General features: G+C 40.4%; 1 protein-coding gene across 3 annotated transcripts; it reads left to right on the plus strand.

The window, feature by feature from the left end:
* Nucleotides 1-19,026: 19,026 nt before the first annotated feature.
* On the plus strand, nt 19,027-95,537 carry meis1b (Meis homeobox 1 b). 3 transcript variants are annotated; one of them, XM_085369668.1, is made up of 13 exons: nt 19,027-19,713; nt 21,439-21,659; nt 22,742-22,883; nt 23,198-23,248; nt 23,814-23,864; nt 24,990-25,133; nt 33,963-34,074; nt 54,432-54,577; nt 72,486-72,562; nt 86,685-86,747; nt 88,528-88,613; nt 89,254-89,351; nt 94,213-94,278. In XM_085369668.1, exons 1-12 carry the CDS (start codon nt 19,702-19,704, stop codon nt 89,310-89,312), a joined length of 1,164 nt encoding a protein of 387 aa, XP_085225794.1. In that variant the 5' UTR covers nt 19,027-19,701; the 3' UTR covers nt 89,313-89,351; nt 94,213-94,278. The 3 variants fall into 3 exon arrangements, with proteins under 3 accessions (XP_085225794.1, XP_085225795.1, XP_085225793.1); XM_085369669.1 differs by lacking the exon at nt 89,254-89,351 and having other exon boundaries at nt 94,213-95,537; XM_085369667.1 differs by lacking the exons at nt 88,528-88,613; nt 89,254-89,351; nt 94,213-94,278 and having other exon boundaries at nt 86,685-87,566.
* The last annotated feature ends 48,642 nt before the right edge of the window (nt 95,538-144,179 follow it).

Consider the following 144,179-nt stretch of genomic DNA (forward strand, 5'->3'; position numbering starts at 1 on the left):
AACAAACCTAACAAAACACGACCTTTACTTGAGTTCTGAGGTTACAAAGGAAGTCAAAATAGATGACTGGATTAAGTGAGAGCTGACATCCCCGGAGACTCATTAGAATAGGAGAGGAATAAGGACAGAGAGAGAAATCGGGACCGATCCCAGCTGGGCTGACTTCCCTTTATGTCTGACCTCATCACCAGGAAAATCTTAAAAGACATCCATCTGGTCAGGTACACACGCAAGACACCAGAAGAAGCTGTGCTGTGTGCAGCCAACTCCTATGTGTAAAAGAAACTCTACTGCATGTTTACATTTTAAGTGATTTAATTGGCTTGACTTGGCAGTTGTACCTTTTAAATACAAAAAAATGACAATTCAAATATTGAGTCCAAGATATTATTGGTTAATGGAAATTCTTAGTTTGCTTAGAAAGTATAAGAACAATTCCAACTCCACAATTAGACAGTGGTGTCTTTCTATCCATCTGATGATCCCCGAGTACTGTATTTTATCTGCAATATTATTATACAGAGCAAAGCGGAAGCTAGAAATGAACACGTTCATTTGTATTTTATTTTATTAAAAATTCAAAGTATTTGATTCATTCTTATAGAGTTAAACTCACAAACTTTTTCCAGAATTTCCTGTTTTGAGAATTATCACTGACTTTGGAAGCCTTGTTCACAGACATTGTTGCCTTAGCTTCACATTTATTGTTGCAAATATGTATAATATTGTTTAATAATCTATGATATTGTGTATACTATATATGAGTAGTTTTACACATTGTATAAGATGAATTACGATTTGTACTTAAAAAAATCTCCTCTTACAGAACGTGACAGTATATGGTTTAAATATTGTGAGCTGAGATGAAAGTATGCGAGCAAACTGCTGCACTGTTTGTTTTGATTAAAAGTCTGTATGATCTTGGACATCTTTAATAGTCTTTGCTTCCTAAATATTTAAATTTCAACAGACTGTTTTTAGCAACCTGAGAGTACATACTGCAAAAGTCCATAAAGTCTCACTTTTTTTCAGTCCAGCCTGGTGCACTGGTCCAGCGTGAGATGGCAGCAATGTGTGGCCCAGATTGTGATGATGTGATGGATGATGTGAGTAATTCTCATTAACTGGGAAATGGCACATTAACATTTATTACTTCTGAAAGAGGTATGATTACCTGCACTTGCATTGGTTGAGCACAGCCCTGCGTGCAGGCGCTTTTAATTCCCAGATTACGCTATCCTCATATATATATGGCTTGTGAAACAGAACACACGACTTCTTTATTTTCCTGCTTGCTGACATTTCCAGTAACTGCAGTAAATTTTTAGTCCAACTTTTCTTTTCACTGCAACTTGGAAGTGCGTTTTTTTTTCTCTTTTTTTCCCCCTGTGTCGGCAACAGGATCAGACTTAAACCACCTTCTACTTTGCCGCTGTCTGCCTCTAAACACCATCCTCTCCTGTAGTAAGTATGGCTCTGCTCTCTGGGGTCTACAAGTGTCCCAATCCCTTCCTCTGGCCTCGGTTTCTAACCTAGATCAAATGTTAGGCTTTAAAAAGCTAAAGTTTGATGTGGATGAGCAACTGCCTATGAAACACTTTAATCCGCAATGCTGTAATGTATTTAATTTCACACCCTCTGATGGTGTTGCCCCTTCTTAGGATTACCCAAGGGAGGAAGGGGTGGGGGTGGGGGCACGGGGGCATAGCGAGAGAGGAGGGGGCAGTCACTGAAGCTCTTCGTAAGAGAAAGCAAGACTTAGGAAAGACAGAAGGAGAGAGAGAAAAGGCACTCAAGAGCTGTTCAAGTAAGGGAAGAGAGGGATGGCAAAGAACAGAAAAAGATATGAGAAAAAGAGAAAAATGCTACATATACACAGAGGAAAGAGTAAGAGTTATAAAGACAGGAGTGAAAAGTGAGGTAAAAAAGCGTTTCCAAAACCAGAGAGAAAATCTTGGCTTCACAGAGAAAAAAGGAGAATGTCACTTTACAATTTGGAATGCTTGTATTCAAATAAGAGGTCGGAGCTTTGGAGCCCAAAGAATGCAGCTATATCTGCATTGTCACATCCCCCTTGCTTGGATAAGGGGAAAAGACACCCTGGCAAATCCCATTGTAGAGCTTGGGAGCTTCATAAAAGTTAAGGAGCGATGGATATAGTCTTGGCCCCCTTATGAGATGAGGATCTATCTGGCCTGGCTTCGGAAGCCGTAGACGCATACGCAGGGATATTGCAGGCAATAATTCCCCGGGACGGGAGCACACACAGGCTCCTTTATATCGCCCCCTAATATCCAATTTACGGGCTCAGGCCCTCCGCCAGAGCAGCCCCCGAGAACTTAGAATGCACAAACGCCAGCGTGAGATGGAATTAGGGCCAAGTTCTCTTTTCTTCTGTTTGCCAAAAGTTTGAGGCTTACAGAAATATGAAACGGTTTTTTTCTCTCCCTCAGTCTCTGTCCCTTACTCCCTTCCCTTTCCTTTCCTCTCCCCTCAACCCCCCGCCCTATCCGTTAACCAAATTCATCCATTAAATAGACAAGGAACTGAAAGCAACAAATAATTTGGGCTGGGGATGGAAAATGACTTGATTTTGTGTGGTTTTGGATAATACGGAGCGAGACTTCCAACACAGTGTGCAGGAAATGGTGTAAACAAGTATCACTGATTGGAAATGATATATACTGTAGTCATTAAATATATTTGGCTTTCTTTGAAATGTGTTTCTTCAAGGGTATTGTTGCAATGCCAAATTCCCAAGAAAAAAAATGTTTTTAATAATTTAGAAGAAAAATACATGGGGGAAGGAAGTCTATCATGCTTAGATGAGTGGGGATTTATTTAGGTTCTGGGTGGAAAAAGTAAAAGTTAGAAAGTGTATACATGCTTAAGAGGCGTGATATCCCTCCTCTGCTGATCTCCTTATCCTCTCCTTAGGCTCCCTAAGCAGCATGTGGTGCATGCACACAGACAGGCACACAGACAGTGACTTTCCCTCTGCTATTGCTGGATGAATCTCCTGTGAACCTTGCCAGCCACCCTTGCCTGTGGATGTATTTACTCATAACAAGGGCTTAGGCCAATAAGAATATATGGTGATTTATACTGTGACCAGCAGGGGATTGTGTTGCCCTGATGCTTTAAGTATTTTACACTTTGCTAAACTCTCTGACACCTCCAGGGATAAAATCCCCCATTTGGGCGATCGTGGCTCAAGAGTTGGGAGTTCGCCTTGTAATCGGAAGGTTGCCGGTTTGAGCCCCGGCTTGGACAGTCTCGGTCGTTGTGTCCTTGGGCAAGACACTTCACCCGTTGCCTACTGGTGGTGGTCAGAGGGCCTGGTGGCGCCAGTGTCCGGCAGCCTCGCCTCTGTCAGTGTGCCCCAGGGTGGCTGTGGCTACAATGTAGCTTGCCATCACCAGTGTGTGAATGTATGCGTGAATGGGTGGATGACTGGATATGTAAAGCGCTTTGGGGTCCTTAGGGACTAGTAAAGCGCTATATAAATACAGGCCATTTACCATTTACCATTTGTACCAGCCCCATCTCCGCCTCTAAGAAACTCTGCACTAAGCGACAACAAAACAAAGTGGGATCAAACCTCGTCATAGCAACGCAAGTCAGAGGAGATAATAATGTATTTGCTCCATTATATCTTAACATAGAAAAAAAACAACACTGTTCTACAACTAATGAGCATAACGTGATGGAAGAGTCTACAGCCTTTGGCCCAAGATGATCATTGTTTACGTTCAAGTGACAAAGCCCTCTAGTGGCCACATTAATTATGACTCTGATTCACTAGCAGCAACGAAAGAATTTAGTTGATCTTAATATTGAGACAAGTCTTCAGATGGAGGAGGTCTGGTAGGAGCATCAATAAAGCATCAGAAAACCAAGAGGACTGCTGTTTGTTTGGTTGAGGGCAATGATGAAGTAGTTACTGTACCCAAGTCCAAGCTAAACCTTAATCACAGCAGTGTCCAGGGCTTAAGTGTCCTCAATGGTACCGTAAACATGCATTGCTTTCTTCTTTTTTCTGTGTTTTTTATGCCAATTAGTTCAATTCACAGCATAGACTAGATGAATGGGTTAGATGGCACAAAGTATTGACAGTTCAAAGACTTCTTGATAAACATGCCAAAAAAGTTTAATGGAACTGAACAATTAAGGCTTCAGTCACACAGGCCTAGAGACCTGACCACAACCACCTGATAAACACTAGCTGATAGGGGAAAAAGTTAGTGATGTTAGTGCTAGTGTTAGTGCTGAAGGTTGCTGGCAGTCACTAGTGTGAAAGTGATTGTAAAGAGGTATACGGTGGTGCACAGAAATCATATTTGTGATTGCTTTGATTGCTAGCAGTTGCCAGTAGATTGGAAGTCATGGATGACACTGACTTGCCTGTGCAGGCACAGGTAGTGAAACTAAAAAGTGCGACACAAACTAAGAATAGTAAGAAAAGTTTTGCCTTTGGAAATTTGTTGGTTGCAGCAAAGAAACGTATATTTTTCTTTGAACTTGAATGTTCTCCGTTTCCAGTTTGCGTTACATTTTTTAAGTTTCACTAACATTTGGAAAGTAAGACAGTCAAGATCTCCCATACAAACTATGGGCTGTCGTGGTAATCTGCTAGCAGTAAAGTCTGTTTATTGGGTGCTATGACATCTTGTTTCCTACAGGGGTTCACTCCGATGAACAGGTTAATAAATCAATATTCCAGAGACTTTTACTCTACATAATCAGGAATGTAGTAGTAAGAAGGTTAATTATTTAATTGAGTGTAATATAAAAGATATAATAGATTTTATTTATTAGATAATGCTATATGAGTGTTTTACACCTATTCGTAGAGCATAAAATAGCAACAGGCTAATCAGACATGGTTTGATTACTGTGCAGTTTGCATGGTCACCTCACCACAGCAAGATGCATCTCTTCTGCAACCCCAGACAACGCTCATCTTTCTATTGTATACTGAAACTTGGCGTGACGGTTGGGAATGGAAAATAGGAATCGCTTGAAGGCAAAGGAACAATGTTGTACATTAAACAGATTCAGGTTAGGAACGCCCAATAAAATAAGCTGTTAGCACTGTGGTTATGTTTATTGTAATGCTAGGTTGTTTTCCTTGCCAGGGCGGAATGTCAGCATGATGTTTCTCAGGTGTGAACACACGTGCGCACCGTAAGTGAAGTGTGCAGGCACGAAGCGGTGGTTTGCAGATGATTGGCTTCTTGTTCAATGTTAGAAAGCAAATTGTAAAACTCTCAAGGTAGTTTGGAACAAATTGTGATTACTGGGCCTACATTTGTTGAGATGCACGTACTAGTTACTTAAAATAGTTTACATCATTTTAATGGCCTCTCATTCTATCGCAGCTCAGCCACTTTCAATAAAATTTATAACATGTGATTAGATACCTTTTTTTAACATTTGATCGTATTAGAGAACTAACATATGTATATAAAAGATGAGTCATTTAGAGTCCTCCTCTCACCTTGGTTATTTGATTCCAGCTGTGTGCCATGTCTCTTTTCTGACTTGAAGGAAAAAGCACTTCTGCAAAAAATATACTCGTGCATCCTCGATTATACTTCATCCCCACCTCTTTTTGACCTCCAGATGCATTTTAGGAGCCGAGACATCCTTCAGCATGGCATATTGAGATTGATTTCCAGGTCACAGCCAAGAGGACGGAAGAGACGAGGAAGCACAAATAAGCAATATGAGAAAAGCCTTTTGTGCTTTCAAAAATGATGAATAAGAACAAGCTGATGCCATCTAAAATACAGTGGCAGAATTTGAATTAAGTCCTTATTGTGAATCCTTATTTTGAATTTAAATGAATTTATTCGTATTTGCTACTAAGATGCTAGATGTCTTGAGTTCTGAACCTGATTGGACTAAAGAATCTTTAAATATTACATTAAATCCATCATCTTACACCGCACTTAACTTTGACAACCAAAGACAAGCGGTTGCAACTTTTACAAACTTTTCACACAGAGTTGAAACCAAAAAGTAACCTTAGAAAACCCCTCGTACGAGCTATTCGACTCCATCAAAATCCGTCTTTGTCATAAATTATCAAGTCATTGTGGCCAAATTCTCTAAATGCTATCGCATTTGAGAACCCAACGCTAATATTATCCATCTACCTTCCCCGAAAGGTCAAGTAAAGTGTGCCCAAGTCATAAAAATTCCCCATCTCATTATTTGAGCATTTTTCTGGCTAGTGGCAGGGGTGCAGTGCAGTGGAAATGGAATGATATATTGGCGTTGGTCAATAGTCGATCTATAATGACTGTGTTGTTGGGCTTTCACTTTAGAATAATTTATATCCTTCCTGATCAATAACTAATCTTGGGCATAGTCAGCACTGAAATAAAGAGGAGAATGATGATGGCAGGGGGAGAGGCTCTGCTGGAATGTGTGGGAATGTGATGCCCCACCACCCCCCACCCCTCACACCCACCCGCAGTACACACACACACACACACATACAGGTCTCTTCTCCACCAAGTAGTTCATCACAAACCATGTAAAGTATGGGTGGAAGTGTACTTTTTAGAGGTAAATGATTGATTTTGTGTTATGCGTGTGTGTGTGTGTGTGTGTGTGTGTGTGTGTGTGTGTGTGTGTGTGTGTGTGTGTGTGTGTGTGTGTGTGTGTGTGTGTGTGTGAGAGAGAGAGAGAGAGAGAGAGGCAGAGAGAGGTGGGGAGAGTGATTTTACTTAAACAACTATCTTTGTGAGAACTACTTTAAGTTTTAGAGCACTGTCGCGCAGTTCCCATCTCTTTCTCACAGTCCATCAGAGGGCTGTTTGATGAAGAATACTTGGCCTTAGCATTAGTGTTGGGGTCAGCCACTTAAAGTTACAGTATTCTGTTACAGTATTATGTCCTCACAAATATATCTACACAAGCGTGCATGTGTACGTGCCCAAACATCTACATTTCTGTTAGTGTTTTGAACACGAGTGTGTACTTGTCCAAGCATGTCTGTGTTTGTGTTCCTTTAACATTTATGTGTGTACTTGTGCGCGTGTGTGTTGGCCTGTGGAGCTGAGGGGGCTGAACCCTCTGCCCTCAGATTAGCCCCTGGTTGATAGGATTAGGCTCTAATGACTGGGACTTGGAAGACAAAGGGAGTTTCTGCAAAGAGGCTTAGATATGGAAGAATTAACAGCAACCTTGCATTGCTCTTTCTTTCTCTTTAGCTTTTCTCCTGCCTTGTTCCCTCCTTCTCTCTTCTTCTGTCTTTATGACCTTTCTCATTGTCTCTTGCATAGTCTTTGTCTCTGGATGTCTTATAACACACTGATGCTTTCCATAACTGCTTTCAGACAAGTGCATCCACTCATGCACCTTTGTGCGTTTAGAATACACAAATGCTCACCATTGTTTCAAATTGCATAAACTTTCCCTTTAGACTGGGGACACTTTGTCTTTATATTTTAGCTTAAATGATTGTTTAGATGTCAGCAGATATCTGACCCTTTTGGGTTTATTGGTATTGTATCTATATAAACTTCAACGTATACATTAAAGGTTCGCATAAGTTTTACATTTTCAGACTTCACCATTCAAGCTCATGATGTGATATATCAGGCTATCATTATAACTTTCATTGTGATGCTAAATTCTTCAATTTCTATGTGTGACTTTTCTAAAAAACAATCTTCTGTATCTTCTAGTTTGAGATCTGAACATTTTATTTTCACAAATAATAATAATACAAACAGAAAATGACTCTGTTTTAAGTCCTCGGAGACAGAATTCTTCACATTTACTCCAGAAAAACGACCAAGAAATTGAGCTCTCACTGGGAAAATCAAACATCTTGAAACTCTTTGATACGATTCAGTGCCGTCAAATCACCGTCAATACCAAACAGTGCTACAGTGTCAATGGGTCTGGGTTTTTCTATAGTCAGCCTTATTAGTGCTAAATGGTCTGATGCGCCAAGACCCTGCTCAGGTTCTAATTGCCCCAGTCTCAGATGCTCTTTTAGAGGGAGCGCCAGCCGAAACGCAACACAACAACAGCAAAAGAGAGGGATTTAGGAGATTTTCTGCCAGCTTACGTAAGAAGAGAGGAGAGCAGCTTCTTTTGGTCGGAGCAGAGTTTATGTGAGCAAAGATAAACCCATTGGTGGATGAAACCATTAGAAGAGTATTGCTCAATAAGCCTTGGTATTTTAATTTGGAGCAGAGCGTGTGTTGTGTTTGAAAAAGTATTGTGTGGGATGCAGTGCAAGGCCATGCTAGCAGTGTCTGCGAAAAGGAAAAACAATGAGGGGAGAATGATGAAGAACCTCAGAATAAAGCAGGGCGGGGTGGATGTCAAGGTCTGTTTGGGAAGTCATGTATGGCGGTATGAGTGCGAAGGCTGAGTGTTGGTTTACTGAGCCCCAGCTGGGCTCTAATCCGACTGACTTTCATAAACCTGACTGGGCAGAGCAGCCACAAGCATTGGCATTAGCACGAAAGAATCACTGTGAGGCTGTGTACAAGCCAATCTTCTGTCATTACTAATCCTGTTACTCAGCTGTTTATTTAGTATCCTTAGTTTCTTGCCAAAGTCATCATCTCAACTTCATCAGTGAGAAAATAAAGAAAGCTCCATCTGAACACGTGGTAAAGTTTTATCAGGATATAAGTGACCTACTAGCATTTAAAAATAATGTGAAGATGATTAATTTTGCCATTTTAATTACTCTGCAGTAGCTTTTTCTTATCTCATTTAAAGTAAAACTGTCCCAAATATTCCTGGAAAGTAATAAAATGGACACAGTTAGTGAGTAATTAGCAGAGAGACTTGGCCTGATATGTTAATACGTCACAATGATTCTCAGTTCAAAGTCTGGATGTGGAGGTAGGATCAGCGAGGCAGCCTCGGCGCACATGTCAGAACTCCACCTCAAAGCCAAATCAACTGCATTTACAGTATAATAACAGTGACATCATGCAGTTTTCCTAACTATCCCCTGAGTTATGGTGAGTCCAATTTGCCCTAAAATGCTTGCATACGTATGTACACACAGTCACATATATGAAGTTGTGCGAGCGCATGCACACACACACACACACACACACACACTTACTTCTCTACTGCGCTGTACACCCACAGTCTGTTAGCTTTTATCTTGTGCTGGGCAGTAGATGAGGACCATATGCAGCCTCAGTGCAATTATAGTGTGGTGAATTGGTAGGACAACAAGAGGGCGTTTTAACGGAGCAGTAAATGCAGGTAAGGGCCTGTATTAAGCCAGATCAGGTTCCACTGATGTTGTCAGCTGGAGACAGGCTCTCAGACAGCCTGTGAGTGTGTTTGTAGGTGTGTCCAAGCGTATGTGTTTGCATGCAGGCATGTTTTATGTGCATGTTTTGATTGAAATGTAGGTAATATTATATCAGAGGAAACAGTTACCTGTGTTTCTTTGAGGAGCAGTTTTGGTTACCGGCAATGTGACTTTCTTCATAAGTATGTGACACACGCATATGTAATTTACCTGTCTAAATGGCTGAAGGAAATTGCATGTGATCCATAATGGTTATGGGGATATGACCCCACCAGGCTTTTTTTATTTTCTAGTGTCTGATAGGTGAAAGGTCAATCTCTAAATTGTTTGTCTGCAGCCCTATAATGCTGACTCCCAAGGGAGGCTCGGCTTAACCCACACCGATCCTAAATCACCATTGTATTTAGTTTTTTTCTAAAGTTGAGAAAAATAAAAGTATTACAGTAAAAAGTAAATAAAATCAATAATTAATATTAATGTTTGCTAATTAGGTTTGTGTAACAAATGTCCAGTGGTAGAGGTATTTCATGGAAAGCAGAGATACCACAGTGCAAGTAAAAGTTCTGTATTCAAAAATTGTTATCATTAAACATTAGGAATAAAAATCTAAATATACTGACGAATATTAATTGAAAATATTAATTGTGATGAATGCATAATTTCATAAAAATGTAATCTAGTAAAATTTGCTTGTGTATTGAAGGATTATTGCTATTAAAAACTAACCTTAAATAGTAATTTGAAGTGCACTACTTTGATCAAATGTATTACCTACGACATAAACCCTTTGAAAGAATCCAAAGCTGCTTGATTAATGTAAAGAAAAATGTATAAAGTACAACAAAGGAGTAATTATGTCCAAATCTGCTTACTTTTTCATCACTGTAGACTACTTTTTTTGCCACGTCTTCCTGATACTTGAGCATGCTCATCTGATATTTAAAATGAGCTGCAATCAACTGCCAAGAGCATTTTGTCAATATTGTACGGAAGCAACAGATGTATGCACCATTACCTGCAAATGCTGTATCAGTCTATTGATTCTGGACTATTTAGGAGTTTAATCCACATTTATGTTCATACGTTGGTTATTTTTCAGAATTTGGTGAAAATAAAAGGAACACAATAGCCAGCTGCAGGGGAAGTTCTGGTGGTTTGGTGGTGAGGAGGGAATCCAGGCACAGTGTAATCATTGCTCACATGTCAATCCAGACTGATCAGTTCTGTCACTGCTTTTGGATGGAAACAGTTTTTTCTTCCCTGTGCGGAAAGCAGAAGCGGTCAGCCACAGCTGCCCTTTTCCTGTCTTTGTTGTTAAATGACAGAAATATTTAGAATCTGTTTTCCATTTTAGTTATGTTTATTTGAAAATGGGTCATCCGAAATGAAATTTCTTCTGCTGAATGAAAACTCGATCACAGCTTTTTTTTTGTTTTGTTTTTTTAGGCTCAAACTGATTTCAAAACATTTTAAAATGTAGGAGTTGTGGTATTTTAAAATTATGCATGTCAGAGAAAACAGACATAAATGTTCAGTGACTAAAACATGTATTCCCAGCCGTAACTTCAGAAGATTTTTTTATTTGAGTTTGCTGAGGAGAAACCACATTTGTTTTTTCATTTGTTTAACCAATGTATCCACATGGTACTCATGTACATTTCCATAGAAGTTATAAAACCAAGATGCTTTTGCAAACTCGAGTTCAGAGATTGACACTTAAACTACACTAAAATATGTCTGTACACAGCTATAGATATTTATCTTGTCTAATGTGTCTTCTTTTGTACCCATATGTGATCACTAATAGTAAATAAAAGTACAGGAAAAATGAGCTGCAGTGAGTGCAAATGAGTCTTTATATTAGCATATAAGTGTCAATGGACACTTGCAGATAAGTGTTTCAGTAGAAATCACTGTAACCCATTACATTCCTGGGAACAGTTTAACTGTCATAAAAAATAGTTTTAAAGAAAACCAAACATTGCACAGTAAAGATTAATGATTAATTCTCACCCGAGAGGTGATGCTATATGAGGCTTTTTAGAACGGAGGCTTCGTAATTCACAGGTTCTGTCTGCATTTAGAAACTCAAGGACAAAGCAAGAAAAGTGCGAGGGAAGACTAATTATTGGAGGCGGGTGTGGTATAATGTGTCATAAACAAATGAGGAAAAAGAGAGTGACGGAACAAAGGGTACAAAGATAGAAATGTCAAACATTAGCGTGTGCCAAGTCATCTGTTGTTGTCTTTTGATGGTTATGACACATGTGATAATTAACAAAAGCTTAGTGGAAGGCAGTTACAACAAATCACGCTACCTTGATTCTTTGACAGTTTTCATGTGGGTTTAGAAAAACTTTTCCCAGAAAACAAGTTTGTCTCATTCTTTGAAAAACCTTGGTGGATTTTCTCTTTTTAAATTGCCTCCATTTACTATGAAGCCACAGTTAGTGCACAGTAGAGCAAGCTTTCACCATATCGCTGACATTTGTTGTTATGAGATGAATTTATGCTTTGAAAGCTTCTTTATTAGGATCCTTAGGGTCATACAGTATACAAAGGATCTTAGATGAGAGCTGACCGCTGACCTCCTCTTGAACTTCAGTAGAGATAACTTTGTTTAGAAGAGATGGCAGTAGGTTCACTAGAAACCGCTGCAGTCAATCAGTATGTTTAGTAATCTGATTCGCTGCTGCAGGGATGAACGAGTGCCCTGCTGCTGAACTGGAGTGCACACGTCTGACCTGTTATGCCAAATATTTGCTCTACATTTCATCTCAACATTTTCCTAACAAATGTGAAATTATTTTGAAGTCCAAGTCATAACGATCATTGGCATATTGACAATATGTCTTGTAAGCTAGTAAAGTAAAGTAAAGTAAAGTAAAGTAAACTGTGGGGTGGGCCCTCTTTTGGGGGCAAAGGGCCACTGCAGGGTGCTATTGATGACCTGGGGGAGTTATGGAGTAAAACACAGTTGAATGAATAGAACTTTTGTAAGGAAATTACAATGTATCTATATTTAACTAAAGTTAACAATTATGTTGCGTGGGGCATAAACTTTTTTCACTGTTGGAAAGGTGTTACGCCAGAACCTGAAGGCATCACAGTCTGATGAAATCCACACTTTTTTAAAAAACAAACTTGATATTTATATACAGCCTACTGTAAATTGATGTTGTATCTAGTTGTTGCATATGTCTCTCCATGTTTTATCTTAATTAAACTGTGATAAGGAAAACATCAAATGCTTTAAAATGTAAAGGATGACAAAATAAAATTCAAGATTTATTCATATTTATGTGATGTTGGTTTAAGTATTGTTCTGATTTCACATTTTTACATTATATATGAAAAGTTTTATATTGCCGTATTTTTTATTTTGCAATTGCAATAAAACAAAGTAAAGGGATCTCTCAGAATTAATTCTGAAACACTTTGCAAAACACTTTGTTAAGAAATGAATTGGTTTGCTATTAACTGGGTGGCCATGTCAAAGAGGTAAGTGGAAAGCTGCAGCTTTTATCACCTTCATTGACATACGATATGAGTACTTCACAGTGGTTTTGTGGTGAATGTTACAGCTGCATTTTGTAGTGACCATGTGTTTACTGCTGCCTGGGAGATAAAGAACAGCCACAAGCCAACACTGGCCGTGGTTAGGGTTTTTCTATTCTAGCAGCCACTGTGGCAAGAAACTGGCTATCATCTGGAGGAACGGCTGTACAAGAAAAGATTTTTAAAAAGTACAATTTGGCTGCAAAGCCTGAGAAAAACATCTGTATATTTGCTGTAATGCTGTTCAATACTGAACCCTATTTAGATTAAATTGATTACCCAACTGTTTCCTTTACCGTACACTGCATTTTATGCTATGGACACAATACTGTTTTATACAATTTAAAACAAAATATGTCAAGGGGACTGGAATTTCCCTTGATATGTGTATTATATGAATTAAATATCTCATAAAATGTACAAAAACAAACATGACTTCTAAAATTTCTGAAACGGTCCCTTTTAACCGATTTCCATATAAGAGTAAACTAGCTAGCAATCAACTTTAAAGATATCAAGCTCAGACTGAAGACTATATTTTGATTTTAAAAACACTTTATAGCTTCCTTATAGCTGATGTTGTCTGTTTCTCTACTGGGGTTTCCTGGTTTATTACCACTAGGCTATGCTGTGCTCCCAGGCCTCTCTCTGCTCCGGCCTAAACTCACACCCATCCAGAAAAAGATGAGTCTTCACACCTCTTCTGCAGCCTTGCCTCACTCCTCCCTTCCTATCACTCTGTTTTCCCCCCTCCTGGTTTTATAGCTTAGCTCCAACACCCAGCTTTTTCCACTCGCCCTCTTCTCATCGTCATCCTTCATTTCTCTGCTTTGCCGCTCTCCTTTCTTCTCACTTTCCCTCCCTCCCTCTCTTTCTCCCTCTCTTAGGTGCTGATCAATTCACAGTCTCCCTGGGAGGTGTGAGAAAAGCCCCCGCTCATCCTCACCCATCCACCCGCAGCCACCCTTACCCCTCCAACCCTGAATGGATCACCTTTCAGATCATTCATCCCTGGATTTTTTTTTTTTTTTTTTTTTTGGGTTACAGGGAGTGGGGAGTTCAAGTGATGATGATGATGCCGATGATACTCTTTTCCTCCTGTTCTTCAGTTTCTCCTGTCCTCCTTTTTCACTTCATCATGTCTCTTCCTCTCTCTGCAAAAGTGTCTGCGACACCATTAGCACACCTGAAATAATAGTGCCGGTGACAAATGCTGCTGGAAGGGCTGGTTGAGAGAGACGCTGAGAGGGAAAGACAGAAAGAGGGAGAGAGTTAAGGAGGTGTGTCTGTGTGTGATAGAGCGGTGAGCTCTCTATCTGCCTGTGGTGTTAATTCAGATTCTGCAGCCCTTCAGAGTAAAAGTGGAGCTGCTGACCTGGTGACCAATGGCACAATGTGAAAATTGACGGGCAGCATTACAGGAACCTGTTCTCTCTGTGTTTGCGCACTTGAACGCACATGTTTAGAGGTTTATATGCCATATGTAACAGTGCATCTATTTTCACACACTTCTCACTGTATAGGAAAACAGCTGTTTATCACATTATGTATCCATAAGTGTTATGCAGTTTGAGTGTGAGATCCAAGGTGCTGTTGTGTCAGTTCTTGATCAGTCATTTGCAGTTGTTTATCATTAATCCACATGCTAATATTAATTATGCATTGCCATCAACGCAATTCATAGAGAAAGCAGTAGCAGTTCCCTTAGTGTTGAAATTTGATGAAGCTTTGAATATCTTTCTACATTTTGAAAATTAGAATCTTACACCTAGTAACATCTTGATGTAGACGGTTTATTAAAAAACACAGCTGAGTGATTTCTGCACAACATTTTATCTAAGGTTTGAATACTGAAAGTGTTGATTTGTTATGTTTAAGACTTTATTTGAAAAGTGTTTCTCTTAAAATGTTACCTGTGACACTTTGACAATAAATGAGCAGATCTGGTTCATGTAATATCAACATTTCTAATCCACCTTAAAATAAAACAACCACTCTATAATCAGTGACAACGCACCAAAATCCTTCTCACACCGTTATATATTTTATTAACATATTAAGTTATTCACATAAATAATGACAAGAAATATGACAAGTCACTTCTTTATAGAGTCAAACAATTTTATTCTGCCTTTAGTCCAACGTTTGGACCATAAAATGCTCACAGTGCAACAGAAGAACGCGTGAAATTTAATAGAGCCTTTACGCTGCGCGACTTTAGTATGTTATTTGAATGATCTGGTCAGGAATCTTCCCGTCCTTCTGCATCACATGTAATTTCCAACAACTCCGGTAGAAGGCGCAAATGATTAAGCATTAATGTGTGTGAGAGGCGAGAGCAGCTGAGATTAACATTTGGGCCAAAGCGCAGGATCCAGCAGGAGTGAATACTCCCTGAGCTGATTTCATGAAATTAATATTGCGAATCGTTTAAATACTGTGATCATACCAAAGTCAAGCTTATATCATTACCTAAGCCAAAGTATTTACCAAGATGTTTGGGCACCTTAATTATACTGCAAACATATTAGTGTCACTCTAGAAAGAAAAGCACCAAGCTTTCACATAAATCACAGCCCAAACACGCTTACAATGATTAAAACGAACTGTAGACCATATAAAAACAAATGCTGCACTTTCATATATGATCAGTATTTTATAAACGATGCTGGATAATGTGTGTATAATAAATTAGCCTTTTTATAATGAGTCATACCTGCATGTTACATCATATTATTTCTTGTTGCACTAACGTTTTAATCAGATATAAGCAAAATAAATGATTTACTTGTATAAAAAAATGAGTGCCCTTTTCTGACTGAATAGTTTCTAACTGGAGCTCACAGAACCTAATTGCGCCCTAATGTATCCTGTTGGGTTTTCTGACAGGCGTTAATAAACTAGTAGTTGCATAAAATTAGATAAACTGTGAAAACTTTGCAGCAGGTCTGTCTGTGTTCTGAAGCAGTGACACAAAGCAGAGAGGCTCAATGGCCTTTTTGCAGATCCCAACATGTTTAGGCGCAAAGCTGCGGAGCTGCAAAAAGTTTGACCTCAGTTTGACTCCGCAGGCTGCCAGTTGCTCCTTGTTTTTTCAAACAGCTACAGACAACCAGTGATACAAGGGATCACCAAGAGCCAAGCCATGATTCATATCTCTGACCTGGAGGGGTTTCGTTTGTTATTTATTAGGCTAAGATTCAAATTAGTCATTTTTCTCTCTTTACATATTTACATAAAAAGCGAAAAATAATCGCGATTAACTTGACATAGTTTGGAATAAACACTTTGGATACTCCTTCTCTGCATTTTGAGTTTTAACCGAATTAAGTATAGCGTGTGTTTGTAGTGCATAAGGTGTGCAGTTTCTCTTTGTGTTCACTCTGCACGAGTCAAGACGCAGAGGCCGTCTAACAACGCTTTCATTTGTTTCCGCAGTCAAACATGCTGTCAATTTGCATTCAGTGGTTTGAAAGTAATACCTGCTGATTTTATTGAAACGACTCAAAGCATTATCGTCATCGCAAAGCGGATTAAACAGAAGTGACGGTATTTGCCCCCCTGCTCTCTTTCAGGATACCAAAATGCGCTGACCCTAACGAAGGAACAGCTCCGAGAGAGAAAGTGGAGCTCCAGTTTGCTTTTATGGATGCTAATTGACGTAGCTTAATTGCTTTATAATGCTATAGTTTTTTTTAAGTGAACAAGTGCTAATGTGACCCCCTTTCATGTTGATTTAACCTTACTTCTTCCCAATGACTCGCGAAAATTCCGTGTAGGTGAGCTGCATTATAATCTTTTGTATTCCAATAAATATAAATTTAGCTGAAAGCTGATTTTAACCGCAACATCCTCTTTAATTAGTAATAACTGAACGTGAATATTCATGTGGCATTCTTACAACTAATTATTTGCTTTGCCGTAAAATGAAGAAGAAAATGCGAAAATGAGAACTTCTACTCACCATTAAATAAATAAATCAGCAAAGTGGACGAAAACAAGTCAGCACAGTTTATTATTTGATCCCGTGTTCTGTGCGTAAAAGTCCGTGCCTTCTGGCTTCCCTGTGTCCGTGCCTCGAAGCCTCAGCGGCCAGACTGCGGGAGCCTTTGATAGTCATTTCATGCCTGTAAAACTGTCCCATCGGATCCTAACGCTCGGGTTTTACCACAGGAATCACCGCTGAATGTGTGAAGCCGCATTATCGTATTATGACACCGTTTCTGGCATCGGGGCAGATGATCGATGACTGGACGCACTGCACGGGGAAAAAAGAAGAGGGGTGAAAAAACTTAAAGCAGGCTGTCACAGACCAGCAACACCTTAACGCCTCATGAGCATAATCAGGAGATAAAATGGATCTTTTAGACACTCTCCATTCACGTGTGATGGGCTGAAAAATAAATGAAAAAGTTGTGTCGGTCATCGTCATGTGACAAAGAGTGACAAAATCTGCAAATATCCTTTTGTAACTTCAGGGGGAAAAAACTAATAGCTTATCTCTTAAAACTAATCATGTCCACCTTAATCCGTTTTTATTATATTTCTTCATATGCCACGGAATATCTCATTAATATTTATGTAGAAATAGGTAATCAAAGTTCATTTTTAATTAAAAAATATCAGCTAAATTAAATAAGATTTGTAGTTCTTCTCCTCCCGGTGAGGAATCATATATAATAAGATAAAATAGAAAATTCAAACAATTTGGTTAATTTATACCCAGACATTATTCAGTGGTATCATTACTTTTCTGAAATTCCTCAAGAATCCAAGTTCCCTTTCATATATTAAAGCTCATAAATATTTGACCAAACTTTTATAATCTCTGTACGGCAAATCGTGAAACTCAAGTGAACGCTTCATTATAAAAAAGACAAAAGTTAAATTAATAAGGATTCCGAGAGGAGAGACATTATCATATCTTAGGAGTAGTTCTGTTTGGTTAGGGAAAGTTAAGTGAAAGTGTAAGTGCGTTTAGAGGGACGTAATTAAGTTGGAGATGTGAAAATTTGTGTGTGTTTGGTAGGGGGGTAAATGGAAAGGTAGAGAGGAAAGGGGGTGTCTTGGTCAGATATTTTGAGTTTTGGCTAAATTGCGCACTGTATAAGCTGACAGAAGCGTAAAGTGTGTGTTATGTATCCGCGGCCGACGTTTTGTTTTGCACCTCCTCGCCAATGTGGCCTAAAACCGATCAATCAGCTCGGGATCGATCATGTGGGGAGCCAATAGGGGGCTCCCATCTCTTTGCCTCCCTGCCATTGGACAGCCCGGGCTGACTGGAGCGACCCATTCGGCACTACTGTGGGGGAGAAAAGTGGATAACGTTTACTGTTATTTAGACATAAAAGATGCTTTGACGACGACTTTAATGTTTTATATACTTATTTCAGTATCCCCTTTTCTCATGACGACTCTCATCAACATCCGGAGTAATTAAGCTGCTTTCGTTTGAAAAGCAACCAACTTTTAAAATAAGTATAAATGTTCCAAATGACCTGTTTAAAGTTGCTTTGTTGTTCTTTCTATTTAGACTGGACAATTTCTCCAAGGTTTTTATATGTTGTTTGCTTCTAGTCTTTCAGTTATAAAATCAAACACGGGAAGCAAATCGACTGCACAGAAGTCGAGCTGCAAGGCCGAAAACCTGCAAAACTGGATGTTTGGCTGCAGTGGATTTCATGCATAAAGAATGATGACAGCCTCTCAGAGGCTTCGGTTGACTGCAACATTACTGGGATGAGCTCGACTTATTTTATTCTACAGCTCATTTTCTTTCATTATAAAAATATTATTAACTTACAGGCTTTTAATAACGTACCTGAGAACAGCTCACTTCAGAGTAGAAAGTTGGTTCAGTAACTCGTTTACAAACTATAAGAAGAGAAGTGGGTGCTGGACGTGTCAGTCCCGAATTCACGTGTTTTCCAGACTGCAGAATAAAGTCAGTTTGTGAGGATGAGACATGAAGTCGAAGTCATAGATGAATATTCTGTGTTTAGTGTTGTTCCAGCTCGCAGTGCGGCTGGCTGGCTGGGCTCACAGGGTCCTCCCACCCCCCCTCCTCTCCGCACGACTTGCTGCAGCCCGGTGCGTTGTGTAAGAGACGCGACCTGTTATGGCCACCACTACTTCCGGGTTTCGGCAGTCTGGTCCAGATCCTCCGCTCCTCCTCAGCTCAACACACACATCCATTGTACACAAACGGGCAGGCGGCTCACGCATACACACGCACTCACACACATGCAGACGCATACACGCGCACAGCATCGATCGTGGCTCCTTTAAGAAAGCCTAAGCCAGAATTATCACCCCACCTCCTCTTGATCTCCTCTAGACGCTTTTGCATAAGAAAATCAAGCCGGGAGCCGAGAGTGATCAAAGAAAACGAGGGGAGAGCTGCTTCATTTTTTAACTGTGATTGTGACCATTAACATTTAGGTGGTGCCGATCCCGTGGAGACGCACGTCGGACCATCATTCATCCGGTACTTTTGACAAGCCCTCGCGTTTTGACTGACAGGCGGAGTGGCAAAAAGCCATGAGAGTCGCCAGTTTTGTTTGAGGGGCTTTTTTATTTTCATCCTGGTTTTGGAAAAGGAGCCCGGTGCTGCTGCCCCGAGGATAGCCGAGGACCTATTTGCCGCGCCTGGGCTAAACTTGCACAGAAAGCGGGAGCTGGCTTCATCGTTCCGTGGAAAAAAAAGAAAAGGCAAACGGGATTTTGGCTGAAACATCTTCTCATTTATTTGGATTTTCTTTCTTTATTTCGTCTCCACCCTGGCCGCAGAGGGGATTTACCTAAAGTGAAAGGACGATCAGGGAGTGAGGAGGGTTATGGCGCAACGGGTACGTAGGGCAATCCCCCCTAAAAAGTTTCTCCAAGTCTGCTGCGCTTGAATGCTATGCTGCGCTGTAACGTGGCTTAATGACACACATACCCACACGGACACACATTCGCGGCGAAAGTTTCTGTCGTCTTTCTGACACACGGAGGGACGGTTTCATGTTTGGCGTGTTTTTGGCCCGGTATTACGCACGGTCGCTCTCGTTTGTCCCACAAACCGGCCCAGTGAGAGACACTGGGAGCGTGATCATATCTCACATTGGCTGTGTTTTTTAGATTAGTTATGACAGGCCAGTTACTGGAAGCAAAATGGGGGAGGGCATGGAGGCAAAACAAATCTCTACTTTTCTCTGTTGACTGCTCCATCAAGCTTACTTATCGAGTATTTACGATCAAAATAAAAATTCCGTCGGTTGTTCGTCAATCGACGGCACGTCGTAGAATGTGTTTAAATATGCAAAAAATAAGCCTCGAGCAAGTAAGGCACTTTTTCCCTAATAACGAGGTGATGACAAACGCTCTGATTCGCACAATCCAGGGACTTCTTTTCTTTAGAGCAGCAGCTGAATCTTCACACGGATAATAAACAGCGTAAAAGCGGGGATGTTAGGGACACTGGACACATTTAGCTGCAGAATTTGGCACTGGGGCTACACCACGCTGGGGTTTGCACCTCTTTGCCTTTAGGCTCGACATGCTCAGCCTTAAGTGATAATGCATTTTACTCTTCCACCGGCACTTGTTTGTCACGTCTAAAAGAACGTCATTAATATTTCAAGCATATTTTCTTGTATATGAAAAAGCAAACCTCAAATAAGTTGCTTAATTTGACCTTTCTCAGACCAGAAGCAACATTTCTGAGTAGTTACAAACCAAAACGTAAAGGCTGGGTGGTAAATTCACTCAAAAGCGACGCATGAAAAAAGTTTGAATATTCACCTTCGGTTAACAACATGAAAAACAGCACGTGACTTGTGTTGTTTAGTTTTGTTTGCACTAATCATAGCGTGCTTGATAAGTAAGAACATGCTGCACAGTTACGAGCCTTTAAAATGAGAAACGCCGCAATTAACAACTTTAAGACTTTTGTTGTTGTACACTGTGACAACACAGGACTCCGGGTTTATGGTGTTAAAGCCCAACAACCGCCTGGTTAATGGCGATAATAATAACCGAGCCGTGTTGCTACAGTTTTTGTACTCCCAGTAATTTCGAACATATTGAATAATTCATATGTGTTTTTCCTCCGGGCTTCAAGGGTCACTGGGAATGAGACGAGAACAAAAACTAGCTTGCACTTCAGAATTATCAGTGCAGTTTTCTTACTGGAGACAACTCAGTTTTAGACTCAAGTCTTTAAAACTTTCTCTGATTATAAAATCAAAAACACAGACGTGAATTTGTCTCTCTTTTGCTTTACATTTGTTTGTTTTTCTCTCCTCCTCAATTTTTAAGAACATTTATTTTTAAAAGGGCAGCTAAGCGTATGTGTACCTGAAAATTTTGGATTTTTTTTAAAAACACGTTCTTAATTTTGTAAAATTAATTAAATTATTTCTTCAGTTTGACCGAACTTTTTCTTAGAAGAAAAAACAACAACACTACAAGTGTTACTTCGCCTGCTACTCACTTTTACACTTCGCTGTTTTTACACTAAAGTTTTAATCAGTCTAATATAGTCTTGTACGTCTATATTCACTGTTGACCCGGGTGTTTGTTGTGTGCAGTATGAAGACTTGCCCCACTACGGGATGGACGGTGTGGGCATCCCGACCACCATGTACGGAGACCCGCACGGCGCCCGGTCCATGCAGGCGGTTCACCTCAACCACGGTCCCCAGATGCACACTCACCAGTACCCGCACACCGCCCACACCAACACCATGCCTCCTAGTATGGGCTCCTCCGTTAACGACGCTCTCAAGAGAGATAAAGACGCTATATACGGGTAGGTGCACGCCTTCGTTCCGTGGGGAAACTCACTCTGTCGGGCAGGCGTGTATCCAGGCCTGGAGGGGCCAGCTGGGGTGGGCAAGTGGGTGCAAAATCAGCCTCGTACAAAAGAAAACACAGGCTCGATGCCAGGGACAGCAATCTGTCCCGGTGAAGAGTTTAAGACACACTGGAACCCAAACTGATGCAGAGGCGCTGGGGAGGAGAGAGGCTAAGCGGGCTTCTCCTGCTCTTTTATTTTTTGGCATAATTTGGAGTGTTGTACTTTTCAGTCCAGTCATGTCTGTTGCGTGTTTCTATTGGGTGAAAGATATAGCAATATCTTTTGTACTTGGAAGACTCGCCAATCTCCCGTTGTTCCAATTATTTTTTGACTTGAATATTTCTGAAACAAGCTCACCTATACGCAGAGCCTTTTCCACCCCCAAGTTTTCCCGCTTATATTCCATTTAAAGCTCTGCCGTTTATTATAAGTAAAAAAAGTGCAAATAAAAATAGATTCTGCTTTTTAACATTTTGAATTAATTGTATTAATTTGCAAAGCTTCAGCAAATAAAAAAAAACTGTTCAAAGAAAATCATTTATTAATTTACGTGAGTTTATTAAAATCTAAGAAGAGCGTTTTCAGGCCAGTTGCAGTTTTACCACCTTTTGCCACAGTGGCACAACTTCAGGTAGCGCGTTCACCTCCGCATTACCAGGCTGCACATATTTATTCTAAGGACTTGAGCAATAAATAATAAATGTGTGCACATTTAACCGTCGAGTTTTTTTTTCTTTCTTTTTCTTTGCCAAACAAACACACGCCTGTGATGCAAACGGAGACCTGTGCAAGAAATTGTTTGACAGACTCTAAAGCTTTTATGCTATTAGGCGCGCCTAGATTTAATCACAAAAGTCTGTCCGCTGTTTGAAGCCTTTCTCCGAGCCTCTGCATAATATAATAGCATGGGCTGCAGCAGCAGTCCCCATGGGTGAGTTGTTGAAGAGTACCATGGCTGGCTAAATCTAGCCTGGAGTAGTCTTGACCCCGGCGCTGTTCTCTCTGGTGACATTTGCTATTGTGTGTGTTCCCAGGCACCCCCTGTTCCCCTTGCTTGCACTGATTTTTGAGAAATGTGAATTAGCGACTTGCACCCCCAGAGAGCCCGGGGTGGCGGGAGGAGACGTTTGTTCATCGGAATCTTTCAATGAAGACATAGCAGTGTTTGCAAAACAGGTCAGGAAACTTTGACTCTTCTTAATCTGCATGCTCGAGCAGCGTGAGCTCTCACCTGACAGTCCGAAATGTGCAATTCTGGCTTTTGTGCTTACACTTAATTCTGCACTGAAATGAATTAAAGAGACATCTACCATTCAAATTAACGCGATTTTTACAATGTTCTAATTTCATATTGTGCACTGTCTTTGCGAAGAAGTAACTAGTGTTCCGTTTAATGCGTGTATGTGAATTTAATATTACATTATATGTTAAAAATATCAGTGTGACGTTTTCTATTCATATATTTTATAAAGAAATGTTTTGGGTTTTAGATTCGGGCAGAAAAACCTTTATTTTCATCGAATCCAGAATTGGATAATCTGGTAAGCTCTATATTTTATTATTGCACAAATGACATTTTCTGCATTTTCGTACTGCATTTTTGAATATGCCAGCTGTTGTTTGGATGTGGCGGGCTTTTCATCTGTGTCAGGCAGCCACGTGGTGCTGAAAAGTTAAAGCAGGATTGCAGCTGATATCCCTTTTTTTGGGCTGTTTGATATCATGATGGCCCCCGGTTGTATCTGCAGATGAAGGGCTGCTGTCAGACAGCTGTCACACACCTTTGAACCCTGCCTGGAAACTTATTCTATTCAGTCTTTCCACTTTGTTCAGTTTGATACTTTAAATGTAATGTTAGAGTAACGCTTCCCCTCGACTAGTTGGTGACTAATAGATCTCTGACTCTGAGGCTTATTGCAGCTTCAGTCTGTACTGTACGCCTGCTCTCCATATTGCAATAACATCCAAGTTTAATATCAGTTCCACATAAAATCCATTCACATGAATATTTTCCTCATCTACAGTTACTTGTATTGAGAAAAACGCGTCTGTTTAATATCAAGAGATGTGAACAGCTCATTTTTTATTGTTATTTTAATTTTTCAGATGATTCAAGCCATTCAAGTTTTACGATTTCATCTTCTGGAGCTGGAGAAGGTAATATTCTCTCGCCATTTCTGTCCACTGTGCCACTTCAGACCTATGGGCTGTATTTGCATAAATGTATTTTTGCTAGTCGGTTATAATTAGCGTCAAAATCAATCATGGGGCCATTTCTCTTCCGCGTTTAATCACGACGCAAGCTGTTACAACTGGAACAGATATCTCTGTGCCCAGTCTCTCCCATGTTTTAATGAAGTTTAATGCTGGCAGAAATTGCGTGCAAGGTGAAACATATAGGCGAATTTTGCGGGTTTAAAAAAAATGATTCTTTGTGGAGGGCAAAAGGCCCCAGGCAACCATCTGTGGATAGAGGCAGTAGTGGGTGTAAAACTCTGATTTGTCTTCGTTTCAGATGGACTGCGATAGCCTCTAAAGCCAACTTTAGCCTAAACGTTGACATTCTCAAACATAATCAAAACTGTTAAAAAGTTTTCGTTTTTAAACTTATCTCCGTGCATGCACTTCTTTCCCTACAGATCTTGCTTCTCTACGGAAAGCTATATATTCTGTACATATAAACTCAGTAGCCTAAATAAAGTTTGAAGTAGCATTTTTTGCGCATGCGTTTATCCTTTTTCTGTTTGTTTCTCAAGCAGTCGGATGCGTCACATTGGCAGTGATAATATAATAAGTTGATGAAATTAAACAGTTTACCTTAAATGTCAGTCAAGCGGGTCACCCTCCTCTAATGGCCACAACCCAGGGCACTGATGATGAATTTAACACGGGTGTTGAGTGCGTTGTAGCCTCAGAGCCCTCTTGTCACTGTCAATTTTCGACGATATCTCTATTTTGAGAGGAGAAAAAAAATGAAGTTGACTATTCCATGCAGGACAGTCCACTGCCACAAAAGGCGCGGGAACCTTACCCTGAATCCAAAGTGATCTTTCAGTTTTTACAGACGAAAGAAAATTAACAATAAGTTAATATAAACCCGTAAACATAAGTTTAAAAGAAAGTTTATATATATACGTCTATAACGTTTAAATACAGATTCACAAATGTAATTTTTAGCTGTGTCAAAATGCACAAAAAGTCTTCGGGGCACTTTTGCGCTTCGAATCGGTGTCGTGTAGTTTGGGTGAGTGTGTAACACCTCTGCCTTCTTTCTCCCTTTAGGTGCACGAGCTGTGTGATAATTTCTGTCACCGGTACATCAGCTGCTTGAAAGGCAAGATGCCCATCGACTTGGTCATAGACGACAGGGAGGGCGGTTCCAAATCAGACAGCGAGGAAATCACGAGATCGGTGGCCCTTGATCAGGTACATCTCTCCATCTGCGCGTGTGTGTGTGCGTGTGTGTGCGCACGCGCGCGTTCTCCCTGCTGGCCATTTAGCTATTCTGGGTCACTACTGTGCTGCGCTGCTATTTGCATATGATTAAAGACGGTTTCCATTCCATCCTTCGGAATGAAAAAAGAAAAGAAAAATCGGAATAATGTTGCTATTATTGGCCCATTAAGACTTGAACCCGGAACCGACCTGGGAAGATTAGCTTGAAAAAGCATCGCCATAAACTTGACCTGTTCCATGTCGATTTTAATTTAGTTCCTCTCTCCATTTCTCCCGCTCTTCTCTCTTTCTCTTTTTGAACCTAAAGCCTTATCAGCTCCTCTCTGTTTTGCAGCCCAGAAGAGAGCAGCAGCAGCATGGGCTGCACACTGTGGTTTAGATGCCTTGGTTTCTCCACTGTAGCTAGAGTTCACGGTTCATTTCGCGTCTTGTCAGTATTTTTCCTTAGACATGAGTGCACACTGCTTATCGAGACCCCTCCTCTCCCCCTCTTTTGTTTCGCTCAGAGCGCACAGATTCAGCGCCAATAAGACGGTTTATTTTCGAAAGCTATAGAAGCAGGGGGCATTAAAGGTAGATTAAGAAGTGTTTCCTTTTGTGCAGATATCAGAGATAACCACAGCCTTCATTATGTGCTTCACTGACTGTTTGCACTCCGGGGACATTGTAGTGTGCGCACAGGCATGACCCTAATGGTCCTTACACTGCCGTTAAATAATGATAACAGCAACCGATCATTATAACTATGCAAATCTGGACTTGCGGCCATTAATAGCTCACGCCCTGTATGCAGGAAAGCGGGCTGCATGCACGTTTCGCTAAGTTATACCAGAGTTTTAAGAAATTACTTCGGAGTGTGGCGGCAATAACCTATAGACAGCGCGGGGGAGGGGGAATCAAGTGTCCAAATTAAAGGGATTAGTTGGATAGTCCGACATAAAAAGTAATGAAGCGATTAGGCTAAATAATTTAAATCCGCGGACTTCCATATGGTTGAGTGGCTGGTCTCAGAAGAGAGAGACAGCCAGCGGCTTTTATGTTCTGTGCTGAATGGGAGGACTGGGAGCCGATTGGGGCCCAACTGGGAAGAGCCTCACTCTGCTGCGCATGCACTACTCCATCCCTGGCCCTTATGTCTGATTATGGAAATGAGAAAGATCACCCAGAAGATAATACTTCATTTAATCCAGGAACAGAATTAAATAACACAGACACCACTTGTGCTTTTAAGTGTCTCTTTAAACAGCCTGTTGTATTCTCTCAGGGATTCAGTTGTCAAATTTTTTATAGATAGGTCAGAACATGGAATGAAGCCTTATGGTATATAGATATTGAAATAGTGTGTTAAAACCCTTGGGATTCTAGGTATATGAAGAAAATGATGTTGTGCTTGCGGCACTGATGCAGATCTTTAATTGACTGTAAGATGAAGACGTGGCCTATTTTAATATAATGACGGTTGCCTACATATAGCCAATTCAGGCCAAAACCATACAAGCTTATGTTTACACTGAAAGAATCGTAAAAAATGACCTACAGGCACAGTTTGTATTAAAACACAGAGCAAACTTTTTTGACAGATTTGTAATACTGAGGGATGGGCTGATGTTCTGGTAGGATGGCCTAATGTGGAGACTGTCCACAAGAGCAGTCTGTGTGTAAATGAGCATATCCAAACAGGCAGAGGGTGCATGCCTCTCACCGCTGAATACTTACATTGTCAATCCAATGGCACTGCACTTCATGACTTACTTGTGGCAGAATATATATTTTTTTAAATTTTTTATGGGCTATTTTTGTGTGGTGGTGACATCCTTAACGGATTTGCATTGTGTGTGCATTATCTCTTTCCATATGTATTTTTAATATATGCCCTCGGGCATAAAGTTGAAGTGGACTGGAAAAAAATGCTGAGAATTTGCACAAAAGAACAATGTTAACAAGATGGAGAAAGCAGGCTCATTTATTCATAAACCAATTTATTCCAGTGAGGCGACTGTAGCAGAGGAAAAAAATGTCAGAGGAAAAAACTACTTTGAATTTATTAAACTCAACAATTCAACAACGCTGACTTTCTTGCTGCATTATGTACCCTTGCGTCATAACAGTGATTTTTCTGAATATTCTTTACATGTCTTTACATTTTTTTTTCCTTTTTTTGTTTTCCTGCCTATGTGAGGAAATATGAAAGGACACCGAGCGCCTCTTTCAAAAGAAAGCAGAGCATAGCTGAGAGGTGAAAAAGTCAGAGGCTCTGCACTGGCTTGTGAATGCAGCCCAGCCAGTTTGGGCATACCCTCCTATGTTTGTGTGTGTCTTTCGGTGTGGGTGTGTGTGCGCAGGCACACGCTCTGTGCGTGTATATATATATGTGTGTATTTGTGCGTGTGCTGCTGTGTGCGCACGCGTGTGTGTGTGTGTGTGTTCAGACTGGCTTGATAAATGCAGCACCCCCCTCAGGTGCTATGTGAGTGGAGTGACTGGTTAGCACCAGTTGGACTTTCTTAACTCTTTCCTTGCTGGTCTCTGGAGAGCTTTCCACCACATTCACGTTGATTTCCTCCCTTTGAGCTGAATGTTTTTGCCCCATTAGATCTACTTTGAGCTAATCAGTATGCAGACATAAAAAACACAAGAAGTTAATTTCGTGCAGGCCTTTAATGTGATCGCGAATATTGCCGCGTCTGTCTCAATCTTCTTCTTGCTGTGAAAATATGGCAAGAGTTACTCTGCTGATTGTGTCCCTATTTGCCTGGCACACACATTCACCTCAGTCTAAAGAAGTGGGGAGGTATTTCTGCGCTGCTGTACGTCATTTACACATTTGCCTTTAATTGCACAGAGCGTATGGGGAGGGGTGTAGCAATTTGCTAATGAACTCTGAGGGCCCAGGCTTTCTGCTGTAGAGGACAACAGTACTAATAGTGATGAGGACTCACTACAAATCTCAAGAGCTCCTCTACTTGATTGAGCTATGCAGGCTGAAGTGGGACTGGAAATAATTGAAATTTCCTTTTAAAAATATTTACTGCCTGACTTTTTCTTTGATTATGAATGCTGAGTCTTTTCCTGAGAAGTTGAAATAATGTGAAAATAAGGTGAAATTGGCTGCAATCTGAAATAACATCTACAGTATACATTAGGGACCCGTTGCTGTTGTGCTTCTAACCTGCACAATCTTTTCTAAACAAACCCGGCTTGTTTGAGCTTTGTGTTGTGGTCACTGTGTAAGAATTTGCTCCTGATAGCGCTATCGCGGTATCTTTTTCCCAACAATTGGCACTGTTATGCCATACAAGTACGGGTTTCCAGGTCAGTGAGACCCAGCAGTGTTGGTTTAGGTAACTCTGGCGGTCAAAGAGTGACCCCTGCTCCCTCCCCACTCCTAGCTCAATGGAAACCATGACTGCCAGGGTCAGCCACTATTTTCCTAATCAGTACACCGCTATCGCTAATCTATCCGCTTCTCGTTGAAGTATGGATCGAGTTTCACCCGACTTAACAGGCGCACACACTCGCTCTGTTTTTTTCATCCCCCTCTCTCTCCTACAGTGGCACACTGCTGTTCTTAATACAAACTTTTGAATCATTGTAGTGATTGTTGGTAATAGCAGCTTTTGTAGTTGAATAGAAGAGAGGTTTGACCCCCACTCACCCCTTCTCTCCTCTACTCCCCCTTTGCCTAAACTCCCCCTTTTCTTCCATTCGGTAGTGAATGCAGGGCGGCTGTTGGGGATTCAACAAGTGATACAAAGAGGTGACCACGTGACTTGTGTGTTTCTTAGCCTCTTTATAATTGTGGTGGAATAGCAAGTAGGGGTGATTATGATTGAGCAACTCAAGACTGAAGTAACTTCAAAGAACTAGAATGTCAGGAGCCTCTCTCATGCCTTCATAATTTTTTTCACACATCTAAAGTGCATATGTTTTTTTTTTTTTTGGTGTTATGGCCTTTTTTTTGTTAAAGTTGATTTATGAGTTGTTTTTAAAACTAGTGCTTAGTGCGGCCTCACTGTGTCACAGACACACTATGATAGTCAGAATTTCCCAGTTACAAATAAAGTTTTTGGTTTGTGTCTGCTGTTACTTATGATGGGCGGCCATGTCTGTCCCTGAGGCCTGCTGTGGTTTCTTTGGCTAAGTAAACAATAACCTGGCTTAACACATGTGTACTTAGCTAATGGAAAGTTCCTCTCCCCCTTAACCCCCTGCAAGCCTCTGACAATGGCCACCATCACAAACAACCCGTCTCCAAGGAATCCACCGAGAACATCCCAGCGCAGTGGCTCCAAGTCAGGCTAGGCTAACGAAGAAACCACAGCAAAACGTGTCGTTAACTAATAATGCCCACCTTTCCATTGCTTTGTTTGGGGTTCGATGGCGTGGAGAGGGGAAAGCACTTGAGCTAATGTTTTTGTTTGGATTTCAGCTCATAGAGGGTAACCAAGGAGTCTATAGTAAGAGCTGCAGTAGAAGAGGCCACAGAGGAAGGGAAATCAGTTTGTCAGTTTCCACGAGTGTCATCTAAATGGACTTTGAAAGCTCTGGTAATTATCTTAAACATGTAATTATCTTTGGTTGTCTCTATGAGGTTAACCCACCGGTTTTAAAAAGCCGTTTGAAGAGTACCTGACGGCTATTGAGTGTAGCATACTTTACTTACTCAAGAGACCAAATCCAGTTTTCTCCCTCACCCCCTTTAGCAATTATAAGGTTATTTCTTCTTTCTTTGTCTATTGTGAAGAGTTAGGGAGGAAGGGGGAGTGTTGAACAGAATGGGAGGGAGTGAGGGGTCTTTTCTCTTTACACCCCCCCCTTTTTTTTTTCCACACGCATACCATTATCAGCCCCTCTTTTCATTTTGGAAGCAGTAATATTGCAACAAGGGGAGGAGAGGGGTGGAGAGAGCACAGAAAACCGAAGTAGTCGGGCAAGCACTTGCCTGGCAGGTTATCAGAGAGGCAGGTCCTGCTTTATCTAGTTACAGTGAAAAGCAAAGTAAACAAGAGTTTACAATAGCTGGCCTTTCAGCCCCTTTCACTTACAGCTTTCCCACCAGCATTCAGCTGAGTGGCAGAATGTGTCTGGAGTTATTGCATGCCATCTTGCTGCTGCAACACATGGCATTCTCGCCGGTTTCAACTTGAGAAAGCAGTGCTGTTGCAAAGGTCAAAAATGGTGTTAAAGAAAACTACCACAGAGAGTAGATGCACCAAAGAATTCTGGGGGATGGAGTAGCTCAACTGTCATCTTTGATTCAGATGTACCACCAGTGAAGAGTGTATGTGTGGGGGGTTATTTGGATATTTATGTCTGTGCCTGTAAGTATGCACATATGATTATTTCCGCACGCTCACTGGCACAGAGTGAAAAGTAAATATCCATATCATCACAAAAGATATTTCAGAGTGAAGAAAGGGAGAAGCGTAGGTGGGGGGGCAAAGCACAACAACCTTAACCGTTTTCTTTATTATTGCAAATGAATTGGCAAGGCAACATTTCTTGCATGAGTGCTTGTATGATATGGGGCCTGGCACAGCCAGAAAGGGAAGCCCCTCTTGCATCTAAGACGCGGCACAATGAGAATGCATTGGATTGGAATGCCTCACCGATCATAGTGGAATCAGAATTTCCAGCAAGGAAAATCTTTTCATGGCGAATTAGGGTGGTGTAGGGAAGAAAAATGGTAATGAAAAAAAAAGGTATGCATGGCTCAAAAACAGGGTTCCCACAGCTTGGCGGCACCGATTTAAGAACTTTACCTAAAGATAGGCAGAATAGAATGTGGAAAATTGAATTTACTAAACAATTAAGCATTGAATTAATGTGCATCCTGCACAGGAGACGGTGGGTAAAGGGAAGAGTTAAAGAGAGGGGAACGGAGAGGTAGTGAGAGACTATGGCGGCTCATTAAGGGACAGAATAAATCAAGCGTGCTGCTATGTGTGCAGAAGGACAAGTTTCTCCTTCTTTCCACTACCTCAAGCTTTCTATTTATGCATCTATTCATCTTGAAAATTTACATACCCCATATTTTGAAGGTGAAGATCTTTATTGTGTGCCGTAGTCTTGCTGGCACAGGGTGTGTATTGTTTTGTTTCCCTGTATCTTGCGGTCAAGGTGTGTGCTTTTGTTAAATAGAGGCTGTGGGTATGGCAGCGATGTGATGTGTTTGTATAAGGTAAATGAAAAGCGTGTTTGTGAGTGTGTGTGTGTGTGTGTGTGCACACAAACCAAGTGATCAAAAAAAATTTACTTGTGACTGGGTGTGTGTGCAAATGCACTGCATGACCTGTGCGCACTGCTACGAGTGTTTGTTGGTTGTGTGTTTTCAGCCGTGTGTGCAATAATTGTGTGTTAGATCAGTGCTAAGCCCTTTCCATCCAAGCGCGGCCTGCGATTATAAATAAACTCCTCATCCCCGCGGAGATGCCACCAGGTCCTGTCTCAGCCCCGCCCCGTTTCCCGTGGGGCCTCAGTGGCCACCTCCCAGCAGGCAAAGCGCTCTTTTGTTCAATTACAGCTAATGCAGTAGTTTGCCATTTCCGCCTCCACTTTCTAATTATATTTTCAAATGGAATTTGTTATAGAATTAACAAAAAAAGAACATGGGGGGGGGGGAAATATCCTTTTTGCAAGCTGAGGCTCTTGGGTTTTTAATACTTGCTGTTCGACATCCCTGGGGTACTGTACTATTCTTTTTCATTGCGCTCTGAATAAACAAGTTCTGCTCATATTTTAAATGCTTCACTTTTGAAAAAAAATGGCAAAAGCCGGAGTTAAGTTTTTTCTCGCTGAGCATGTGGTCTGGATTACCTCACTTCTGATGTTCTCTGGAGTTAACTTGGTCATGCACGGGTGTTTCATTTTTCAATGTTCTACGGTCGGCAAAAAAGAATTTGTAAGAGGTGGAGAAGGGATCTTTTTGGTATCTTATCCCTGTTAAAATCAGCGTTTATCTAACCAGTCGCCATCCTAGTCATGCCTTTGTGCAGTGACTCCCCTCTTTATTGCAAAGCCTCAAAGCCTAATTTGGAAAACAACAATTATATTGTCCATGTAAGCACTGGAATATAATTTCATAGCCCAGGAACATCAAAAGAGCTCTAACAGACCCCAAATGTGTTGAATTTGCTGACTTTTCTTTTCTTTTCTGTTATTCTATTCCTTCTATATTTTGTTTAAAACAAACCTGAGTCATGAATTAGTGTCTGCCTTTTTATAATGCTAAACTCAACTTGAAACCCTCTTGCTGCGGCAGAGCCAATTGTAGTGTCCCAATTGAAACCAGTTGTTCCCCAGTGTGCTCCTCTCGTCTCCTTCCTTGATTCCTCCGTGTGGGTTTCTATCAGTCATTTCGTCGCAAAGCCCTAAAAGCGTGATGCAAACACCACATTGCCCCTTGATATCTCCTTCATTTGATTTCACCGAGCAAAGATAGGCTCATGCAGGCGGTAGAGGAGGCTCGATAAGTGTTTGTCTGCGTGTGTTTTGTTTGTTGCGTTGTTTTTTTGTGATAGCAAACTGTGTGTGATAACACATTAGATTCCATTTCCTTCTATTCTGAAGTCTCTTTCTCTCCTGTCCTCAGCGCTAATGTTGCTTTTCAGAGGCACTCAGAGATAAGAAGTAACATCTGGTTTAGTTTCAATAGTATGCAGCAGCTTTGTATGGGGCAGGGTGAGATTTCTGTGTTTTCTTTGCAGGCTGTATGCAGAGTGTATGTCTGTTTGTAAGCATCGGACCTGTATATATGGGAGAAAACTTGACTCCTCTATTTTTTGTCTGCCTGCATCTGTGGACAATATTGTGTGTGTGTGTGTGTGTGTGTGTGTGTGTGACTTCGGTTTTTACTTCTTTCTGGGCCATTAGCTCTCTACCATCCAGTGTGCAGCTGACACTCATCTGGCCTAAGACACACGCACAAATAACTATATATAAATAAAACCCTGTCTCCTGAGTCTCTCTGTCTAGTCAGCTGCTTGTGTTTTGATGACACAAACTAGTAAGAGTAAAATGAATCTTAGTCTGCTGTCAGTCAAGTTTATCTATTTAAAAAAAAAAACTTATAGAAAAAGGAATGCGTTTTTATACTTTTGCGTTGCTTAGACTTTTTCATTTCTTTAAAATCAGCCTTAGTTTGGTTTGTCATGCAATACTTTTGTTTCTATTTTTTTTTTTTTGCTCAACTGTGGGAAACTTTAGCTTATTTGATTATGTCCCAGTCTTGGCTCTGCTGCCTCAGATGAAGTTTAATTCAACATTAGTGGGACTGGTCATCCATTTTCCCCCCCTTTCCCTTTTGGACAAAAGGGAGGAATTATACTTATGTAGCAATACTTTGAGTTATTTACCTCGCGCTCTCTCTCTCCCTCTTTCTCCACTCTGCTCGGATGACATCACTCCCTGGCGCTTGCTGAAGCCTATCTTAAGTTGTAGCTGTTTTGTATTTTCATCTGCTAGTGGTTTGAGCCAAATGGAGGCAGCCGCAGATTGCATGCCTCAGAAAGCTGGGAACTAATACAACATGTTCACTTTCTATTTGTCTAAGCTTTTCTCTTTATCAAGCCCCAATAATCCTTATTCCATAAGACTGTTGCAGGGCCTCACACACACTGGATGACTGGGCTGAGAGTTGGCAGAGATTGATTTCATTTGAGTTTGACTGACTCTCTTGAATGTAATGGACATTACATCTAGACCAGAGCTTTCAAAAGATGATAATGAAATTTTAAATCAGTGAAAGTTGAGTATTCGATTAGCTGATTAACCTTTCGATTTTATCTCTCCTTTTCTCAGACGTCCTGGAACAGAGATCACGATGACACGGCGTCCACGCGCTCTGGAGGCACGCCGGGACCATCCAGCGGGGGACACACATCGCACAGTGGTGACAACAGCAGCGAACAAGGTAAGAGATCATGTGACAGAGGACAGGGGCACCGTTTATGTGTTGACCAAGATGCAGAGTATATTATACGACATCCGTCAGAGAAAACTTTATTATGTGTGAGGACGAAGTGAGAGAGGCTGATTCAGAGTATTTGGAAAGGGGATTGGTTTTTGCAACAGAACTCACAGAGGGGTCAGAGGTCACGGTCAAGTATGTGAAAGCTCCTCTGGGATCTAGTAGGGACATTTCATTTTGCATAGGAACACATAAACAGTGTAGACATATTTTGGTAGATAGTCTTTACCTGAGTGCAGAAACTTTTTTGTTTTTGCTTTACGCTCCTCTCTTTGGGAATTCATGCACTTGAAAGTGTTTAGAGAGTGTAAAATCCCCCACATTAATAACTTGTTAAAATAACTTATGCTGTGAAGCTTGAGACCTTTATTAGAGGTTACTTATATTTACAACAGTCTTTGGATTCATGCCGCTTCTATTCTGAACTAATCTGGAAGAATATTGCATGTAAAACATCATAATTTAATCCTATTTTTTTTTATTGTTATTGTGCATACACTTCCAATACATACTCTCCCTTCCACTGGACAAATCTGCCAGAGTTGGATATCTACATGCAATCAGAAAATATGTGTGTGCCTCTGAGTGTGTTAAAGAGGCTGTGAGAGAGAGGCAGCAGTGGGAAAATGGTGGCGGTGGGAAGGCGCTGCAAACAAACTGTAGTCAAAAAAGCAACTTCATATATTATTGAAGGCGATGTCAAGGCGAGCAGTTTGCAGGGTTGCCAGTGCCAGGAGGCAGAGCCTGGGTGGGAGCAGAGAGCGCCGCCATGCCTTCCACTCCAACGAGCAGCCATTTATATAGTCAACACACACACACACACACACACACACACACACACACACACACACACACATACTCTGTCTCTCTTTGTCTCAGTCTGTCTCACACTTGGTCTTGTTGTCTCTCCTTTTTTTATTTTTTTTTAATTCGGGCACATTTTCTGTCTTGTATATGTATGCGCTTGACTCTCCCTCTTCAGTAATGCTCAGGACTGAGAGGTCAGACACGAGTTGAGACAAAATTGAAATAATATGGAGGAGGAGACCAAATTGATACAATAAGAGTGAAATTACAGTAAAACGGGGGAAGACAAAGAGATATTGTGGAAATGTGTGTGCACTCCTCTGCCTGTGATGAGTAATGGTCTGGGGCAACCAGGCAAGATCTGATTGGTCGCTCTAATGAGTGTGCTCTGTGCAGAGTTTGGGCTCCTGCTTCTGTGACCTTTGCCCTCTATTGACCAAACTGACACTTCATTTTTCACATCTTTCCAATTATAGACCCGCTCCTTATGTCTGCCCACCTTCTCCGACTCTCTCGCATCACCCTCTATCTCTTCATATCTGTTTCCCCAACTCCTTTTCCAGGCTGTTGCAGATTTTTGTTTGTTATTAAAGTAATTACAGAGTATAATGCAGGGTGTGTTGTGTGTGTGAGAATGTGTATGTGCTTCAGCAAAATGAATGATGTGCTTTGATTCGTCCAAGTGTTGCACAATGGCAGCTAAACATCATGCATGTATATGTGTATGAGGCCGTCAAACATGATTGCTAGCATTTTATTTATTCTATTTAACCAGGAGGTGCAATAAGACACATCAAACTGTATAAAACTCCATCAAGGTTTGGTGGAGAGGCTCTTGGAAAAAGTGGAGGCTGTTACAGCATGTGATTCTAGTTTTAGCCCATTGGCATTTCAAGAATGGAAACTTCTTTCCTCAGAAAAAACCTCCAGAGGTTGATGGTGCAAAGTGCTATTATGATATATAGTTTTTAAAGCAGAGTGATGTCACACATCCATGTGAATAAATACATATAAAATTGCACAATAGCTAAGTATGACTGTGCCAGCCTTTTTAATGTGTTTAGTTGTTGTTGTTTTTTTCCTTGTTACAACTTGTCAGTCTTGTTTTTGCTTGTTTGAAGTGAAAGCACTCCTATATGTCCTTTCAGGAATACTTATAATCAATTGTTTGAGATTCGAGGCACAATCAAGTTCTACTGTTTAGTTGGAGAACTCGTAGGGATGATAACATGTCTGCATTCATTTGGACATGTTGTGCATTTTTACTTAATTTGTATTTTTTATCCAGGTAACGTTTAACCAGCTCTAATAATGTCTTTTCAAAGCTGACAACTCTCCTGCTATGTGCCCGTATATGTAAGTCCACATGTATGTAGCACACACACAGTGGTGAGCATTAGAATGCAGTGACAACAGTAAATACTGGAGGACATCTTGGACCAGTTTCAGGTTTATATGGGTTAAGAGCTATCAGTGCCACGTCATATTGGCTCTGGCAAATTCTGTGTCAGTCACTTGGTAATCCCAGTAAGCTGGTTATTTATCTGTTTGGCACTTTACTCACTCTCTCTCCCCAACAGCTTCACCCCCCCTCTCTCTTTCATCTCAACATCCTCCCTCTCTTCTCCAGTTTTCCCTTGTCTCCCACCTACTCTCCTGTCTCTCTTTCATTTTACTGTCAGTCGGTTTCTCTCTCCCTCCTTGTGTATCCTTATGTTTTTCTCTCTCTCCTCCCTCTTTTTTTCTTCCTTGCCTCCCACTCGCTCTAAAACACCACCTTTGTTTATCCTTCTTCTTTCCCGTTCTCTCACCTCTCTTTGTTCCTTTGGCGCTCTAATTCTTCCCCATCATTCCCTCTTACATTTTTCACAGCTCTGTTTTCCCTCTGTGTTGTACATTTTGCAATGCTTTTTGCTTATCTTTTCTTCTGTTGCTATTTCGTTCTCCGTGAATAATACAATTTTTCAGATTTTTACACTCATTTATTCAATCTGCCCCATTTCTCAATTTTCACTTTATTTCCACTTCCTTTTGCACCTTTCTTTAACCTTTTTTCTTCCTTTTCTCTTTGATCACTTCTTTGTTTCTCTGTTATTTCTGATCCCTTTCCTTTACCTTTTCCTCCTTTCTACCTTTTACAGATTGCTTTCTCACTGACCTTTCTCTCTCATGTCTCTTTCTTCCCCACTGCCTGTAGAGCTGCACAGCTAATGGCCATCTTTCTCTTCTTTGCTCATTCCCTCCATTTTCATTTCATCTATCCTTCAACTCACCTCCTTTACTCCATTTCTTTCAAGTACATCAGTCCATGTCCTCACACTTTCTATACCTCCTTTAGCACTCAATCTTTGTATAATTCCTTGTATCTGGTCTTCTTATCGTCTACCCCACGTTCATCTCTTCTTAATCCTCCTCCTATAGTGGAGCAAAAGAGCGATGCTGTCTGTTTGAGAGCCTTTAACTAGTGAACTCTCCTCTCTCTCTTTTTTTCTGAGGCTATTCCTGTGACAAACACATGCTTCACTCTTTCCTCTTTTCTTAAGGGTTCACTGGCCACTGGTATAAAAATTTCTCTCTATCCGGAAGTGTACTCGTTCCCAGATTCAACAGTGTAAGACTCATGAGAAGGGATTTGCATTATATAAAGTTGGTGTTCACCATGTGAATCTTGTTGAATTCATTTGTGGGAAAAATATTTTTCACAAAGCAAATTAAATGATAATTATATAATGTACTTTTAATAATAAGCTAGTTAATAATAACTCTTAAACCAGCAGATGTTTTGCAGTGCTCTCAGTGCCACAGTGACAATGTGAAAAAAACAACCCTTTTTTATTTTTGCGTGTGGTGACAATGCTCACATGCTGCGTTCTTAGTTATGGTGTTTGTGCTTTGACCACAATGCCGATGGTATTTTTTAGCACTAAATTCCATTGGCAGTTTAAAAAAAAAATGGAGGGAGGATCACATTTGCTTCACATATGTCATTAAAATCAGTCCTGGGTATCTCCTTTCTCCCTAAAGAGCAGACAAAGAAGAAAGCCTCTTATTTTTCTCCTCCCTTTCTCTGGGATGTCTTTGTAAACATCCAGCAAGCATCGACAAGTAGAGTCGGAGAGCGACCCTGTAGTTAATTAGTCCCGCTCTATTAGCCCAGCTGTTTGCTCGCTAGTTCCTACCAACAGGCTCCTTTGTTTAATACCCAGAAGCCCTCTGGAGAAGCTTTTCTGCAGCCTTGGATCTTGCTTTTCTGTGAAAAGTATAATGCTCGAAGGGCAGAGGAAAACCTAGCAGATCATATATGCCTGCGATGGAGGGGTGTCCCTCATGGACATGAGCGGGCCTTCTCATTTTCTCCCAGTATAAAATACTCCTCTTTGCCTGTGTGAATTTGTGAGGACACCCCTTGGCTTCTCTGAGGGTCTGGCGTGCAAAGGAAACAGAATAACATTCAGGCACTGAATTGGGCAGCTGCAGCGATGTGGTATGTGAGTTCAGCAGAGGAGCGGAGCAAAGTGTTTGCTCTGTTTTTGAAAGCTACAGGGTTTCCTTCTCTGCTTGTCAGAAACATCCAGGGAGTGAGGCGATGACTGGTGATATTAGATATGTATCACCAATTACCCAGACCGTTTGTAAAGAGTACAGTGTGCCGCGCCAAGACAAATAGCTCCCTGTAAGGCTATGTGTTGGTGTCTGCATGCATTTTATGTGTCTGAGTAGTAGTCTGAGATTTAGGGATGTTGTGTGATGCCTAGCTCTTTTTTTTTTTTTTTAATTGGCTTGTATATTTGGAATAATTTAATTTATGCTCATATTATTCTGTGTAACCAACCGAAAGTCTGTAAAACCAAGTCTAAAATGTTTTCATAGTCCAATAAACCAGTTCATCTATTTTGCACACGCTGATGTTTAAACTAATGTTTCTAGTTTTCACTTTAAAATTCCTGTATGCTTATTGTACATTATGATTAGATAGATGTCATCTTTGTGAAGACTGCGAGTACTGACGAAGGCAACATTTGCCCAGTCCCAGCTGGGATTAGCCTGGTGAAGGATGTGGCATTTGGCCTACCACTTCTTGAGGATGTGGCTCTAAAAACATTTGGATAGTCAACTTCGCTGGTTTGATATGTATTTGAATGAATAGATCATCCTTGCATTCGCTGTTAATCACTGCATATAACCTCCAGTGGCCGCAAATTCCCATTGATCAATGTGGAATATTCCTGTTGTTGTGATCCATTCATTTATCCATTTATTCACTCTCCAATCTCTGTGCCCTCCAACAAGGTCAGGCCACACAGGAGCTGCTGCTTTCTGTTGTCTCATTGGGCAGTCTTCAGTCCTGGGGTGGGCAAACAGGGACATAGACAGAGGTGCCAGGCAATCAGCAGCCTGCTCTCCTCGTCCAATCATTCAGCTTCACGTGGTGCCCTCAGAGTCACTGATTAATTGGTCCGATTGTCCAGTAGACTGGAAGAGAGAACTCTGTGTGTCTGTGTGAAATAATCCCCTCCCCGACTTTCTTTTCTCTTCCAGGAGTTCATAAATGCACTTTTCTTTTCAATTTTTTGTTGCAATAATGAGCTAAAGACTAATAACTGAGGGAATCAGATGCACTTTAATAAATAAGTCCTGGAAGGCAGTTACAGTGTATTTACAACACAGGCCCACAGTGATTTTATTCATTCATGCAAAATTTGTAGATTATTCATAACAATATTAAAGAACTTATAGACATACCTTAAAAAAAACTGTATTTCATTTTGTGAATGCATATATTGTCTAGACATTGTCTAGACGTTATCGAGGAAGATCCTAGGTCCGGTAATTGTCTTACTGGTGTCCAGCTTTACCGGTAATCTGTTTAAATGTGAGGCTCTGTGGGTAGATAAAAGGTTTGTGGCTCCCTTGATTAGACTGTAGTCCGTATTACTGGAGGTGTGTAAGTACAGTAGCTGGCAGACATAAACAGGATTCAGTCTTTGATATCTTCAGAGCGTGAACACAGGGAAAAGAGGAGAAGATGAAAGTGGAAGAAAAAGACAGCGAGGAACAGAAACGGAGCAAAACGAGAGAGTGCGATGAGGAGGAAGGGAGAGATTCTCAGGGTGAATGCTGGGAAACCATCTCGATGCTTTGTTGTGTGAAAAAGAGGGGCAGAACAGTTACCCCTGATTAGTGTGTTAAATGATGCAGAGTGCTGTTTGGGAGTCTATTGAGGAAAATATGCCACTGCTAGCAAATAAAATCTTCAGTCAGTCCAGAGGTGAAAAAGTTTTGGCCGTGCCACCTTAAGCTTGTCTTTGTCCCATAGGAGGTTAAAGGAAAGTGTGCAAGCATGTGCTAACGCGTCAAAAAGAGTTTCATATCTACAGGGTCACATGAGCTTAAAGTTTCTGTTTAATAAAATTAATGCATGGAAGACTTATATAAAGGGTAATTGCATCACAGAACACCTTGGGGAAACATCCTTCAACAACTGAGTGTTGCTGGTCGCTATGTTTATTCAGTCTAAACTGGATTACTGCATTATAAACATTATTATCTGTGGTTACCTGGGAAAAGAGATGTTTGGCCTCTTGGTGTTCAATCACAACCTTCCTCTCTCGGATTCACAGAGATCTTTACAGCCTCGCTATATCTCAGTGGCTGATGCGTCGGCCAACATGTTATGACTCGCCTTGCAGAAAATGATAGCCCTTGATGGCTTTTTATTGCCTCATAGGCAATAAGAAAACTCAGAGTGGCTGGAGTTTTCCCCCCCTCAAAAAGAGGAAATTGTATCAGGTTCCCACAGTGAGAGGCCAGTTTGCTTTTAGGATTAGGGCTGGTGTCACACAGCCGCTGAGTTTGTGAGGAAGCAAGGGTCTGAGGTATAGGTAAACAAAGTCGTCTCCTCCCCTCTGCATCGTTTCACACGTGAAATGATCGTCTACTTTGTCAGTCAGCTTCGCTATCTTTGTTTTATTGGCACAAATGTGTCTCGTGTGTAATAAAGTAATTGTTATAAAACCTTTTCTGATAAGATGTCAGAACCTTTTTGACTCCTTGACTCTGGGAATTGTGTGCTGTGTGTTTCTGAGTGTTGGTTTCATATTTGTACATACTGATTTTTTTTCTACCACTGCTTCTGTCTTATTTAATGGAGACTTAACTTAAAGAAACAGAAGAGAAGAAATATTTCTCTTTGTCTGAATCTCAGCTTGTCTGTTGGTTACATATGACCATGTTTGCATGACCAAAGAAATGCAAAGTCTAGAGACCATCACAATATGTCTTTCACAATTTACATGAAATACATATTCATAAGTGCATAAGTGCACTTGCATGCACACCAACTAGCTTCTCTTTCCCTTCACTCCATTGGCTGTTATGTGCCTTCACTCAGTCTTTGTGCTAGTTCAGGATGTGGTCTGCTTAAGTCTTTAAAATGACATGAGACAAAAAGTGCTCACTTAATGCGTTGCTTTTATTTATTTTAAAGTTGCCTGTGTTGCATTTTATCTCTCTCATTTCACAGACAAATGCACTTAGGTCAGATCATGTAGTTTGCTGTCGTTTCAAGAGAGAAAAGGGTTCTACTTCATTTGTTCCACAGAGGGAGTGCAAGCGGGAGGGAAATGTATCTTTAGCTCCCATGTTATAATTGTGGCACACTAATGATGTAGACACATTCTCACTGTCTGTTTACAGGAAAGGCTCTTCTTTAATTTGTGACTGGCGTGAATGCCAAATGCTTATATCTAATTACTGGTATTTGCTAAAAGATACTATTTACTCACCCCTCTTTGCCTTGTATGTGTCTCTTGTGTGTCAGGGTGGGGAGATTATGATAAGAAAAGTTAAATATATAAAAGAGGAAGACTGGAATATTTTTTCTGTGGGTAGGAAATTAAATTCATATAAGAGAGAGATTTTTCACACATGCCTCAAGTTTTCAGACTTAAATCGTTTTGAATCAGCACCCATAAATTCAAGATTTTGTTTGAAAAGTGTCAATTGAGAACTCCTTTTGGGTTTATTTTTTGCAAAGCACCATAATTTGCACAATTGTAGTATCACTGTTCCTTAAAGATGCCACTTTGGTTAAATTGATATCTTTCTTTCTTTTCTCTCGCTATCTGTCTATATATAGAAAATGTGTGTGTATATATCCCCTTTCATGTTTGATTTGCAAACCTAAACTGGTGGAAATGTGGCAATGCACTTGTCATGCAAATGAATGGGGAAAAAGTTAAAGCACGCTCATGCACGTGTGTCTGTGTGTTTCTGTGCATGTGTAGGGGAAACTAGTGAATCTAAATGGTGACAAAATAAATTTCTTTACGTTGTGCATTCCTTACAGTTTTCTGTTTTCAGTTCAGATCAAAATTGCATTAAATCATACAGAGACCCACAAACACAGCAGATTCAGGACCAAACGCACACCAACAAGCTCTTAGGAGCAAGAGCATGCCTCGGTTCTTAATCGTGGTTCACAGAGAGTCTGACAGTAAAATCACAGCAACTCATCGCTTATGTGTCACAACACATTATATCTGGCCCAGAAAACGACCTTAAACTCTCTCTGCTTCAGTCTTCCTCTCCCTGCTAACTCTTTCTCCCTCCTCTTCCTACTCCTCCCACACCTCCTCTTCACTTGAAAAAGAGCTGAGCTCAGGGCCCAGGAGGCCTCTGATCAGATAGATGTTAACTTTTCAGGGAAAACCCTGATAGCAGACTGGAAGACCACAGAATTTAGTCATCTCTGCCAGTAGACGCCAGGAGTCAATGGCCAACTGAGTTTTTGTGAGCATTTTATTTTTGTAAGCATTGGAGGAAAAGCTACAAGTAACATCTCCTTTTTATTTGTTTTGTTTTTTTTGTATGTCAGAGACGTAGTTTGAGCATTCACTTGGGCAGAATTATAGAATGGGAGTGAAGGAAAAAAGCAAGGAGAGGCAACGCAAAGCAAAAGGTTATCAACACTTTGTTCAAAGGAGAATCATTGTTTAACTCCTTGGCACACACAAAAACACAGTAATGGGCAACACTCACATGAACAGAGCACATTATTTATTTAAGCTTTTGATAAAGAGATTAGCCCCATCATCCCATGCTCTTAAGCTAGCCAAGGGGTCCATGTTCAGGAAATCCTGGCTTTCCTGACACACAGGCTTACGGGGGAATCTTGATCAAGTAACGTTTATATGATAACAATGCATTTCATGTGGGTATGTTTAGTATGATTTAGTCTTTGAATTTGGAGTGATTAGTCGAAATAGTATTAGGAGCTAAAAGGGAGTGGTGAAAGACAGGGCAGAGAGGGGAACAGGAGGTTGGCTAGAGAGCGAAAAAGAAGGCAGAGGATGCGAAGTACTTGTGCCAACTGAGCATTTTGTTTTCCTTTATTATTAGCCCCATCACAGTGGTTAGAGTCCAGCTTAAAGCTACAAACAGTGAAGTGCTAATTTTAGCCTCCAAAGAGGATAAGGATAACTAGCTTGCTGCCAGTATGCCATATGTTCCCCTGCCGAATACATTGTGTCAGGAATATTTTCACCCCACACCCGCACACCATTTCCCTAAAACACATTTCTAAACAAACACAAGTGCATATTCGATGTTTCAGCATTCATGAAGTTTGGAGCTTCGCTTTTAAAAGACTTAACAAACGATCAAAACACTTTAACATAAACAAGTTGTTTTAATTACAGTTGATATCTTTGTAAGAATAGAAATATATGACAAACTGTAATATTCACAAGGGAAACGGTTATTTTGGCATCAGTCAGCTTTCTCCCCCCCCCACCATTAGCATAGCTTCCTGCTGCAAGGTAACATGTGGCCTCCACTGTAATCTTCTGCAACTTGGCTTATATACTCACTTGCCAATATGAGGCCTGTAGAAGAATAAAAATGAGCCTCTCTCCTTCAACACACATGCATATGTTCACATGTAAATGCAACTCTCTATTATTCCCTCGCTCTCTGCCTCAAATTGAAATAATTCAATTTATGGACAGTTCCAGACCTCCCTGGCTAAGACCATTATGCATGAAGCTCACCCCCCCCCTTTCTAACAAAAGAAGGGGAGAATTTACCAGCCGGCTCTCCCAACAACACCCACACAAAGCCAATTTCATGCCAGGGAAACACCAGTGAAGCGCCATTTGTGGTCACAACCTGCTTCCCTGTGGAGGTTCTTTATTATTAGATATAGGTCGATGCTACCTTAATTTCTGTTGAGGCTCATTTTGTAACCTTCATATGACACATGCAATGCTTCTATCAAACCTGTATCCACACAAACATTCACTCATTTGGAAGTGGAAAAGTGACTAAAATCACCATATTGTATGGTCACAGATTTGATTACTGTGTCTTTTTGCCACAGTATTTCCTGCTGTAGTTATATTGAACACCTACAATTTAAATTATTTGTTCAACTTTTGGCGATAATTGTGTTTAAGAGCATAAAGGTGTGAAATGCCATGGCTGAGGTGGCACGCTGTGAGTCCAGGTAATCTGGCATGTGGGAAGCTGGAAGTATAGAACGAGAGAGCTAGGCCAAAGCTTGACCCAAGGCTGACCTAGACCAAACATGCTGCCCCCAGAGACCTCCTCCCCTTGGTCCCTTTGACATGTATACCTGCTGTAGGGATTTGAGTGAGAGATAAAGACCTCAGCAAGCTTTTCTAAGAGTTTAGAGACAGAAGGAGGAAAGAGAAGGCTAGATAACAAATAGTTGTAGAGCAGCACAAGAGCAGCAGGGTGGGCTGAAGGGAAACTCGGGGGTTTACTTAGTGTGTTTGCAAAGCAACACAAAGCATCCCACTTGTGGTACACACACTTGTGAACACATACATTTAGACGTAACCCAATCGTCCCTTCCTACTCCAAACTGGTGAAACTCAAAGAGATGAGCAGGAGTTGGGGCAAAGATTCTTAGTAGTGATAACCTTTAGAGCAAAAGCATGAATGGTGGTGTTAAACACACAAACTGCCAATATATTGTACACATTAGCTCCCAAGGGCTCTCCCAGGTCTTTGTTCCTCTGAGATACTCTTAAGCAACAAAGAGGTCATACTTTTACAGGAAGTCACCCCCAGAGAGAGCTGCCTCTTTCAGGAAATGACTTGGTGGGACTGTGCGGCGAGAGTGCCAGCATCCACGGGGGGCATATCACTCCTGTCCACATGGGCCCATGCTCCACAGGAAGTAGGCTGCTGTAAACCCACTCACTTCCTCTTCCTCTGTCCCTGTCCCAGAAGTCTTATCAGGGCTGTGTATGGGTCGCCTGATAGGACTACAAATCCCCCACATCCCCATAGCACCACATCCTTTCCCTATCAAGGACATGACAAGAAGTAGGAAGTGAGGATGTAACATTCCTTTATAGAAAGAATCTGCAATGCATTTTTTTTTAAATTTATTATTATTATTTTTTATGTAGGAGTGATTAAGAGGGCATCCTATCATTAAAAAAGTCATACACTCAATCTCTCCTACTCCTTTTGCCCTGTTTACTCATAAAAAATAAGCTAAAATCCTAAATAGATCCTAAATAATTTAAATAGAGTAGGTTGTAGCTCGGATAATAAGTTATCCTGTTTTCAAAACCACCCCTTCAGTAACCTGAGCTTGTGGGCGAAGAGCATATTATACTCCCTCATAATACTGAAACCGTCTGTTATTCCAAAAAAAAAAAAAAACCCTCCCTGGAAGCTAATGCGCTATTATTAGCACTTACCACCGCAGGGTTAGCGTGCCTGTATTATCTAACTACATGCAGTTTGGCTGGTGCTGATAGGTTAGCATGAGTGGGAAAATCCATGTGTATTAAAAGCGTTTATCAGAGGCTGTGTCATTCAGATAGTTACCATGTGGAAAAATGCAGACGCAAACAAGTGCTAAACACGGAAGTCTGAATAAATAAACTGAGAAGCTTCAGTTTGGTTAGTTGAACTGTACCCTGATCATAAAGACAAGATTAAAGACAGAACACGCTAGTTGTTGGTGCTGAAATTATATATTTCCAGACTGATGGCTTGAAGTTAAACAAGTTAGCCCTGCAGTAAGATATAATTTTGCAAAATGTAGCTTTTTTTATAAAATATAATTTGAAAGGATGTATTTTCTGGAAAGTCATGTTGGCTAAAAATTACACCTTGATACTACAGCTTAGTAGAGAACTCTTGAAAGAAAGATGCAGTTACTGTCACTTTGAGTTTATTGAAAGGATATTTTGATGGTTTAATAGCAGACTTTAGTGAGTACAGGTTTTCTCCTGCAGAATATATATACATTTACTGAGTTTAAGTCCACAACAAAGTCCAATGGGATGTTTTTCCTTGAGATTAGCTAAAGGTTCCTTCTCTTTGTCCCGCACATACATTGAAGGACTTTTGAACGCCCTTCAGCACATCAGCTGACTTTTGGAAAGGACTGCCGTGCCATTGTGCTGTTAAGTGCTCTTCGCTTTTGTTATAGTCCTTGTCCTCTCTACAATCCCTTCCCCCCTTCCCCTCCTCTCTCATAGTCCATTTGACTCTCCCCTTTTCTCTCTAGCTGTTCACTGTGAGCTGAGTTTGACTGAAGCTCGGTGAGTCGAAGGTGTCAAAAGCCACGTGAGAGGCAGTGAAACAATTGGAAGTGAGTGTTAAGAGTGAGAAAGAAGAAAAAGAGGCAAAATTTCAGGAATGTTACCCTTTTGTGTGTTTGTGTGTGGGTTTTTGAGGACTTCTCTTCCCCGACTTGAATGCGGACCCCCCTTACAAGTGCCCCCATTTGAACCGAGTCTGGCCTTCTATCTCTAGGTTAGGGGGAAAAAAAGAGAAAACTTCAGCACAAAGGCAAGAAGGGAAAAATCAATAGTTACACAGCAAAAGTGCTCGACATGAAAGGGTGAATTCATCGCCCTACACTTTCATTTTAGCTTGTACCGTCTGTCTCTTTCTCACTCATTCTTTCTTCCTCAACTGATCTGGAAGTGGGAATAAAAAGCAGTCGGTGTGTGCGTAGACGTGTGTTCCTGTGCGTGGAGGCATACTGCAGTTTAATGTCGTGTCGCTGCCCTGTGCTTGAGGCAGTTTCCAGCGTGTCGGGCAGCCTGTGGTGATGACCCTGTACGGGAAAATGGCACAGAGAGAGCAGTCACATTTACACTGACATTTTTGCCATCACCTATGGCTATGTCAACAGGCCTGATCCCTCCTTCCCCCCCAATAGCCAACAGTGGGTGGGTCTCAGCTATAACACAGAAGCACAGGAACACTTTCACAGAGAGTATGACCATTAACAAAGGTCTAATATTCAGTATATTAGAAAAGGTTTATCATTTGGCCTATAAAACGCCATAAAACTGCGAGAAATACCCAACACAGTTGCCTAATTTGAAATAAACATTGTTTTTGTGCACCGACCAAACCTTGTCTTTCTGTCTAACTTTACATTTTCAATTCCATCAGTAGACATGCTAACATGAAACACGTGAGAAGGCGAGCATGAATGGAAACTTACATTCCGTATGATTACCAATAATGCAACACTCCAGTAAAAAGCCACATGAACCTCCACAGACTTGAGGTTTAAACAGTTTTAATTAACTGATTACTCTGATAACTGCTCTGTGCTGCTTTATTCGTTGTTGTTAAACACATTCCCTGTCTCTGACTTACTGATACCCTCCTCATTGGATCACCGCAGTCGAAATAATTGCAGCAAACTTGGCTCGGAATCTCACAACAATAAGTCTCTAGTGTGTTTTAATTACAAATCACCCTTGTGAATGAATCACTAGTTACTGTCATTATTGAATCTGTCAGTGCTGATCCACAAAACTGTCATCATTCAAAGTAACTGGCTTTGTAATTGCAAAGCACTCATTATTTACTGTAATTACTTCAATGGAAATGTCTTTAATTGCAGGAAGCAATTACTTAGCCCACTCCCTTTTATTTACCTGGAAAGCCTGATTTTTTTTTATAGTTTGTAATAATGGCAACTTTTTTTGTCTGCCTAATCTAATAAGGCCTTATATTAAGTTGGTGAATGTTCTGTACAGATTAATACATGCTTCAGAGTGCTATGATCGAGATTCAATTACTGGACTTTAAAGCAAAGACCCCAAAACAGTAGTCTCTCTGGCAAAAGCAGAAGGGAAGTCTAGACTAGCCATATTGTTTTGTCGACAGCGCATGTCATTATCCGCAGAATAGTCATGGGGATTTCTCTCCGTCTCTCCTCCTCCTCGGGAATAAAAGGGAGGCGAAGCAGCATTGGTCACAGAGAGTGTTTTGTACTGAAGTGTGTGTGTGTTAGTTTAGAATACTTCAGTGGTCATTATTGGAAAGATGCCTCATGATAGATCATAGGAAATGGGTGCATGTGAGTATGTTCAAGTATGTGTGCGGTAAAGGGAGAGATGCTTTTGAAAATGTGCCCCTAATTGCGTCGCGAGGAATTCCTGCATGTTCAGAATATCTGGAGGTGGGAGGGGCCCTTCAGAGCCATGCAAAGGGAACCCCCCACTGCCTGCAAGCCCCCCTGTACTCCCCCTTCCTCACGTCTAGAGCTTATGAATGGCCTGAATACAATAAACGCTGCTTTTTTTCTTTTTCTCCCTCCCTCTTGCAAGCCCTTCTTTACCCCTCTGAGGATTTCTGGGAATGTAACGTATGTGTATTTGTGTGAGTGTCTTGTGTGTGAGTGCTAGAGAGAAAACGAGTGAGGGCACTATTGTGAATGTACATCAAGAGTGTCTGCACTTTGTGTGTGTGTGTTTCATGTTTGGAGTTTGTGTATGTATGTATGAATTTCTCATCTGCCAGTACGAAATGTGTGGATCCCATGTGGAACAGGATATCAGGTCCCTGAGGCCTGGGCCTTGCCTGGGTAACCAACCCAGGGTCATGTGAGCTTTCTGGGGTGTGAAACTCTAGGACTGGTCTATGAGAGATCAGCTTCAGGTCACTCACACTTTCAGCAAAAGACACTCTCTCCTGCAAGCAATAGCCCTTAGACTAAATGCAGTGTCATAAACTCAAAAACCTGTCTCCACTCCTTTTCTTCTCAGTCCATCCACAGCCTATAAAACCTAGCAAAAACATCACACAGTATGTTCCAAAAATGTTTCGCCATCTGTGAATCATTCCTCGCACAGGATCCCACTCATGACATCTGGCACAAAGCTAATATTCATAACCCTTCTCATCTCAACGGTGCTTCTACGAAGAAAAAATAAATTATTAGAAAGCTAAATGTCATAATTATCTTGCAATGCGCTAGAAGCGACACGTCTGACAGTACTGCTATTCGCAGATGAATGACTGGTGAGTCTGTGGCTGTTAATTTGCCAGGCAGCAGAAAAGTGGCTGACACCTCTGAATGGCACGTGTGCCCGTGCACAGGGGGCAGCTAGTACCAGTGTCTGTCCTATGCTGAGAGATGGTTTATAATCAGATCATAACAGATTAGCCTAGATACTGTTTGATAATGTCACGGTATGCCTTGAGACAGATGTAGAGGAGCGATAAAGACACAAAAGAGGGAAGTAAAGAAACTGAGAAGTGGAAGCTTAATTTCTACCCAGAATTTGAAGCGGTACACTTTTGATTTGCATAGGAAGACAAAAAAAGCAAAAAATGAAGGAAAAATAACAACGCCTCAGTCTTGCATCGAGCAAATACTGTGCAGATATCCCCCATCCAAACTCCACAGTCCAGCAGACAGAGAGAAAGAAGAAGAAGGGTAATGAAGTAGGAGGGGAGGGAATGCAATAATGAAACACAGAGTGGCAGAAAGACTTAAATAAAAACCATCGAAGCTGAATAAAACAGACTTTAAGTCAGTTTAGCTAGCGCTAACAAAGCTAGTGAAAATGCACAAAGAAAGCTAACCTAATTTTTACGTCATTATCTGTTTGCTTGCAGTGTGTGTGTGAGTCTGTGCATGCTCGTGTGCAAGTGTGTATTTGTGTATACAGCGTGTGAGGGGACTGATAAAATATTCCTTCCCTCGGTTGGCCCCGGGGCATTTCAACTGCCCCTGGCTCCTTCCAGTCAGTGGCCTGCTCCTAATTGCCACACACACACACACACACACACACACACACACACACACACACACACACACACACACACACACACACACACACCAGGAAACGCACATGAATAAAGAAAGGCAAAGATAGACACACACATACAGACAAATGCACATCCATGCATGCAAACATTCTTAACACACAAACATGCACCCCCACTGTCCTGCATTGATTCACCCTTCTCCATCTTCCCAGCACCCCCACCTCACCAATAGTTACAAAGATGTTGTCATGGCCGATCAGTAGGCCCTGAGTTGTGCCTGTGGGGAGACTGGAGCTTGCTAGCCTAGCATCCACATGCTGTATGCATGCAGCGCAGGGTTAGAGCCTGCTGATGCTCTTAATAAGGCTCACAGCCCATGTATGTAGAATGACTGGCTTGTTCATTGGTTGAGTGGTTAGCTAGTTGCATGGCTAGAATTCTAAATAACTGATTGACAGACTGACAAAGCACACGACAAGCAGGGCTGCTTTATGACTGACTGTTATACTTGCTCACTGGCTTTATAGGCTGACTAGTTGACTGGATAGTTTAGTGGGTGACTGAAAAGCGGTGTGAACAACCATCTGACTGACCACCAAAAGGGCTATTGGCTAAGTGGTGGACGGATTATGATGTCACTGTGGCCACTTCTATACTAATGAAGATGAATTTGAAATCAGTGCTTGCATAGCCCATGTTTTCTGCCCATTCAAGCATACCAGTGATCCATACTGACACCACAAAAGACTACAGAAATGTTTGCATTTGGTCTATTGAGTATGCCCAAGATGCTTGAGTCATCTGCTTTGAGGGCGACATGCACCAGTGTGTAACCACATGTCATAACAAACAGACCCATGTTTTTGTTAGCCTCCACACCAGCCACATCTCGACATGTATCGGGATATGGCAATGCAATACCATATTTCCCAGCAAGAAAAATGGCAGTTTTATAGTATTCACTTCTCGCATCTGTGTGGTATGTTCAGCTTGGGCTACAAACATCAGTTGACGAGCATCAAATGATACACTGTACTCTGCTGATGTTTGTTTCACTGTAAGCCAAATTTTTATCTATTTTAAATCACACATCTCTTTATAGTGAAATGGATGGTACAGAATGTCTCTGGAGGACCTTTTTCTGAAAATTTCACCTCAAAGACCCAATAAACGAAAAATATAGATCTGCATTATGAAAGCTGACAATTCTGTCTGTGTATTATTATCATTATTATTATTTTCCAGCTGATTAACTCCAGTGCACCACTGCATCTTTTCCCTTTCTTACCAATTATTTTCTCGCTCTGTACTGCTCCAGTCAGTGGCTTGAGTTTGGTCTTCCACTTTTTCATTCTCTCTTTCTCTCTCACTTCATTTCCCCTAACACTGTCTCCTTCTATTTTCTTATGGTCCTTCACTATCTCTCCCTCACTGTCTCTCCCTGTTTTTGCCTCTCTTTCTCCGACGGGCTCTGGTAACACAGTTGACATTTCCCCAACATGGCTGCCAGATACAGCTTCAGCACCTTTCCAGTTTCACCCTTCCTTTCTCCCTTTTTCTCTCTTCCCACCTCCCACTCTTTCCTCACTTGCTGGGGTTAAAGAAAAGCAGAAATTAGCCCCAGACCATGTAGAGGTGATTGGTATCAAATTGCACTGAAAATGGAAATGCCAATAAAATTGACAGCCCTTCTCCAGCTCTCTTTCCTTTCCCCCTTCTAGGTAAAAATAAGCGTGTATAGGTCAGACTCAGAGGTATAAGCAACGAGAGATAAGGGGGGGAGGATTAATATTGGTAAGTGTTAAGGTTTCCCTGGCTTAGGGTGATGGGTGACAAAAAAATTGCAGCAAGAACACACAGAGAATCATGCAGTTTTTCTGAGCATACACTCTTTTAGTACTTTTGTACTTCATTTGCTCCCCTTTTTGTATCCTCCCTTGTTTTCCCTGTTCTCTATGCTTCTCATGATTCTCACCTCTTCCCTGAGATTCCATGCACACCAACTCTTTCCCACTTGCTCACCTGCATGAATACTCACTCGCTCACCCACACTGAGCTGGTACTCTGGCCGTTTGCTTCTGTTTTCCCAACTCGCATGGGACAAGCCCCTGGGTTTGTTATTGTAGGCTTTGCTGAACATGAGCCGGTCTTTACAACGGATTGAAAGCATTTGCTTCCAATGAAAATCTGGTCTTAGATTACAGGGCCACGGCTCGGCTCACCCCTCTTTTCCACCAGGCAGAGAGATGTAGACAGAAGGGTGGGTGTATTTTAGTCCTGAAACAGTAGGAAGAAAAAAACTCACTTGTTAAGCTCCGGCTGCATTTGTCCCAGACTAATGATGTAACCAAAGCCCACATTTAAAAAAAAAAAAACAAAGCATTTTTTAAGGACAGAGAGGAAGAGAAGCTACGTTTAATGGCGCTTGCGTGGTTAGTCTGTTAATCAATTAATGGATTGGCCATAAGTGATTAATTGGGTAAAGATTATTTAGTTCTGGTTTGATGTGTGTTTGTTTTACATCATTGTAAATTAAATATATATGGATTTTGTGCTGTGGAAACACACAAATGTAATATTATTTAAGCTCTGGAACATTTGTGAGCATTTTTACTAATTCTTTCTTTATAGCAGATTTTCATCCTTTTATCCAGTCCATAACATCATCCAGTGACTAGTAGCTCAACCATTACATTTTGGTGATGTGACAGTACAGTTCAACCAGCTGGTTTACCTGCCTCACAATGGCAGGTGTTTGCATCACTGTCAGGCCATCTATAATAAGCTGTCTCTTGTTTTATCCCTTCTTCACCCTCGATAGCATCCCCTCCACTTTCACATGAGGTTCATTAAAAACCCTTCAATATGTGTGCATATGTATCTCCTTCTGCTAGAACAGAGCGAGAGAGTGAGAGCTAGCTGAGAGCGTTGTTTCGTATGGATCGTTGAGGCTCTCTCTCTCTCCTAATGGTGTATATAATTCAGGTGCCCTCCAGGCATGCTTTCAGGAATTCTTTTGCCTGAGGTAATGGGGAGCAAAGGCCTGGGTTTTAGGCCCTTGATTATTCCATTGATGTGGCAGGCTGGAAAAAAGTCATCTCCAACCGGATTAGCGCCAACATGCCTATTAATTATCGATGAATCGGGGCTTAGGGTTTAGCTAGGTGCTGGGTGTCGCCCTCTGCAAGTTAGTGGAACGCAGGCCCATTTCATTGCAGTTATCTATCCCTGCCACAGTGAATAGACCTAGAAGCTTTAGAAGTGCTTTGTGTGTAATCAATAAATAACTGGATCCAATTGTGTGCACTGCTTTAGTGGGGTTTTTTTGTTTTTTGTTTTGCTTTTTTCTCACATTTTTATTTCCCCTCACTTCCAGTCGAGAGAGGCGATACAGGACAAAAGTCAGTTATTTGCCTCTGAAATGTTTAGCAGTGAAGGTGCCACTTGTTTACCTCGCCTCATGTTTCTTTTATGATTATCATCTTCATTGAGGGTGGCTCACATTTTTGAATAATGATAATAACAATTAGGCTTTTCACAGCCACGGATGGGAAGAGGCCCTTTCTCTCCACTGGAGCTGTATAGAAAACGTACCATAATTGGATGGTTTTGAATATGTGCTGCGTGTGTGTGAGTGTGAGTATGGGTTCATGTTGTTGAGTCTGAATGCAGAGAAAAGGCCCGTGGAGCGCCTTCCTTTCTCTCTTTCTCTCAGTGCTCAAATACGCTGAGCTTTCTCAGTGTTCCCCTTAGGTGAGGTTAACTGGCCTTAATAGAGTCTTATCGAAGCCCTACAGGTTGCTGTAAGCAGCCATGACGCCATTGTTATGAAAAGCAGTTAGCTTTGTTAGCTCTGTATGTGCCTCTGACTTCCTTTTTTCTACCTATTTTCCTTTTATTTTCTGCCTTCCCCCTCCTTGCAACCTTGCCTTTTGTAGTGCCGTGTTACTCTTTCCACCTCAGGTAAAATGGCAGAATGCGCTGGGGCAACGCTTCAATAACTATTTTCCCCTCAGGATAATAAAGACTAAATCTCTCTGTCATTTTCAATTCTGCGTGGGCTTGGATGGGAGAGTGGGGAAATGCGACCTTACAAGTCCTTTGTGCTCCCCTTCTCCCTGTCTTTCTCCCAGGAAGATGCAAGCGCTTGCTCTGTTTTCAAGTGACGGGGGGAGCAAAATGAAAGGGAGGGTTATTTATAAATGTATTAAAAATGAATGCATTTATGAGGTGCTGTTTTCCAGCCATTCTCTTCTTGCCATTGTTGTGTCTCTATATTCATCCTTCTGTGCATACAAAGCCCTCCAGAATTCCCTCGAAATCGTATTTATTCCCTTTGAACACAGAGGCGCAGCAAATGCAGGAAGTAAACAAACTGTGTGTCTGATCTCCACTGTCTCTTCCTGTTTCTTGTCATGTGACAGGTGATGGTCTGGACAACAGTGTGGCTTCGCCGAGCACAGGGGATGACGATGACCCGGATAAAGAAAAGAAACACAACAAGAAGAGAGGGATTTTCCCTAAGGTGGCCACCAACATCATGAGAGCATGGCTCTTCCAGCACCTAACGGTGAGTTGAGCCAAACACTATTCGTTCACTCTCAGTTTCATATCACGAGTGCACACTCAACTTCATTTTACAGCCACGGGCTGTCTGTACTGTTATACTTGCACATAGACACACAGATACGCTCTGTCTTTCTGCACTACTCAAAAGAACACACTGAGCCACTCTTTCTCTCTCTCTCTCACACACTCACACACTCACACACACACACACACCACAGCCCCTCTTCTTCATAGTGTATCCTTGTTCGTACGGTGCACACTTCAAAGACGGAGGCCTGTGTAATCTGCTGGCGATCTCTGCAGCCTGCGTTCTCACTTCTCATCTGCTGAAACTGAATAAGGTTGAAGCCAAGGAGAGATGCCCCTGGCCATAACTGCAGATACATAGATGAACCTTATTAAAAACAAATCTGTCATTATTTAACAGATGCCGGGGATGCTGCAAAGGCCTGTGGTTTGGCTCCATTTTTCCTCAATTATAGCAGAGAATACAAATGCCGTTAACACCATCTGACTGCATCACAGATACTTTGTGGGGAAAAATGTATTTAGGCAATGGAGGGTGCCAATGTGACTGCTGGGATGGAACCAACAGTGAGCTGAATGCTCCCTTGGCCAACACAATTTTGATTCCGTTCAAGCCGAATCATTCGACTTATTAAAGATGTCTAGTTAAAGAACAGTGTACGATAGTTTACATGGTCTGTCATGAAATGAAATTCTTCAGTGTTTTATTTATTATTATTATTTTTTTACCCCATAAAGAGTCACTTATGCCCTGCTTGAGCTTCAGTGTTGGTACAGCTTACTAACTCAGAGTGATTATAGTCTCCTTAGTCCCTATGAGTGCATATTACACAGCTAGTATCTGCAATAATCATTGCCAAGAATGAGAAGCTTTGCTGTTTTTATTATAGTTTTAAATGGTATTTTTTAAAAAAGATCTGATATGTTTTCAGTCAACAAATAGTTAATACATTTTCCTTAACGTTGGTTTGAGACCTCACCTCTCACATCTGTTTTTGTATTGATTCAGATAAAGTATGAACAGGGCACAATATGGCCACCCGGAATTAATATTAAGATAGTCCTACACTGTACCGCTAACCTTTTAAAAATATAAAAAATACAGTAAGTGAAACTGCTTTTTTGTGTGACAGATGAAGTCTTTCGTTACATTTTTCATTTCAGCATACACAGCTACGCTAGGGAAAAACCTTGCGTCACACACATTCTGCCTATGTCAGGAGTTTGTGGAGAACTTGATACGCTCTGGCTTTGTGGGTGTTGGTTTGAATTGCACAACAGTGATGATGTTAACGAAAGCAATTTGGTTGTTGGATGATGGCTATTGCATGGGCTCAACTTTTTATTTATTTGTAGCTTGTCTTTGATGTCGATGGTATTCATCGCTCAGTGCATTTGTTGGTTTTCAACAGTTACCGGAAAATCAGAGGAACTTTTTTACCGTGTCCAATTGTCTGCAGGTATGTAGGCAACATTGTGTGTGCGTACACAGACTCTATATACTCTCAAGACTTTTTTCCTTTGTACTCCCTGCTTCCCATCTGACTATCACCATCTTTCATATACCACCAGTTCTCCATCACCCTGCAAACACACATCATACACACATACTCCAACTCCCTGACCTCAACCCATACACTCCCAAAACCTTCGGGGCCACAGAGGAAAGGTGTTTGAAACATACACACATCCTGTCTGTGGAAATACAGTTCAACACACAAATGCCTAGTGAAAACACACACCCGGCAACACACCTCCTGTGTCATATTACACTGTGAGCACGACTTATGGGAAGCTCCTACTCTGTTAGATCTCAAACAGTGAGAAGGATATAAGTGAGTGCCATGGGAGCAAAGGAAAGGAGAAGAAGGTGAGGAGGTGAAGACAGGGATAAGGAGGATTCATCAGTCTTTTTCTTTTCCAGAACAAAATGGAAAGAAGAGCAAAAACATGCAGGCATACAATGGGACATGTGGCCATTTTACCTTATTACACAAAAGAAGCTCCTTCAGTTCAGCCTGAAACTGAAGTAAACTGAAAGGTTGATGGAAAAATCACTTCCAATTTGTTTATTCTCTTCAATGAAGCCAAACAGAAATGAAACCCAGGCAGAGAGGAGCCAACATTTTCTTTGTTTATGGGAAATGTGGTCTTAATTTTGGGAAACACTGGCATTAACAATACCGCTGGTGTCAGATAAATGCTTGCTGTGGTTTCATCTGCTTACTCTTCAGTGTCACCATTAATTTATTTACCATATGTCAATGTTTACGAATGCTACACATAGCACCTATAATGCAAAAACATTTACAGTTTTTCTCACACTGGTAGTATGCTTCTCTGCCTCTGCTGATAGCAATATAAGCATGGATAGCTGATCCACATTTCATCACGGCTTGACTCTTTGTTTCAAAGAAAGAGGATGAAAGATGTGCCTGACCCCCTCAGAGATGAACACATAGACATATACACAATATATGAAGGGCTGCTGTAGCGCTACACAGTCTTTAAAAAGCCAATCAGGGCTTGCTTTTCTTAAGAATAATACATCTAAAAGTATTTGACACAGGTGCAGACAGACCACAAAACAGAATATGGTGAATTAAGAATGAATTATAGTAGAAGACACCCAACCTTAGTGTTCTGTAATCCCTTCTGTTATTCGCCCTCACACTTAGACCCTTGGGAGTTCTCATTGTACTGAAGCGGAAAGGAAGGTGGGTGGCGCAGTGAGGCTGTGAGTACACCAGCAGGGTAGCTGGTAGGTGGCATTGATACAGCTGTTCTTACAGGGTTTTTTTGAAGACTTTTATGCATGTCTGCTTCCTTATCCATCAAGGATGCTAATTTCTTATGTCTTGTTCCATGTGGAAAGGGTAACATTTGGAAAACTTCTAATTCCCAAGTTTGCTGGTGTTGTTAGATGGGTCTAAGCCACAGTGTTTTGGGTATATGCATGGTGACAAGAGGTATGTACAGTGTGAGGTGTAGAGTAAGGGATAGAGAGTGGGCATTGAATTTGTGATGATGACAACAGTTGCAGCTCACCGAGTTCTCTCCAACACACCCAATGAGCTCATATGTTGTTGACGATGCTTGTGAGACAAGTTCATCGGAAGAATTTGGCTGTGCTGACTTGGAGCGACTACAAAACATTAGCGTTTACCGCCTGTCACCAATGACCAAAGTCGCTGCCAGCTTGACATGCAGCTGTAAACTTGGTAGGGAACCAAAATAAAGGAGAGGGGAGGGATTTTCCACTTGTGTCCTCATCTCATTTTGATGTTTGTTTGCATTTGACATCCTTAATTAAACATATGTTGCGGCTACTAGCTCTCTGTTGGTTTTACTGACTAAACTAAACGGGATATTTGTAAGCGTAACCTGCTTTCTCTCTTTCTAGATGTGTTTGACATCAATAAGGATGTGTTTAAAGATGTAGATATAACTCTGAAGTGTGCTAATGACTTTTCCCTGGAAATAACTATAAACTGTGTTTAAGAAAATAATTGCAGAATCAATTCTAAACTCATAACCGGCTGAGCTGCCTGATTGCTTTATGTAAGAGACAAATCTTGAAATAAAGAAAAAGCTTCTCTCCAATCTCTCTTTCTTCCAACCCTCCCATTGTGTGGTTGGAATACACCCACATCCCGCCCGTACCCTCCCCTCCACACAAATGGTATTTTCTTGTTTAATTTAACAAGAAATGAGTAGTAAATGAAAGCTCAAGCCTCAAATCCCCAACGCGCCCTGTGCTCTGCTCTCCACTCCCTTATGAAAAGGCAATTTGTGAAATTATGTGATAGAGTAATTAGATGGAATTCACCCCCGCCTCCCCACTATACACACTACCCATATTCCCATTTAGACTGCTGCTGTGCTAAACTGAAGTAGGTAGGTGTGTGTGTGTGTGTGTGTGTGTGTGTGTGTGTGTGTGTGTGTGTGTGTGTGTGTGTGTGTGTGTGTGTGTGTGTGTGTGTGTGTGTAAAAAGAAAGGGCAGAGGGTTTTGGTATTTTTAGTGTTCATATTGGTATATTCACAGAGTGGGACACACACTCTCACACACATTATCGCTAACGCCCTCTCATTCTGGCTCTCCTCCCCTCCTATTTGTACACAGATGCAGTGTAACGAGGGGCAGCCATGATCGCAGCTCATAAAAGAAGCCAACCCGCAAACCCTCAATGAGCTGCCTTTCTCCCCCTCCTCCTTTCTCCTCTTAAAATGTGTAAAATGCAGAGAGAGAGCGCGTATAAAAAAATCCAACTTGAAGGCATAATCCGCCGTTAATACAATTAGAGTCCAATTTAACCACTTGCGTACGCAGATGTAGCTTAGCTTGGGGAGCGCTGCCCCCCCACCTCCTTGGAAATGCTTTTTTACCCTCAACACAGCAGCATGCAGTGGGGGTTTGAGCAGAAACAGGTGTGAAAAGCGATATAATTCATTTCTGTGCTGGCAGAGGAGGCCAGGAGCCTTGCTGTCGTGGGCCCTGGGTGGTGGAGTAATCTAGACTGGGTGTGCAGAATGGGAGGCGAGTGAGAGGAGTGGATGGATACATGGATGGCTAGCTACACTACTCATTAGAAGCAAGATAATTTCCTCCTCGTCTCAATCGCAACTCCTCGTTCGGGTTGCGATTGAACCAAACAACAGGGCAGAGTTGTGCATAACCAACATTTAGAATTAATATTTAAATTCACAGCGCTCTGTAAACTAAACACTTTGCAGTTCCTGAACTTCTCACCTAAGAGAACACAAACCAGATACTCAAAGCCTCATCTAAACAACAGAAGGCAAGGGAGGGAAAAGCGTTTGAGGTCAGAGTTCGCCCTTGCCTCAGATGCCATTATTCTTCGTCTGTTTATTGCTGGAGCCTGAATATGTCAGCACCCTGGTCACCCGCTGCAGCCCTGACCCACCGCAGCAGCCCATTGCTGGGATGGTATTTTTTTCCTTCTAGTTCAGTCATACTTCATACTTTTTATACCGTTATAGTGATAAGAAAATGCAGAATAGCAAGAAATACAGTATGACGAAGGTACACCTTTGAATTAAATTCAGGAAACCGACACTGACATGGACTTTTTCATATTTATGGTTATGGGGGTCTCATGATTATCATTACACTTGTTTGTCTTAGTTATATCTTGCACAACTTAAGCTTCTCATGAAAAATAATTTCAATTAACCATTGAAGCCACCAAGACGCCTTGTTAATGGTTTTGAAAAGACATCAGGAAGCAAGCTAAAAAGGAAGACATCAGCTGACTTTTTATGTGTTTTCATTCATTTATTCATAAACTACAACAAAGGCATGATGTCCATCTTGATACTATAAAGTAATATAGTGGCCTATGTGGCCTGGTGTCTCCGATTAGGTCTTAATTCAATCTTAGCGGCAGTCAGAATCTTAGGCGCCACTGCATTGGGATTTCAAAGAGGTCCTAAGAGACGACAGACAGATGGACAGATCTGCCAAAGGCCTGGCGTGACACTGTGACGAGACAGGGTAGCAGAGGAAAACAAGAGAACAAGTTAGGCTTATTCTCAGCGGTTTTATTCAGTTTCAGATACTCTATCTCTGGGAATGGAATTGGCTTTGGGCTGTGTGTTTGTGTGTGCATTTGTCTGCGAGGACCTATGTTTGTGTAAATGTGGGTGTGTGATTGCGCTGGTGTGTGTTTGTACGAGGGCATTTGGAAGCAATGACTTGTCCGTACCAATCCAAGAGTGGTTGGTGTCAAAGAGGGAGGCAGCTGAGTCAACCTGCCTACCCCCACTACACATTCACACACACATGCACACACATACTGTGCCCCAACCCCCACATTACCCCACACCTTGTAATGAAAACATCATCAATTATCCCTCTTGACAGGCCCCAGGGACCAAAGGCAGACAGCTCTCTTTTGGGGCTTCTCTTTGTGGACTGACCCTTACAGACAAATAGATTTGTTGCACACAACACTTACACTTTGCGACCATTTCAGGAAGGACACGTCAGAATTTTAGATGTTTATTTATTTATCTGTTTATCTGTTTTATTAAAAGGTGATAGGCTAATGATATGACCCATCTTTGCCAAGTAGATAGTGGGTTTTGGGAGCTGGAAATAGCGAGACCAGTCCATCTGGTGGAGGTGCAGGGGGGCAGGAGGTGTGAGTATGTGTGTTATGTGGGAGGCTAGGGAGGGTGTTGTGTGGGAGCGAGGTGGGGGTAGTGGTATGGCTAGGGCAAAGGAAAGGCATCAGTCCTGACATGGACTCCTGAAAGGCCATCTGTGTCATGATTGATGGATGGATGAGCAGATGAACAGATGGATACAGTATCTATCAAAAAGACTGACACATGGTTCATCTTGGCAGCTTGAAACATATATATACTAAAATATCATCCATTTCCACATGAATTTTACCATCACTAATAGCAATAATCCTATGCTGGGATGCATTCTTTGAAGGTTCAGAAAATCAGATCTCCACATAGGTTCAATCTTGGCAGCATATCTTTCATTCTTTACATTTGAGTGGGTCAGGTTTTCTCACATATAATGTCATAAACCTGTTACAAATCAAAATACAGTTTGCATTTATATCACAGAAGCGTGACCCTTTTGCTGAGAAGTGATATAGGAATATAGGAAAGAATCCAGTTAGACAATCCTTCTTTTTAAAAATTGTCATCTAAGGATATTCACATTATTCCCATACTCTAAGCAGGCTGAAGAATTTTTTTGGAAATACTTATATGAACTAGGACCTGCCTTGGGTCAAAGTCCATTTACATTTCTGACAATACTTTAGGTGTACCTTTCCTCCCATTTTCTCCCAACTGCTTCTTGTATCGTTTTACTCCTCTATTTAAAAGCCCTCAAGGGCAGTTAACTTTTAATTCATGTCACCTTTGATCTTTTCTAAAATGTCTGCCATAGATCTAGACCAAAACCACGCTTATGTGTGTGTTGATCTGGCTTCAGTCAAGGGGCGGGTCAGTGTGTTTCCTTGAGAACGTGAGAACTTTACAGACCCTCAAGGTCGGTCAGTAGCAGTGAAGGAGATCACGAGCCTCAGAGCCCCAGCGTGGCTGCAGGACTAAATGCACACACATGCACGCAAACACGCACAGAATCATCTGCTTAAACTGTTCCAGCTTCTTTTTTAGTTTAGCATTAGATTAGATTTTTTTGGAGGGGAAATTCAAAAATGTTTATAAGTTGCAATTAAAGCTTTTTATCCTATATATAGAAACTCATTCTCACTGAACAACATATCAGTGGGTGTTTTTCAGTGTATTAAAATGCAATATTTATGTCAATGACATTAAATATCAAGTTTAATTGAATATTTAATTTGAGCCTTTATACATCATTACTGTTATTACTATCTACCATCTGTTCTTTTCTTTTGGCTAAACCTTCTGCTTTTTTTTCTCCTCCCTCCAACTCTCATATAATTTCATAGTTGGGAAACTATTAAACAGTTCAGTGTGTGGTTTCATTGTTGCATGTCACGATGATTGATGGCTTCATACTGAACCTGTGCTTCACGCTAGTTCTTTTTTTCATTATCACCTGCATGTGAAGAGTGTTTGTGTGTGTGCTGGGTGGATACAGGCCCAGTAACTCAGATATGTGAAACCATTCTTGGTTTGGTACCCACTAATCAGTTTACAGTGATCTGTAAATCCAGAGAAGAGGTTCGCTCTCAGCTCTAAGTCGCACACAGACACACTCAAGTTGCACACTCTTTTACATAGGACCACATCCATGACGTCAGTAGCTGGGTAGGGTGTGGAGTTCCCCACCATCACTGTGGTATTTATTGGAGAGTGAGTGGCAAGTTGACATATGGAAGAGTCAGGGAAAAATATTGTCATAAATCTGTGGTTAACTTGATGAAATGCTTCTATCCATTGCTTTGCAAGAGATTAGCAAAGCTATCCTCTCATGCACTCTCTAAGCAAATGCATAACCTCCGAGTGGCTTTTTTGTTTAAAACTCCTCAAATGAGACTTTTGGCAGAAAAATGTTCACCGCCCTTCAAGTAACTGAGTTTAGCATAGGCTCTGTGTAGCATGATTTTGTCTAGCCAGTGATATATTAACTCTGCTAAGTGTGAAATCACATTAGCGCTAGCTGTTAGCCATTATCCATTAGGCTGTGTTTGGTGATCCAGAGGATTGTGGGATATTTTCTGGCTGGAGTCAGCAGCTCAATACCTTTTACTTACAGCAACTGCTGCAGCTTGCCCTAGATACATTTGGTGTGGATGTGCGTGTGTGTGTGCGCGCGCACGCCTGTGTGTGATTGCATATGCAGTTGTGCAATTATTTGTATCTGTCAGCCTCATGTCTCTTTTGTAAATGCCGAGTGAATGTGTGCATGCCTTTGTGTCTCATTCCATGCGTGTGCTCGATAGACGTTGTGGCTTTGCCATTGTGGTAATCAGTTTGCGCGTTGGCTGAACTAATTTATCAATTCAGTTCCTCCCACTTGTATTCTCTCCCATGCGTGAACCCTCTCTCTTTCCCCCACACTCTGTGTCCCTTTCTGACAAAACACTTCTTTCTGAAAAACCATAAGGGTTTCCTATCTTTTATGCATGCCTTCTGCCTCCCTGACTTCTCCCTCCTTCTCCTCCTTTCTTCACTCCCTTTTTACTTCCTTTTTTTTCTATAATGTACAGCTGTGTTTCCTTACATTTTAATGGTCTTGAACCCCGATGTCATGGAAATATTGGTGCTCTTGTGCTGTTTCAAAGGGGAAATGGCACAAGAGCACAGGGGAGAGAACCATGATTTATAGATGAGATCTCGTGATATCCTAATCACTTGTCTCATAATCCTGTGATAAAGGTTTTTTTTTTTCATATTTTTACATTGGGGAGAAAAATAACCCCTGTCAGGATTATGATCCATTAGCGGCAGGTGGCATGGATAGTATGGCTATAGGTTGGTAGTGTACTATTGACCAGCTGATCCAGGGTGCCTCAATCAGGTGTGTGTTGTACGCTCATCTGTGACGCACACACCCACACAAACAAGCATGCATGTGTACGTTTATGTGTATTTGTGTGTCCATTGGAGTGAGGGAAATCATAGCTAGTGAACCAGGTGGTGAATGCAGACAGGCAATAACTCATGGTAGAGGAGTCGAGCAGAGCTGAGGGCTGGCAGAGAAGATGTGTTGGGAAAACCTATACCAATGCACATACCCTGTCATTTTTCTCACTTTTCCACTGACTTGTCTTTCTTTTACGTCTTCTCCAAACATATTTGTAACACAGAGTAAGATCCTCATGTATTTCTGTACTCTTGTCTTTAAAGTCATCCTTTTATTTATTTCTTCTCTAATTGCTCATTTCACTCTTTCCGAGGCTGTCTATATTGTTAGCAGAACGTGGACAGGACTGAGGATGCTGCTCACTTGTTTGTTACGACAGATTAAGTCATTGATTTGCAAAAGCGGTGCACTGATGGTGAAGGCCCTCTGCTGCTGAAGATGTGGAGGTAGAGAGAGATGAATGAAGCAGAAGGAGGAAATTGGGGAGGGGGGAGGAGGCATTTCACAAAGGAGAAAGAGAAGACAGAAAAGATGGGAGCTAATTGTAAAGGGAAAAGTTAAATGAAGGTGGGAGAAAAGAAGGTAGAAACAGAGGCAGCCCCAGATAGTTAAGGAAAAAGCTAAATATAGAACAGAGGGATGGAGGGGGCGGTGACGGGTGAAAAGGATAGGAAACTAGAGGGACTCGGAGAGGAAGGAGAGAGGGGTGTAGGTGCACTCTGAATGACAGAGATGTCAGAGGGAGAAAGAGGAGGTGAATGTGAAAGCTTCATCTTATAATAACAGTGGCTGTAACCTTCCTCTATCTGCTACCTGCTTTAAAGAGCATAAGGGAGCAATTGTGAAATACCTTTACCTAGTTTCAGTATTCCCCCCAATCCAGGTTCTTTTCACCCCCCTAGGGGCCAGTGGTGAGTTTCTAATTAAAACGTTGGGGGCAAAAGGGTAATTATGATAATAACATAATAATATCGCCGGGGTTATTAGAATGTGCCGTGGTCCCCAAATTGCTTCCTCTGAGAGATCAGATTTCAGTTGCATTACGTAAAGTCAAATTTCCTTGAAAGTCAGGTGAAATGAAATGTATTCCCCCATGGTCGAAGTGCAATCTGAGAATCTGATTCCCTCTTGTATGTCATGGACATGAGTCTAAAAAAAGCTTTACAGTTTCTCACCACAATGACATGTCTCTGTTCTCCTCTTACCTTCATCCTTAGTCTATACTGAGGGTTTATGTGTTTAGAAAGTCTACGTTTTAGTGCAGTAGTTTTTGTTTTCTTTCTTTGAACTCACCAGTAATAGCTCATAGTTTCTTACAGCCCTGTGTAAAAACTTCCATGTATTGTAGTTGCGTATAACAAGAGAACATTTGTTTGCAAGCTTAGAGATCAGTGCTAGAATGGTAGCTCCGAGCACTGTAGCTTGGAGCTAGCATGCTTGTGCTCCAAGGGGCATCCCACTGGTTTCTCTCAGCTTTCTATGGTACCTTACTAGGATGATGCTTTTTTGGATCCCTGTTACTCCCTATTTACACACCCCCTCATTCCCAGGCAGCCCTGAGGCAGCCCACCTCCAGCTGTGGCTGCCGTTCTCTGCACTGCTTGGTGCAAGTGCCGATTGCTTTGGAGTGCCTCCCCTCGCTCAAATAGGCGGTAATTACGGGCTTAAAGAGGTTTAGTGGTCCAGCAAACTACATAATCACCCCTTGAATTAGCCTCAGCTCATCAGCCTCAGTCCAACGAGCAGTGCTTACCACTAGCATTAGCTAGCATGCTGCACTCCCTTCTCTTTATTGCACAGAGGGAAGCACAGCAGCAGGTGTTGTGCAACATCCGGCCCCCTTAATAAATTTAGCCTTCCCTGTGCTGGAATAGGGAGGACTAATGAAGCACGCCTTCATAGTGAAAACAACCAGAAAGTACACACACACACACACACACACACACACACACACACACACACACACACACACACACACGATTCTTTCCATCAGCACCAACAGACCTCACCCTTTATATTATACGTATATATGGCACTTTCTAAAGACTTGTCATGTACCTACATGCTATAAGCTTAAGTCTACACATACATTAGAGACACACCCTACTGTACACAGCACACAGTTGTTGTAGGTTTTTAACACCCAGTTATATTGCAACACAGTGGCTGCTGTCCTGCATTGTGCCCTGAGAGTGATGGATGATTCTAATCATCAATTATCATTCTGTGGAAGCTGGCAATGCTGTACATTGTCTAATCCACTTTGTACCGGAGCTTTAATGACATACTTTTCACCCTTTGCGTCACCAGCTAACTAGATTTATCTCATTCCCATAGGCAAGAGCGCTGTGAGATTTCCCTAAATCAACAAAAGCTGTTTTTTGAGAGGGCAATGCTCATTAATGAATAAAAAACCCAAGAACATCTGCTTTTCCACATTTCTTTTTCATCCCGAAAAGAGATGGAGAGATTTGATGACAAAAACAGTTTGAAAGGGGGTTTCTTTGCAATTTATGGTGCATATATCGAGACCCCCCCCCCCAAAAAAAAAAAAACAGAAAAAAAGGTTTATGAATTATTCATACAAGCTTTGAGCTAGTTTACTGAAGACCAGTTCCTGCTTTTTTTGGGTAGTGCTAAGAAGGGGACATTTAATTTTGCACAGGCTTTTCAGACAGAAGAGACTCTGCATCTCTCATCTCGTAGTTGGTTCATTTTGAGTTTCTCAAAAGATCTGTTTTTGCACTGTTTAGTTATTTTGCGTCGGAGCAGCCTGAATCAGAGGAAATTAGGTTAGGGGTGCTTTGTTTTTCTTCTGTTGTTGTTTTGTTCACTCTCACTCCCTTTTCTTTTTTTCTTTAATCCCCCCTTTCTCCCAGAGCCAGCTTTGTTGCTGGGTCCCTGCTCCCTAATGAAGTCAAAGGGATGTCAGTCGATGCCACCTACACAGAAAGGAATTTGAAATGGCGTAGCTCTCACAGCACAGCATGAACACACACACACACACACACACACACACACACACACACACACACACACACACACAAACAGTGTAGATGAAACTTTGACTCTATGAGCAAAAAAAAAATTATAAAATAAAATAAAACTGAGAAATTGGAAGCTTGCTGTATGAGATAGAACAGGCTTACAGTTTGGAACGCTTGTTTTAAAGTCTGCTCGTGCGCAGGGTTCAGGGTATTTGTTGTTAGCATAACAATGTGCTCGGCTCTCCAAATATTTAAGGTAATCTCATGCTCGTCTGTCAGGAGCAAGGCCACACTTCCAGTAAACCCTATGTTTTAGAGTGTGCATGTGTGCATACATGTTTGTGGAAGACAGTTTGGTTTGATACAGTGATGCCCTTCTAGCCAAAAAGGCCTCCGGATTAGCCGTCAGGCATTCCTGATAGGCAGCTCGGTTTCCACAGAGATTTGACCTGGGAACAGTGAGGGGAAGAGATCTGGCCAAGTCAAGGCTGTTTACTTTTTACCTTAAGTGGTACATGCAAGTCGGTTACCGTCCATTATTTTGTTGGTGTTTAACCTGCTTGGTTTCAGGTCAGGAGAGTTATGCTACTTTCACAAGCCTGCTTACAAATATTTCCAAGGGTATCTTGTTGGTTACAGTGGTACACTAGGGGAAAGTGTTGCATATTACCAATTTGTTTACTGTTATCATTGCATTTTCTAACATCTTTGTGCCTTGTGGCCTTCTGCAACCATCTGGTGTTAAAATAAGCTAACTGAAAATACCACTGACCCATGTCTGTTATCCACAGATTGTGCAGTGTCATGGCCTCTTTTTTGAGGGGACGTCACATGGCTGTGACAACATATGATTTTCCTCTCTCCTCTTCCTCTCTCCATCCTGTTTCATGGTTGCAGTTTTATAAAGCTAATGTGGCGTGTCAAGCCTTTTTAATGGGAAGCGCAGAGGCTTGGGAAGTGTAGCTTTAAATAGAAATATATGCAATGATAACACCCTAATGCAAATGGCTAAAGAAGAAACACAGAGAAGTGTGGCTACAGTGAAACTGGTTATAAAAGTGTAATCACACATGTTTAGTAAAGATGCTGATTTTAAGCTATATATAGAAAATGGAAACAATTGTAGACAAATTTCCATCAAATTTCCATCAAAAGTAAAACAAGGAAAGAAAATGTTTTTATACAGAAGAGGAAAAGGCAGCGAGACAGAGATAATAACAAAGAATTGTTTTTGTTGAGGAGGCAAGATAAAGAGAGAAGAACAACAGCACGATAAAGACATTTTTAAAATGTTCCACCTTTCATGGTCATATAGTGCTTCCCCAGCAAAAGAGACTACTTTTTCCTTTTGCCCATTTATTACTACCAACACATTCAGGTGAGACTTGCATGGCACAAAACAAGAATTGGGGAGCTGTGACCTTTTAGGAATTCTGTTCTTTTTTTTTTGTGTCAAAGTTTATCAGAATTTTTACTCCAGCAGATGAGATCAAGAGACACTTTGTGCTGTAAAGGTCAAAAGTTCAGTCATCATGAAGGGAACTAGGGAATGACACCAAGCAAATGCTTGTTCCCATATACTAAGCTACCATAACTTAATGTTTCTTATAACTAAATAAACATGCGGGACATGAAATCAGACTTTTACCAGGGTAGCTAGTGTGAAGCTTAGGTCGGGTAACTTTAAAAATGTTAGTCTTTAACAGAACAACTTTTCATCCCTTTCATAATATCTTAAGTAATTTATTATGGCTACTTTAAGTCACTTTTAGATCCGTGGAGTTTTTCTATTCGAGTCCTCACGAAATTAAAATTTTACTTCAGTGGTATGTGTTCAGAGCCTTATTACCAGCTCAAACTGATGATACTTTATTTCAAGTGTTTTTTTTAAAAATTATTTAATATATTTTTACAAATCTGGAAAAAGTAATATAATTCCTATTTTGTTGTATGTTTAATTGTTAACTGTAGCAGTTCACTTTTTTTTTCTACCGTCATGCCTAGAATAGTTTTCTCTTGGGTTATGGTTGGAACGGGGGAGTAAAAAGGGGGCCTACAGAATATTCATGCTCTTATCTCTTTTTTAAACCCTGGGGCTCCAGATATCCATTTCCATGTCTCCTCTCCTGCCTCCCCCTTCCCTCTTCCTCTTTCTTTCTTCTATCTAACCCGCTCTTGTTCTTGTCTGAGGAGGTCAGAGAGGACGACGGTCAGACAGGGAGGGGATGTTACTGATGCTCTGTTACTCACCCCCACACACAGATCTGCACGCAAAGATACATACACACACCATATTCAGACCATGCACCGCTAAACTTACTTGTAAACCATGCAAGCTCAGTGGCTCAAATAAGAACAAGGAAACATATTCAATTCTGTGCACATATTAACTTGCAGGGCAAAGCAAAGTAAAATCTTTGACTCTATCGGACAAACAAAATGTACAACGGAAATGTACACCCATACTCTTACATACTCAGATTGATAAGACATGAAGAAGAGAAGGAAGCAAAAACGCACACCCCTCCTGGCACCCACATGCTCAGAGCCCAGTGGAGAGCAGGGTGGAAATTCTCATGAAAGGAGCTGTATATTTGGAGAAGACATATCATTAAGATAGGCGGAGGAAAGAGGGAAGGGAGGGAAGGATGCGCAGAAACTTTCCATCTGCTCTTTTAAAGAACATGTTATTGCTTTTCTCACTAAAGGCCTCTCTCTCTCTTTCTCTCTCTCTCTCAACCCGCTGAACCTGAGCCAAAGGCCGTTAAGACACCAGAATCGCTCACAGACAATATTAAAACTGGCCGACTTGTTGCTCAGCAAGAAACTAAATCACAGTGTTTTGACAGATAGGAGCTAATTTGGAGGTTTAGGGAAAAAAGGAGGAGAAAAACAGTTTTAATGTTCTGGCTTCATGGCTATCTCTTCCTCTAAACTCTTAAATTAAGTGAGGACTTTTTTGTATGTGAAAACTTGTAAAGGAGTTTGCTTATGTAAAGTAGAAGTCTCAGTGCTCACATACTGAAGTTCTAGTGATTGTCCTGGAAGTTGTGTTATCAGCATAATATGCGTTTAACTGTAAACAATAAAAATACTCTTTTTTTTTTTTTTAAATTGACACTGAATAAATGAATAAATTACGTTATTTCTGACTGATTTCTTTTAACCATTTCTTTATATATTTAATTTAATTATTGTATAAAAATTAAAAGAACCTCAACCTTATGCTTATGTTTATTCTTAAGTAAATGTACTTATTACATTCTACCACTAGCAGGATTTGTGTCAAATGAAATGCTGTAAGAACATTTTTCTTCCAGTACTGTAGGCTGAGACCGAGATAGTCACACACACTGTCTGTTTGTGTATTTTATTTATGCATCTGTCTGTGTAAGTGCGTATCTGTGCTGGTAAGCTAGAAGGAAGGGAAACATTGAAACAGGGTGTATTTGTGCTGTATTGTGGCCTCTGGCATGGCTGCATCCCCCTGATATCACGAGGCAGACACTCCACAGATCTGTGACAAGCAGAATAGACACATTGATCTTTTCATGTTCAATCATCTTTTTTGTTGCAAAGAGAGACATGTTTTTCACATGATTAGCTGAGATTAAAATGTCAGAAGTGTATGTGTAGATATGATATATAAAGCAATGCATCAGGGCATCGGATGACACAAGCCGTAAGAATAATGTTTTCTCACTTTCACCCACAGAGGAAGGCAAGTGCTGCCTCAGATTTTCTGCAGTTATTTTCCTTTGGTTTTTATCTGATTGGGCAAAAATATGGAGGCAACTTGCACGCACACTGAAACAGCACTGTGTGTATATGTGTGTGCATATGTATGGGCAGTTCACATGCATATATGCACACTAACACACACACGTACAGGCGAACAAAAATGGTTGTAAAAAAAAGAACTGGACACAAATTTGGCCAGAGGCGACATGCAATTATAACTTTGTGCATGAAATTAGCCTCCTTGTGTTCCCATTCCCTGCAACCAATCACATGGACAAGGGAAGACTGGGAAAAAATCTGTCTCCCCTCGCTGTGCCGGGTGGTTCCAGCATTAAACACAATCCTGTTCATTATGCACTGAAAAAGCTTTAATGAAAAAATGAAAAAGCTGGCGCCGCACTAATTTTGCACATCTGATTGACTAACAAGGAGACATACCCTTGATAGATGTACTGCAAATATCATACAGCAGCCATATGTGTGGTGCCTGTTTTTGAACACAATAACTTGGGATTTTTATCGAAGCACATGTTAGCGCTGCGAGTAACTCTAAGCTCGACTCGGCCTATTTTTAAGAGAGCAAATTAACCTAAAAATATTTGAATTTGTTCTTTAAAGTCAGTAGCATAAGATTTTCTAAGTTTTTAGACAGTCATTGTTAAATACTACTACTTAATCATTGAAAAGCAGTGCTCTAAAATAGTGCTGACTGGATCATTAAGCCAGATTATCCTTATGCTGTTTAGTTTTTGATGTATCCCTTCTGTAAATGTATACACAGCTTTTGGATTATAGATAGTCCTCCAGTTTGTGCTAGCCTTTCAACAATCTATTCTCTCCATCGCTCCCTTTCCCCTCCCTCCTCTTCTCCTCTGTTACGGCCTGCCTATGCCGTACTGCACAGTCCATGTCTTGTCTGAGTCATGAACAGCACATTGTACTCCATGAACAAGGCTCCGTGCAACTGTGATACCCCCTACTCCAATATAAATCAACACACTCCCCAAGTTCGCATTTATCCCATTTATTCATTCTATATATTTAAACAGGTGGCTCAAATTTAACTGTTCTCAGCTGGCTTCTTGATAGGAGGGGTCACAGTCACTGGTTTATATTTAAACATTGACTTTAGAAGTCACTTCGGGCTTTTCGTGTCCATGATGCATTCGTTAGTCTTCAGATGAATAAAAAATCATTCAGATTCCAATTTGGATCCTCGAATAAGGAGGAAGGATCTTTTATCTTTTATCTGTTAATATTATTGTTGCACAAATGAGTGAAAAAGGGATGTCTTCTAAAATCAAGGTGATGCAGTTTGATTAAAACATATTAAGAGTTACGAAAAATGAAAGTTTATTGGGTGTATGCGTATAACTTCTTCGCCCTCCACCCGATATAAGACTCGACACAGCATTGAATGATATGTTTTGGTGGCATTCTTTAATTTTGGGGATAGGGATCATATTGTGCAGTTAAGCCATAGAAATAATTGCAACAAAAAGACAAACTTAACAGAGTCATGTTATTGTACACACTGTAATAAGGATAAAAGAAACCAGCAGCAATAAAGACGCGAGTTTTACATCCTCTTGTCTCTATTCCATCGGCTTAATGTTACATATTCCCCACTCTCTGATTACATATGCAGCGGGGTGAAAGGGGGGCCATTGACGCGAATATATTTGTGTAAGAGGCTGCCTAATTACTAGAGCTGGTTCTCCACTTCACTTAACTTTCTAATTGGCTTGCCTTTTTGGCTGCCATTAATTACAAGATTTCATATTCCATTAATGATCGGAGGGGGTGGCACATTAATGTGCACACACTCAGATGTACTTACAGTATACATAGACATACACACAGGCACATACTGACACCTATGCACCAATGAGCATGAGCACACATCTCATTTTCTAGGTCTCATTACAGCGCATGGTTTTGTATGTGCGACTGTGTATGTGCAACCTGTGCCCTGCAACATCTCTTTCCCTGCTAAAAGACACATCAAAGCCCTTTTAAAAACACAAGAAGCTTCATTAAACAATTTGTGGTCAGCCTTTTCTCAAAGTGTCTCTGTCTCCTGCAGCATCCCTACCCATCGGAAGAACAGAAGAAACAGCTGGCGCAGGACACAGGACTCACGATCCTACAAGTGAACAACTGGTAAGTCATTTCAGAGTTTACATGCAGTCGATTTCAGGAGTTTGACCCCCCAGGCTATCCCAGTTCTTGATGATTAGAATTAATGCCTCCACTCCACCTCTATTTTCATCACGCACATGCACACACCCTTTACTGAATCATCCTCACCTAGATCAATCCATCTAAAGAGATATGGCCTGGAGTGATTTTCCAAACCAACAGCCTAACTCGGCCCAAACATGAGAATCCATGTTAATTAAGAATCAAACTACTATCTGAAAACATCCAATAAAATCATCCAAGATGCACAACTTATAAAAGAATGATTACTGCTCTGAGACTAATTATAGGGTTTTACTTTGGTTGTCTTATTTTGGGGTTTGCGGCTTTTTGTAGGCTTACCTTTAACTGTGATTAGCATTTGTTTTAAACACTTGGAGAACATCATTTAACATTCATCTGCTCTTTGTAAATTTTTAAAACATACATTTATTCAGTTTATACACTCTGTTATCCTGAATTTTCCTCTTTTTTTCTTTTGCAAATTATCCTGAAGTCTGTAGTACTGCATATTATTTGAAAAGTAAAATATGAACAGGAAACACTGTATATTCTGATTTGGATTAAAAAAAATCCTCTAAGAAGCTTAGTTACCTTTGTCTTAACAACTCAGTTCAGTCCAATACAAATGTATCTGTGTAGCTCCAAATCCCAACAATGGTCACCTTAAGGTGCTTTATATACTAAGGTATGGATCCAACAATATTAGACAGAAAATACCAGAGACCAGACAAACTCTCTTTTAACATGAAGGTGAGGAGTAAAAGAAAAGGGGGAAAAGAGTCCAAAGAGACAAAGATAAAGCACAAACTATGGAAGAGAGTAGATAAAGGTTAATGATCCAATAGTGGCATATAAATGCATCAAGAGTGAAAATAAGGGAGTGGAGAAGATAGGAAGTCCCCAGCAGCCCAAACCCGCATCAGCATACTAAGGCATGGGCAGGGTCACCTGCTCCAGCCCTGTGATTAAAAAGGGAAAATTTTAAGGCCTGTCTTCTGAATTTAAACTGGGAGCTGATTCTATGGGAGAACAGCGTGATAGCCAAAGGAACTGCATCCAATTACTTTTGCAAACTCTGGGAACCAAAAGCCTGCAGTCAGAGTACAAAGTGAACGCAAGTCAGTCAGAGAACAAAATGACCATATATTATTGTTATTATTTAGTACTTATTTTTTAACAAGGCATTTGAAGATGTCCTTGTTAGCAAGGAGCCTAGCATATTAGCGGACAGGCTGATTGCTAACTAGCCTCTGCAAATTACTGCTCTGTAAGTGCCAACTGGCCTGTTAATTGGGCATGGACTGAGCCATAAAATAAGGTTGCTAAGTATCCATTTTAACCTTAGGTAATACTGTAAAAGGTAAAAGGAGGCCCTGTGTCCTTTTGCGGCTAGTCTTATCAGAGAGATGGCTATCAGCACATGCTTAGTGTTATTAGCCATGTCTAATTAAAGGGGCTCAAGTCTGGGTAACCAAGGCAGGGCCCTTGCAGAGGGTTTTTGATCTAAGCAGCCCTTAAAATAATCCTTGAAAGTATCAGTGAGTTTGCTTGGTAGGAGCATGAAAGTGGAGACTGCAGAAAAAGCAAAGAGGAGGAGTGAGAGTTGAAGAGGCAGACAGTGAAAAATAGATGAAGAGAAGGAGAAAGGGAGAAGGGAAGAAAAGGAGATGAGACATGATAACTCCCCATTACCAGTGGCCTAATGATGTTAACATTATTCCCAGCCATTGTTTAATCTGAGACCTCAGAGACAGACAGACGTTAGATTAGGGTATGATGTATCAGTCTTTGGAGAATTCATTTTATACCAGGCCAAAAACAATACACACACATACTGGTGAAAAAAGGTCTCCGGACCAGGGGGAATCCTAGAGGTTATCAGATCACGTGACCCCTCTGAAATCCATGGGGATCAATCCTTACAGCTGAGATAAAGCCAAACTCTGTCTGCACACACACCTGTGTCTGTGTGTGAGTCACAGACAGTCACATGAACAGTAGCTTGGTCACTTAATACTGACTGTGTGTTCTCAATCTGTTTGTTATATTTATTGGTAGGGGAATAGCAACACACCCCGAAGGTGTGTATGCATGTGTATTTGTGCAATACCAACACACACTGTGTAAATCGTAGGAGGTTAATCTTGGTTTGTAGAAGATGTGTGTGTCTGTGTGTGTGTTTAAAAGAGAGGGACCGGGGGTGGTTAATCTAAGGGGTATTAGCTGTTAAACCCTCCATGCTGGGATCCCGCTGCCCCCTCACATTTTGTTGTATACGTGCGTGTGTATGTGTGTACACGCTTGTCCACAGGCATATTTCCATGCATGGTTCGGTTGTTTGAGCAAGCGAGCAGTACAGTGTGGCATGGAAGGGCGATCAAGGAAAACAATAAAGTGAAAACATGGAGTGACAAAGAGATAAAGACAAAGAAACTGACCAAAAAAAGAGAGAAGAGAAAAGGAGGATAAGCAGAAATGGAAGAGGGGGAAAAAGATGATAGAAACAAACGAAAGAAAGACAATGACAGAGTAATAGAGAGCGAGGGGTTACGTTAGGGGAACTGCCATTTCACAGTCATGTTGTTGTGCTGGTTGGGAAGCCCCGTCATTGGGTGTCTCCATAGCAACCCCCAGTGATGTTACCTCCTGACCTACTGATTTAGTGAAGTCAATTTTCCTAGATGTGATTCTGTTTGTCAGTGCTTTGGAAAACCGTACTCACAGACATATATACAAATGAGTACACAAACGCGCTTCACATCTCGTGTGTTCGCTTGCAAAATGGGTGCAAAAGAAGACTTCCGAAAGTATAAAACACCTAGTGGGAGTGTGTTTCACAGTCACATGCAGGCCATGGGCAATGAATTCATGTTAAACAGCTCAGGATGTACCGGGGTCATCCATGATCCGTGCTTATTGTCCCAACAGGGGATGACTTAACAACTGACAAAGAAAAACTCTTGTCAGAACATTAAGAACACACACTCTTCCTTTCTTCCCCTGCATCAACATAGACACATACAATCTCTTTATTGTACTGTACAATGTGTGTTACCTCACATATATTGCATAATCGCACACTGCAATGTAACCATATACTCTCCCTCTGTCTCCCGCACCATAGATGTGTTAACACACATGTTGGTGTGCATTATTGATGAGTGAGCACGCGGTAGGGCTCAGCAGATTAAATAAAAATGCTAAAGGCCGGCAAGGGGCGCAGATCACTCATGAATTATTGGCAGAAATACGCTGCACCAGGGAATCTCAATTTGAATGGCAAAAGTGTGCGTGTGTGTGTGTGGCAATACATGTTCACATTTACAAAGCAGAATCATATACAGAGAATTTAAGAATATTCTATAGCAAACGGAAATTTCTCACGCCCTCTGGCATAAACGAGTAACAGAATGATGTACATTAAAACATAAGTGCAAAGTCTCCCATAGACTTTATAGAGCAGTATAGTATGTCACAAAGAGCACTCACCCATGTGAATGCTTATGACGTTAAAAGTTCATTAACAAACCTGTACTGTAAATTCTAAAGAATAAATCAACCACAAAGAAAGTATTTTTTTTTATAGTTTTTAGTAGTTTATAGTATGCATTATGTTGTGTTGTTTAAAAAAACAAAGTAAATTTAATCTGTTTTTTGTTCCTGTATTATTTTAGTCTTCTAATAATTTTGGGCTACAAAAAGTTTTTGCTTTTTATCTCATCTTATTTCACTGAGCTGTAAAACTTACACACAAACTGCTGCCACCTCACAGGCCTGGTGTTGCATGACAAAAGCAAACAGCGTGACAGAAAAGATACAATCTGTGTGCAAAATCAAACAAATCTTTCAGGCTTTTATTTGCATTGCAATTATGATACTGAAAAAAAATGCAAAGGATCTCCAAAAGGAGAAGTTCTTTTGTTCCTTCGAGTGCATGTACTTTAGGAACACAAGCGCATATGTTCCACTAAGTGAGAGCTGGATTACACTGTCCAAACTGTTTGGTTATGTTTTTCAGAGGCATGTCAACAAAACAAAAGCAATCCTGGGATGGAGCAATAGGGGGAAAGAATTCTCATGTCTCAATGAGACGAATTCATAACTGACCTCTCCTCAGCATGCGATATAAAAATAGCTGTATCAGTTGATTGGTAAAGAAAGAAGTCGAGGAATAATTCGATTTAGATCTGCCGATAGACCCGTGTTTATATCTGTCGGCAACCATAGTATGGACATGTTCTTTCACAATACAACCTTTTACCTGCTCGAACAATTACATCATTCTGGACTGAGCCAGGAGCTAAAAGCTCCATGCGTAACATATAAAATGTCTTTTTTTTTCTCTCTCTCTCAATCTCTCTACTCTCTGTTTCTCTGGATACAGTCAGTATCTCTGTGCTAAGTTCTCCTAACGCTCCAGTGATGTAAAAATCGATGGCGAGGTCATCAGGTTTCCCTTGTTGGCTGCCCCTCCCCTTCCTGCCTGCAATTTAATAATACCCCTTTAAAGGCAGTGTTTAAGCCCCGCCGAGCAATTGTTTTGTCAATAAGACCTCCTTTTACGAACGTCTTAAAAGCATGCACAGAGTGAGAGTGAGGGAGAGAGAATGAGAAAGAGAGGTAGTATTTAAAAGGGCAGAGTGGACGGACGTTCGGGCTACTTAGGAAAGGGGGGCATGGCACATACATATGCTGCTTATCGGGTTTCTGAAAGCACAGGCAGGGGGAACATAGAGGAAGAGGTGAAAGAAGGGAAGGGGAGCAAGTAAGGGAGGACAGATAAGTGGAGCAAGGTGAGAGGAAAAACATGCAAAGAAGAATGACAAGAAGCACTTGCTGTTTATAATTTTTACCTAATAAATTGGTTAATTCAACTTAGGTTGAAGATCTAATTTTGTTTTTGGTTTGTTTTCGAGTTACAGTAATGTTGCTCTGGAACTGAGATGTGGTTAGACCACAAAAAACGTTATTGGAAGAACAAGAATGTCAGGTTAGGTGGTGTGAAGGCCTCTGAAGCATATGAAGGAAAATCTAGGTTTAAATCTTACCTCCTCTATTTGCCATGCATATTTCCTGCTCAATAAGGCATTCATATTGTGTGTCCAGTCTGTTTTGTCACTACTTAAAGTAGTTAAAAATGTCATTAATGCATCTGGCAAACGTTGTCATCAAATACACAAATACATACACAAACACACACGAAAGGACTCACTTTGAAGGAAATGTTTTAATATCTGGAAGAGTTGATTACTAAAAAAGATCCACCTATTGCAAGAATAATAAACTGTGTTAAACAGTTGAAATAATGAGAGCAGATGACAACATGTTTCAGTGTTCTGCAAGCTGACAGGCTTAAGAGAGAGATGCTAGAACTTGTTCACAGAAAGTCTTCTGAGGTGTGTGTTTGTGTGTTTTGGAATTAGCAGGCCAAGTTTCAGTCTATGCCCCGAAGCTCGTTTCGTACACTGCAGCTGTGTCAAGTTGCTTCAGCCTGAAACTCCTTGACATTACAGGAACCCCCCCCCCCCCCAAAAAGACACACACGCACTTGCACACTTTTCACTAGATGTGACCTCAGCCTAAGTTTTCAACACTGAGGAAAAATGTGAAAATAATTTCAAGAACAATATTTTCTTCCCTTGGTTTGAAGTCTGTTGCTAACAATAGTTCCATACAGGAAACTTTAGCCTGTGCAGACACAACCCTGTCTTTACTGTATTATGTCAACAAAAGTGTGTGCAGACACACGCGCGTGTGTGTGTCTGCACACTCAAATAGGTGTCCATGTGCAATGACTGACTACAAATAACACCATTTCTCCTCACCCCTACTGCCCTCTTTCTTCCCCTCACTTTCTCTATTTCTCTTACATCACAGCACGCTGCCCTAGGCCAAACCTGCATTTCCCTTCATTCGCCCCTCTCCCTTTCTTTTTTTTACTCTCTTCCTCTTTTTATCCCCACTCCTCTCTCTTGCTTTTTAAACCTCCTTTTGTTGTAGAGGAGGGGGTAGTCCAAAACATGAAAGGCGGCGCAATGTGAATGCCCGGGATCTGTGTTGAAGCACACATGGTCGCTGTCGTACTCGCCACCATTAGTCAGTTGTTGTTGTTCTCATGCTAATGTTTTCTCATGTTGATCAAACACTACTGTGAAGTGAACCAGCAGGACGGCGATCAAGTGCTGCGTGCCAAAGTTAAATATCGAGGAAAATAGGACAGCTTCTCCCACAATTAACAGACAGAGGACTGACAGTGATTTTATGCAATTAAAATATGTGACGGTTCCATGTAGGGGATTTGTTGACAAAGCATAAAATGAGAATGTTTCTGCCGGCACTGACACACGTGGCAGTTGCCAGCCAGTGTTGGTGAGATGAACTGGATCGGACACCCGTGTTTAATGATTATTACAGTAGTGGTAAAATGTTCTAGCAACTGGATTTTTTTTTTAATTAAATCCTGAAATTGTATATGCATTTACTAAAGTAGGTAAGCTGACATTAAAAAGGTAAATTGAAATGTCAATATGTAAATTTTAAAAATGCATTAGAAGCTGTCATGTCAAAATATTGCTCCTTTTCTTTACTTTCACTCCTTCTTTTGTATTTGCTGACTGTAGATGTCTGCTGCTTCTGCTAGTTTCTGGGCACTCAGAGGGATCCCCATAGCGATAGCTGCTGTGAGCCAGCGGGTGGAAGTGACACGCGCAGAGACAGGATATGACACGGGCAGTATGGGGGGATTTAGGTCAACCACTGTGTGTTTGCAACAGTCCCCACTGCAAGCCCTGTCAGCAATACTGTCTCTGTGTGACACGGTGGTCATCTCTCTCTGACTGAGATTTTTGTGTGTTTGTGTGTGCATGTTAAGTTGGTGTGTTTGTGTACACGGGGAAGAAAAACACACACTGTATTTGTTTTTTTTTAAAGCAAATACATATGCAACCTTGCCCATGAAACCTTCATAAACACAGAAAAGTGGAGTGCTGCTAACAGAGAGTTGCACATTCACAAAGAGCAACACGCAGAGACTCACACACACACACACACACACACACACACACACACACACACACATAAACACATTTCGATCTAAGCCCAAAGGCTAAAGGACACATGCTCTGTCCACTGGTGTTTGCGGAGTGGGCAGTGTGCAGGACAGCCATGTTGTTTCTGGGTAAAGCCAGGCTTCAAGCCATACCCTCTCTTTGGCATTGATGGATGACTGGCTCACTGAGTCCAAGACTGTCTGAATGTGTGTGAAGGGAAGCAGGAACAGAGATAAAGAGAGGGACTGGGGTCACGTGTGACAGCTGCAGACTCCCTTTTAATTTCTTTTCTCTGTCTTTGTCTTGTTTTTTTGTCTTCTGGTATTGTGAGCACTTTTTTTCTTAATCCTGTTTCTCCCACCCTCTGTTTAGATTTTGCTTTTTGGCAAGTCCTATATAGAAGTCGACAGGAATTGCAAAGCCAGCAAAGTCAGAGCCAGTGAGTTCATGTATGTTTTTCAAGTGGCCAACATTTCCTCCATATACGTCTGAGAGGCACCTGGTTGTCATGGACACACACACACATAACACACTAAACACACACAGCGCTCCTCTCCAGTTTGTGTGTGAATGGTTACCCGTCCTGTTGCTCCACTCTGTAAAACCAGCTTTAGTGCTAGATTCATGGCTCTCTTAATGGACACTGGGCTCTTGGGGAGGAGAGCAACAGGGAGTGTGTGTATGTGTGCGTGTATCCTTACATGCTTGTATTTTATGTGTGTGCCGTAATGGGGATTAAGTGACCCCGTGGTTGTTCTCAGTCTAAAGCTCCTTTTAAATTTCACACTGTTTTCTTAAGTTTTCCTCCATATGCGGCGCTGGATCCTGCTAATCCACCTCGTGTTATTAGGGGCTATATTTGCAGACCTGCATTTACTTAATGTGTATGTTTTTCAGTGGGTGTGTCTGTAAATAGCTGTGCATGCATTTGGAGACTGGCTCCTGGTAAATACTTATGTTAAGCTAAATTGAAATACAGGCCTCATAATTAATAACAAGAAAGCTACAGACAAACAATCTGATCACATTACTCCTGCATGACCTTACTTCAACCCTACTTGTAGGCTGTTTTCTATATTGTTTTTATATCTCCATGTTCATCGTAGTGTCACAGCTAACCCCAAGGTTAACACATCTTCTCTACAGACCCAGTGCGTAGGGCCTTTAGAGACAGTGTAATATAATCATTACACTGTCTCTAAAGAAGAAAACATTGGCCCCCACAACAAGCAACGCAGGTCTCGAAACTCAAAAAACACCTTTTGCTTTCCAAATGTAAGGAACATTAGAAAGCTAATATTAGCTATTTGTTTGCAAACTGCTGTAGTTAGGTGGTTGCAATGTTTTAGCTTTTCAGAGTTCTCTGAATGATGCACAATCCACTACAATACCAGACGCATGCTGTTTTAGCTTAACTTAAAGAAATAGAGTAGCCTAATAGTGACCTATGGATATTTGAATAATCAGTGACAAAATGCTTGCTGCACATGTAGCATACTGAGTGACAGCATCCCAGAGTTTTGCCCCTCTGCTTGGCTCACATTGTCTTAGCAGCATTATTCAGTTTGGACACCTGTGCATTTTTGTTTGTGGGTCTCTCATCTTGTTAGTAGTTCATGCCACCACACGGAGGTGCTTTGACTGTGTTTTCTGAAGGGTCTGCATTAACATTTCTGCTCGCCAGCAGTGATGTGCCTCTGTTGTTTTCCTCTTCAGTTTGGACATTTAAATGAAATACACATGTCGTCATCTGGCTGCAGGTTGTCATAGGTATATTTTGCTGGTTGATCTGTCTGAGCAGCATTAGGAAAAATGGTGCAAATAAGACAACGGTGCTTTGAACTGGCAAGTGGGCACATGCAGGGCAAGTATTGCTATGCATTAACTGTTTGTACTCATGTGAGTGTTTGTACTTGCTGAAAGCTGCGCAGACAATTAAGACAAATCCAGTCATTTTGCACAATATAAGGCTTACACATAGATAGTTGCAGTAGCCTTTTTTCCTTTTGGCACAGTCTAGAGCTTAGCTCAAAACCATACTTCCCAAGATAAACTGCACCAGTCCTGGTTCCCTGCAAGTGGTCTCAGATGCAGCTGAGATGACTGCAAGACTGATGGGATAAGAGAGAAAACAACATGATGATCCTAAATGCATCACTGCTTTGTGAATATGTCTCTATTCCTACAAGGAAACATTATTTTAAGGCATCACAAGTACAAAAATAATATAATTGTAATTATTAAATAGTTTTGGGTTTTTTTACCTTTTTTTTTCTGCAAATTTTTAATAAGACAATTTTTCTCAATGAACTTTAATATTTACCCAAACTTAACCTGTGCCACTACTCTGGGGATTAATGAAATTCACCCTTCATTAAGTACCGTCTGTGCTTATTTAGGGGCATTAGTCCATAAAAAAGTCATGTAAACACAACAAATAAAGCTGAGTCATATTTGAATTAGTCTTGTTTAAAACTGTTCCCATGCTGTAACTGTTTGTGTTGCAACTAGGCATTTTGCAAGCAGCTCCGATAGTTTATTTAAACTAATCTGAAGCATCTAATCCAAGCATCTGACCCGAAAACGACACAGAGGAGGAGAGAAAGAGAAGGCGGGATGGAGATAGAGTATGGGGAAATGAGAAGGAGGTGATTTATGAGTTAAGTCATCAACCGAGGAGAACAAAAGGAAAAACTCATAACTGTAATTCCCTTGCACACCCACATGCAGTATACTCACACACATACACACATACAGTGCAGGTACAAGCACGGGAATGCCCTGCCACCCCCGGCTGTGCATAAGAGAATATGTGAGCTGTATAATAAAATAACTAATTACTTAAGAAGATGGTGATGTTCTGGGACATAGGACGGGATAATAAAGTTCTGCAGAAATAAATGTGTGGCTTGGCTTAGGCTGGGATAGCTGTTACTGAATTTATGTGTGTGAAAATGTGCAATTATTATTTTGGATAATATTAAGCAAGAGTAATGTGTTAAAGTCACTTTTTTAAAAACAGCAAGTTTTGAGTAAACAAATAAAGAGTTAAAAAAGAGAGATTATTTTTTTACATTACATGGGTGAATGAGAGAGAGAAAGAGCGCGCGGGCACATCATCAGTGTGTATCTGAAGGATATATGGGCCATGCGTTAATTGTGGTGGAGCAGGAGACAATCAATGGTATCCATGCAGTGACAGCCTGATGATAAGCTACATGATTCTACCCGTCAAAGCTTGCTTTCTTTTACTGCGTCTAAATCACATTGATTGGCAGCTAAGAGGAATGTGTGGTTGCAGAGTTATTTTAAGTGGCTGTCAGATTTGAATATGCATGTAAACCTCTGTCGGCGTGCGCAGAAATACACCGCTGGATCCTGATGAATGTATGTGATGCTGAAATATCCAGCGGTGTAAAAATATGAGATGTGTGCAGGCCGCGTGTGCAAAATTCTCTCAGATTACTAATGTAATAGTATGTAAGTGAGTGTTGAGAACGCGGGGTGGATGTGTGCGCTGTATGTGCGTATTTGTGTGTTTCTGTGCGTCTCATATTACTAATATAATATCGGTAGTTGGCTCAGGAGATATGCATGTGTGAGTATGTGTGCCACAGATATTGAGAACTCCACATGAATTTTAATCAATGAGCTTGTGGAGTAACCTTTTGTATATCCAATCTGCATCTTTCCACTGCTCGTTATTAAATTATCCCCTAATTGGTCACGCAACAAAGGCAGCTGATGAAAAAGACAATTTCTTGCTTTTAATTGGGCATTTCACGTGTGCTTCGTGTACACCTGTGTGCAGCTGACTCGGCTCAGTATGTCTGTGTATGTGTGTGTGTGTCGCACGTAATGAGAATAGGACATTAGCAAGGGCTTGGCAGACGCCGTCGCAATCAGTTCCACTCTTTCTAGAGGAGAAGGGAGAGGGGTAGGAGGATTAATCCAGACATGAGCAATCTCAGAAGGAGAAATGGATCCGACAAAAAAGAAAGAAACAAAAAAAAAAACAATAAAACTCTGTCTCCTTAAATGACTTTAGTGCCTTCAACTCTGGCATAACACGTGGCCGACATGCGTCTTGATCCACTGTGTCATGGGTGCATGCATATGTCAAACATGTGTGCTCTTGGTGTGAATCCAGCTCACATCCTGACGGTGTTCATGTTGGATTCCAACAAATTTTATTTCAAGTCGTGTTCTTTCCTTTGCCCAACTTTAGGCGTACCACCAGTGGTGTGTCACGCCAAAATAGCCCAGCTATTGTTGTACTGAGTGGAGCTGAATAGTGCAGCTCATTGTGTTGTGATGGGAGCCAGGGGAATGAACAGGCCATAACACACAGGCCCTATAGCACCCAGGGGTCGTGAAAAGGTGAAGCCCCGCTCCATTTTTTCTCTTCTCTGTTTCTCTTTTTCTTTTCTCTCTCTCCATCATTCCATCTCTCTCCGAGTTGTGTCTCTCTCTTATTTCATCCATCTTCCTTTCCCTCCTTTCTCTCCATCTCCCTCACCCTAACCCCACCAACCACCCCCCCAGTCTTACTCTCTGTCTGCTTATTAACGGTCACAGCAAGAGTGTCTGGTTTGCAGACCAGATCCCCTTGCTTTTTTTTTTTCTGATTCTCTCACTCCTCCTTCCCTTCCATTCTCCCGCTCTCCATCGCTCCGTTCCCCTGGCTGCTATTATGAGAAGCATTTTATCCTTTGTTCCAGCCCCCATGGTGCATCTGGCCTCAGATATAGGGACGACAGGGACAGGAAACCGGCAAGAGTTTTTGAAAGGAGGAGGGGATTTGGTGGGTTAGACTGTAGATTTGTTGCTGTGAGGTGGGCTGCCAGTTTCCACCATACAGGGAAGGAGTGATAAGAAGGGAGCAAGCTGGAGAAGGAAACAGATACAAGAAAGAGAGGCATGAACACTGTTGTTTTTTTAGGAGTCACAATAATAACATCACCTGTAGGTCTAGTAGCAGCAGTAGGAGTAGGATTATTATTTCATTAATACATTGCCTGTTTAATCCTTAGAGTAAATAAATTCTTTTTGCCATATTTCACATCAAGTTTGAAGTCCACATATGCCTTAAGCCCTATTGCGCAAGGAATGAATACCTGACTTTCTAAGAAGTGTACACCTATTGCTGAAAAATCCTCCTTTGTTGCATCAGTGTATGTTTAAAAGAGGTAGAAGCCATGTTGGAAAAGGAAAACAAAGAGACAGAAAAGAGTCAAAGAATAAAAATGGTGACAATAAGACAGCTATGGATGACAAGAGGAGGGAGAGATCAACAGTGAGCTTGCACTGGCCTCCAGTTAACCTTGTAAAGGGTTTGGAGAGCAGAGGAGAGGAGAGCAAAGTTAAAGGAATGCTCAGGCCTCCTCAACCCTCCTCGCCCTCTCCCTTGCTCCTCCTCTCATATCTCCCCCAACAAAACAGGGCAGTGGGGGAGGAAGAGAGAGGGGGGGTGGTGGTGGTGATAAAACTCCAGACGTTCCCTCATTTGATGGTTCTCTGCCATGTCAGTGCATTCTTGCATTCCTCCCTACCTCCTTCTATTTCTTTCTACCCCTTGAAATTCCAAGGTTGTATACTTTATTGTAACAAATACAGAAAAAATGCCCCAAAGCTTCAAGTTCAAAGGTTGACAGAATCTCTGCAACTTTTTTTTTCCCAATGTAAAAAAAATTTCACTTCACAGGAAGCTCTGCCTGCATCCCTGCCAAAGCGAACAGTTTTTCTAAAGCAGCTTGCAAAATATAATGGAGCAATTAGGCTGTTAATCATTTCATTTTTCTCTTGGTATCTGCCTTTGCCACCTTCTGTTTGTTTATTTCCCTACAGCGCTGTCCTTACAAGATAATGCAGGATACATATAAGGCGAGAGGCTTCCATTCACTAATTAACAGACGCAGCATCCTAGTGTCGTTTTGCTTCTGTTCCCCTGCTGTCCCTTCCCAAAGCTCTTAACTGCACTGTGTTCCAGCTTTAGAAGTGTAGCAGGACTATTGTTTCCTTAAAGTTCAGTGAATGCTCCCCTTTCAGAGATGAAATGGAAGAGTCCGGTGGGGTAACAGCAGGAACACATAAATCAAGTCAGAAGCCCCAAGAGTCCTCTGTCCTTTGGGTCACCGAGGGTCAAAGGTTCATTTCACAAGAGTTTAAGATGACCAAGGCCGGAGCGCCACCTATAAGTGTGTGTGTGGGTGCGAATGTATGTGAATAAATGTTAGGAGTGAGAGAGGGATTAAGAGTGTGTGAGTAAGTAACAGTGCTTGTGTGTACACAATAAATGGCCTACTTGCTTTTGTAGGGTGTAATGAAGTATAAAAGATTTTAGTCTAAGACTATACACACACACACACACACACACACACACACACACACACACACACACCTCCTGCTGTCACAGAGTAACAAATGGTCACCTGTCTTAACACAGTATCACCCAAAACAGTGCTTCTCACTGGTGGCAACATGACATGTTTCTGTCAGCAATACTTCCCACACTGCTACACGCGAAGCCAAGTGTGTTAAACAGTCAGCAATCTCAGCTCGTTGTGAGGTGGAACATCTCCAACAAGGCAAGATGGGTTAAAATGTTTCAGAGGCAGGGAAAAAAATCGTGGCCAAGCCTCGCCCCACAAAGACCCCAGTGTTCAGGCTGATGTCTGCGTATATGCCGAGGCTGTGCAAGTTTGTACAAGTTGTAGAGTTCTGCATTTTCAAAGACAGCTGCCTTGATTATTAAGGTTGTTAAGATGTGACTTTCGCTGTGCCTCTAGTGGGGCTTTACCAGGGATCAGAGATGCTTATGGGAGAGTAATTACTCCATATCATTATTATGGTTAGCTAAGAAAGAGAGGCTGATTTGGCAATATGTTTGTTTTCGTGCTGTGTGCCATGATTTCTAGGTATTAGTCAGCATTTTTGCCTGATCTTGTCTTGAAAAATACACTAACTTTGTTTCTGTCTTTGTCCCTTCTTCCTTTATTGCCCTTTTCCTCCCTACTCTTCATCTACTTCAGGTTCATTAATGCGAGGAGGAGAATAGTGCAGCCCATGATCGACCAGTCAAACCGTGCAGGCAAGTCTTCTATAGTTACTGTATTCAAGTCGCGCAGGCAAAAACCATCCACACTCCATGCACCCGGAGGCCCCTCATCTGGTAAATACAGGACTGATGCCCCGACCCTGGAATGTCCAAAAGATCCAGGGGCTCCCCCCCCCCCCTCACTGTTGTGACTGAGCACTAAAATCAAAACCAAAATGTTACAACATTAACAGCAATCATTAATCAACTATGACATGGCATTTGGAGTGAAAGCTATTTGTTAATTATAAAATATAATTTGGCTGAAAGCAAGTTAATGATGAGTGGATTTATTTTTCCTTTTATCGTCCAAACAAAACTAGCTGTGTTCTTGGTAAGCCTTGCTCTTAACCAGTCCCCCCCACCCATCCCACCGCCAACTTTTTGTTTTTTTCCAGTGAGCCGAAGGAGTTGAGGAAGGGGAAAAAAACACTCGGCCCTTCGTCCCTGGCTCAAACCGAGAGACAACTACACCCCTTTCTTTTTTTGGGTGACCGTTGTTTGGCTTTTTGGCTCCAGACCTGTTTTTACCCACGCACACACACCCCTCTCGCTCCTCTCAACACCCTCCCTCTACCCTATTTGTGGCTGGTCCAGGCAGCGAGGGGAGTGAGTGAGCGGTTCCTCTGGTGCATGGCTTGGTTTGGGCTGCCGTAAACTTTATTACCTGTAATAGGGGTCAAAGGTCAGGGTGGCAGTAGGGGCGCAGTAAAGTTCAAAGACATTCAGCGGGGCCGAGGTCTTGCTTTTGCTTGACTGACCCCCTAACAGGCTAAATCGAAGGTAAGTGGATTTCTATGAAACTGGGACAATAGAAGTGAGCAAAAAGTAGGAACCCTATCAGGTTTCACTTGTCATTCCTCCCTAGGCAGAGGCAATGTTTGGGCATTATTCAGCAAGAATGACTTTCTATTGTTCCAAAGGAAAACTGATTAGAGCGCTTTTTCGTTCTTTAAATGTATGTGCACAGTAACAATGCGCTGCAAACATTGCAGTGTTAAGTGTCAAAATTACTTAGAGAAGCATACAATTAGTTTGAGACCTTTGAGTCTAAACTGTTCAGTACTTTAGTATTAAAAATCTCCGGCAGTATTTTTATGTCTTTTCTGGATTCCACAGTTCCTAACCACAAATGTTCTACCCCTTAAAACTTAGCCATTGGTTTGAGCTCAAAACTTTGACTTCTAAAATTCCAGTGAAGATACCAGTTTCCAAACACGCCAAATATATCAGTCTGAATTTTCCATAAATATATAACATAACATACTAGAAATTAAAGTTATTCCCATGTTATGAATGTAAACATCAAATGCACAAAAACAAACCTTTAGACGATCCCCAGAGAGCAAAGCGCGGTAAAAAGACGAAACAACCGTATGTTATGGCCTAAAATTTAAGAGTAATTTTTATTTGCACTAGCCCAGTTGAGTCATGCTAATATGTTACACTGGTTCATAATTAGTCAGTCTATAAAAGCAGCTCCTCAACTCTTCCAGATGGTCTAAATCTAGTCTTGAAACAACAGTCCTTGCATATGTGCGCTAAACACCCAGTCCAATCCCTTTTAGAACATTTAGACGTATTAAAGTCTACCAGGGGCTTACAGTGGAGACTCAGTTGCAGAGACATGGAGTAGAATGACGTTGAAAGACAACAGCGGCTTCCCGTGCGTGCACCAGTCAACAGATGATCCCGCCTCGGCCACTGAGCCTTAATTAAAAGCACTAATTGACCACTCTGTTCCCTTCCTCCCTGTCTTCTCTTCCATCCACAGTAAGTCAAGGAGCTCCCTACAATCCAGATGGCCAGCCGATGGGGGGTTTCGTCATGGACGGCCAGCAGCACATGGGAATCAGACCACCTGGTAAGGCTTGCGCAGCGTGTCTGTCCCTTTCTTTCCTCTCTTGCTCTTCCCATCTTTCCTTTCTCAGCTCATCTTCTTGCCTTTGTCTTCTCGATTCTTATGTTACCAGCGTCATTCTTGACTTTTTTTGTCTCTGTTTGCTGTTTAGTATTTTAAGTTTATGCTGTGCAATGCTCCTACACCAGAATGAGGATACACGCACTACATACACAAACACACTGTTATCTAGCCCTCCCCGAATACACCAGAACAGGTGTGGTCAATCACATTACACAACCATCTCCTTCCTCACTCCTACTCCTTCTCACACAGTCCCTCTCTCTCACGCCATCAGGTTTAATCCCAGAGTTTGTCCTTAAGCTCCTCTCCTCCTCCTCTATCCCCTGTTTTCTGGGATTCTCCCAAGTCCCTAACCCTATCGCACCCTCCACTCAAAGTCAGCAGGTTTGGATAAACTGCCAGGCTACTTAACCACCCCTCACTCCTCCCCATCACCTTCACACACCTCACCACGGCAGATCCAGCATGTTGTCTGTCACAGTTAAACCATCATATTATTTCGCTAGGTGTCTGCAAACCATTTCCTAGTTACACTTGGATTAAATAAATAAAAAATTAACAACTTATCTCTGTTTCTTAGGACCAATGGGTGGAATGGGCATGAACATGGGCATGGAAGGTCAGTGGCACTACATGTAGCCCTACTCCAGTGCGACCAATCACAACACACAGGGGGATGTAAGTAATATGCTCACTTTGTCACACACACACAAACACACAGGCTTTCTTGCCCAAGACTTTTTTGGACTTGGAGTATATTATTAAAATACAGTTCACCACGAGGAAGTATGGAGGGTGCAATTTACAGTAAGATGTTCATCTTGTAGAAATATTCTCCCACAAGATAATTACAAAAATATAAGTACAATGGGAGTGTCTGTGAGATGTCAAAGGTCACTGTTTGGAAAATGGCTATTTTCCAAACTGATATATTTAGGCTTTTTTTTTTTTTTAAGCAAATGGGTTTTTGTTACAAACAGACTCCTTTTCTTCCCAGGCTGATTTTTCTCTGTTACTCTCTGTCTAACTCTCCCACCCCTTGGTCTGGTGATAAGAGCCTTTGATCACAACCTTGTAACTCTTTGTGTATGTAATGCCTGTGCATGTGCATGTAGCTGCTTCACTTTCTCACATATCCAAAACCTACAAGACCTTTTTTTTTTAATGTCAGGCAGGGGAGATAAGAGAAGAAGGTTTAAGGGGGGGAAAAAAAGAATGAGAGAAAGGAAGGCAGGTGAAAAGCTGTCATGCAATATTCACTGATGATAATTACAAAAAATTCTATTCTATATGAACTGTTTTGTCCACATTTTTTTTTATTAAACATGGGGCAGAGAGGAGGAGAGAGGGGTGATGAGGAGGAAGGAAGGCGGGGATGGGTTGGGACAGGGAGTTGGTGGTGCGATGGGGTGGGGGAAATTGGGGGGCAGGTACGACGTTGCTATGGCAACAGACTGATTGGCAAAAATGTAAGCAGTTGTGGTGCAAGGAGAGGGAGAGAGAAAGAGAGCGAGAAGTGAGCGCCCCTTAAGTGTCATAAATCTGCCGGGTTGCTGTTGATGCATGAGCCACATTAATACACACACTAACCAGCTAGAGGAGCCCCCCCCCCACACCCCCCGTGCCACCCCCACCCCCAACCCAACCCTTCCATTCCCTCTGTCTTTCTAATGCTTGCTCTGTCTCACTCCCTCTTTGTGGTTTTTCTCACTGTCAATTTTGCTCCTCCATCTCTTTCACACAACACCTTTTTCTCTGTTTCTCTCTTTCTCTCTAATTCTCTTGCCCTCTCTCTCTCTTTCTTTCTCTTTCTCTCACCCCCCTCCCCCCCAATCCCCCTTCTCTTTCCTTCCTTCTCTTTCCTTCCTTCTCTCTTTCGCCCCAGGGCCAAACAGACTCCCACATAATTCTGGATGTATACAGGCTTGGTGTTGTCACAGTGCACAGTGTGTATAAAGTGGCTATGGGTCCAATCGTAGTAAACATCATTGTTATATGTGTGTATGTGTACGAATTAGCCCGTTTGTACGCCATATGTGCGCATACCTGTGTGTGCCAGCCTTTCTGGCTACATGGATACTATACACAAACATTGTGAAATACATACATGTGCTGAATGTGGGTGTTTATAACTGTGTGCATGTATGTGCATGTGTGTGTATGGTAATAGGATTACTCCTGGCACAGGGAGGGGACACAAACTAGTGCAAAAATGGAGGAGGTAGCCAGCAGGGTATGGAGCTTAGCTGGGCCTAATTGACTAGATCCAAATTAAATATGCCATCACTAGAGGTGTGACCAATGGATTTGACTTATTCAGTTTACAAAAATAGAGACCATTAACCCTCCACACAACGCGTGTGCTTGTGTGTGCTATAGTGAAAATATATCACCCTTGTTTCTGTCACAAATGTCCACAACTGAAACAATAGCAGACATTCTTGCGTCAAATGGCATATTCCAGGTTTGAAAAGCTGGAAGACACTGTAATAGAAAGAGTATGCCTCAGAATGAGACATGTGTGCCTGTTTATGTGCAAGTGTGTAAACATCAGGGCTGGTTCGCTGTGTCCAAGCAGCCTCTTTCAAGCAGCTGCTAGCCTTCCCAGCAGACCTTGCTTTAAACAGCCTCAATTTGCCTGCTGAATCTCGTAATTGGGCCACCAGAGGAATCCTCCGTGAGACAGGCAAAGCACATAGAAGACGAGTAGACAGAGGAAGGAAAAAAAGAGGGAGAAAGAGGGAGGGGCGAATAAAGAGATGGCGAGAGAGAAAAGAGTAAATGAAAAGAGGGGAGGGGTAAAGGGAGGAAGGAAGGAATGAGGGAGGGAAGAAGAGAGTAGATGGGAGAGGGATGGTGACAGAAATATTTCTACTTTTCTTCACAAACGGAACGTTTCTTTACAGCTTCATCAGCTAGCCATTACTAGCTTCTAGCTTGTCTCTGTCAAATATTGCTATTTTCCTTTCTAGGTCAATTAAATGTAAGTGATGTGTTATATTCTTTCATGACCAATTAAATTAATAGGTTATTACATGGGGGGGGGGGCGCGGTTATCTTATTTGATTAAGAGAGCACAGGTTCATTATATTTTATAAGCAATTTTCATTAGCAGAGTTGAGATTTTGTTTCCGCGGGGCTAAATTGAGCGGTTATTGTGCTGAGGAGTGCTGAGCGTTGATACAGAAGGTGTGCCTAGCAGTCACATTGCAACATTAGTTAAAACTAAAGCCAATTAGTCCTGCTTAGTGAAGAGCATTATGCTTTCCACCCAATGATGATTACAGAGCTTCTATCCCCTTGCGAAACAATACACCTGTCAGCAGAGATGAAGTCCAGCAACTGAAGCAGAAGTGAACTGAGCCTTTGATAGTGACAAGAGTGACTCTCAGATGACCCTTACCCCCTTTCCCTTCTTCCTCCCCCTTGCTTTTTCTCTTCCACAAAATTAGCCAGGGGTAGCCCCGGAAAACTGTAATTTTTAGTTTCATGACAATTAATTATAGCACAGAGCGTATGGAATTTTTCTGGGCCTGCCCACTTGGAGCTTTTCCCAAAATGTCGGGCAGAATGCTTGAGTGAACGCTGTCTGTAACCCCTTTGCTGCCAGTCTTGGCTGGAGACCCTTTGTCCCAGGATTCATTGCTCCAATCATTAAGCACAAATTTGTTAACCTTCTACGCAGAGGTCAAGATCCCTTCCCTCATCCCATCAACTACCACAAACCTTCCCACTGTCACCCCCTCCACCCCACCCTAAACTTATTTTTCTGCTGGATGAACTTTTACTATAAACGAACACTGGGGGGAAAAAAGAGAAAAAAAACAATGGGGATTTTGCGCCCCCTTGTATTGTCCATGTGAATGTGTGTCACTGTTGATTTGGCCCTTCTGGAATCCTTCTCAGAGGCTAAGAAATGAGGGTTCCAGCTCAATGTATTGATTGGCTTATTAACTGAAAAACCTTATTAGCAATGTGTGCTCTCTCTCAAGCACGCATACCATTTATTAGACCCTTGACATGTATTTACCGCAGTAATGAGGACAATCTTGTTAACCAGGGGGAGAAACTGTAAGAAAGCCAAACAAACTAAGGGCGAGAATCAACAGATGAATGGATTGTTGTCCTGTGGTTATTAGACATACAGCATGCTTTCTGATTTCTACTACCCTTTTCCAAAAACTGCATCGTAGATATTTAATATTAGGGAAATTTCATAGATCATTTCCTTAACACTGGCCTGTGCTGCTTTTAAAGTCGCATCCATAATAGTTTGATTTATGGTAGTGCCACAGGTTATGTTTCAAAATAGAAAGGTTACAGGCTGGATGCCACTGGCTGAATAACTCCTACCACCCCCTCCCTTGAAAACAAGGTAAATGAATCTAACACAGCTAACATAATAGCTCACCCTTCCCTTACGCAAGTGGCGCCTTTTCTCTTCAGGTGAAAAATGATGTATGAGGGGAATAACAATCGAGGGCCCTTGCGTTCACTTCTCTATTGTCCTACTCCCGCTGCACCTCCTTGTCCTGTTCCCTGCCTTCCTTTGTGTCATCTGTAGTGGTCCTCTCATTTGTGTGGTGAACACGTGGACAGGCCCGGGGCATACTCAGGTGACAGGCGACTGCGAGCCTCACCTCTCCTTTGGTTTTTGACTACAATGGCCGTAGATCCTCAATGGTGACTTTCCACTTGCAAAGATAGATTACTGCTTTTGTTGGCTTTAAAGAGAGGAATGCAGTGAGAGGTGCCAGTAAAGATGGTTTTCTTTACATAGTTTTTCTATTGTATGAGCAGGTTTGATGGTGTGCAGCAGGTTGCACCAGTTTAAGTTGTTTTGGTTAATATGTGACACAAACAAGTCTTGTCCAGGCATATTACACTTTAAAGCAAGATTAAACTGCATGCCATGTTAGTACTGACCTGAAATAGTCTTATGTAGTCATCATTAATCAAATGTTGACTGGCGAACAATCAAAAGGTAATTTTAAGTTTTCTCAGAGTTCAGTTAAAGAGATTATCCAGGAAATGCTAAGCACAGGCCTTGGTATCACTTCAAGTCGATCATGTGTGTTTGGTTTCTAAGCCCTCTCCTACTGTTAAAGAAGCATTACTGCTGGTGTAGGATTAACTCACTAAACCTTCCAATGCGCTCCCTCTCACTCATACAGCCACACAGTGTCAGTGAAGGCCACAGTTTGGTCTTTTTCTGACCCAGATTAACACTACTTTGAGTTTGCAGTAGTTGCGACATACTATACTGTTTCAGTGTTCACATACTATAAGTGTAACGTGAGAGCAAGTATTATGTGATCCAGTGTTGTATTAAATGAACAGTTAATGTCAATTTCATGTATTTTGTAGTTAAATATTTTCTGCCCATGTGGTGCAGGCAGTATGCTAACTCGCTCCAGTCTTAATATTTTTATGACCTGACTAACATTTCCTAATAAAGTGGAGTTTTTAAAAAAAACTTCATACAGAAGACATTTTTTAGTGGAAAACCATTAACCATTTTCATCTTCTCTTTCCATAGACGCGCAGGGCAAACCAGGGGATCTTGTGTCTCACAGAGGCCTATAGAGCTATGGAGGGGGACTTCCGGACTTCCTGATGGGGACAACAAATGGCAGTCCCTCTGTTCACCTCCAAGATCCAACACATTTTATTTGGCTGGTATCTGCAGCATGGGAACTTCCATGACTGCCAACAATCCTCGTCTATATATCTAGCAAAGGTGATACACAGAAAACCAAACTTCACTCCAGTCAGATGAACCCCTGTCCTGACAGACTCCTGCTTCTTCTCTGGAGGGCACCAGACCTCGCCCACCCTGCTGCTGCCCACCCAGTTAACATGGATTCCTCCATTAAAGTGATTGTGATTGCAAACGTACATGACCCACAAGACATGCTGGGCTATTTGCCTGTACCCTTGGTGAATGTGGCACCTGTTGATTTAGTCTTGACTCTTTGGCAAACAAAAGAGACTTCCTGTGAGGAGCACTCCACTCTTTGGGACGATGGAATTGGACCAAAGAGAAGCCAATGTCTGTATCTGATAAGACACTAACAAAGCAAAAGAGGTGCCCTTTAAATAATATAGTGGATTGAAACCTGGAAGGAGGGAAAGCAAGAGTAATGAAATTAAAAGTATAACTATATCAACCCCTAGTATGGGAAGCAAGTGGAGAAAGAAAATATACTGTATACTGTTGTAAAATTACGCTGGACTCTCACAAGAACTGGGAATTTAAGTATTGTAAATGCTATTGTATTGTTCTGCATATTATGTTGTTTCTAATAGATTTTTTTAAAAAAGGATGTGAACTTTTTTCTCTTTTTTTTCTCTTTTTTTCTGTTTCTTTTCCACACTGTGTGTGAGCGCCGTCTCTCCATCAAATTTGACCTCCTGTCCCCTCTCCCTACTCAATCACACTGCAGTTTTAAAAGAAAAAAGTAAATAAATGAACAATTCGATCAATCCGTCATTTCTTGAAGGGCCTTTATTTGGATTGCTTGGAGTACAATACTGACAGATCTTTTTTCCTCTGCATAGGACACACAGCCCTTTCATGGAACACACAGCAAAAGCTGGTGCAGCTAATTGTATTTATGTTACATTGTCTACACCTTGTCACTCCATATTTTTTTAAAATTAATATTATTTTCATATCAATTTATTATACCCTCCTCTACTGGTGGACTGTTTCTATTAGTATAAAAAAAATTCTGATGATGTTTGGGGTAATCAAGCTCATTTAATATCCAACCTCAGTGAACTCGAGCTACACAAAATTTCTAGTAGCCAACATTTTGGACAAACAAGATTTTTAATCTGGTTGCCACTATGCTGTGTTTTTTTTTTTTTGTTGTTGTTGGTTTGTTTTATAAAGAAACAGTGTAATTGTAAAGATGGGGAACAGACATGATACACAACTCCTGTTTATGCTCACAAACAATCTAAAAAAATCATTGTGGATGGGAAACTACAAGTGTGTGTCCCACAAACATGTTGTTTCCTGTTTTTCTCCATGTGTGTCTGTGATTGAGGGCTTCTGGAAGTCTATTTGCAGTGTTTTAGTGATGTTTATGTCACATGGTTGAACACTCGCATGGCCAATGGATTCTCTTCCCCTTTTCGTTTGATGCAGCCTGATAACAGGGAGAGGCAAAGGCTATGGGGAAACACCATTTATGCCACAGTCCATTCATTTTGATTTAACCAGATGATGTAATGCTGATCAACAGACAGGAGAGAATGTAAAAGTCACTGTGCGTGTCAGGATGCATGTGAGCGGTACCGTGCATGTATGAGAATGAGTGTGTGTGTGTGCTATCAATGCTTCCATTATCCATTGCTTCATACATGTATTATGCACATCTTTAAGATTCATTTGAAGACATGTTTCGTATGCTTTTCCTTTGAAGGGTGTATATGTACATCTGTGTTGTAAATAAATACTTTTTGTCAAATAACAGAATTCCTAACTATAGTCTCAAATTATCTTCCGATACACAGGTATGACATATAAAACACATTATTAGTCGTTTAGGAGTTTTAACAAAAAAAAAGCAAATAACCTCAACTGATTTTTGTTAAACTAGATTAGTCACAAACATGTCAAATGCCCACTAAAGAAAGGTAGAGGATCATTTATACTTAAAGAACATGCACTTAAGTCAACCCTCCTCCCATTGCTGCGGATAATGTGCAGCTAATGCATGCGTTATGCTGTAATTTTCTCACACAGAAGAGAAGAGAGGAAAGAGGGTCTCGATAAGAAAGCGAATTATCCTTCATTTAGCATTAAAATTCATTTAGGTAAAATTGCTACAAACGTGTAAATGGGGTGATTAGTTCTCCCTCATGCCTTGTTGCCCGCAGTCAAAGGGCTCCGCATGAAGCCCGGCGCTCTGCAGCCGAGGTTGTCTCCGGGATACTACGCGCTTCAGGAGAAAAAGGCTGAGCCGATTGAGCAGGCGAGCGCGTAAGAGCCGAGCGAGTTCTTTTTCTAATTGATACATTTCAGAGAGCAGCCCTGCATCCCAAAGTCAATGTCTCCCCCCCCCCCCTCCCCCCTCATACCCGCGAACAAGAGAGAGTCTGTTTTATCCATAACAATATGTGCGTATAAATCAATACTCTACCCTTCTTTCTCTCTATAACTCCTCCGAGCAACTATTGTGTTTTTACTGCCTTTGCCGAAGTGAACGCTATTTACACTAAAGAAGGGAAAAGGGAAAAAAGACACGCTCTTAAAAAACCCGGGCGACGTTTTAATTGCTTCGCCTCTCCACCATGGCTGGAAAATCCGAGGCTGTGAAATGTGAATTCCTAAGCCTGTAGCCGCTGGGAGCTGTGGAGACAAGAGGAGAAAGCCCATGCTTGACTGCCCTCTTTAGGGAGGCCTGGTAACTGTCTGGGGCAGGGACGTTTGGAGATGGCGCACAGTACCACATCTCCTTTTACGCACGGACGCAAAGTGTACCAAAACACTTTTTGGCCACGTGATAAAAGTAGAAAATCAAAGACAGGTTACAGGGAGCGCGTGGCTGCATCAAAAGAGAGCACAGCAAAAGTGCATTCAAAATAAATTTGTTTTGAATGAATCAATACCGTGCCATCCCTATGTTTAATGGGAAAATCAGATGTTTCTTATTATATGAATAAGTATAAGTATAAGTACCAGGTGACAGAAATAACTGTCGCTGACAATCATCCCTGAATTTAATACCAGTATTTATATATAAAGAATACAGTTGTCTTAAAAACAGACAAGTAACGTCTGATTAATCATAAATATTTTTGATCCAATTATTGAAATATTTTTTTAGCTTTTCTTACACCCTGTTGACATTTTAACATTTGTAAATATTTAGAAGACTCGGTGCTTGACGTGATATAAACGTGTTTGCATAAAGGTATCCAGAAATATGTTTCTCCACTGTGCGCACTAATAGCCTAAATTTGTTCCCTTTTTTTAGGAAGTGCAAAACGCCTTTACATTAAAGAGATTCAGGGTCTCTCTGAATAATTTTTTCACACCTGACCTATATATCAAACTCTTGAGATTTTAATGCAAAACGCCTTCTGACTGACCTGCTGTCACTTTTTTTTACTCATGAAACCACGCGAATTTTCGCCTGTGTTAATTTCAAAAACTGTGAGTTTATAACGTAATTGGTAGCTAATGATGATTTTAGGCCTAACCACTCCTCTCTGTCTTACAAACACAGTCTGACCGCGAAGTGAATCGTCAGAGTAATGAATGGAGCAGAAATATGTTCCAGAGCATGAGGTGTCCGGGCAGGCCTGTCTTCCTCCCACAACGCAAACATTTATGTGTCTTTATGTTTGAAGCAGGGAACAAGCAACCCTGTGCCTCTTGTTCCGTGTTACGATACAAGCCATGACAAATCTCGGCGGCAGTGTGTGTTTTTCACCCAAAAACACCTTTTAGTCACTTATTCCTAAACGACGACCTTGTCAAACTGCATTTCTCGATACCTAATGAGATGGAACTAATTTTATTTTTATTTCATTCTAAATTTCTTCATTTAAAGCGTGTACACGAACTGGAAATTACTGGAATGTTTGTGGAAATTTGGTTCTAAAAATAACACAAGTCTTGAGGTTTTCTTTTTAAATAAATGTATCTTTTAAAAATAATAAAACAAATAAAATAACAACTTAGGCCTTGAAGCCATAAGACTAAAAGTACTTGCTTAAAATTAAAACACTGCACGTTATTTTATTTTTCTCTTTCTTTACGCGAACCAGGTTTTTAAATGCTGATTAATTAAGTGCCCTTTATTACCGTCGTCTCTCACAAGCACAGGTCCCAATTCGAAGGGAAAAGCTTAAAGAATAGATATGACATGAGCTCCCAGCAATGCAATACTGCATCAATCAATTTTCTATAGTTTCCAAAGCGAAAATCGTTGCACAGGAAATACATATATAGCTGCGGTGATGTGTCAATATCTAGCTACTTAATGAAATCAATATGAACAAGAACACAAATTGCACCGCAGTTTCCAAACTTTCCAACACCCCCTCCGAAAAAAAAACACAACACCAAACCAAAAAAAAACAAAAAACCTCCACTTGCAAACGTCGCGTGGCAGCTGGTTTGGAAACAAAAGAAGGAAGAAAAAGGGGGGAGAGAAAAGAAAAATCTGTTGGTTGGTGGGAGAAAGAGAGCGAGACAGGAAAAAGAAGAGAGGATGACTGTTGAGCAGGGGCCATTTTGGATGTCATCTGTCTCCTTGGCGACGGGGCCCCGGCCCTCAAAAGCCCCTTGGGCGCACGGATTGTTTGAGAGGAGCCCGCTATTTTCTGCAGCATCATTTATCACTGTCACCACATAATGATTCCCCTCGCAGCTCCTTATTGATGTTTGTAATTGCATTATCTCATAAGGGGGGATGATCAATGGAGCCGAGAGGAGCATCGAGGGGTCAGGAGATGCCGGATTGCTGTTTGTCCATTTAATGCAACCAGGCTCTCATTATCTGCAGCCTCTCTGCTTTCAGAATAAGTAACGTTCTCGTCTGCTCCCCTCTGAGGTTTTACATAGCAGCGAGGAAGAAGAGGAGGGGAGAAACTGCGCGTTTCATTTGTTTAACCCTAAGCCACAGCAGAAAAAAGAAATAAATAAATATAAATGCAAAGGAGAGAAAGGAGAGGGAAAGTAACGCGATTAAGCCTTTTGTTATCAGTTCCATTACATCTGACAAACGAGACTCTGAATTTAAGCGCACAGCTCTGGGCTTTTGGGCATCAGTCTTTAATAGTCATATAAGTTTTGGTGATTAAACTTATCTATAACAATCTGCTCTCTTGGTTTGAGCGTTCAAATCGACCTAAAGCGCGTGCAAGAAACAAATGAAAAGTTATTTCAGGCTGCATAATGTAGCTGATGATGAAGTGCTGTTTGCTCCGTGGTCAGAAATCATGACTTTGGTATTATAAAGTTTGAGATCTCGCACTAGCTTCGGTTCAGACGATGCCTTTAGCAGAGGTTCTTGTCGGGGGGGGGGGTGAAGTCATGAGATCCGGTTTCAGAGCCCGACTGAGGCCCCTGCGTCAAACAAAATGCGATACTAACCTTTTCCAAACAACCTTAAGGAATACCGACATAATTACTATGACGTGAAGAACTGGCGTGGCTCCCACCTTCACGCACATGGCAAGCAAATTTGCTATTACGTGCATCGTAGTTAATAAAGAGCATAGGCAAATTCTGTTAAAAAGCTCATTTTGATTTTCCAAATAAGCCCGATTTAAGACAACTTTTAAAAATGTTTTGATTATATTTGTAGAGAAAACATTTAGAGGTTTTCATCTGAAAAATAAATCACCTGTTCAGAGGGAAAAGTAACTAAAAAATTATGAAAAAAGACGCACTGAAGTACGAAAGTTGTCGAAAGTTTTCTATATCTTCAGCTGTCGCACATATACAGTCACACGTTAAAAGTATCTGGAGAAAATTGGAAATGACTCAAGCATGAATGTAAAGCTTGCTTCGCTTCTTTTGAATATTTCACTGGCTTACAACAGAAATATACATATCATTTTCCAGGCTCGTTGTAAACGTCCTAGTTTGGTTTCTGTGGAAGACGTGACAGCTGCGACTGCTGGATGAAGTTCTGCAATCTTGTAGTGAACGCGCTGCGCGTCATGGCGCACAGGGAGGGCTTGTCAGCAGATATGAGTGTGGATATGTGAGCCAAGAATTAGAGACATGCGTGCTAGAGTGTGCTAGACACAGGCAGTGACAGAGAGCCTGGCGCAGAGAGATACAAGGTAAATACTTAAGCTACTGGTTTGCGGAGAAACTACACAGCTCATTCAGACCAGGAATCTTAAGTTCTGGATCTCTTGTGGCTGTGTGGTGTGTTTCTCTTCTCTGCAGCTTATTACCAGAGACATCCGGTGCTTTGGATATCATGTTTTTGGCCTCCGTGTGTTCCCCGCTAGGTGCTCCGGCTGCGGGGAAGGAGAGGCCGCTGGCAGCACACCTTTCCAGCGGAACTAGTCGCGGTTTGCTTCCAGGGAAGCAAACCGCGACTAGTTCATAACCAGAGATGTTTCTGTCAGCACCTTTCTCAATACTCACCTCCTCCCCTCGCCCCCCTCTCTCTCCATCTCTGTTTGGAAGGTCACCTTAGCAGCATCCGGCAGGGCAGGTCAGATGAGCCAGAGGAGCACTGGGTTGGCAGGTGGGGGGTGTCGACTCCTCAAAGTTCACCTGGTGCGGTCTGATCTAATAATGCGACCTGCCGCTCCTCAAGCACACGCCCTCCATTGCCCATGCGGTCTCTGACACAGAACAGAGCAAATACTTTGAAACCATCCGTTTACTGCCTGTAAAGTACTGCATTAAACTCAACACGTTCCTTTCTTTCTTCTTATCTTTTCCACCAATTCAATAGTTAATTAAATATTTTCCCAGAATTTTGATCCCCTGAAACACGAAACCGTGAGCCCTTCATCTGGAAGTTCGAGTCACCGAAAGAAGAGACTTGGACACAGTAAATGGTACGCGGTGTCAGGATAAAACACTGTTTTTGGATGGGTGTCAAAAAGCACCCCACCACTGGCCTAATTTGAAAAATCTAAAGAAAATTATTATCGAATTATTATTAATATTCTTATCAATAACGGTAGCAGTATTGCACAACTGTGCATCGTTGCATTTTTGTTGCGAAGTCGCCCTCATTAATAAGCCCGCGCATGACTGCATGGATGAGTTTTAATTCTGTTGTTTTTCAACGTGCTGCTCTGCCTCTCTGCACAGGACTGAGTGGCTGCAGGCGCTGACTGCTTGGCCTCTAAAGGTAAACAGTGAGGAAGCGAGTCCAGACAGGACAGTGGGGCTGAATTCCAGCTTCAACGCAATACTGATAAAGTACTGGCCCCAAGCCACTTCTCTTATTAGTTTACTTATATATTGAGGCCGCTCCAGCATACATCACACAAACCAATCTGCGCTCTAATCTCAAGATGTGTTTTGGGCGGTTGTTGTGGTAGCAAGTGTTCTTTAAAGGCTTTTGGGGGCTAGATAAAATACTTTTTGAAAAATAGTAGACTTGATTATGTACAAAAATGGATGTTCAGTTCGTCTTTAAGGTTTTCTGCTACTTAAAAGTGCAGCGCAGGAAAATGGTAGAGATGTGGATTCTCTTACTGTCATACTGATAAGAAAAGATACAGTAAAAAAATTTTTAATATTGCTGCCAGACACAGTTGGCATAGATGCTACCGTTTCAAAAGAGGCACAAGAGGTGCTTTTCATTAAAAAAACCAAACATCTCTTATGTTGAGATTGGAGTCATACTATAAACCAGGACATCTGCACGTAATATCTGGTCTAACAAAGCTCTAAAGTGAAATAGTTAAAAAAAACTTGTTCCTCACCATTCTCACTGTAGTAGCTGATGGATGCAAAGCTGTGAATGTGCTAGCCGTCTCACATATTCATCAGTCTCACATCAGTGATGGGTAAAGAAAAATGCCAGCTCTGCACGCTCTCACCCTGTCAACCGATTTCCACCCTCCAACTGTGACAATGTGCGTCTTCATCTTCACTGTTATTTTGTCTGTTTCTCTGCCTGCTAGAAATGCAGCCTCAAATGTGTGTGTATTAGTCTGTGAGTGTGTGTGTGCACATATGAGCAGCATTTAGAATGAAAGCTGCCTTAACCTAAACAATTTAGATTTAATATGTCAAGATGGACACATTGCTATAAGTAATCTATACTGCCAGTTAAAAAAAACAAAAAACCTTCAATCTTCTGCAGCAGGCCATTTTTTTCTCTGTGTCCCTTGTGATTCAGCTTTCTTTAAACTTTTCTCTGTTAAGTAAAACTTTAATTGCTGTAATAGTTTCAGCAAGCTCAAACTCATGTGCTCGAATTTAGACATTCATCACTTTTTTTCTTTGGCCTTGGTTCTTCATAGCTTTAGTCATGATGTTAATCATTGATTTGGTTCAGATTACACACTTCCAGAAAAAAAAGCATGTTGATTTTCAACAAGAAGTCTTTTATAGAGCTTCTTTAAATATATTCTGTCAAAAAAGAAAGAAAGAAAAGAGAAAAGAAATTATTCATATGGCAAACTTTTAAAATATGGGGTTTTAAATGTTGGAACTGCATCTTTCAGTATCATTCAAGTGTGTTTGAATCCATGCAGTTCTAAGAGAAAAATAAAAGCCACACACCTACTCAAAGTTGAAATGTAGCAACAGGTCCTCTAACACTTTGAATACAAAAGTCATGGTTTGGGTTAAAGTGCAACATCTAGTTTCATAGAATGTTCATGTTCAGTTGATGTTTAAAATAACAAGACACACTTAATGTTATGGAACAATAATGGCTAAAAGCCAGCAGTGCTTTATCAACTCGTCCAACCACCACAGCGTCCTCCCCCACCTGTGACTGTACACCTCTCTCCTTGTAATTCCAGATAAATTGGAATTACCGTATGTGTAGGATTATATTGCATGTGTACGCCCACAAGGACAGCTGTGGACATGGACAAGTACAAGACTCCATGGTCACAACAAATGCATTTACAGTCTGATAAAATAAATAAATAAAAAAATGGATGCAATTCCACCAAAGTAAATGCTTGCATACTGGCAGATGAGCAACTATAACAATCGCATAAGGTTTTTCAACATGTCAAGCAGCAGAGTTTATTTAAAATGGAAACAGCTTCACAGAAATATTTACTTGATTCTGACGAGAGGCTGAGCATACTTAAGAGAAATATATTAAAATAAAGTATACATATGTAGTCGAATTAAAGAAAAAAAAGGACTCTTTAGAAGTTGTGGTATTGTGCAAAAATACTTTTCATGGAAATGCGGCTACAAACTATAATGTGGAAAATAATCAAACTACTACTAATGCGTCACAGAACTACCGAACCCTGTTTGTTAATCATGAACTAAAGCTTAGACTCTATTTATCAACAGTAAAGATATACAGTAGATTTTTCACTGAAAACTACAGTCTTACACTTCTCTGCAGAAGTGTAAGACTGTAGACTCATTTATCACTCACTCACAGCGAAATGGCATGTTTACAAAATTTCTCCACACCAAGCTATCCCTGCCTTTTCTCTAAACCTTGAGATCTCATTGCACAATTTACAAAGCAAATCTCACTCAGCCAGCGCATAGAGAGAACGAAGAGGCAGGGGCCCTGAACGTGCATGTCCCGACACAGTGCAGTGTTATGTTCGACGCGGCACAATTTATGGACCATGGACAGTTTATAAGAAGCAATGCAGTCTATCAGAGAGGCAGGCGAACTGAGGACAGGGGGGATCGTTGCCATGCAGGAAGCTGTGTTTTGGAATAATATACTTCATGATAAAGATGTTTCCCTCGTGACGTAAAACAGCAGGAAGCACCAATGGCCACTTACTCTTCCAACCAAATATGAAGTAGTAGCTGTGAGCTGCCATGTTTTTTTTGTTTTTTTTTTCCTCCCAGTCTTTTGAGCCTTACATGAGATGTTAAGATTTTCAGACTCTGGAGATTTTGGCTGTTCCCTCAGTTTAGTATCTAAATGAAATCTTCAGCAACATTTAGGCCAAGTAGTAAAATAACTGAAAAGTTAAATAACTGAAAAGATCAGGACATGGATAGTTTATTTATCATACAGCAAAGTTACGGTGTAAGAACACAGGTGCAAGCCCAATTCAAGCATATAAAAACCCCACAGGCACCACCAGTATCTGCTGTCACTATCAAAGACTTTTTCTACCACACGGTATTTATTACCACAACGCTGCAAGTCTTATTTGACCTACAAACAGTGCAATGGGGATGTGATTTTCTAATGCAAAATCAGTTGGATTTGTAAAAAAAAATGTTTGAATCTTGTGCTTGTCTAGCACAGAATCAGAAAAAGGAGTAAAAAAAATCTGTACTTTCCAAGCTATACTGTGAGAGGTGTATATTAGTTGAAGATGCAGCTTTACCTACACATATCATCATAATGACATTTTCATCCCCGTGAGTTGTTTTCTGAACTCAAATTAAAACATTTCTTTTATTCCAGTGAAACATGAAACAAAAAAAAAGTCTTGCATATTATTCCGTCATGTGATATCCATGACTGTAAAGTCACCTCTCAAACCCTGACGATTGCAACAAGACCTTGATGAGACAAGGTTCACCTCAAAATAACAGTTGTTGCAAAAACGAAGCTGAAACAAAATTGGCAAAAAGCTTCAAAATGATGGAAAGAGAAACTTTGCTCTCAAGCCTGACATCTGTCGAGGCGTTGGTGTCAGCAGGCTGGCTTGTTATGCAAATGGTTGATGCAGCCCCTTGAGACACTGACCAGCCATACTGCTAGCTATCTTGACATCAATCAAGAAGTCGCTGATCACACGCTCCTCCATTCAACCATTGTGTGGCTTTTAAATAAACCAGCACTGGTGTCAGTGAGAGAGACAAATCTATATATTAGGCCATTTTTCACCAACTGGTTTTATGTTGCCTAAAAGAAGTTTAAGGGGTGAGATGGAACAGAAAAGCAAGAGGACTGAAACAGAACTCCTAAACATTTAAGTGTTTCAGTTCAACCTGCTAGTGGCTGAGGGCTGTTTATGTATATGTAGGAAATTCTTGGTAGCGGAGATATCAAACACATCCATCTGATAAGAGGTATAAAAGAGAGCTGCAGGCCCTATGATACACACACACACACACACACACACACACACTCAGACACAAAAGCAAACATACACTCAAGATTTACCACATGAACACATACACACTAGAGCACACACACAGCAGGTCTGCAGGCTTCACATGAAAAGCTTTTAGCTGTGCAGAAGGAGCTGAAGACATGGCTATTGTTATGCTCCATGATGGATGAAGCAGAGGCATGTTAGCGGTAAAACAGCTGAATTTATTAGGGTATGGATAAAGATCGTCATCAGCTCCAAATGATATTCAGTGATGTACACTTTTAAGGCAAATATGAAATGCTTGTTTGAGGAGGTAACAATATTATTTTCAAGCATATCAAAATGTGAACATTAGTTAAAAAAATAATATGCCATTTATACAGCTGTGTGTAGGGGAAAGTTTTAACATGGGTGACATACTGTCTTACAATAATTTAAAGCATATGTATATCATAATGATACACCGCCAGCAAGGCCATTTTCCTGTTTTGTAACAATGTATTATCTTTTTAAATATACTGGGTGGTCACATGTGAATCTCAAGTTAATGGTGTCTTACTTTGCCTGTGTTCCACCTCCCAACAGTTTCATGAAAATCAGTTTAAACTCTGCCTCTTTAGCACTAAGTGCACTAAGTAATAATAAGCAAGGCGGGGTTAATTCCTTACAGTTATTATGCATATAATGCACAGATTTAAACTCCTCAGTTGTATTATGTGGCTTTCAGGAAATTCAAAATTAAAGAGAAAAAGGAAATAATTAATATTTACTTTGTATTTGCAGCTAGAAAACCATTAAACGAAAGAGGCTACAAGCTTTCTACAACTGAAAACTATCATTATCATCTTTGCTCAGAAACAAGAAGGAACGTATCAGTGCCAGCGTAATCAGTGTGGAAAAAATGAAATCCCAACTCACATGATTTTGTAAACAAGTTTTTGCACTAAAACGTGATGAATCATGACATTCCATCTCCTATCTCCACAGAATGGGTAATCAAGTGCAGTGAAGACTTCAGTTAAAAACGCTGCATACTCCCATGATTCAATAACACGTCTTCTCATGCCATTTGGGAACATGTAGAATGTAGAAGTGCCCTTCAAAGAATGCAAAGCCCGAACTCTTCAGCATGGGACATTTGATGCTTTCAAAAGCATGTTCGCTGGCGTTACATCTGTGCAAGGATGGCTCTTGTAAAAGTCACCTATGTGACAGATAAACTAAAGGGCATACTTACACCGGTTTGCTCCATTTTCTAATTCCTGCAATATTTTTAAACAATCCCACTGCCTCTGTCAAAATGCCCTGTGATAAGCTTGACAGATCATTTAGTTGGTTTATACAGATTGATAGACTCCACCTTAGGCCCTTATACTTGCTTTATAAGAGAGTCGGGCTTCAGCATCACACTATTTTCATACAATAGCACCATTACATTTATAACTCTATTCTTGTTAAGACACTAAAGAAATGTACTGGGAATCCTTTCATAAAATTACAATTTGGCAGATTGGACAGAAAAATATAAGCGATGCACCTTCACTGTGTCATGTTACACTTATCTGGGGTAATATGTGGCACAAACGAGGGAGAATTTAAGGAAAAACAACGGGGATTCAGAAAATAATGGACCTTTATCAGATGAAGTTTAACTTTTTTTTAACAGTTGCCTCAGAAATATTGATTTAAACTGTTCCACAGTTTTAAAAAACTGCATATCCTCAAAGAATAAACAGAAAATGCACATGCCACCTTTATCAACAAATGAGTCTTTAAAGTTTAGAAAGGAGAGGATGTGTCTACATATTATGGAATATTAGTTAGATATTTTAATTAATCATCACATGATAAGTTAAGTACTTGGAAGAAGATATCACTGACACAGACTGGAATTGTGCCTGTTTTAAAGTATAAACACAGATGGTAAATACAAGATTTCAGATGAGTTAAACTACATCATATGTGTGCTAATATTCCAGATGTGTCTGCTAAGTGCCTGGATGAAAAAAGGTACTTTATTTAATTGTCTGTGGCAATTTCCAAAGAAATAAAAATATTTTGGAAGCACATGAAATGTTTGTCAGAGATGGTTCATATGGAAATCCCTTTATGTGGAATATATTCAAATGACTTCACAGTAACATCAAAACAGACCAAACTATTACTGGACTGTGTTGGGACAGTATATGTGCACCACTGTTGAAAACATGGACATGACAGGTTTCATGTTGTATTGTTCCGGAGAGACTAACTTACATTGTGAAGGAAAAGCAGGACTTAGTCCAGACTTAGTCTTCTATAAACATTTCCAGAAACGGAAATGTAGCTCCTGTCTGGATGTATATGTCTAATGTTTGTAATACCAGCTTTGATGGAACTTTTTCTATAATGATCTGCTATAAGATTATAGCAGAAATGAACTCCCTATGGTTTCCAGAATGTTGCACCAAATCATACTCGAGAAAAATGTTATAGTGTCACTATTAGGTGAAAGCCCTGACCTGCCCTTTAGTTCTTAGTTGGTTTAATTTGCAAAATAAACACAAAATTCACAGGCAAGGCAATAATAGGAGACCTGAGCTGAAAGCCCTCTATGCTTATTTTTCCTTTATCTTTTTCCTAATCTATCAATCAATTAATCTGTTACTCCACCTCAAGAAAGGATGTGCATTTTTTTCTGCATACCTTTCCCACCATTCTCCTCCTTTTTTGTCTTCCTCTGTGCCCTTGATTGTGCAGGGCAGTAGCCGGCCTTGGCTTGCCTCGGTTGTGGCAACAAGGCCGTTAACAGCGTCCGTGAGTTGTGGCTTGGCGTTAAACTGCGCTCCAGCCACAGTCAATGTTTATGTCTACCAATCAAATGCAATGTGTTTATGTTATATGGCATTATGGACAAGGAGACTCTCTAAAACAGAAAAGAAGGAGTTCTGCCCAGGACACGGGGTTTATGGTCCATTAAGCATCAGAGAAAAATGAAGCATCAGTTGAAGGATAAAAATCGAACAGAAAATCTGGCTTGATTTTGTATTTAAATTTACAATGTGGACAAAATTTAAAGCTGGACAAAAAGAAGCAAAAACTGGTGAAAATAAAGGGAAATATGAGAACCCATACTGCTCATTGTGTATATCTCAGCTGTCCTAAATTATTTTTACCAAATGACTGTTGAGTCAGGATCTTTTTTCTGTGAAATAAGCTCAAACCTAGGAAAAGCCCTTGAATTACCCACATTTTCCACTAATGATGAAGAACGAGTTGGAACTTTTATTTCATTTCTACTACAATTTATAAACTCCAAACAAGAAAAACACAAAGCAGAAACCTTGAAACTCATCTCTCTGAGAGAAAAAATAACTCTACAATTCTTCATCTTTTCCAGTTTGACTCTAGTGATTATCAGATCTCAGCATTGTAGTAAACAGCAGCTCTGGCGTTAGTTTATTTATATCTTTAAGAACACTGTGTGTGTGTGTGCAGATTAGCTGAAATGATTTGCCATTTCCTCCCAAGGAAATCTTCAAGCTGTTTTGGCCTAAGCACCTCGTGTGTACGCAGAGTAAACACACACTTAATCCTCCTGGATACAGAGACTTGACATCAATTTGTCCCTGTAGGGGAGATGCCCCAGGCCAAGTTTCCCAATCCTCATGTCTCTCTGCCTCTTGGCCAAAACGTCCTTCTACCCTTGATTCCCCCCCCCAGAACATCTGGATGGAAGGCCCAAAATTGCACTTTTTTCTCTTCTTTCAGAACTACTTAACAACCCAAATTGCTTGTGAGTGCTAAGAAGAAGACTTCGGTTATACTTAGCAGCTTTGAATGAGCCAGTATCCCTCTCCTCTGGGAACATATCTGTCACACTGTGGCTGTAAATGAGACTGTTGTTTTTTCTTTTAATTGTCTAGTCTGGAGACAGCCATAGTAGGAGATAATAGATACAGTTATAAAGAAGTTCATTAATGACAAAACATTTGAATAAGAAGGAGAACCTCACAGCTGTAGGTAGTCTGGACATCAACTGTGCTTACTTAATGCACACAACACATTTTACATTTAAAAAATAGCCTATAACCATGTATGTCCAGTGACGGTAGTTGCAAATATATCCAGAGGTGAACATCATCTTAAAAACTACCATATGGGTGGAAAAAACAGAAAGCCAAACTTTAAGCTTGGTTTATATGAATAGTGTCCCTCATAAGGTTTTAACTACCTTATGGTATTACAGTGAAGCACAAATCAAATAAACATAATATGAAAAGTCACAGGATTGAGACTTTATAAATCAAACCTTTGCTGTTGGGGGGGATAGCAAAAGTATCTATCATTGCTTTAATATTGCTAAGAGTCAAACTCTTGAATTACATCAGGATTTCTTAGGTAAAGAATAAGAAGCAACAGCTATTTTCCATACAGCAAACATGCAGTCTATGCTCTTGAATTTATTGTGTTGCTCTTGTGTTTTATTTTGTCATCAGTGAAGATTAGGTGAAACTAACTTGCTGGGGATGAATTCTGTACACACCATGTAGGAGAATCCTGTCCCATAATTGACAATCAGAGCATCAAGCCTTTTGGAAACATCACAAAAGTTTTGAGTTGATGATTTCTCTTCAGGTAGTGTTTATTTTGTTTTGGGTTTTTTTTTTTTTTTTTTTGCCTTAGTGGGTCTAACTAAATACACAGCCTTCTTTTATTTTATTCCAAATAATTTAAGGTTGTAGAAATATAAATTGCTCCACTTCCTGTTTGCCAGAAATGCTTTCCTGGAAAAGAAATACCAAGAATCTGGTGGTTGGAGCAACAGATGTAGAAAACCACATGAACCATTTGGCTGAATCGCTGTTGTTTTGTATTAGCTGGTGGTAGAAAGTAGCAAAGTAGACAGATATAAAGGATGACGGGACTTTTTCTGTCTGACTCATTTCTTTTATCATTCTTTGTCTCCACTATCTATAAAATGGAAATGATAAAAGCAATGGGTTTTCCATTTTTCCCTCCTAAAACGCTCCCATTTATAAAAAACATTTAAAGACATCTGTTTCGGAAAAAATCCCAAAGTTCATCGGTCAATATAATTCAGAAAGATGGGGGTTTGATGCTGTTTAAAGTTTCATCATTTTGTCACTCAGAGTGAGTCAGTTATTTTTCATCTTGTGAGATAATACCATTGATTTGTTTTCATTTTTGTATCAATCATTTGGTAATATGTGTCAGCTTCATCAAATTGTGGATGTTTCAATTTCTTCACCACAATCGCGTCTCTGTCCTTCACTGAAATGCTTCCATCTTAACCCAAACCAAATTGGATCAGTTTTCCTGCTTTCCCCTTTTCTCCTCAATTCTCTCCTTCCATCCAAATATTCTTCCATTCATACTTGTATGCCAAAGTAATAAATTCTCACAAGGTGCTTTTAGACAGAACGCTATAACTCATGTCACCACAGGAGCTAAATCTGAGCACAGGGGACAGCAGGATGCAAGCATGCTGGAGCTGTACTCAAAGGGATTTATTGTGATATATTTCATCTGAGGCAATGCAAGCCCTGTTGAACTGGGATGTCTTGCAGGGAGGGGGGGGGGGGGGGGGGGGGGGGGGGCATGTGTACAGCACTGTCGAGGATAGCGCCTTGCAATCACAATCAGTAAGGGCAAGGGATAGTAAAAGACTACATTTCTGGATTATACTTAATGAACTTGCAGTCATATTGTCACTCAATTTCCCCTCACCACCAAACTGGTCATGGCAAATGGCAGTCCCCAAGCCTGTCCCTCCAGAGGTGTCTTCCTGTTAAAAGGGAGTTCTTCCTTCCCACCATCACCAAGTGCTTGGTGATTTAGAACAGTCTAATTGTTGAGGTTTGCTTTCTAATGTTGAAGGGTATTTACACTTGAGGCATTGGCAAATTCACACCATATAAACAAAATTGAAGTGAAATTTGAGGGTCCTGTGGAATTTGCATGTTCTACCTGTCCCTGTGTGGCCTCTTTCCAGGTTCTCTTGTTTCCTCCTATGGTGCAAAGACAAGCATATTACATTAACTGGTGATTGTAAAATGGCTGTAGGTGTGAATGGTTGTCTGTCTTTTAGCTCTGAAGACATGTCCAGGACATAACTCACTTTTTGCCTCATGACAGATGGGATAGGCTCCAGTCAAACTACAACGCTGACTAGGATGAGCAGAATAAATAGAAATGGATGGAGCGCTATGAACTTTAGGTATATCACAATGAGATATGTGTATCAGGTTATATGACTATGCAACAATCATTGAAAAGAAAAACTGAAATAGAAGATCGCTGATTGAAAAAGGTTAAACAGATTAGGGGCCTTTTGAAAAACACCAATAACATACAGTATATTATAAAGAAGATAACATATAACAGATAAGATAAGATGAGATATAACAGCCTCTATTATATGCATGTAAAAGATGAACTAGTTTATCCACCACAAGATAGACTCGGACACACTCTAAACTTTGGTTTAATATATTGAAAATGAATTCTAATCTTTGATCTGACCAGGACCGTTTTATAACCTCAACCAAGCAGTTTCCATGGCTAACTATAGACAAACTGTGCCAAACTGTCATTATTGTGAAGTGACGTGACCAAATATTTTTGGGGCCAGGGGTTGAAAGCAAAACTTACTTGAACTCCAGTCTCCAAGCTTCCTTAAAAACCGAAATTCCTCCATTATTCCAGGGAGGTTTGTCTAGATTTTTTTAGGCAGTAGGTAAGAACAGTGGATATGATAGTTTGGGATGAGAATACTTCATGAGGACATTTTATAAGAGAAGAATAAAAGATGAAAAACAGTGTTAAATGAAAACAAAATGAACTGAAACAGTTGTTTATTTTTTAAATTGAGTGGATACCCGCTGTAATGATACATGTTTTGGAGATTATCTTCCATATAACTTGCTCTCTGCAACTGTTTCTATGAGACAGAAAACTGTTTTCTTTATGTTATACTTGGAGGTTTTGGTTACATTATATACAGTAACACCAATAAATAAGCCTTTCATTAAACAGTGCATTTTGATTTTGTTATTTTCTCAGATCTCTTTTCAAGTAAAGCACGCTCGAGTGTGTGCCGTTTGGCCACATATGCTGATGAAATCTAAAAATCTCTTCCATGAAAGATGAATCAGAGTTTTATGCTGTAAGTGGTCAGTGAAGCACATGTGGATGATGTTGAGGAGAAGGAGGGGAAAGGAAGAAAGAGAGAAAAAGGTCATGTGGAGGCTAAGAGTAGACACACACACACACGCAAAATGTTATTGAGCAAGCTCATAATAATAACAGCCACAAATTATGATCCAACAGATTGCATTTTTTTTGATAATAGATAAATATAAATGTATATTTTAACTTATTTTTTTACACTTCATTGTCATAAAAAAAGAGCATGTCACCTACTAATATGTCTGCATCTGGACATGATGATATGATAAATGATATGGTACTTAAACACATAATTTATATAGGATTCAGATGAAATAAGTGGATCCTTGGAGGAAAGCCTTCCCTGGCTTACCTTTTTCCCTCATTTATACTTTTTACTTTTCTTCCTTTCTTCTTTTAAAAGACTACAAAAGAAAAAAACCTTTCAATTGTGAACCCGAGGGGTGAGGGAGAGGACATGATGTCTTGTAAAACATATGCACTTAATATTAAGGTCGTAAAACTTGTAAAATTAAAAGCTATTTTGGAAAATAGAAAAAGAAATATTTATGCGCTTGGCTCTGGACTGCAGTCGTTTTATCATGGGGCAGCGAGGGCCTGCCGGGGCACAGGTAACGACTGTCAACAGGCATGGGAGGGAAGGAGGGTCAAAATTCAGTGGGGCTGCATGCTTTCCATGTCCAACCAGATGTCCACATGTGTGACTGGGCTTCCCCTTTTCAGTGGGCCAGAGTGGCCAGTGTCAGGATTTCAAGGGAGCAAGAAAAATGGAGGGAGAGAAAAAAAACAAAGTCTGCTCCTAATTATAAAAGAAGAAGAAAAAACAAAAGAATCTTGAAGTTTTAGACTTTTGCTTATGTTTAAGCTTGTGTCACAGCTATGCAGGGGAAGCTACTGACACACAGAGCAGTCTCCCTGATGACAAGAGGGGAAAATGAGAGGTGAAAAAAATACAAAAACAATGTCCACCAAGTCAGGTTGATTGAAAAGCTGCAAAAAGCAATTATGATTGTGAGAATGTGCAGACCCCTCATCTTAGCAGCCAGCAAACATCGTAAATCGTGTGGCGGCCTCTGTTTACATTGTGCTGACCTCTCCATGCCCTCTGGTTCTGGCTGGGCTCTCCGTGTCCTCAACTCTGTTGACATACATACACATGGTGCCTAGTTCATACAGTTTATACAGCAAATGTAAGGTTTTTTTTTTAAATTATTATTATTTTCATGACCTGTCTGCATATGGGTTATTCAAATGTTGTGCAACTTCAGTTGACACAGATTCAAATAAAATAGATCAGGAAATTTTGAATTAAGTTAAGAGAAGCAAAAAAATATAAAAATACTAGTTCACATTAATCTCTTCATTTTTTTTGTTTCCAAATGACCTTTTATGAAATATTTTTCCAGGATAAACTTTTAAGAGCAAATCAAGAGAATTTTATTATTATTATTATTATCATTATCATTATTATTACTATTATTATTATTATTATTATTATTATTATTACTGCATTTTCAATTAAAATCGATTAAATTGAATTTATATAGCGCAAAATCAAAACACCCAACTCATAGAGCTTTATAATTTAAGGTAAACGCCATACAATAAAATGGAATAAATCCCAATAGTCAGACTGTGTCGTTACTCATACGGCATATTTGGGGACTGTGGGAAGGAAAAACTCCCTTTTAACAGGAAGAAGCCTTCAGCAGAACCAGGCTCAGAGGGGCAGACATGCCATGATAAGTTTGGGGTGAGGGGAGGGAAACAGGTTTAAAAGAAAAAAAAAACAAGATGTGGAAGAAAGGTAGAGATGAATAATAATTGTAGACTTTGACCAAGGGAATATGTATATATATATATATACATATATCTACAGTATATATAGTATTTGAGCCCAACTAAGGAAGACGCTGGGAAGGAAATCTTACTCAATGCTGACTTTTACGACATGTTTCTGTGAAATGCATTGAATATAAATGTTATGATGTTATGACATTCAGATGTTTAGCTGGCTGTTGGCTTCTGCCTTGTATGCTAATCAAAGGTCTACAGTCTGTTATATCAGTATGGTTTGTGCAACAAGAAAAAAATAAACATAAATCAACCAGTCTCTTGTTCTCGCCCTCTGTATACACACGTGTATGCATGAGGTTTGTCATTAAAATGTTATAAGTAAAGTAGAAACGTGGGGGTATTCTTGTGTTTAGTACAAAATTTAGCCCCACTTGCAGCACTGAGTAACTTAACTAATGGTGATAAGAGCTATAGAGGCCTCTTTACATTTGTGGTCTTGTTTTGATCTGCTCTAGACTGCACAGGGTACTTTCCTAGATCTGAGGACATTGGACATTTCTGTTTCTTTTAATGTTGCCATCTATCCATCCAAGTTCTTCCACTTATCCGGGGCCGGGTCAAAGGGGCAGCAGCCTAAGCAGAGAAGACATCCCAGACATCCCTCTCCCCAGCCACTTCCTCCAGCTTATCCAGGGGAACACCAAAGGGTTCCCAGGCCAGCCGAGGGATATATTCTTTCCAGAGTGTCCTGGGCCTGCCCCAGGAGGCATCATTGTCAGTTGCCCAAACCACCCCAATTGGCTCCTTTCGATGTGGAGGAGTAGTGGCTCTACTCTGAGTCCCTCACGAATGGCCAAACTCCTCACCCTATCTCTAAGGGACAGGCCAGCCACCCTTTGGAGAAATTTCATTTCTGCCAGAAATCTCATTTCTGTATCCGTGATCTCTATCTTGTTCTCGGTCAATAACCAAACATTTAGTATCGTCTTGATTTGCTGGCTGTATTTTGGCATTGTTCCCAGTGGACAAAAGGGTTTGTTCCATGCACCTTCAGATCAGGGAACAGGTCCTGACTGTCATCTCTGCTTATGGGCCGAATGACAGTTTAGAGTACCTGGCCTTCCTGAAGTCCCTGGGTGGAGTGCTTGTAGGTGCACCACCTCCAGACTCTGTCGTATTTCTGGAGACTTCAATGCTCATGTGGGCAATGACAGTGAGACTTGTCGAAGTATGAATGGGAGGAATGGCCTGCCAATCTGAACCCGATTAGTGTTCTGTTACTGGACTTAATGAAGAAACCACAGTTTCTTCATAACAAACACTATGTTCAGACATAAGGGTGTCCATAAGTACCACATGACACCAGGACACCCTGGGCTGCAGGTTGATGATCGATTTTGTAATTGTATCATCAGATCTGCAGCCGTATGTTCTGGACACTCCTGTGAAGAGAGGTGCCAAGCTGTCAACTGATCACCACCTGGTGTTGAATTAGATCAGGTGGTAGGGGATGATGCTGGGCAGACCTAGGACGCGTAAACGTATAATGAGGGTGTGCTGGGAATGCCTGGCAGAGGCCCCTGTCTGCAGGACCTTCAACGTCCATTTGGACATGTTCAGCACCTGCTGAACACTGAGCTGCTGCTGCAAGGTGGTTGGTGCCTGTTGTAGTGGTAACTCCCGAACCAGATGATGGACATCAGAGGTGAAGGGAACCATCATGCTGAAAAAGGAGTCCTATCAGGCTTTGTTAGCCTAGGACAGAATTTCTAACCAAGTGGTGGAAGGCTTCCACTTAGTTGGTCTCAGAATCTCATCTCTGTTTTTCACAGATGATTTGGTTCTGTTGGCTTCATCAGGCGATGGCCTCCAGCTCACACTAGAGCAGGTTTGCAGCTGAGTGTGAAGTGGCGGGAATGAGGCCATGGTCCTCAGTGGGAAAAGGGTGGAGTGCCCACTCTAGTTCATGGACGAGTTACTGCCCCAAGTGGAGGAGTTTAAGTATCTCTTGAGTTTAATGTTGCATGTTTTGATATGGTGATGATGATGGAATTGGTCGGGTGTGGCGATTATTGTCTTAGGATCAGATTGCCTTTCCCCATTAATTCAAGAGATCAGAGAAGGAAGACTGAATAGCTTGTATAACTCAAAGATACTTGATAAAATATTGTTGGATTGTTAAACAGCATCAGGCAATACTTATAAGTTTCTTTTTAATTGAAAATGTGATGAAGCCATTCATTTTACAATGACAGACTGCCGAGACTGCCATGTAATTGCAGATCCTTTACATTGTAACCAAGGTTGCAAAGTCTGTGGTTATTATTGTATTTGTATAACAATCTTCCCCTCTACGATGTACAACAAATAAAGCTAAAACTGCTATAATGAACAATAAATTGAAAATTTTGTGATACACCGTTGTAGTCAGTATACTATTTTGGCCCACTGGCCAATTGGAGTTGTACTTATCCAGGCCAACTCATTTTAAGATATATTATATTATATTATATTATAATATTTTACTAAGTATGGGTTTATGCACCCCGTTCCACATGTCTTTCAAGCTGTATAGTTTGTTGTGATAATAAAGGTATTACATCAAATCCTAAAATAACAACCTGCACTAGCTCCTAAAAATCTTGCTGTAAATTAGGAGTGGGCATCGGTGGCTGCTCCACTCTTTCAGATTTGTGTCACAAAGTTGTGTTTAAAAATTACATATTTATTACTATTTGTCTTTTAGTTATGACTTATGTACAGTTATTATTTTAAATCTGATAATGCTGATAGTAATGTAGAAAAGTCTGAATGGCCAGGACAAAAGAAGCAGACAGTTTAGGAGCAGCATTTGTTGTGGGAGACAAAAACTCTGTGTTGTGGGTTTTGTAAGTACAACATACTTACAAAAAGGCAAAACCCAAAAAGCACAACATGGGCCTTTAAATTTTACCTCATTTACACCTATGCCAGATGTTCAAGAACTAAATCTGAGGAACAGTTACAGACTGTTACGTCATTATTTTCAGTGTTTCAGGGTTAGTTACCTACAGTCTGACATACATTCTGAGAAGTAATTCCAAACAGCTTTGAGAACAGAAGAACACTGAGTGTATAAAAACTTCTGCCAACCACATTTAGATGTGTTGGCGTTACATGTAAGCAACCATAAAGACAGAATCGTGTGAAAGAAGCTCAATACCATTTGCTTGAGACACAAGGACAATGTTTTGAACTGAAACTAGGAACCATTTTATTGTGCAGCACTGTGGTAATGGGCTACTTCTTGCCCCAGTGAAAGAAAAAAAAATCTTCTGTCTCTTTCACTCTATAGTCGTTAAGAACCCAGTATTTCCATAAACAAATACCTGATTTACATATAGCAGACAGCTCACTAGGAAAATGATATAGCTTCTACAAAAAATACTGCATCATTGAATTAATTCTCAACTGTGAACAGGATGGCACATGTGGACACTGGGTTCTGATATGTGTCTTGAGTGTCTTCACATTTGAAATTGGACATTTTAAACAGAATATTTAATTCATGAAAGGTATGCACGTACTCCAGTTTTAGATTTTCACTGAGCAGCTCAGCATTTGTCTTTAGTTCTGCTCTTTTGATGTAAAGCATTAAAGATATCGCAGAGAAGCAGACTTTATAGGCTGTCTGGTAGTTGAGGAGAAAATATGTAGCATAATGTCTTTGAAAGCTGATGTACATTTGTCTGTGTACACCTGTCTACATGTGTGCAGCTGTGGGGGAATGCATATATATATGTAAGTACACTAGTATTTGTGTCTTGCCTCCTTGAGAAAACCTCTGGAAGACCATTATGCTTTGAAATAATAACACACACAGATCCTTTCTCTGGCACACAGGCACACCAATGGACATGCTACATACACCTCTGCACATCTCAGCACCGCCAAAATGCACTAAAAATTTATGACCTTAACATTCCTGCAGGGTCAAGCAATTTATCAAATGCTGCACATTCTGGTTTCAATTACACAGCCGATTGTGGAGAGAGGTTATTTTAGCAGGTTCATTTGGCCCAGTAGGGGAGGTCGACTCTTTTTGCTTAACGCACCATCCGCTGAACACAACTGGGCATTACTTTCTGCACAGACACGCCTCTGTCTAACTGCTACACATGGCAACAGAGAAGAAGTCAGGATGCAAGTAAGTGAGCAGATGAGCTGCGGGTGTTATCACACAACTGTCTTTCTCAATTTCTTTTTCCCTCGTCTTCTGGCTTCGTCCTTCTTACAGATCTTTTCCAGTGGCAAACACAGTCTATCATTCTACATGCTTGTTCCTTCATCCATCTGAAGCTTTACAATGATGAAGAGTCTTCCATCCCTCTGTCTATTCATTTGTCTCCCACGTCACCCTTCTCTATCTGACTTTCTTGATCTCTTCGTCCCTTTCTCTGCCTCACACCCTTTCCCTCCACATCTCTCCTCTCTCTCTGTGGTAGAGTGGTGATAAATCCCTATTTTATTTCTCGAGAATTCCTCTCTCCCTGCAGGGCTGACAGCTCCCCACGTTCTAAGACACTGCTAGGACCAAACCCAATCCTCCCTCCCTGCATCACTCCATCTCTGCCTCCATCTGGCCCTGATTACCGAAAGAGTGGAATGGTGGCGAGGCGGAGTGGGGGAGAGACTGGAGGAAGGCATCACAACATTGCACCCTAGGATGAGGAAAGAAAGAGAGGAAGGAGGTATGTTGTGAGTGGATGATGCACAACACGTTGGTATGAAGGAGGAAAACGAGAATGACACGAGAGGTCTTTGTAGTGTGTAGATGAAAAGGAAAACGGAAAAGAGCAATAGAGAATTTCCGAAGGAATGATTACATTTTATTGTTGATTTAAATTTTTTTTTAAAAATATATATTTTTCAGGTTCAAGAAAAATCAAGTGCAAAAGATGAGATGTTGTAGCATTGTGTTGCAAGCAGCTAAATTTAAAGAGGGAGGGGAAAAATACCCACTCTCCAAATAACAAAATGTGACACTGTGGGGTAGGGAAGCTGTTAAGGGAGTAACAATGCATGCAAAATAATGTCATGCTCTTAGTGTTACTATAAAGCTAGAAAGAAATCAGCAAAGTCAAAAGACACATTTAAATGAATGTGAGAAGGAGATGCACAAATCAAAGTAATGGAAATAAAGATTAAGAGAAAACTGCAGAGAACAAAGAACAACAGGTAAGAGTCACAGTCAACAAGTGTCAGGAAAAATTTAGTTAAATCTCCAAGCAGAACAAACACCCTAAGTGTTCATTGGAAATATTGAATACACAACATAAAGCCCCGAGGCGATACAATAAAGAATATTATACTGTGTTGAAATTTGGTGCTTTACCTGCATGAATGCTTTAAACCTAAAGTTGTAAAATCTCACATCAAAGACTGTTAAAAACACACAAAGAGTGCTATATAGTAAAATGCATTTAGATTGAACTTGTGATCCTTTGAGTTTAAATATTGTGTTCACAGTGGCAGGTTGAATATTTTTAAGTTTCCTAAAATAGCAGAGAACACCACTGATAGAGCAGTTGAGTCCTGCAAATGTAATTGAAAAGTGATAATGACCATCATTTGGTTGGAAAGAGGCTAAATGGAGAGGAGATTTTGGAAGACTGTGTGTGTGTGTGTGTCCTGGCAGGCTGACTCAATGCAGCAGGTGCCAGAGGAGTGTGTAATAAACACAACTGCTTTGGACAAGCTGGCCTCTCACATCAAATAATGTGTTTTGGCGATGTCCACCTCAGCTGTTCACACAATCAACACTCAGCAGGCTCTTAAGACAACACAAGTAATTAATATTACAGTTTTTCACCCAAGCATAAAGGACTAGTATTGGTTAAGTTATGGCTCATTTATGAATCTGGGGTTCTGGAAAGTAAAGCGCCTGCTAACTAACGTGTCAATTCTGTAATTCAATATTGTTTAGACTTAAGAAAATTACACAAATACTGGATATATTGTATGTTTATACATTTTTAGGAAGTATCCACTAATATCCACACGTCTGTAAAGACAGTAGGTTCCAGGTTGAGGGTACATGAAGTTTTCTCATTAATTATATTATGAATGTTTATACCACACATCTTAATAATTTCTTTATTTTAGGGTATTATCAGTCTTTATTTACCTTTAATTACACAATCTCAGTATGACAGATATCATGCTTTTTAGCTTTTTTACACAGCACCTTGTTTTCCTCTACAAGTAACTCAGCAAACATTAAAGGAAATCCACTAGACACTCTTGACTAAGCTTTAAGCTTCATGTTAGATTATGACTCACCCCCCAACACACCCCCACCCCACTTGCTCTCAAACCACCTCCACCAAAATAATCAGGATAATTTCTATTCATTATTACACCTCCATTTATCTGCGAGATGAGACGTGGGGAGGACGGGGTATAACTCTGAGGAATAACAATACCATTAAAAAGCCTGTGCGGCAAATATCAATCATTGTTGCCGTTAATGTCCCTCCAGCCTATTCAGATGGCCTCTCTCTTTTCCTAATGTCCACCCATCTGTGTGTGTGTGTGTGTGCCTGTGCCTAAGTGTGTAAGTGAACAAGTGTGTGCGTGTTATATTCAAAGCCCTTTAATCAACAATCGCTGCATCTGGGCCAGATAATGAATGGCATTGTTTATAACCTCACTCCTGTATCTGGTGATAAATGCATACACGCCTAATGCTATCATTTGAATAAGAAATGAGATTGTGCTTTATTTCAATATCGAGAAGAGATTGCGTTAATATAAATTTCTTGGTAAAGTTGTGATGATGGTGTTGATCATGATGTTCCATTGTCAACCAGCCAAAGGATTAAGCTATGGCAATAAAACTGCAAAGATCCAAAATGAAGATATGAAGCAATTGCTTTTGATTTATGGCCTGTGACAACAGGATAGATAAACAGGAAGGGTTAGAAGCAGAGAAAAAAAATCCACTGAAGTGAAAAATAGCCAGACATTTACAAAAAAAATGAACATGTAAAATGCTCTATGAGCATTACTCAAAGTGGAAAAACAGGATTCTGTAAATCCACTAAAAAAATCTTCCATCACATGGGCACTAATGTTTGTGCAAAAGTTTTTGTTGTGTTTATTTTTTCACTCTGACACATAGCAAAATTGCATAACTTTGGATACACTGTGGATTTCACACTTGTAAAGTGGTCGAAGGAAAGCAAACCTACCTCAAACGTCGTCAAAATTACATACGAGGTGTTATGACGATAACGGTTTGGATGCAATATCACACGTGCTGATGGGTAAATGGACGGCAAAAGTTCAGCATCACTCAATCCAAACTCATTTAAATCACCACAAAAGCCACGCTGCAAAGAGTTTGACAAAATCATATAATATACTGTATCATTTATTAAAATTACATCCATGAATAGAGATTAAATTAGGTGCAGACAGTAGTTATATACTGTAACTGAATCAGAAACAGTACAATGTTCACACACAAAAAAATAAATTTGAAAAAGTGACACAAATTCACAAAATGTGTTCATTTTCATAAATGTTTGCACGATAAAATTAAAAAATAAAAGAATACTGTATTATAGCAAAAATACTGTGCAGACGTTTTTCTGGCACTATTTCCTCAGTGACATTATCCCACTGGAATAGCAGTGGCGTAGTGTTACAACCCCGCGTGCTGCCACAGTGGAATACAGATAGAGAACAGCTCAGCGTTTGCTACCGGGGGATTTTAGCTGTCCAAATCTTTGACAGTTTCTTAGCAGCTCTCGGCCCTAAACTGTGAAAGATTCCAAAGACAGATAGAACCCCCGCCCCACGCCCTCCACCAACCTCCACACCCCCACCATATCAGCCAGTATCATTGATAAAGACAGCCTTTCAGGGATGACACTGATAGCTGCTCCAAAACCATTCGAAAAGTGATTTGCCTGCCATTTTAGCTGCTGCTGCCCTCTTTATGATGCACACGTGTCCAGGAAGACAACGAGTCTGCTTTTACAGAAGGAATTAGGAAGGAGCTTAAAAGGTTGCAAATAGGTAGTCACATTTTCAACAATTTCTATACATGACATATTGCATGCAATTAACCTTTATATTATTAAGCTTTGAATTTGTTGTAGTGGCTCAATTTAAAAGTAATTTCATTTTCAGCAAAATACACTTATTGTAGCGTCATGTTGATTTAAGATGCACGTGAGCATCTCAAGAATTACTGCATTCGCCTGTTCAGTCCTGGTTGCAGAAATTCTTCACAAAGCTTTTAGATGATATGGCATAAAGGACCTGCTCTATGTTGTTAGCCAATCGGGGTGCAGTGTTGTGAGGACTTACAATGTGCCTTTGCGAAAAAACTGAAACCGTTTTTTTATACAAAGAAAATAAGACCTTATGTAAAATACAATTTAAAACATATTTAATACCTCAGTTTTTCACCAAAGCGAGGTTTAAACATTCAATCAGCTGTTAATTTGAAAAAGGCACTTTTAGGAGCAAAATTTAAAAGACATTTTTTTCAAAAACTATAAAAAATGTTTGATGATAATTAAATTACTGCATTCAAAGGCCAACTCTGGCAATCAGATATGTAGACGCTGTCCTTATTTCTCTGCTCCTGCATCCCTTCACCCCTCCTCAGGCCTTCATCCCCATCTTCAGTCCAAATGAATGACGCCAGCTGGGGTCGGCCGGCTGATGCTGGGCCCTGTTAGGTGGCACTGACAGCTGAATTATCCCACAGGCCACGGTGGCTGATTATCAGCGGAGAAGTCATCAGGGCATCCCAGCCTCGCCTCCAACCCCCAATCCCCCCACATCCTCTTCCCCACACCCCTGTCACCCCTTGTCAAGAGAGCAACGCTTTCTCCAAGCTCACTGTCCAGGTCCTCTTGACAGGTAATCTCAACAATAACAATTACCACCATTACTGGTGTCATAAACAAGTGGCCAACCCCAAGCCAGGCAATAACAAAGGCTTTATAATTCACCATGCAAGGCCTTATAAATACATGTCAACAGGTAAGAAGTGTGAAGTAGAGAAAATGAGTATTGGTGCTCTCAGGCACTGAAGTAAAACTGTGTATTTGAGTATGCTGGTTGAGAGGAGCGTTGTTGGTAAAAGCTGAGGATACAGCAGGAAACTGAAATCAAAGCTGCAGACAGATGTAAATATAATCACATGAGGAAAAGGGATTTGAGATTTTGAATACATTTTATTAGGTGCAAGTCAGATTTATTTATTTACTTACATGTTTAAATGTAGCCAGAAGTGCAGTGAAGCAGTTTTGTCTGATTTTCCTATCGATGAAGCCATTTTATCTGAGAATAGCATTGACTTTATTATTGATTTAGCAATAGAGGCAATATTTCACTGTAAATCTTGGATTATCAGAGAGAAAAGAAGAAAATCTAATTCATCAAATAAAATATCTTCCCGTCTTACATATTGACAACCAAGCAAACAAATCCCAAACAGAGGCATTATATTTTATTTTTAATGAACTCAATTTGATTTAAGAAATAAGTGATGTGAAATTAAGTGAAACATCACTGTGTTTCGATAATTTAAAATGTATACTTCTACCAATAAAGTATATTTCCAGCTTTATTTAATACAGTTGCAAATTCTCTTTAAAATTTTTATTAATTTTTTTTTAAGATATCCTTTTCCCTCTATGCATGCTCTCTTGTTTTCCATATATATATATATATATATATATATATATATATATATACATAGCATCAGATTATTCTACCCAAGCGATTCGAGCCTTACCATTTGAAGTTTGGGCCAGCTTGCTTCCTTTCCTCAGCAAAGCAAACAAGGCGCTGTGGCCCGGAGCGCTAAAATAATTTGAGACTCCCTGATGAGGAGAGCTGAGCAGCAATTAACACGTGTCAAAGTCGACATCATCAGGTGCCACTCTCATTTTCTTCCCAAGACTCAATGGATTTTTCCCCACTTCTCATCCCGTTTCCTCTTGTTTATTCACCCCCGAAGGCGACGGTGGAAAAAGAGGTTTCCATTTCTGATGCGGCTGGACTCTGGCGCTTTTTACGATCACTAGTTAACGCCGTCGAGATCGTCGCGCTGATGTCTCGCTTCGTCCTTTATTCGTTTTTCTTTTCTTCCTTCCTTTTTTTTTCAAGCGGCAATCAGATCAGACAGGAGCGATACTCCGAGCAAAGAAACAGAGAAGAGGAGAGGGGAGCAGGGACTGCACCGTAACGTTAATGCTGATGTGAATTCTGCATAGTTTTTTTTTTAAATCAACACTTAAATGTTCATTTGGTAACAAGTGAATTAGATAATTTTATATAGCGCTAAAAGACGCTTTAAACGAAGTGATTTTTTTTATTTACTTTCCCGTTAACATAATAATAATTTAAAAAAATTAATGCACAATTGTAAATAAAATCTATGATAAAAGGAAATAACGTTACTGAAAAGTCTCCCCAGAAAACAGATCTGATCATTAAATAAACAGAAATATCAGACATTATTTACTTGCATTCCAAAATATTCATTTATTTAATAAAGGCTACTACAAAATACATGGCTTATTTATTAATTCAAGCATAATTTCAGGATAAATTAAAAGTTTGGCACTAAAATATATAATAAAAACAAAATGCATGTGAATCAGTAACTGAAACATACTTGATAACACTGAAATAAATATAAATTGCATTTAGCAACATTATTTCCAGTAACAAGCATCTTTCCTTAATTAATAACAAATACACTTTATTCCTGAATGAAAACAGGTCATTTCATTTAAATACTGCCCATACACCATTATTAACTAGGGGTGTGGTGAGTTTAAATTTCTAAATGAAGTATCAAAACAAATTAATATCAATTTTTCTATTATTAAAGACAACTTTGAGCACAATTAGAGGACACACATTGCATCTCTCTGGAGCACAATTTCATTTTTAACTGTCATTATTTATGACAGTTAAAATTCTGGAAAGTCTGGATGTAAACCACAGATGTGTTTAATCTCCAGCTAATTCAACCCACAATGTCAATGTGCTTGCAAAGATGAAGAAAAGGAAAAAATGAGAAATCCAGAAACTAAAATACATCAACAGCAGCATCATGTGGCAACACAACCTCATTTCTAAGGGTTTAAGTTAACCAGTTTTTCTCTGCCCTTTTGGATGCGGATTGAAGAAAAGGGAAGAAGAAAAGGAGGAGGAGGCGTTTTTGTTGCTATTCTTCTGACCTGAGCTGCTCATCTTCCTCAGAGCTCAGCGGGAGCTCGGCCAGCACTTGCCTTGCCTACCCAGGGTCCTTTTGGTGTGTGCATATCATTAGCATACATTTCTTCCAGGCTGACGAGGCCTCGCTCTCATTAAAGCTTCATCTCACAAATTCCCTCCCAGAATCCTGCTGGTCCTTGCCGCCATGAATCCGTACCTGTGGTGGTGGTGGCTGCTGATGATGGCATGCTGTTGTCCAAAATCAACCAGATGAGGGTGAGAAGATTGGGAGGGAAGGGGAGGGGGGCAGAGGGAAAAAAGACGGGATGTATTGGGAGAAAGGGCAACAGTGTCTGTGGAGTGAAAACAAAAGAGAAAGCAAAGGAGAGGAAGAAAAAACTGAAGTCAAGTGAGAGAGCGGATAAATGAGTCCTCTGTGTGCACTAATGCTCTCTCACCCCCTCTCTCTCTCTGTCTCTCTCTCTCTGTTCCCCACTCTCTCTGTGTTTCTCTCTCTCTTTCTGACTCTTGCACCAGGCTCCATTTTGTGTTAAGCAGCTCCCTCTCTCATGACAGATCTCTGGTAGGGTCATGGGCCAAAGTTGAGGATAGGGTCAGTTGTAACACAGCTTGTAAGGGAACTCTGCAAACTCTTCATCTCTCCCCCCTCACAAATATCTCTTCTATCACTCTGTCCCCCTCGGCCAAAAAGTGCTTTGCAAGCTCCAGGTTGATGAACTACTGCATCTTTAAAGTAAAAATGATAAGCATATGGTGAAGAAAGCCCATGAAAAGATGAGCATTTAGATTTGTTCCTTTTTTTTAAAAGACTAAACAACAGGAAGGAGCTGGAGGAGTGGGGTATATCACTGCAGGTGAGATCCAAGATGTCCACTTTGACTAATAGAGAAGTTGCTTATTGGATGCCAAAACACTGCACTCTGGTTTATAACTCCACGAGGACAGATTTTACAACTGTAGGAAATTATAGCAGTGACAATTTTTTAAATGAGCGTGAGGTAAGCAGAAATCCAGTGCACACATTAAATAGGAATCTTGCAGGAATGTGTGCTACTTGAGATTAATTTCCTCACCAGACAACTATGCATCCCCCCCCCCCCCCCCCCCCCCACCCCAGGACACCTGGGCTTTGACACCAAAAATGCATCAATAGAGTGGTCACACAAGTTTAAACAATGTGTACTTCTGAGTACATCTACTTATTGTTTCAGTACTTTTTTCCTTTCCTATCCATGTAAGCTCCAACCACATTTATGAGGGTGCAACTTCAGAATGTATACAGATTTCTAGCAAACTTTTTCTCAAGTATTATATATGTTAAAAATGTAAAGCATGGATTAATTTACCTTTGCTTCAAAATGGTTATTGGTAGCCATGCTCACGATCAAGTAATGAAGACATTGCACATCACTAGTGCAACAGTGTGGTTCACTGATGTGCTTTCCTTTCCTTGTTTTTAAAAACTAAACATTCAGTCATACGCCGTAAAAGCTTGCATCCACTCATGAAACAGACGAGTGGAGGGAAGATGTTATGAAGAGGAAACCATGGCACACCAAAGGAATTTATAGACATTCTGCATGTATGCAGAGCCCATGCATGCAAGGACTCGCACTCACACGCAAAATGAACCACACATATAACACAAATACACGGACAAACCGCATCAGTCAAACCTCCATACCGCTAAACACTAGTGGAGAGCGGAAAACAGAGAAAGAGCGCGAGAGAGGGAAAAAATGATGAAGTCGGACTTGAACATCAAACAATAAACAGTCCATTAAGTCTGTGGGTGAAAGGGTTGGGGGAGCAGGGGGTGGGAAGGCAGATATTGGGGAGGTGGGGGGAGAGGAATGATGGGAGTTTATTTAAAGCATGGTGACCCCATGGCCGAAGGCTGCCTCGGTACAGGGATGAATAAAACTTTAATGGCTCATAAAACACAGCGACCCCTTCTCTGAGCCCAGCTTCACATCGTTTATTCCTCCTGGAACAACCAATCAGAATCTGTGAATCTCCAAACACAAAAAAGGGCGAGAGAGGAAAACAAGAGTAGAGTTAAATAAATAGTTCTGATACTTCAGTTTAAATTCTTGGAGCGAGAGTCATGACTAATTAAGACAAATCTCACATGTCCTGTACATTTACCGAAGAGAACAAAACACATTTTGAGACTGCAAATCGGGATACAGGGTGGGTTGCCAAAAATAGTCAAAGAGCGTAATGTTAGAGTTGGTGCTTGGACAGTAAATTAAAGACTGTGTTGTGGCTAAACAAATAAGGTATGAGGCTTAAATTAGTGAACTTCAGAGGTGTTGGACTGCCATGCTTTTGAACAACTAGAACAGAGTCAGGCTAGTTGGTTCGGTGTACTTTAAGTCTTCATTACTTTGTGATTGTTATATGGAGCTGGAGCTGCATAACTAAACCATATGCAGGAGATTGACAGCATTCTTCTAATATTACTCTGAGGGAGAATGCTTAAAGACCAGCACTTTCCAAAAAAAACATGGACTCAGATGAGAGGCACAGGAAAGGTAGTTGGAAAAGAAGCAGAAAGAGCAAATTTATAGGTAAAAGAAAGACATTTATCAACAGAATGCTCTGACAATGCAGAAATGAAATGTAAAAAAGAAAGAAATTGAAGGCATTTATTTTGTCAAGTAGAGCTTGACAAAGACATGCAAATCACACAAACACATGGCCACAACCTTTTTATCACCACACTGCAAAGGTACAAACTATCATCAGCAGTTTAATCCAACCCATGTGAACTTCACTTATTGCCAAGGACCATTTGCCTCTTTGGAAATGGGCCCGTGACAATCTGAAGCTGAAGTGTCAATCCTCGCCACCCACACCCCTGGGCTTTGGGTTCTGTAAACATGCAGCTGTCACCTTATTTAACGCTCTGCAATTTCTTACCCTCCACTTCACTCAATCTGCACTAGTCTGACTCCAGGAGTCATTCTGTTGATGTGTTGACGTGCGGTAATTTGCATTTCTTAGTTGCCACTTTTCCCAGGATCACTCCTATTTGTTGCTTTAATTAGCAACAGCCATTGCACTGAATTTTTTGTCTAACTTGACCACTAAATACATTCACTTTACATGCATGTCAAAGCATATAGAATTATTAACATTTGATTTTAGTCAGAATGCAACAAAAGGTTAACTACACTTTAAAATAAATAATCTGTGCTGCAGACACGGGATCCAAAAAGTGCAGGCATGCCCCTATGTGACCATATTGGATAAAAACACATAATGTGTGTCTGTATATATTTGTGTGCACTACGGTCTGTGACCCTCCAAAGCCCTTTCCTCCCCTACTTGTTCAGCCCAGCGGGTGTCATTTTCAGGTCATGAGACTGTAAATATACATAGTTAGACCCCACAGCCATAAATCAGAGTGAACAGCCTGAACTCCTACACGGACAGATAACATGAGCCAGACGTGATCTGCCTGCTTTAATAAATAATAATAGCACATATTCACATCTTACAGTAAGATAGGAGTAAAGAGTATATCAATTAAACTGACTACTATCACACCCACACACATCATCACACAGTGTAATATAATGTACAATACTACTATTTTAACTGCAACTATTCACCATCTTTAAAACCTAATATTACTATATATTACCATACAGTAAATGCTACAAACTATACCATTTATATAGTGATTAAGCAAACTTTTATATATTTAATTAACTACAATTTGCTTGTTTTTATAAAAATATGTTTTTTTATAAATTAATTGGACTTAAACTGGATTCTAGATACACATTTAAGTCCACAAAACAGATAAAGAACGAAAATGTGGAACTGTTAATATCACTGTAATCCCAAGGACTGCATCCATATAAGTGTTTTTGACACATATGGATATACACTCCTACGCTGGATGTGTCCGAATGGATGGAGTTTTAGTGACTTACATGGTCACTATTTTCAACCAGATTTCAACAACAACAAGAATTTGGTGGAGTGATGATCTGGAATATTGTAAAGTGATAAGATGACAGATTTTTAAGGATACTTGCAGGTGAAAAAGGACATGCAGGACAATACACCAACCCATGGACTGCTTTGTAGACATGAGAACAAAACCATAAAACAAATATTCCTAAATTCAAAATTGGAAAATCTATGAAGGTAGAGGTTTTACTGGTGCCAATGCTTGTACATCACCTGCACCACCTGCACTACTGTGCTACAGAGTCTATTAATTAAAATGATATTGTGTCTTCTATTTATAACACTATTAGTGGCATTGTTGCTTGTGTTTTGAACTTGTCTACAGTGCATCACTATAGATCATGCAGCATAGCAGTCACACATGCCAAAACTCATTAGCACAGTGGAACAATGGAGGAAATAAGTTGAATCTTTTTATAAAGTTACTTTTCATGCAGAAAGACAGCTCTGTGACTGAACTTGCTCATTTTAATTACTGCTTTGTTTATAATTATCATTACCCATAGGCTAATGCATATTGACTTATGCTATGGCAATGTATGTTGAGAGTCTCCAAAAGTTGATTCTGTTCATCTGGACGTAGCGTTTTGTGGGAGAAACGTTTCGTTACTCATCCAAGTGACTTCTTCAGTCTCAGCTGACTGCAAGTTTCCCCAATCTTATAAACAGTACATTTGCATAATGACTGAAACCAGCCTGTCAGTCCAAGAAGGCTAACCTGCCACTTTCATATCCTCCCTGGTGAATTTGATGTGTTGGTCCACCAAATTAATGTGATCCGTGAATTGTGGTACATCCTGAGATTTGATTTTCACCCAGGTGTCATCCACATATCTGAACCAATGGCTTGGTGGTGTTCCAGGGTAGGATAGCAAAGCCCTCTTTTCCACTTCTTTCCATGTACAAATTGGCCACGATGGGTGAAACTGGTGAGCCCATGGCACACCCATGTTTCTGCCTGTAGAACTGACCCTTGTATGTGAAGTAGGTGGAATGAAGACAGTTCCAAAAGCAAACACACTTGGTCGATGCTGAGAGTGGTCCTGTTGCTGAGGTTGGTGTCATCCTGTAATCTCTTACGGACTACCTCCAACGCTTCTGTGACTGGAATGCAAGTGAAGAGAGATGTAACGTCGTACGAGACCATGGTTTCATCTGCCTCCATAATGATATCTCTCACCTTCTTCCATATTTACAACTATATCCATAATCACATACTGTGTATGCTACCATTGTATATAGTGTATTATCTTACTTTTTTTCATTGATTGTACTTAATTGTATTTTTGTATTTCCTTCATATATCTGTACCTGAGCTGAGGTGACGCAAAAATTTCCCCGCTGTGGGATCAATAAAGTCTTATCTTATCTTATCTTGTCTCTTCTCAACAAAATCCAGGGTGTTGTGGATGTGGTGTTCAGAGCTACCCACTAGCAGGTTGAGGATCAAAGCCAGAAACTTGGAGATGTAGACAATCGGTCCTAAACGTGCACCCTGTTTATGTATTTTCGGTAAACCATACAGACTTGGTGTAGACTCCCCTGGGTACAGCCTGTGGTACATCTTTCGCCATCTTACAATGCTGTGTTTGCAGGCATTCCCCAACTCTCTGTGAATGGTACTCATGGCCATTGATCAGTGGGTTTTGGTCAGTGGTTGATGATCAATGGTCATGAGAATTTGCATAATTAAGACTAAAGAACTGACCTCCCAGCCCATTGTTCCTTCAGCAGGCTGGTTTCAGTCATTATGCAAATGTACTGTTTATAAGATTGGGGAAACTTGCAGTCAGCTGAGACTGAAGAAGTCACTTGAATGAGTGACGAAACGTTTCTCCCACAAAACGCTACGTCCAGATGAACAGAATCAACTTTTGGAGACTCTCAACATACATTGCCATAGCATAAGTCAATATGCATTAGCCTATGGGTAATGATAATTATAAACAAAGCAGTAATTAAAATGAGCAAGTTCAGTCACAGAGCTGTCTTTCTGCATGAAAAGTAACTTTATAAAAAGATTCAACTTATTTCCTCCATCGTTCCACTGTGCTAATGAGTTTTGGCATGTGTGACTGCTGAGCTGCATGATCTATAGTGATGCACTGTATATCAAGCAGCTTAGTCTGGAAATTATTTTAATTCATTGTTAGAGCCTTGACAAGTTCAAAACACAAGTTTCTCCCACAAAACACTACATCCAGATGAACAGGATCAACTTTTGGAGATTTCCTTTCCTGGATGATTGAGAATGCATCAAGACGTATGTTGAGAGTATTTTGAAGTCGTTAGAATAAAGTAAAACTGCCTTTACTGGTGCCAAGATAGACTGCCTGTATATTGGACCTGGAGTCAATATAGTTTCCTGGTCATTAAAGGGGGTCAAATAAATTGAGAGGATATTCACCCCAGAAGATACGAAACACACTCGGTGTCTACAATGACGATAATACGCACGGTAGCCACAGTAACTGAATACTGATGATTGTGTGTATGCAAAGTCGTAAAGCAAAAGTTACTTGCCAAAGCTTGTCATTAATGCCAGGTGTCAAGTGAGATAACTGTTAAGTTTTAAACAGAGCTTTAAAATTGCACTTCTTTCAGTCTACCAAATTTCAGAGAGGTTTTATGACCAAGAAGGTATTCAAGCTTCGCTTCGAGGCAACTGGCCTCTTAAAACATACTTCTTGTAAAAAACTGAGCCAACACCTTTTCCTCTCTCAAAGGCTAGAAACATTAAGACGGTAGGCATTCTTTGTCATAATTATCGACAATAAAAGTTTACTGAATAGACTCTAAAACCTGTTTGGTGGTTTTCATTGTAATTAAGAGCAGAACATTCACAGTGTGCAAAACAATATGAAGCTACTGAGGTTTCTTCTCTGCACAGGAAGCATGAAAAAAAGTGAATGCTTTATAAAAAAAGAAACAAATACTTTAAAGATATATTTCCCCATAAATACAACTACCGTTGTTCACTGTGATCTACTATTACTGACTAAATTTGGAAAAGACTTGGGTTTTAAATTCCTAGTTAATCTGAAGGTACAAATTTGAATGTAGCTGGTTTTAGCAGAGCAGAACTTTTCATCCCTCAATGAAACCAGCCAGCAATATATGCAACTACAGAAAAATAGCATGTGTTCTCCCACTTCGTTTTAAACCAATAAATAAAAGTTAAGTAAATCTAAGGCTCTAGCATAGCCGGTATTATCTGCTATTACAGTTAAATTAGTGTCAACTCCTATCCAGAAAATCATCGACTCAGTCATCCAGACGTTAATGATAACGAGTGAGTTCTACTTGACCTCATCAGGATCAGTCACTACATGGAGTTCCCATTACTATATTAAACAAAATAAAATCATTCATTATGTCATCTATAATAGTGATGCTGTAGGTCAAAGGTGTAAAAGTAGAGTATGAAATGAACGCATTTTTTGTTCAACACCCTGGCAACAGTTAGGACAAAATATGTCAAAAATCTCAACTTTACATCATCGCATGATATCAGGGGGCAGTTAGCTTGAACTGTGCTACATTTACATCATTCCGTCTGTGATCTCTGAGGCGGTAAATGTTTGTCCAGGCATTAACACATCATCAAAGTGTCTGAAATCCTAGGGGGTTTGATCCTCCGGATCTCTGGAGGGTCCGTGGACACAAAGTCTACAATTATCTCTCTGTTATGTCAAGTATGCTTGAGCCAAAAATTGCTTGCCTTGGATTGTTCAGAGCTATCAGGTTCCCATGTGAAAACACAAGTACATGACATCACTGAGTCACTTAGTTAGCTATAGCTACCTCACACACACACAACTCACACGCACACACTAATCCCTAGTCTTAAGCATTTGACCTACAAAGACCATATGGCTGACTGTTTCTCCACTGACTTCCATTATTGAACAAAGCAAGGGAAGTATGGTAAAGGGAATGCCCTTGTCACCATATTGGTGTTATGGCAATCTGAACATGTCTTTAAACTATTTTGGAGGTTTTTAAGAGGAAAACATTTGATATTCATTAAAGAAACCAGAGGTAAACTTTCTTTTCTCTGAGCGAATTTCATAAAAAATAAAAAAAATAAAAAAAACAATATAATACGCAATATGCCAAAATCTATTAGATCAAAAAGACATTTCATGTATGGAAAGTCTGTATATACTCTATAAAATCCCTCGATTGACTTGTGGTAAACTATATAAAAGAGGGTAGATAACTGCTGATTTTAGCTGGAATGTGACATTTGCATACTCATAGTTTAAAAAAAACTTGCCAGCTGAGACAAAGAGAAAGCAGCTGTTAAAAGCATCTTTTAAGAAAAGTACAGTAAGTAGTAAGTAGTAAAATACTCACAGTAACATATTAGATTAAGAAAGTTAAAGTTTTATTCTTTGGTACGTGAATACATGTTTATTACTTTGAAAATGTATTTTTGTATTGTCCCAACAAAGACAAACTTTGTACAACTATAACATTTTTGTTGGCATCACTAAAACTGGGCTTATTAAACCAGCTTTTTTGTCAACTATTAACTGATTTTAAGTAGAAAGAATTCAAATACTCAAAAAATGCTCCATATAACAATTTTAAGCTTTATCCTGCCTTAATTATCCTAAATCTCAAAAGAATTTAATTTTCAATCAAAACCAAAGCTACACAGAGCAGCTACACATTACATATCAAAAAGCTATACAGCAAGTGAAGTGAAAGTAACAGCGTATAACCCCTTCTGCCCCAGACAAAAGACATTATTGTTTCTAACATTTCTTTCACTCTGCCGACCCCATACATAAATAAATAATTTAAAAAATGTACAGATAATTTAATAAAATAACAATGGCTTTGTGATAATCACAAAGCAGGAGTTCAGTATTCTTTCACCTATTGGTTAAAAGTACCAGGTACATTCATAAGTTTCCACACTACTGATGCAATTAGCAAAACATCTTTTCATAAAGTGAGGACAGGTGAGAACAGGAGAGGAGGCAGAATGAGGCAGGGAGTTCAAGTTAAGTCATTCTATCAGGAACAAACCTGACAGTAAGTGTAAAAGATTAATGACTGCTGTGTTATTTGAAATGAGCTGACAATACTTAATTAAATGAATAATTAGTGTTCATTTGTTGAAACAGTTAAATGCTATTTTGCTCGTGTACTCTTTTTCTTTGCAACAGACTTGTACCATGGTAATAACTGAAAAACTACGATTGCTAATAATAATAAGTATAAAAATAATAAAATTTGATGCACAATGTGTGATGCAGAAGCAAGATAATATGGACCCTGGACACTTGTTAACATGATCGTAATAAATGCAGCATGTATATATATATATTTTTTTAATCTCCATCAGGACCACAGTGTTACATTTCTAGGACTGCAATATATTTAAAATAATACTGACATGACCTTGTGTAAAAATAAAGAGGAAGTTAAACCAATGTTGTATCAAACCATAATTCAAATTTTTACAGAGGTCATTATTCATCCCCTCTCCATCTTAACACTGACACTTTCCCTACTCTTTAACTGCCACCATCAACCACAGTGTAATAACATGCACATTCATAAAAAGCACACAGTGTAATAAATTACTAAGCACATGCAAATATCCCATCAAACTATGCAGCAGGGAACTTTACACCACTATCACTGAAAATGTGTCTTGTCACTGCTGGAGAAGCAGAGATTCTACAGAGAATATACAAACCATTTAAATCTCACGGTCTGCCCGGTGGATAGAAACCAGCATGAACTGCCTTAAAAAACAAAAACATATAGCAGCCCAGAATTTTTTTTTTTTTTTTTGACAAACAACTTTAACTTTATGACAGACCTATATGACCTCACTTTTTACAATGTTTTTTGAAGTCATAAAGACTGAAAAGCTTTAAAACTTTTGTTTATTTCAGTCATGATCTAAAGCTAAAAGATTAAACTCAGAAATCAGTACTCTCTTGTTATTATTGATGTTATTTTTACAGAGAAATATTCTACTAAAAAGACTTCTCGACCCAATGCAACAGACTCAAATGGGCAAAAAGTAGATTTCTGAAATAAAATTCTTTTTGCCATACCGTGTAAGTTCATTTCTATGTTATTACTTTAAGAAGTGCATTGAGGCAAACTTTAAACGATTAGGACTAATTGAATGTTGGCTGTTTTCCATCACAGTGCAGATACTGCTGTAGGCTGAAAGTTAGCTCTTTCTCACTTTATGGTTCAGCAACTTGAAACTCTGAATGTGATCTTTGACAAACCCACTCTCTCTCTCATACACACACAAACTCCTTGTTTTCGTATTGGCTTTGATAAAAGGCCCGGGAGGTGGAGAAGGGAATAGCGGAGTGTGTCGGCTGCTGGTGTAGGCTTACTGTGCTAGGAGATGCACTGGGCCATTACACGTGACCCCTGACCCCAGCAGGCACCTTGAGGTGAAATGACACGGGCCTGCTCTTACTCAGCTGGAACAAGAGAGAGGAGTAAGACACAGGGTGAAGATATATGCAAGGTTAGTGTGTATATATGCACATGTTACGGTGCGTTCATACTGATGTGTGAGTACCATTCATGAATCCCTCCCTTTACGAATGCAGGACACCACCAGCTCGTTCCCAGACGCACAGAGAGTGGCTGGCCTGTTATGGGGCTACGTGATGGGTTGGGGGTGGGGGGTTGCTAAATGTAGATTTTAATTACAAACACCTCTTTCTAGTTACCAGTCAGTGAACCTGAAGAGAATTTTCCTGAATTAAAACACACACATGTATATGTATTTTTTCCAAAAATGCAACTGTAACATAGTTTCTGTATTTGAGGACAGTGATTTGCAGTGAAGTGCACATTTTAATTCAGTCAAAATTAAAATATTTATTGAATTTGGTATTTGAGGGTATTTTCTGTACCCTTTTGGATAGCTCACTAAATTCACACATTTTATACACTGTTGAAATATTTTCGGAAGCTACAAAAGAGTAGATTGTCAAATGTGTCAAGCATTGGCTTTTGCTGTTAGCCTCTTACGATTAACAAAAACTTGGAAGAAAAGTATTACATTTCCAGCATCAACGCTATAGCAGGATAAATGCATCCAGTCAAAAATAAATAAATAAATAAATAAATGAATGAAGGAATAAAAACAGACTTCCACTAACACAAATTTTTTCATTGACTGAATAAAAAAGAAACTCTTCTGTTAATATTGTCAGGAACATCACCTTTCCATCAACAGACTCTGATGTCCCTGCGTGTTGTCAGATATGTCTGATATTTTTATATTTTCATAATCTTGTGCCATTATTAAGAATGAAAAACAAAACAAAAACAAATAACAGATCATTTCAGAATGCACCAATGACAGATATATTTCACAGACAGAGAGCACAGACGCAGACATAAGTATAAACTCAGATATAGCACTTGATATTAGGGATTCTTAATTGGTAAGAAGTCCCTTCATCCTTTGCGTCCCCATTGCAGTCACCCATAGTTGTGACAAGTCTGTCTGCATTAACATGGCCCTCCTCCTAACTGTCCACTCAACTGCTCAACAAACGATCACTCAAGCATGGACATCTTACTAATGATGGATTAATGTGCATGTGTGCTTGTGTGTGAGTGCACGCCAATCAAGGTAAATGACCTAATAGCTAACACCAACAGTCTGCCAAGTACAGTAAAAAAATACGGCCATGTGCAAATATTCTCAGTTGATTATCCTTTTCTGAACAAAGAACAACAGGATCAAAAAGACTCTACTGTCTATTATGTTACATATTCATTTAAGTGAATATGTTTTTTACATTTTATCAAACAGTTGCCTCTATTTAGGTATGCATCCATTATTGCATGTGCAACTCAATGATCATGTGGTGACTGAATTGAAATGTATTATACATGGAATTGTGTTTGGGCCTAATGTTTGTATTAGTTGATTCAATTAATTGTATATGTCAAACTTTAAAACATGCATTCAGAGACATTTTAGTGAATTTCTTTGAATCTCTCCTGCTGCGCTCCAAATGAAGAATCAAAATGAAAACAATATTTGATTAGTAAATACTACTGATTGCTGCAATAACCTGGAGAAATCTATCAGATCTCTACACCAAAGATATCATAAACTTATCATCTTGATTACCTCAATAGTCACATCTATTCTCTTTTAAAGGCATCAGAGTGTCCAGATGACAGGAAGAAAACACAGTAAATGAGGAAAAATGAGCTTCTTAATCACCAATAATTTGCATTTACTGAATCCAAATTTTTTTTACAATAACATATTAATCAGCGCTACTGGCTGAAAAAGAAAAAAATAATAACTTCCCTGCATATTTATGATAACAGAAAGCTCACAAATGTTCATTATGCACTTATCAGCATGCAACACACACACACACACACACACACACACACACACACACACTATAACTGCACAGACATTTATAAATCTACACACTCATCATATCAGTGATGAAAGTTCCGTATAGGAGACAAGTTACAAAATAGGTGCTGACATTTATATGTAAATACAAACCAGGGCAAGCCTGTGCCTGCAAGCACCCACATGATCCTTTGTTCATCTGCAGTCAGATACACCCTTTGAAAAACAAAGAGGCCGAGGGGAAAGAGAAAAGGGGGCAGTGCCAAAGTACCCTTTTGCCAAGAGAAGGTGGAGGGGGTCGCAGTAGGCGGTGGTCAGAAGACAGTGAAGAAGGTGAAAGGTCAGCAGTACAAGAGCGTGTTTGTGCGTACGTCGTTCTAACTATTGTTCATTGTGTGTGTATATGTGTGTGCGTTTTATTTCCTAGGGCTTAACATCACTCACTAAGTGATCCCATTTGTGCTTAGTTAACCAATAAAATCACTAATAATCAAAAGCAAATTAAATAGTTATTCCCCAACTTAAAGTTTTACTGAGGCAAACACTTAAGGAAATCTAAGGGGAAATGGCGAGAGGATTGCAGATTACAGACTAAATGTACATACAATAGCCTTTCTGTCTAAGTCAATCAGTGTAAAGGTAGGTTTAAGTGAGTAGGAATTTTCTCACATGGTGTAAATGGCCACGTTACCACATGATTATGAAAGTCATTTGGAGCGGCTCTAAACAACTCGGAACAATTTAGAAAATACTCAAGGACACATGAGGTAATCATTGGAGGGTGCCAACTGGCTTCAACATGACAGTTGCGATTAAAAAGATTTCCACACAACACACTTATGCACTCAGAAAATATACACTTCCTGCACATGTACATATATGAATTCATGCAAATAAACACACATGTGCATATGACACATATGTATATACACACATCTTCGAACTTCTCACACATCACACATCTGATTTGGCTGCCCTGTGGCTGCATACACACACACACACACACACACACACACACACACACACACACACACACACACACACACAAACACACACTCACACACACGCAGACTTTATCACACACCAACAAAGCCATTATAACCAGCATAAACAAGAATGACAAGTTGAGATTAATGAAGGGCCTGGCAGTGACAGGCCAATTTAACTGTCAACCGTGATGGCTGTTGAACTTCACCAGTGTATTTATACAAGGGTACCTTAGTGCCTTCAAATGTTACTAATTGATCATGACCAATAAGTAATTAGAAAAGCTGATATTGTGTCCTTCTTCCACACGTGTCAAAGGCACACACTGAGGACGCGCGACTAAGAATAATGAATAGAAATGGATAGATTTTAAAATGAAGTGTAGAGGTAGCCAGCTTATTCCTTTTAAAATGTAGCTTCTGTTCAGTGTTTTTTTCTGTTTCAGTGGAAGTACACTGTCTCATAGCCTCTGGCAGTAGACCCATCGCTGTGCTTGTCCTGTTAGACCTCTGTGCAATTGAATTTTAACAGGACGTATCGTTATCAGTACGACTGACCACAATATTTACTACAGTATTTAGAATACCATGTTGATATTCAAGGAAATGTGCTTCAGTGGTTTGAATCACATCTATCTCATAGATTCCAATCTGTGCGTGTAAATAGGGCGTCTTCCTCACACACTTATGTTAGTCATGGAGTTCCACAGGGTTCTGTGCTGGGACCAATAGTTTTTACAGTATACATGCTTCCCTTGGGTAATACTAGTTGAAAAACTGTATATATTTTCATCAGTATCCAAAAAACATCCAGCTGCATTTGTCCATTGAGCCAGACGATACAAATCATCTAGTTAAACTACAGGCATGTCTAAAGACTTAAAGGCCTGGATGACCTCTAACTTCCAATTTCTAAATTCAGACAAAAGCTGTACTTGGTCCTAGAAATCTTACCAATATGGTGTCTAACAAAATATTTACTTTAGATGGCAATACCTTGGATCCAGCCAACACTGCAAGGCATATTGGTGTCAATTATGATCGGTCCTGCAGAACCAACCGATATGTATGACTACACACAATATAATTTAAAAAAAGACTGGTGCTTTGGAACAAAACTAAATGAAAAGGTTTTAATTGTTATCTGTAAAATGTGCCTGTAAAATTTAAAAGGGATGAATGAGCCACTTCCAGTATAAGTGTGTGTGTTTGTACATATATACAAACACAAGGGCTTAGAATCATGGAACTAATGTTTTCATCAGCAACAGTGGTGGCCTTGTGGATGCAATATAATTTGAAATGCTGCAGTTTCTATTTTCAGAAGTTGCCTAAACCCTGAGAGCCTAAAAATAAAGCATGAACCTTAAGGACACTGTCAAAAGAAGAAAAGCGCTGAGTAAAATGCTGATTGACTATTTCTTACATATTACAGACTCATAATAAAGTTAAAAAGTTAATTCTTAGGTAACAGTTTTGCACACAGGTAATAAAGTAGGTTATCTACAAACCAATGACCTTTTTTAACTACATATCAAAATATTAAAACATCTCTGGTTTCATTTTATCTGCTTTTCTTGATATATTTAACTTCACTTGAAAAAAAACAAAACTCCCTTATCTATCATCTTACCTCTCACTGATACTCTTTGCCAGCACTGGTCCAGTCCCAGCCCAGTTCCCTGCAGAATTTATTGGGTTATTCTAACCACTGAGAGAGCTGACAGTGGCCTTGGCTCCCTGGCTTGACTTCACATCCTCCATTGGCAGCTCAAGGCCTGGCTCACTGAAAAGGAATGTGTGAGAGAAATATAGTGTAAATATATGGGGTCTAACAGTGACACCACTCTCAGAGGAGACCCTGGTGTTATAAAGAGAATAAAAAGAATATATCTTGGCAGCTGGAGAGAAAGCTGATGATTTTAGACACCTGTTACATTTGTATGATGGATTTTACCCGTAATTTGTGCCAGATATAAATATTTGAAACAAATTCAATCTACTCCTGCCATTCATTAACACATACTGTCAAGTTATATCAGGTCAACACATCAATTGATCACACAATTTTACATGCAGTTAAATGTTAAATATGCTAGAAATCTGCACATATATGCATGATGTTTTTATAAAATAGTTTTGAAGACAGTCTCAGCATGCAAAAAAGAACACACATTTCCAAATTAGCAACTTTTTTCCAGGTTCCTGATTCAGTGCATTTCCGGAAATAACTGGAATACATAGCAAACAACAAGCTCTTCAGCCTGAATTATTATTTTTGCATGTTTTCTTTGAACACTTAATGACATTCAGGAAAATTGTTTACAGCTTAATCTGCTAAAAGTGATAAAAGGAACCCTGTATAAGTTTACACAAGTAAATACCACACGGCATGGGTCTGTATTTCCACAATGACAGTATAAAAGTATAAAGTATAAAAGTGTGAAAATGCTGTATTGGTCAGTTGTGGAGTTTGCTGTTATTTTGGACATGGTGAATGCCCAGAACTCAAGAGAGGCAAGCGAAAGAAAGGTCTAGGCATCTCTGTCAACGACCAGCCCCCACAACCCAAGATAGGATTAAGTGGTAGAAAAATTAAGAATGAGTGGATGTACAAAGAAATACAATCAAGCAAATGTAAATTAAAGGGAAAGAATAACAAATGACAAACATAAACATACTGTTTGCTTGATCTGAGAGAAATAAATCTTTGGTTGCTACTTTAGTTTTTTTTGTTCTCTAGGCAATACGGTGATATATTATTGACAAGAAAATACTTTAGATTTTTGGGTTAGATCTTAAATATGTTAAGAGCTGAGCCATGAATGAAATGTGCTTGGGAAGTTTCCTTTTTTGGCCATTCTCTTGCATGTTTGAGGAGGCTGAAAAAACTCAGGAATTGTTTGATTTAAAAAAAAGAAAAAGACAAAGGATGTAAGATAATGATTCCCTAAAAAGGCACAAAGTAAAATACAAGCCTTTTGTAATCTGGAACAGTACAAGTTAACTTCTCTGCAAAACAGTTTAAAAAGTACAGTGATGATTTTGTGCTTATCTGTTAATAAATGCATTCAGACTTGTGCTAGGATATGTTCAAATGTCATCAGATGAATGGAAAGGAGTGCATTTCTAAAACAGGCAAGAGTGAAAAAACAAAAGTTTTCTACTACACTACACTACACAAACACTCAAGTAGACCCCAAAAAACACACTTAAGTTGCGATGTCACCTCTGGATGCTATCAGAGCAGATTAATTAAAGTGTCAACAAATTTCTTTCTAAACAGCTGATACGCATCACCTAAATATATCACTCGGTAAAAAAATCTTTGCCAATAGGTGCCGTCTCAGTTGGCATCTACAGCTATCCCAGCAGCAAATGCACAGCACTTACTTTGGCATTCACTGCTAAAAATATGTGCCTGCCTTTTTTCCCAAGTTGTCTTGGGGATCGCTGTTAGTGTAAAGGCTAATGACATCTAGCAGGTTGGGTGTGTTCGCCTCTAGATATCAGTGTGTGTGGAGGGGTAAAAGGTGTTCACCCTTTATTTGCTGAGTGGATACGAACCTCTGCAGACACCTAGGCTGAGAAGGGAGGGTGCGACCTCACCCCTGACATAGGAGTTGGCACCTGTCACACACATTGACACTCACACATGCAGTACAAACACACAAAGACATGCATGTGTAAATGTACAAAGGCAACATTCAAAACACACACACAAACAGACACACACGTAACACATCCTCTCAAACACTGTCTGCCACCTCCAGCTCTCCTGTTGGCAGCAGGCTGGTGAGCACAGTGGGCACTGCCAGATAAGAGGATATAGACAGGCTATGTTTCAAGGTAAGGTGTGTAACAACAGAGGAAATCAGGGAGCTGATTAAAGTCTCATAAGGTAAATAAAACATTAGGACATCCATTATGAGATACCACTGTAATTAGTGCATGTCTGTACAGGAATGCACAGTAAAAATAGCTGCAAAGCATTACTGTAAAGAGAAGTGCACAATGGAGGAAGGTCTGAGTTCAGTCACAGAGAGGGATCCAAAATAGCAAAAATGTGAAAAAAAAAAGGAAAATTAACTATCATCTATCAAACCTCTGTAAGTTGCAGTCATCCAAAGTAAACACTGTGGAGAATCTAGAATTTTACAAATCATTCATCAGGGTCAGAGAAGTTAGTACGGGTCCAAGGTTTGCACAATTTAATTTGACTTTAGCGGTAAAAAGAGCAAATCTAGACAGCGAGGACTTGCCCAGAATTACACATTTAATGATTTCTTGTGCTGTGGACACATCTTAATGCATTTAATAATATGTTTCACAATTTTGCTCATTGCTGTTAGTGCTTCCTTTTCCTTTCAGTTGTATCATCAGTCTCATTTAGCTGAGGAAAAGTAGCACAGACTGAGAAGTGAAAAGTGAAAAAGATAGATGAGCCAAAACTCAATTCAGTCTCTGTAGCTCTCTCTTGATGGTCCAAAATAAGCACTTGACCAAAGCTAACATCATAGACTAGGGCGATATTTATGGTGCAGATAAAATATTTATATAGTGACTCATAAAGTCTAGTTCTGGAAAACAGCTGTATGGGTATTAGACACTAAAATTTTGGCAATTAAAATACTGCTGTTGCAGGATATGCTATTATAGATGGTATGCTGTAACTATTTTTTAAAAAAGGGCTTAACTCAACATCTAAACTATACTGTCTATTATTATTATACTATTTTTGTACATTTGTACCTGTATGTTTTTAGCATGAACAGTGTAAATAATAATTACAAACAATTTTTCCCAACACATCATTTGTGTTTCTTTAAGTCATTTTTATTTAAGTAAGTGATTTGATGTCACCTGAGCAGATAATAGAGAATAAGCAATACTGTGCACTGGAGGCAGTGGATAAAGCACATTACAAAGACTATATGAGGACATGTTACACCTAAGATTATTGGCATAATGTTGGGGGGAAATTATCAAACAAATTAAAAAAAAAAGTTCATTCACAGATGTAAATGCCAAACTCCCTTAAATCCTTTCTCAGCCTGGACTGAAACTGAAAGAGCATTAAAAAGCACTGACAAAAAGAATGTGAGAACTAAGAAAGATATCTTTTCTTCCCTAGTTCTCTAATACTGAACAGCATCCCTGCTTTAAAATTTGATCTTTAGT

Source organism: Diplotaxodon limnothrissa, linkage group LG13 (genome assembly GCF_057381915.1).
Source record: "Diplotaxodon limnothrissa isolate DT_005_m linkage group LG13, D_limnothrissa_male_GT1.1, whole genome shotgun sequence".
NCBI lineage: Eukaryota > Metazoa > Chordata > Actinopteri > Cichliformes > Cichlidae > Diplotaxodon > Diplotaxodon limnothrissa.

What these genes read in the sequence shown, in the direction of transcription:
- meis1b (XM_085369667.1), top strand. An exon ending in GATCGGTGGCCCTTGATCAG is followed by an intron (nt 25,134 to 33,962) that starts GTACATCTCTCC and finishes TCCTTTTCTCAG; the next exon opens with ACGTCCTGGAACAGAGATCA. An exon ending in ATCCTACAAGTGAACAACTG is followed by an intron (nt 72,563 to 86,684) that starts GTAAGTCATTTC and finishes CATCTACTTCAG; the next exon opens with GTTCATTAATGCGAGGAGGA.